Below are 144,179 nucleotides of genomic sequence, written 5' to 3' on the forward strand. Positions count from 1 at the left end.
TCGAAAGCATTTTTATTGTTATGAGACATACAAGTAGGGAACAGGATGAAGTTGGAGCCATCTGTGGGCCAGCATTTTCATTTGATCAACTGACGTTATCTCGTTGACATCATTATGCTGTACGAATGTGTTCCATACTCGAGTCATCCTGGGTATGTATGATCTCAGATGGAGTGATGTTCTGGAGAAGGGTACAGCCAGAGTGAAGTTGCTGCTTTCTGCCCGTCTTGTGGCATAAAAGCTTGTTTCACGCTGTCCTCGAAGTGGATCTCTCTCTCTCTCTCTCTCTCTCTCTCTCTCTCTCTCTCTCTCTCTCTCTCTCTCTCTCTCTCTACACATTTACAACGTTATAATAAGGATTCCTAACTTTATTTACAAGCTAAAAGTTGTGACCAGCACCAGCTCATCTCTCAGCACTTGACTCAGCTCTCAACTCAGCATTAATTGCTGTAGTTACCTCCATCTCAATCTTTGGTCTTCAGAGGGAGAGTAATTTGCATATAGCATATCTCATGCATGATAACTCATTGCAGATGTGATCTTCATTTTTACAGGTGCTCCGAGGCACACTCGCCTCACAACTCGGTCCTCTGTAGTTGAATGGTTCAGAGAACCGGCAAGTTGGTAAATTAGACACATGTACAGTACATGGGTGTCTTTGTTGAGGAAACGTTTCGCCCACACAGTGACTTCATCAGTCCCATACAAAGAAGAATGAAGCTCGGAAGGAGTTTGAGGTAATTAGTCCCCTCAGCCTAGAGTCGACTCCTGGCTGAGGGACTGATTACCTGGAGAGGGTTTCAGGGGGTCAACACCCTCGCGGCCCTGTCCGCGGGGGCGTTGGCCACACGTAAACCGACGTAGGAGCCACAGCCCGGCTAGTCAGGTACTGATTTCAGGTGCCTGTCCAGCCCCCCTCTTGAAGGCAGCCAGGGGTCAATTGGTAATCCCTCTTATGTATGCTGGGAGACTGTTGAACAGGCTTGGGCCCCTGACACTGTGTTGTCTCTTAGCATAGTGGCAACACTGGTTACAAATAACAAATAATATTGTGATTGGAAGTGTTTGGACATGTGATTTGTAGCGCTGGCTTCGACTAAGCTGTTATTCTATTGTTTGTATTCATGTATTCGAGAGAGAGAGAGAGAGAGAGAGAGAGAGAGAGAGAGAGAGAGAGAGAGAGAGAGAGAGAGCATACCTAGCTGCCTATAATGACTTTCAGAGAGTTAATCTATTGGATACAAAGTCTATCAACAGTTTTTCTCCTTTGAGCAATAATTTCAAGGTGACTGAACTCCCGACCAAGTTGGTATATTTACCAGGAGATATACACCTCTCGGTGTATATACACTGATATACTCCTCTTAGTGTATATACATTGATATACACCTCGGTGTATATACACAGATATACACCTCTTAGTGTATATACGCTGATATATACCTCTCGGGGTATATACACTGATATACACCTCTCGGTGTATACAATATACCGTAAGATATACAAGGATTCAAATATTATACCTCTCAGTGTATATATATTGAAAAATATATACCTCAGTGTATATACCCAGGTATATTAATACTGTTAATTAACTAACGTCAGTAAACGTTATTCTGTCGTTAATAATAATATTTCTCATTATTTTTTTCATTTTTGAGGGGGAACTTTTCTAATTTTTTTTAGATTTTTTTTTCCTCCAAAACTGTCTCTGGGTAGCGGAAAAAATGTCAAAATTTCATTAGTGCTTCCTTTCCTGTCCATGTAAGACGTAATATTAATGTTATTACATTCGTAACGAAGCGCTAAACCTGTAGGGGAGGGTCAGTGAGGTTTGATTCTAGGAAGGTTCAGATGCTGGGTTCCGTGGCTTGGTTGCCAACGCACTCGCCTCATACTGAGTGTCCGTGGTTCAATCCCCGGCACTGGTGGAAGCGTTGGGCGTGTTTCCTTACACCTGCTGTCACTGTTCACCTAGCAGTAAGTAGGTACCCGCTGTCACTGTTCACCTAGCAGTAAATAGGTACCTGGGTGCTAGCACCTTACATATACCTGGAGATGGTTCCGGGGGTCAACGCCCCCTTTGGCCCGGTCTATGACCAGACTGTTGCTGTTGGCCGTACGCAAACCGACGTACGAACCACAGCCTGGCTGGTCAGGTACTGACTTGAAGACACCCAGGGGTCTATTGGTAATCCCCCTTATATATGCTGGGAGGCAGTTGAACAGTCTTGGGCCCCGGACGCTTATTGTATTGTCTCTTATCGTGCTAGTGACACCTCTGCTTTTCACTGGGGGAATGTTGCACCGTCTGCCGAGTCTTTTGCTTTCATAGGGAGTGATTTTCGTGTGCAAGTTTGGTACTAATCCCTCACTGTTTACATAGCACTAAGTACCTTTAACTCCATTAACCAATGAAGCAACATGAAGGCAGCACGAAGGCAGTATGAAGGCAGCATAAAGGTAGCATAAAGGCAGCATAAAGGCAGCATGAAGGCAGCATGAAGGCAGCATTCCTCCTCTCCAAGAACAACACAGGTGGTAGCAAGTGATCCTCTGTTTTCTGACGCTAAATAAGTACAAAGGTGACACCTGACTGGTGAGTTATTTTACCCTTGTGTGTTGTGTTATGTCTTGTTACACCAGTTGTTTGTATTAAGAAGCTTCTGCCTCTGCCAGGAGCCTCCAGCCTCTCCTTTTATGGTAATTTTGGGTTTATAAGTGATTTAAAATGTGATTCGAGAAAGGTACAAATTCATTTTGTCACAATGTTGGTGTTCTGATGGCTGGCTTACGCAAAGTTAGGTAAGGTTGTGATTAGTTAGGTTCTTTCTTAACTGAATATGTATGTAGGAATGTAGAGTGACCCGAAAAAGAAGAAATACTTTCACCATTTTTTATTCCATCACTGTCCTGTCAGCTCAAAAACTTCAGTATATCTATACAGCCTCCTTCAGAGTGCAGGCACTGTACTTACCACCTCCAGGACTCAAGTCCGGCTAACTGGTCTCCCTGAATACCTTCATAAATGTTACTTTGCTCATACTCCAACAGCATCTCAAGTCACAGAAAACCATTTGCCTCCACTCCTGTCTAACACGCTCACACACGCTTGCTGGATGTCCAAGCTCATCGCACACAAAACCTCTCCTGTACCCCCTCCCCTCCAACATTTCCTAGGCCGAACCCCACCCCACCTTCTTTTCACTGCAGATATATACATTCTGCAAGTCTTCCTCTCTCTCTCTCTCTATATATATATATATATATATATATATATATATATATATATATATATATATATATATATATATATATATATATATATATATATATATATATTTATATATATATATATATACATATATATATATATATATATATATATATATATATATATATATATATATATATATATATATATATATATATATATATATATATATATATATATATATATATATATATATATATATATATATATATATATATATATATATATATATATATATATATATATATGCATACATATACATGTAATTTTTATTGCTCTGTATGACTCCTTCGGATTTAGCGCTTAACTTTATTATTAGTATGTAAGTTAATAATAATAATAATAATAATAATAATAATAATAATAATAATAATAATGGTATTAGATGGGTGAACATAGACAACCAGTATAAGGAAACACGTCCAATGTTTCTACCCTCGCCAGGAATCGAACCCGGAACCTCACCGCGTGAAGCGAGAGCTTTAGCCTGAAATTGCATAACCAGGTAGCTTTCTGTATAGTATTATGCCACTGTTGTGAGCTATGGTCTGTATAAGTTGTACCATGTACTTGTAGAAATAAAGATTATTATTACTTATTAACATTATTATTATTACTATTATTATCATCATCATCATCCTCTTTATTATTATAGTTATCATTATTTTTATCAACATCATCATCATTATTATAATTACCATTATTTCCCCTTAAGAGTAAAACATGTCGTACAGCAGTGTAAAACATATCGTACAGGAGAGTGGGTGTGTCTTCAGTGCTCAGCATGTACACAGCAACCCCAGCACTCCAGGTGACTATATTTCCTTCATTAACACCTCTTGCACCTACTAACAGCACCTAACACCTAGTTAGCTATCAAGAGTGTTCACCCAGCATAGTGTGTGACCCTGTTAGGTCGCCTAAGAATAATTTAGTAGGCAGAAAACTTAGTTTATAAGAGTGAGTCTGGTCCGCCTACACGCACTAGGCTGACACCAGCCACAGTAACTTTAAGTGTCAAGTTTGTGATGGTAAGTTTGTAATGGTAAGTCTGTGATGGTAAGTCTGTAATGGTAAGTCTGTAATGGTAAGTCTGTAATGGTAAGTCTGTAATGGTAAGTCTGTAATGGTAAGTCTGTAATGGTAAGTCTGTAATGGTAAGTCTGTAATGGTAAGTCTGTAATGGTCTGTAATGGTAAGTCTGTAATGGTAAGTCTGTAATGGTAAGTCTGTAATGGTAAGTCTGTAATGGTAAGTCTGTAATGGTAAGTCTGTAATGGTAAGTCTGTAATGGTAAGTCTGTAATGGTAAGTCTGTAATGGTAAGTCTGTAATGGTAAGTTTGTGATGGTAAGTTTATTTGGGCACAGGTATACCTAAGTACAATTATCATAGTGAATATTACCTGGAAAGTTTATAAGTAGGTTTATAAGTAAGGTTTATTAAGTAGGTTTATAAGTAATTAGGTTTATAAATAAGTAGGTTTGTAAGTAAGAAGGTTTATAAATAGGTTATAAGGTTTATAAGTAAGAAGGTTTATAAATAGGTTATAAGGTTTATAAGTAGCATTATCAATAAAAGTCGGACAAAGTGACTTATTTCCACGAGTCCTGTAGCCAATTATTTAAACCTTAAAAATTAAATACTTATTAAAGTATTTCAATGAGATTCTGGTGTATTTTGTATTTTATGCATCATTGTTTGTGAGATATTCTGTATTTGTGAAGATATTTTACAAACTTTGGTATTTATTAAATAAATTGGGTATTTAATATATTGTAGAAATGTGGTATTTTATGCTACTTTCACGAATATATTTTAATTTAGTAAGTTTTAGATTATCTTGTTTGTCAGATCCCCTCAGGGAAGGTTCCTTGATGTTGGTGAGGGGCTCTTGATTTAGGGAATTGGATCTGTGCTCCAGTTCCCCGAATTAATAAGCCTGAATGCCTTCCACATCCCCCTCCCCCAGGCGCTGTATAATCCTACGGGTTTAGAGCTTCCCCTTGATTATAATAATAATAATAATAATAATAATAATAATTGTTTGTCAGATTTATAATAAATGAAAGTATTATTAGTGTAAATAACAGTTAAAAATTTAATTAGCGCTGACTGGGTAATTTCAAGACTGATGATGAATCTTAATCATATGAGATTTTTAGGACTTTCAAGGGAGAAGTGCTAAACCCATGAGGGTCATGCAGTGCCTGAGAAATAGTGGCATTAAGCAGGTTTGATCTGAGGAAGGGGAGGATACCTCTAATTTCTCAGATCAAGAACCCTTCACCAAGAACAAGGACAACTGTAAAGGAAAGACACGTGTAAGACGATGTAAAATATCTTTATGTATCTATATTAATAAATGTAACTAATAATTATTCAAGTATGTTCTTATTTACTAGGGACGTTCCCTGATGTCGGGAATAACGGCTTTTGTTCCAAGGAATTGAAGGTAGCAATTTTTTCCCCTCGAGTCTAACAGATTGCCTCCCATAATCCCCCCTTCCAGGCTCTATATGGGCCCTTAGAGTTTAGCACTCCCCTTGAATGTAATAGTAATAATTTCATTATTGGAACGCTAAACTCATAGGGGTTGATAGAATGTCAGGTACATTCGATCCAAGGAAAGGGAGGGTAGCTCAACGGAAAACTCAGTTTTTTTGGGGTTATCCTGGGTAATTTACACAATTACTTACGTGTACCTGCACCTAAATAGTTATTAAAATCCCTTCACCGGCATGAAGGCGCCTGCCATGGATGTGTTGGCTTCAAGACATATCCAGTTACAAGTCTTGAGACACAAACCTGCTACACGACTTTTCTAGCCGACATTCCTTCATTGGGTAAAATATTGATGTTACAGTATGAGATCTCTTGCAACAGTAAAAAAATGACTAAGATCAAAGTGGAAATAAGTCACTTGACTTTTTTTTTTTTTGGGGGGGGGGATTATCCTAGGTTATTTACACATATGGTACTATACAAAACAACCACTCTGAAAGAATAGAGAAATTCCAAGCGCTTTCGTGACTACTCGCATTATCAAGGAACTATGAAAGTGAAGCATCCTATGTATAATTACAGTTACATAGATTATCATACATATCAGCATATGCAATAAGATCACAGTAAACAGGTGATTTCAGAATATGCAAAACAACCACTCTGAAAGAATAGAGAAATTCCAAGCGCTTTCGTGACTACTCACATCATCAAGGAACTATGTTCCTTGATAATGTGAGTAGTCACGAAAGCGCTTGGAATTTCTCTATTCTTTCAGAGTGGTTGTTTTGCATATCAGCATATGTGTAAAGAACCTGGGGTAACCCAAAAAAAAGTCAGTGACTTATTTCCATTGATAATTTGTGTAAAGGACCCCATTGGAAATAAGTCACTGTCTGACTTTTTTGGGTTATCCCAGGTTCTTTACACACACATGCTATGTATGATGATCTATGTAACTGTATTTATGTATACCTGAATAAACTTACTGCATTTGTGTGCATGTACCAAAATAAACTTGCTAAGGTGCATGTTCAACAGTTGGGTATATTATTGAAACGTGTCGCCTATGCTGTAAGTTTCATCAGTCATATACTGAGGAGAATGAATGTATTGTAGGCAGTAGGAATGGTAGCGTAATTAATGATGTAATCAGTCCATTAATCTTGGTTAGTTTAGTTTAATATATTATGCACCCCATACCCATCCTGTGGGCGGTAGTCCATAGATTACAGAGGTACATAATAGGTCAAGGGACTTGACCCCTAAGTTATGATAGCTGAGCTAGTTACAAAGGTATTGAACTCCAGGTAGATCTGGTCACAATCATGGCAAGTTACAAAGGTAATCTTGGAAAAAATGTAATGTATAAATTACATTAGACAACCTAAAAAGAATTTAGCATTTGGGGCCTTTGTGATACCTAATAACCTTTAATATTAGATACAGTAAAATAAATTAAGTGTATCGTATTAATATAATTAAAGTATACGATCCTGTATAATTGAACCCTTGAAGAAGGAAGCCTTGATGTCGGTGAAGGCTTCTGATCCAAAGAATTGGAGTTGTTCTTGTATGAAATTGTTTAAAGTATTTTTTTGTAAATTTAAAGTCCGTATAAGTTGTAAGTTTATTTAGGTACAGCTACACAGTTACGCAAATTATTATTATTGTAGTAAAATTGTAAATTACTTAGAATAACCCAAAAAAGTATGTGATTTTTTTCCATTAGGGTCCTTGTAAAATTAATTATTATTATTATTATTATTATTATTATTATTATTATTATTATTATTATTATTATTATTATTATTATTATTATTATTATTATTATTATTATTATTATTATTATTATTATTATTATTATTATTATTATTATTATTATTATTATTATTATTATTAAAGTCTGAGTGCTGGCAGCGGATAGCCTCCAAATATTGAACCGCGCTGCCAGACGTGTCGTGTTCGTTTATTTATTTGATTATTTTGCTGTGGTTAGATGTACGTTTTTATATGTTTATGTAACTTATGAAGTTCTAACCTTTGAATTGGTGCTACTCAAGTGCCCTGCAAATAATCTTAAACTTTATTATTCCGGCTGCCTGGCAAACGGGTAAACTTGATCCGGCTGCCTGGCAAACAGGTTCATCATGTTAGATTTTTTACAATTGTCTTGCATAGTAACGTGTAAATTATGTACCTAGGATAACACGATATAATCAGGGGGTTCCTTTCGTGAAACAGTATGAAGGTTTCCGTTGGCGATACGAGGAAGAGGATGAGAAACCTCAAAGAGGTCGGGAATAATACTGGTGTGAGGCTTCCTCTTCTCTCAGCAACATGAGCGGTTTATCAAGATAAATATAGTCTGTGTGAAGGAAGGAAGGAAGGTGGTGGTGGTGGAGGAGGAGGAGGTTGTGGAGGAGGAGGTTGTGGAGGAGGAGGTTGTGGAGGAGGAGGTTGTGGAGGAGGAGGTTGTGGAGGAGGAGGTTGTGGAGGAGGAGGTTGTGGAGGAGGAGGTTGTGGAGGAGGAGGTTGTGGAGGAGGAGGTTGTGGAGGAGGAGGTTGTGGAGGAGGAGGTTGTGGAGGAGGAGGTTGTGGAGGAGGAGGTTGTGGAGGAGGAGGTTGTGGAGGAGGAGGTTGTGGAGGAGGAGGTTGTGGAGGAGGAGGTTGTGGAGGAGGAGGTTGTGGAGGAGGAGGTTGTGGAGGAGGAGGTTGTGGAGGAGGAGGTTGTGGAGGAGGAGGTTGTGGAGGAGGAGGTTGTGGAGGAGGAGGTTGTGGAGGAGGAGGTTGTGGAGGAGGAGGTTGTGGAGGAGGAGGTTGTGGAGGAGGAGGTTGTGGAGGAGGAGGTTGTGGAGGAGGAGGTTGTGGAGGAGGAGGTTGTGGCGGAGGAGGTGGTGGAGGAGGAGGTGGTAGGGGAGGAGGTGGTAGGGGAGGAGGTTATGGAGGGAGGTGGTGGTTATGGAGGAGGAGGAGAAAGTTGTGGAGGAGGTGGTGGTGGTGGTGGTGGAGGACTGAAAGAGGAGATGGAGGGGAGGAGAGAAGAGAAGAGGAGATGGAGGAGGTTAGGGAAAATGAGGACTGAGAGAGCTGGGATTAAGGGGGGGGGGGGGAGGAGAACAGAAGTAGGAGGGCCACGAGAGAGCTTATGTACCTGGAGTACCTGGAGTTTACCTGGAGAGAGTTCCGGGGGTCAACGCCCCCGCGGCCCGGTCTGTGACCAGGCCTCCTGGTGGATCAGAGCCTGATCAACCAGGCTGTTGCTGTTGGCTGCACGCAAACCAACGTACGAGCCACAGCCCGGCTGGTCAGGAACCGACTTTAGGTGCTTGTCCAGTGCCAGCTTGAAGACTGCCAGGGGTCTGTTGGTAATCCCCCTTATGTATGCTGGGAGGCAGTTGAACAGTCTCGGGCCCCTGACACTTATTGTATGGTCTCTTAACGTGCTAGTGACACCCCTGCTTTTCATTGGGGGGATGTTGCATTCTCTGCCAAGTCTTTTGCTTTCATAGTGAGTGATTTTCGTGTGCAAGTTCGGTACTAGTCCCTCTAGGATTTTCCAGGAGTATATAATCATGTATCTCTCCCTCCTGCGTTCCAGGGAATACAGTTTTAGGAACCTCAAGCGCTCCCAGTAATTGAGGTGTTTTATCTCCATTATGCGCGCAGTGAAGGTTCTCTGTACATTTTCTAGGTCAGCAATTTCACCTGCCTTGAAAGGTGCTGTTAGAGTGCAGCAATATTCCAGCCTAGATAGAACAAGTGACCTGAAGAGTGTCATCATGGGCTTGGCCTCCCTAGTTTTGAAGGTTCTCATTATCCATCCTGTCATTTTTCTAGCAGATGCAATTGATACAATTTTATGTTATGGTACAGTTTTTCTATTTATATATTTATTTATTTTATTATTAATTTGGACATGATACATAGATGTACAAAGAAATACAGTGGTTAAGTGTAACATGCCAAAAGCCCCTTGTATGCAAAGCATTATGGGCAGGCTTAAAATTAACTTAAGATTAACTAAGCAGAGATAATCAGTGGTAAAAATTATAGTAAAGAAATAACAATTAATCACAAATGAGTATTTCAAAGACAGGTCATATGGTCATTTACTGAGTTGCTGAGCATTCAATAGAATGGAGTATTCTGTTAGGTAATGTAATTCAAAAAAAAGTTTGATAGGGTCACAGGTTAAACATTTATGAGATACATTTATTCAGTATTTATTTAGTTATGGGTGAGTAAGTGATTTTTAAGAAGAGACTTGAATTTATAAACATAGTGTTTCTTTTATATTCACAGGTAATGAATTCCAGATTTTTGGGCCTTTTATGTGCATTGAGTTTTTGCATAGCGTGAGATGGACACGAGGAACATCAAAGAGTGATCTGTGCCAAAGTGCAACATTGTATCTCAATTAACTCGTTTATACACACTTTCTATAGCACATTAGTAACAGTATTGTATTCAAAATTTTATTACTAATTCATGAATATCAGTTTATGTACAGTATTTTAGCATTTAGCAACTATCATAATCGCACACTCACCAGCCATTCATTTCTCATTAATTGAACATGGTAAGTTTTTATTATCATTAACTTTGTATAGGTCTTTATATTCAGTTAAAATGCAATTTTTCCTCTTTTTAGCATCATGTGCGAGCAATGTCAACACTGGGAAGAAGAGCCCTGGGTCACTTGACAGGAAGATCATTGGCAGCATCCGGTTATATTCCTGCAATTTCTGCTTCTTCCCTTTTGTTGCATAATCATCAAATTCACACCACCGCATCAGTGCTAGATAAGAAGAAAGACAAAATCCAACAACTCGCTATAGCTAAACGAATACTGTCTCCAGAAGTTCAAAAGGCGGCAGCAAAAGTTGCTGGATGGAAGGATGCATGGGATGCTGAGACGAGCTCGGTCAGTGCAGATGTAGCATTCTCTGCAGTGCAAGGCTCGAAGGGTAATGTAAGTTCCACTTCGAAGGGTAACGCTGGTTCCACTTCGAAGGGTAACGCTGGTTCCACTTCGAAGGGTAACGCTGGTTCCCCTTCGAAGGGTAATGCTGGTTCCACATCGAAGGGTGAAACAGGCTCCCAATCAACTGTCAAACCTTCCAAAACTGATACTCTTGATTCTCTAGAAGCTAAAAAGCCTGTAGGGATTCAAGGTGCAACTCTGAAAGATGTTATCCATGCTGAACCAGACATAATAAGACCAGTGGCTGAAGTATCATCATCGTCGTCGTCTTCGTCTGATTCTGATGGAGTTCATACAGAAGAAAAATTTGTGTCCGCCACAGGGACACCAACACCTAGAATATCCGCTGAAGCTGTGACAGCAAAATCGTCTACTGAAACTTCAACAGGAGAGCTAGCTGCAAAAGATGTAACTGTTAAATGGACTGCAGCACCTGAACTGGTTGCTGAAGGTTCAGCAGCCAAACCAGTTGCATTTGCCAGAGGCATTCCTGAAGCTGCAGCTGCCAAAGTCACCCCTGAAATTGCAACTGCCAAAGCTGCCCCTGAAGCTACAGCTGCCAAAGCTGCCCCTGAAGCTGCAGCTTCCAAAGCCACCCCTGAAGCTGCAGCTGCCAAAGCCACCCCTGAAACTTCAGCTGCCAAATCTGTTCCTGAAGCTGCCAAGGCTGCCCCTGAAGCAGCAGCCACCAAAGCCGTCCCTGAAGCTGCAGCTTCCAAAGCCGTCCCTGAAGCCGCAGCTTCCAAAGCCACCCCTGAAGCTGCAACTGCTAGATCTGTTTCTGAAGCTGCAGCTGCCAAATCTGTTTCTGAAGCTGCAGCTGCCAAATCTGTTTCTGAAGCTGCAGCTGCCAAATCTGTTTCTGAAGCTGCAGCTGCCAAATCTGTTTCTGAAGCTGCAGCTGCCAAATCTGTTTCTGAAGCTGCAGACACTAAAGCTGTACCTGAAGCAGCAGCCCCCAGGACCATCCCTGAAGCAGCAGCTCCCAGGACCATCCCTGAAACAGCAGCCCCCAGGACCGTCCCTGAAGCAGCCCACAGGACCGTCCCTGAAGCAGTAGCTCCCAGGACCGTCTGTGAAGAAGCAGCCGCTTCCAAAGTGGTCCCTGAAGCAGCCGCTGCCAAAGCGGTCCCTGAAGCAGCCACTGCCAAAGCCGTCCCTGAAGCAGCAGCCGCCGCCAAAGCCTTCCCTGAAGCAGCAGCCACCAAAGCCATCCCTGAAGCAGCCGCCGCCAAAGCCGTCCCTGAAACAGCAGCCGCCAAAACTGTCCCTGAAGCAGCAGCCACCAAAGCCGTCCCTGAAGCAGCAGCCGCCAAAGCCGTCCCTGAAGCAGCAGCCGCCAAAGCCGTCCCTGAAGCAGCAGCCGCCAAAGCCATCCCTGAAGCAGCAGCCACCAAAGCCATCCCTGAAGCAGCAGCCACCAAAGCCATCCCTGAAGCAGCAGCCACCAAAACCGTCCCTGAAGCAGCAGCCGCCAAAGCCGTCCCTGAAGCAGCAGCCGCCAAAGCCGTCCCTGAAGCAGCAGCCGCCAAAGCCGTCCCTGAAGCAGCAGCCGCCAAAGCCGTCCCTGAAGCAGCAGCCGCCAAAGCCATCCCTGAAGCAGCAGCAGCCAAAGCAGTCTCAGAAGCAGCAGCCGCCAAAGCCGTCCCCGAAGCAGCAGCCGCCAAAGCCGTCCCACAAGCAGCAGCCGCCAAAGCCGTCCCACAAGCAGCAGCCGCCGCCAAAGCCGTCCCACAAGCAACAGCCGCCAAAGCCGTCCCAGAAGCAACAGACACCAAACCAGCTGTGGATCAGAACCAGACCCCACTTGTGAAACGTGTCTACAATTCATTGATAAAGCAGTATGTCCCATTATTGAAACAACCAGAAGATTCTCCTGGTAAAGCTGCACCAGAACCTCTTGCTAAAACAGTGCTGAAGACTCTTGAAGCAGAACCAAGAAATATTGCTGAAACCACAGTTGGTGTAGAAGCTGAACATTCTGCTGGTGATCCTCGTTCAGTAGCAGCAGTTGCTGCTGTAGCTCCTGCAACAACCACTCAAGGTGAATTTGCATTGCTTTTGTGATTCTTTTCTGTTTCTGCATTACAATGAGAAACTGTACAGGAGGGCCACTCTTATACGGCAGGTTAGGTTCCAGGCTACTGCTGTAAAAGTGAAGCATAATTTTTTTTCACTTTCAAATGCATATAAAAGCCTGATAACATTATCATATATTAAATGATCAAAGTTAGGCCTAAAAAGTGCATATACAGTACACATACATTACTTATCTTAAAATATTTTCATCTTTAGCTGATAGTGGTGAATATATTTATTGTAGGAAGTCTGAATAAATGAAGAATTGGTATATGTAATTGAAAACTGCTACATTAGCAAAACTCCGTAAAGTGAAGTGCTGTCAAGTGGGATCTGCCTATACTATCTTGAATGCTTATCTTCACTGTTACCTTCTAAATTATCCTCAATGTATGTGTGCTTATAAATTTTTGTTTCAGTTGATTCGACCTCATCCGTGGGAAACATCATAGCAGTTATTGGTGCTGTAGTAGATGTACAGTTTAAGGGAACACTTCCTCCAATCCTTAATGCTCTTGAAGTTCCAAACAGACAGCCTCGCCTCGTTCTGGAAGTGGCTCAGCACCTTGGTAAGCTCTAGGTAATGAAAGCCTGGTCTGGCCCTACGCTAGGTACTGAGAGTCAACACTTTCCGAAGCCAGTCATAGGTAAATTACAGATAACTTCTTTTGGACATTTCTTTTACTAATCTTCCTTCACTTCCACACAGACACTCAATACATCAGCACCAGCTCCCTAGTCTAGAAATTGTCCAGTGTAGATGCTAACAGTCACTGGAAAAGTTACTGCATATGAACTCCTCCCTCCTCTTTATTGAAGAAATCTTTACTTTTTTAACACTGGCTGTCTCCCACTTAGATAGGGTTTTTACCTGCCATATTAACAAACTGGCATATACAGGTGCTCCTCAACTTACGATATATCAACTTTGCCATGGTATGAAAGCATTTACTTTGGAGATGAAATTTAAAATGATTACCCAGCATGAAGGTGAGAAAGTCAGCAACTTGTATTTATTAATTTTTTTTCAATATTGGTATTTATAGTAATTATTTATTTCTAGGTAGTAGGTTGGTAAACAGCAACCACCCAGGGAGGTACTACCGTCCTCCCAAGTGAGTTTAAAATGAAAGCCTGTAATTGTTTTACATGATGGTAGGATTGCTGGTGTCTTTTGTCTGTCTCATAAATATGCAAGATTTCAGGTATGTCTTGCTACTTCTACTTACACTTAGGTCACGCTACACATACACATACAAGCATATATATACACACCCCTCTGGGTTTTCTTCTATTTTCTTTCTAATTCTTGTTCTTTTTTATTTCCTCTTATCTCCATGGAGAAGTGGAACAGAATTCTTCCTCTGTAAGCCATGCGTGTTGTAAGAGGCGACTAAAATGCCGGGAGCAAGGGGCTAGTAACCCCTTCTCCCGTACAAATTACTAAATTTAAAATGAGAAACTTTTGTTTTTCTTTTTGGGCCACCCTGCCTTGGTGGGATACGGCCGGTTTGTTGAAAGAAGAATGATTTATTTACTCATTCAGTGACAGTAGTTATTTATATTTACTTATTTATCATATACATGTATTCATATTCATCTTGGAATATTTTCGACTTATGATGGTTTCATCAGACCGTAACCCTGTTGTAAGTCTAGGAGCACCTGTACTGCATTTAAATCTTAGACTACGATTGTGTTATTACTTACCCACTTATTGTTCTTGTCCAGTAGAGAATTTCATAGCTTGGTTTATGTGCAGCATATCTTTGTTGATACAGTTGTTGAAAGTTTCAGCGATTGATTTAATTATATAGTACTACAGACATTTTAACTTTTAACTGCTGTGCTGATTTTGCAGGAGGAAACACAGTGCGGACTATTGCCATGGATGGCACTGAAGGTCTTGTCCGTGGACAGTCAGTGACTGACACAGGAGGACCCATCTCCATCCCAGTGGGACCAGCGACCTTGGGCAGGATCATTAATGTCATTGGTAGGCAAAAATAGTCTTTTGCTAGTCTGAAGTTTTGGGGGGTTTTGTAGGTCTATTTTACAAAATTCACCACCAGGATCTGCATATAACAATAATATATCTGTTGCAGTTGTATTAATGTATAAGAGTCTGTGAGTAAACATGAATAAAGAATAAGGATTTTATTTCTTTGCAAAGTTTACAATGTGTAATTACAATTTTGATTTGTTAAGATCAGTACAAAGAAAGCCACTATCATGCCAGGGCATTTGAAATACTGTATATATCTTTGTCAATTATCTACTGGTAGACAAAATTAGAGGTAACTAGATGGTAGCCAGTTAATGAGTGGAACAAACTACCTAGTAGGGTTATTGAAGCTAAAACCTTGGGGAGCTTCATATATAGGCTAGATAAATACAAGAGTGAGAGGGGTTAGATTTGAGTGGGACTTGCTCTTGAGTTAATAGGGTTATTAAAGCTATTCTTTGGACAACATTGATAATGGGTTGGGTGAATATTTTTTAGTGGGTTTGGGTTTATGAAAGGCCTGCCAAGTATAGGCCAGTAGGCCTGCTGCAGTGTCCCTCCTCTCTTGTGTTGATGTGTTTTTGGAGTCATTACTTGTGGAGTTGGCACTTGCAGCAACAGTGATTGAAAGTTTTTTCTGTGTGTATATTCAATATACATAGATATACATATATAGAATAGGAGGGGTTTGGGATATTGGCAGTTTGGAGGGGTATGTAATATATGCTTCTAAACTGTTGTATCTGGGTGCCTCTGCAAAGACAGTGATTTTGTGTGAGTGAGGTGAAAGTGTTGAATAATGAAAGTATTTTTTTGGGTGGGGATTTTTTCTTTTTGGGTCACCCTGCCTTTGTGGGAGACAGCTGACTTGTTGAAAAAAAAAATCAGTATACCCAATATTTAATATATTCATATTCAGTATACTTTTCCTTGTGAATATTATTTCAAAAGTAAATTATTGTTTATATTTTTTAAATTTTATTTTTAACAGGAGAACCAATTGATGAACGAGGTCCTCTTCACACAAGCGAGCGCGCAGCCATTCATGCCAATGCTCCCAAGTTTGAGGATATGAGCGTTGAGCAGGAGATCTTGGTCACCGGAATAAAGGTTGTTGACATGCTGGCACCGTACTCCAAAGGTGGAAAAATAGGTAAAAATAATCTCTTGTTTTGATAGTGTTCAAAAACATTTATTTTATTTTTTTTATTATTATTATTATTAACACATCGGCTGATTCCCACCAAGGCAGGGTGGCCTGAAAAAGAACAACTTTCATCATCATTCACTCCATCACTGTCTTGCCAGAGAGGTGCTTTACACTACAGTTATAAAACTGCAACATTAACACCCCTCCTTCAGAGTGTAGACACTGTACTTCCATCTCCAGGACTCAAGTCCGGCCTGCCGGTTTCCCTGAATCCCTTCGTAAATGTTACTTTGCTCACACTCCAACAGCACGTCTAGTATTAAAAACCACTTGTCTCCATTCACTTCTATCAAATACGCTCGTGCACGCTTGCTGGAAGTCCAAAACAAAAACATTTGAAATGGTAAATCTTCGATATAACAGACTAATAGGGGATTCACCAACTCTTCATTAAATAGGAATATTTTTAAAAAATTTGCAGAAAAAGCACTAATTGATCTACTGTATACCTAATATGGTGCTGTACACACACAGTTTACAGATTGTTGTTAACACTGGCTGTCTCTCGCCAAGGCAGGGTGACCCGGAAAAGTAACGCTTGTACAGAAATTCATACTATCACTGTCTTACCAGAGGCACATAGATACTACAGACCGCAAATATCACCACCCCTTGTTGAGAGTGCAGGCACTGTCTTCTCACATCCAGGACTTGAGTCCAATACTCCTTAATATTTAAAGAAAAGTACATTTTATCCAGTGGATTTCATCTTGTTTTTCAGAAATGTGTTAAACTGAGATTCGTTATGTCAAGTTTTAATTCTTAATACGTAATCATGTCTTGGCCATGAATGTAAGATATTAATTAGGCTGTGTTGTTAATTTTATCTTCAGGCAATTTTTCTTTGTATATAATATGCATTAGCCAGTAAGTAGGTACCTGGGTATTAGCTGAATGGTGTGGGTGGTATCCTGGAGGTGGTAATGTACCTTAGATAGGGCTGGGGCTTTGAAATGAGCTGAGGTAGGATGATAATAATAATAATATCTTTATTTACTACAAGTACATGTACAATGTACATGTACATGTTACAAAGCAGAAGTGTTATAAGAAGAGCAGAGTATATGGAGAGTAAAAGAAAGGTAAAGAGAGTGGTGAGAGAGTGCAAAAGGAGAGCAGATGAAAGAGTGGGAGAGGCACTGTCAAGAAATTTTAATGAAAATAAGAAAAATTTTGGAGTGAGTTAAACAAGTTAAGAAAGCCTAGGGAAAGTATGGATTTGTCAGTTAAAAACAGAGTAGGGGAGTTAGTAGATGGGGAGAGGGAGGTATTAGGTAGATGGCGAGAATATTTTGAGGAACTTTTAAATGTTGAGGAAGAAAGGAAGGCGGTAATTTCATGCACTGGCCAGGGAGGTATACCATCTTTTAGGAGTGAAGAAGAGCAGAATGTAAGTGTGGTGGAGGTATGTGAGGCATTACGTAGAATGAAAGGGGGTAAAGCAGCTGGAACTGATAGGATCATGATAGAAATGTTAAAAGCAGGGAGGGATATAGTGTTGGAGTGGTTGGTACTTTTGTTTAATAAATGTATGAAAGAGGGGAAGGTACCTAGGGATTGGCGGAGAGCATGTATATTCCCTTTATATAAAGGGAAAAGGGACAAAAGAGATTGTAAAAATTATAGAGGAATAAATTTACTGAGTATACCAGGAAAAGTATACGGTAGGGTTATAATTGAAAGAATTAGAGGTAAGACAGACTGTAGAATTGCGGATGAGCAAGGAGGCTTCAGAGTGGGTAGGGGATGTGTAGATCAAGTGTTTACATTGAAGCATATATGTGAACAGTATTTAGATAAAGGTAGGGAAGTTTTTATTGCATTTATGGATTTAGGAAAGGCATATGATAGTGGATAGAGGAGCAATGTGGCAGATGTTGCAAGTATATGGAATAGGTGGTAAGTTACTAAATGCTGTAAAGAGCTTTTATGAGGATAGTGAGGCTCAGGTTAGGGTATGTAGAAGAGAGGGAGAATACTTCCCGGTAAAAGTAGGTCTATGACAGGGATGTGTAATGTCACCATGGTTAATATATTTATAGATGGGGTTGTAAAAGAAGTAAATGCTAGGGTGTTCGGGAGAGGGGTGGGATTAAATTATGGGGAATCAAATTCAAAATGGGAATGGCAGTTACTTTCTGCTGATGATACTGTGCTTATGGGAGATTCTAAAGAAAAATTGCAAAGGTTAGTGGATGAGTTTGAGAATGTGTGTAAAGGTAGAAAGTTGAAAGTGAACATAGAAAAGAGTAAGGTGATGAGGGTATCAAATGATTTAGATAAAGAAAAATTGGATATCAAATTGGGGAGGAGGAGTATGGAAGAAGTGAATGTTTTCAGATACTTGGGAGTTGGTGTCGGCGGATGGATTTATGAAGGATGAGGTTAATCATAGAATTGATGAGGGGAAAAAAGGTGAGTGGTGCATTGAGGTATATGTGGAGTCAAAAAACGTTATCTATGGAGGCAAAGAAGGGAATGTATGAAAGTATAGTAGTACCAACACTCTTATATGGATGTGAAGCTTGGGTGGTAAATGCAGCAGCGAGGAGATGGTTGGAGGCAGTGGAGATGTCCTGTCTAAGGGCAATGTGTGGTGTAAATGTTATGCAGAAAATTCGGAGTGTGGAAATTAGAAGGTGTGGAGTTAATAAAAACATTAGTCAGAGGGCTGAAGAGGGGTTGTTGAGGTGGTTTGGTCATTTAGAGAGAATGGATCAAAGTAGAATGACATGGAAAGCATATAAATCTATAGAGGAAGGAAGGAGGGGTAGGGGTCGTCCTCAAAAGGGTTGGAAAGAGGGGGTAAAGGAGGTTTTGTGGGCGAGGGGCTTGGACTTCCAGCAAGCGTGCATGAGCGTGTTAGATAGGAGTGAATGGAGACGAATGATATGTGGGACCTGACGATCTGTTGGAGTGTGAGCAGGGTAATATTTAGTGAAGGGATTCAGGGAAACCGGTTATTTTCATATAGTCGGACTTGAGTCCTGGAAATGGGAAGTACAATGCCTGCACTTTAAAGGAGGGGTTTGGGACATTGGCAGTTTGGAGGGATATGTTGTGTATCTTTATACATATATGCTTCTAAGCTGTTGTATTCTGAGCACCTCTGCAAAAGCAGTGATAATGTGTGAGTGTGGTGAAAGTGTTGAATGATGATGAAAGTATTTTCTTTTTGGGGATTTTCTTTCTTTTTTTGGGTCACCCTGCCTCGGTGGGAGATGACCGACTTGTTGAAAAAAAAAAAAAAAAAATGTAAAAGGTATACAGGCCTAGCTGACATTAATGATATACTACTGTATAGAAAGCCACTTGTTATGCTGAGCATTTCAGGCAAATTAGGTCAGTTTTGTCCCAGGATGCAACCCACACCAGTCCACTAACACCCAGGCACCCATTTTAAACTGATGGGTGAAGAGGGACAGTGACAGCAGGTGTCTTATGGAAACACGTCCCTAATGTTTTCCGGCCGTACCGGAGGAAATTCGAACCCTGGACCTCAGTGTGTGAGCCGAGTCTGCTAGTGATCGAGCTACGGGATGCCTCATAGCCTGTAAAATTGATCGTTTAAAAAAAAGTATGCTTATATAGCCCAGCCTCTTTGATCAGTACATGCCAGAACCTAGAGCATTCCAGAATTAGCATAGTTCTGGAATTTGTACACACAAAAAATACAGAACACAAAAAGAAAATTACTTGTAGTTCTCTTGCAAAGCATTAATTTCATGTACATTAAGCAGAATCTATGGGGGGGGGGAATATACTGGAAATACATTTTTTTTTTTAACAAATCGGCCATCTCCCACAGAGCCAGGGTGACCCTAACAAGAAGAAACAATCACTCGCTCCATCACTGTCTTGCCAGAGGGGCATCGATAGTACAGTTCAAAACTGCAGATATATAGACGCATTAGTTGTGCATGGGAAGTACATATCTGAGCATGATATAATGCAAGAGAGGTTGCTAATCACAATGCTGATTTACTTATTTTTTTTCATCATCGTTGTTTTGCAGTACACGTTGTGCACTTAATCTTAAAATCAATTTTTCTTGTACGTGTGCCTTGTCAAAGTTCATCGAAGGTTACCACAGTGTGGGGATAAAGCGGGTCTCACAGCTAGTGCTCTTTCTTAAAAATTTAAATAACTAATAATATTTTTTATGAAATCTTTGTATACAAAGCCTGCTTTGCTTTATGCCATGGGGAAGTGGAGAAGAAGCCTTCCTCCATAAGCCCTGTGTGTCATAAGAAATGACTAAAATGCCAGGAGCAAGGGGATAGTAACCCCTTCTCCTGTATAAATTATTAAATGCAGGGGGGTCACCCTGCCTGGGTGGGAGATGACTGATGTGTTAAAAAAAAAATTCCCAAATTTGGTTTGTTGTTTGGGATTTGCTAAGACTGTAAGAGGTAGCAAAAATTATGTGGTCTTTTACTTTGTGGATCAAGTTGCTCTGAATGACACTGTCAATTTTGTGATCTGCAGGATTGTTTGGCGGGGCTGGTGTGGGTAAGACTGTACTTATTATGGAACTTATCAACAATGTGGCCAAAGCTCATGGTGGCTACTCAGTGTTTGCTGGAGTTGGCGAGAGAACACGAGAGGGCAATGATCTTTATCACGAAATGATTGAGTCTGGTGTCATTTCTCTCACCGATGAGACTTCTAAGGTAAGAAACAAATTGCATCAGTGTCGTGTAGATAAACATGAATACTCTAGGTCCCATCATATACGGGTATGGCAGATAGGGGTTCATAAGTTTTTGAACTCAATAATAATAATTATTGGTAGACAGCAACCACCCAGGGAAGTACTACCGTCCTGCCAGATGACTGTGAAACAAAAACCTGTAACTGTTTTGCATGATGGTAGGATTGCTGGTTTCCTTTTCTGTCTCATAAACACGCTAGATAACAGGGATATCTTGCTACTCCTACTTACACTTTGGTCACACTTCACAGACACGCACATGCATATATATATACATACATCTAGGTTTTTCTCCTTTTTCTAAATAGCTCTTGTTCTTTTTTATTTCTTCTATTGTCCATGGGGAAGTGGAAAAGAATCTTTCCTCCGTAAGCCATGCGTGTCGTATGAGGCGACTAAAATGCCGGGAGCAATGGGCTAGTAACCCCTTCTCCTGTATACATTTACTAAAAAAGAGAAGAAGAAAAACTTTATAAAACTGGGATGCTTAAATGTGCGTGGATGTAGTGCGGATGACAAGAAACAGATGATTGCTGATGTTATGAATGAAAAGAAGTTGGATGTCCTGGCTCTAAGCGAAACAAAGCTGAAGGGGGTAGGAGAGTTTCAGTGGGGGGAAATAAATGGGATTAAATCTGGAGTATCTGAGAGAGTTAGAGCAAAGGAAGGGGTAGCAGTAATGTTAAATGATCAGTTATGGAAGGAGAAAAGAGAATATGAATGTGTAAATTCAAGAATTATGTGGATTAAAGTAAAGGTTGGATGCGAGAAGTGGGTCATAATAAGCGTGTATGCACCTGGAGAAGAGAGGAATGCAGAGGAGAGAGAGAGATTTTGGGAGATGTTAAGTGAATGTATAGGAGCCTTTGAACCAAGTGAGAGAGTAATTGTGGTAGGGGACCTGAATGCTAAAGTAGGAGAAACTTTTAGAGAGGGTGTGGTAGGTAAGTTTGGGGTGCCAGGTGTAAATGATAATGGGAGCCCTTTGATTGAACTTTGTATAGAAAGGGGTTTAGTTATAGGTAATACATATTTTAAGAAAAAAAGGATAAATAAGTATACACGATATGATGTAGGGCGAAATGACAGTAGTTTGTTGGATTATGTATTGGTAGATAAAAGACTGTTGAGTAGACTTCAGGATGTACATGTTTATAGAGGGGCCACAGATATATCAGATCACTTTCTAGTTGTAGCTACACTGAGAGTAAAAGGTAGATGGGATACAAGGAGAATAGAAGCATCAGGGAAGAGAGAGGTGAAGGTTTATAAACTAAAAGAGGAGGCAGTTAGGGTAAGATATAAACAGCTATTGGAGGATAGATGGGCTAATGAGAGCATAGGCAATGGGGTCGAAGAGGTATGGGGTAGGTTTAAAAATGTAGTGTTAGTGTTCAGCAGAAGTTTGTGGTTACAGGAAAGTGGGTGCAGGAGGGAAGAGGAGCGATTGGTGGAATGATGATGTAAAGAGAGTAGTAAGGGAGAAAAAGTTAGCATATGAGAAGTTTTTACAAAGTAGAAGTGATGCAAGGAGGGAAGAGTATATGGAGAAAAAGAGAGAGGTTAAGAGAGTGGTGAAGCAATGTAAAAAGAGAGCAAATGAGAGAGTGGGTGAGATGTTATCAACAAATTTTGTTGAAAATAAGAAAAAGTTTTGGAGTGAGATTAACAAGTTAAGAAAGCCTAGAGAACAAATGGATTTGTCAGTTAAAAATAGGAGAGGAGAGTTATTAAATGGAGAGTTAGAGGTATTGGGAAGATGGAGGGAATATTTTGAGGAATTGTTAAATGTTGATGAAGATAGGGAAGCTGTGATTTCGTGTATAGGGCAAGGAGGAATAACATCTTGTAGGAGTGAGGAAGAGCCAGTTGTGAGTGTGAGGGAAGTTCGTGAGGCAGTAGGTAAAATGAAAGGGGGTAAGGCAGCCGGGATTGATGGGATAAAGATAGAAATGTTAAAAGCAGGTGGGGATATAGTTTTGGAGTGGTTGGTGCAATTATTTAATAAATGTATGGAAGAGGGTAAGGTACCTAGTGATTGGCAGAGAGCATGCATAGTTCCTTTGTATAAAGGCAAAGGGGATAAAAGAGAGTGCAAAAATTATAGGGGGATAAGTCTGTTGAGTGTACCTGGTAAAGTGTATGGTAGAGTTATAATTGAAAGAATTAAGAGTAAGACGGAGAATAGGATAGCAGATGAACAAGGAGGCTTTAGGAAAGGTAGGGGGTGTGTGGACCAGGTGTTTACAGTGAAACATATAAGTGAACAGTATTTAGATAAGGCTAAAGAGGTCTTTGTGGCATTTATGGATTTGGAAAAGGCGTATGACAGGGTGGATAGGGGGGCAATGTGACAGATGTTGCAAGTGTATGGTGTAGGAGGTAGGTTACTGAAAGCAGTGAAGAGTTTTTATGAGGATAGTGAGGCTCAAGTTAGAGTATGTAGGAAAGAGGGAAATTTTTTCCCAGTAAAAGTAGGCCTTAGACAAGGATGTGTGATGTCACCGTGGTTGTTTAATATATTTATAGATGGGGTTGTAAGAGAAGTAAATGCGAGGGTCTTGGCAAGAGGCGTGGAGTTAAAAGATAAAGAATCACACACAAAGTGGGAGTTGTCACAGCTGCTCTTTGCTGATGACACTGTGCTTTTGGGAGATTCTGAAGAGAAGCTGCAGAAATTGGTGGATGAATTTGGTAGGGTGTGCAAAAGAAGAAAATTAAAGGTGAATACAGGAAAGAGTAAGGTTATGAGGATAACAAAAAGATTAGGTGATGAAAGATTGAATATCAGATTGGAGGGAGAGAGTATGGAGGAGGTGAATGTATTCAGATATTTGGGAGTGGACGTGTCAGCGGATGGGTCTATGAAAGATGAGGTGAATCATAGAATTGATGAGGGAAAAAGAGTGAGTGGTGCACTTAGGAGTCTGTGGAGACAAAGAACTTTGTCCTTAGAGGCAAAGAGGGGAATGTATGAGAGTATAGTTTTACCAACGCTCTTATATGGGTGTGAAGCGTGGGTGATGAATGTTGCAGCGAGGAGAAGGCTGGAGGCAGTGGAGATGTCATGTCTGAGGGCAATGTGTGGTGTGAATATAATGCAGAGAATTCGTAGTTTGGAAGTTAGGAAGAGGTGCGGGATTACCAAAACTGTTGTCCAGAGGGCTGAGGAAGGGTTGTTGAGGTGGTTCGGACATGTAGAGAGAATGGAGCGAAACAGAATGACTTCAAGAGTGTATCAGTCTGTAGTGGAAGGAAGGCGGGGTAGGGGTCGGCCTAGGAAGGGTTGGAGGGAGGGGGTAAAGGAGGTTTTGTGTGCGAGGGGCTTGGACTTCCAGCAGGCATGCGTGAGCGTGTTTGATAGGAGTGAATGGAGACAAATGGTTTTTAATACTTGACGTGCTGTTGGAGTGTGAGCAAAGTAACATTTATGAAGGGATTCAGGGAAACCGGCAGGCCGGACTTGAGTCCTGGAGATGGGAAGTACAGTGCCTGCACTCTGAAGGAGGGGTGTTAATGTTGCAGTTTAAAAACTGTAGTGTAAAGCACCCTTCTGGCAAGACAGTGATGGAGTGAATGATGGTGAAAGTTTTTCTTTTTCGGGCCACCCTGCCTTGGTGGGAATCGGCCAGTGTGATAATAAAAAAAAAAATAATAATAATAATAATAATAATTATTTCTTTACGCTATACAAATAATGTAGTTTAAATGAAATAGAATATTGGTAAGTACGAAAGAAAGCCACTAATTTGCATATTGTTCCAATCACAATACTGTGACTGGAACAATACACAAATAACCTGCATATAAGAACTCGTGACAGTGTTTCAGTCTGACTTGGACCATTAACTAGTCACAGGAACACAAAGGTTGGGAGCCAATATGTATAGGAAAGGAGGGTTCCTGTTATCTGCATTTATGAGTAAATGTTAGGTACCCCACATATTAAGGAGTTACCAGGAACATAATTATTAATCTTCTTTCAACGCACTGGGCGCATCCTACCGAAGCAGGGTGGCCCAAAAAGAAAAACGAGAGTTTCTCTTTTTAAATTTAGTAATACATACAGGAGAAGGGGTTACTAGCCCCTTGCTCCCAGCATTTTAGTCACCTCTTATGACATGCATGGCTTATGGAGGAAGAATTCTGTTCCACTTCTCCATGGAGAAAATATAATTGTATAGAGTATGTGTATATAAAGAAGTGGAGAAGAAGCCTTACTGTGTAAGCCATGCGTGTCATAAGAGGCGACTAAAATACATACTGGGAGCAAGCAGTTACTAACCCCTTCTCCTGTATAAATTACTAAATGAAAAACTTTTGTTTCTTCTTTTTCAGATCACCCTGCCTCATTGGGAGACGACCACTGTGTTAAAAATGATATGGAGTTCATAAGTGCTGATCCCTAAATTTTATAACTTAATTCTCCTTAACATATTACTACAAGAAAGTGTTTTCCCCCAATAATGCAGTATCCACTTTACAGGTAGCTCTGGTGTATGGTCAGATGAATGAGCCGCCGGGTGCTCGTGCTCGTGTAGCTCTCACGGGACTTACAGTTGCCGAGTATTTCCGAGATAAGGAGGGTCAAGATGTACTCTTCTTCATTGATAATATTTTCAGGTATGGTAATATGCATGATGGTTGCAATTATTTTTTCAAAGGAACGTTGCTTTTGGCGATGAAAAATTGGACTTCAGGAAATGTCAGGAATGTGTTTTAAATTTTTACATTTTATGTATGTAAATAAAATTTCATCCATTTACAGTACAGTAACTGTATTTTTGTTACTGGGTGTATGACCTGCTCCAGGTACCATGATGTAAAAATGTTGGTAGAAGTACCAACAACGTATTAGGTAAAAGGAAACGTGCAAGTAATGCACCGTTTTATTGCGGCAACGTTTCACTCTTCAGGAGTTTTGTCAAGCCGTTATGGCTTGACAAAACTCCTGGAGATCAAAACGTTGCCACAGTAAAATGTCACATTAGTTGCAAGTGTGTCCATTTACCTAACAGGTACTACCATGATGGGCAACTAACAGGAATTTTGTTCTAGTTAAGTTGTTATTCAACAGGTTTACCCAGGCTGGCTCTGAGGTGTCTGCTCTGTTAGGTCGCATACCCTCAGCTGTGGGTTACCAGCCAACACTAGCCACTGACATGGGCAACATGCAAGAAAGAATTACTACTACAAAGCAAGGATCTATTACTTCAGTCCAGGTGAGAGGCTTCATTAAGCACAGTAGGAAATGTTTCACTTTCCAAAAGGTAATATATTTCCCCACTGATTATTTTCTGAATATCAAAGAAACTGGTACTAGTTTGCCCATTCTTTGGATCAAGCCTGATTGTCCCATACCCCAGGCACTGAATAACCATTAGGGGTTAGTGCTTCCCCATGATTATATAATACTAAATTTATTTATTTATTTTATTTATTTATTTGTCTTTGCAAATAGTACATTGAGATTTTGTATTTACAATAATGGGTTGCAATGCAAAGAGAGCCTCTATTATGCTTAGGCATTATGGGCCGACTTAACATTATTGGCTTACAGACTACTTAACACTAAGAATTATGTCATAGCTGTACAGTAGAATATTAATTATATCATAGTTGTACAGTAGATTATTAATTATTAATAATAATACAGGAGGGGCCCTGCATATACATCATCCTCTTTTCGGTGTTCCACATTTTCATTGGCTTTCAGTTGAGCCATTTTTCATTATTTTCGATGCTTTTACCGCTGTTTTCGCACAACAGTTGCATAAGGGAAGAAACAACTGGCACCATATTTTAAGGTAACTATTGTCCCCCCCCCCCCAAAGTCGGCCGTCTCCCACCGAGGCAGGGTGACTGTTGTATGTAATGTATATTTATTTTACATTTTTATAATTTTTATCTTTTATTTTTTTGTTTTAGCTGTCTTGAGAACTTAATATATGATAGTGTAAACGTGTTATCGGGTGTTATAGACACATTTGATAATGGAAAAAAACGGTCTTTTACACCCACCTGTGATTTTTCACTTACCATACAGGGTTGCGAACTTAAGATTCGTACAAACAGGGTCCACCTGTACCTCATTGTTTAATCGAGGAGATTTACATATCGCTTCCACTGATTTATAATTGTGTACTTGGTATTTTATTTGCACCATAAAAAATATACTTTCCTTGGTTTACAATAAAGTTTTTTTGTTTCAGGCTATTTATGTGCCCGCTGATGACTTAACTGATCCTGCACCAGCAACCACGTTTGCACATCTTGATGCTACAACCGTGCTCTCCCGGGGTATAGCCGAGCTGGGCATCTATCCTGCTGTTGACCCTTTGGATTCTTCTTCTAGAATTATGGACCCAAACATCATTGGTATCGAGCATTACTCCACTGCTCGAGGTGTTCAAAAAATTCTTCAGGTATCTATAATAATAATAATAATAATAATAATAATAATAATAATAACAGCCATACCGGGAGCATGGGGCCAGTAACCCCTTCTCCTGTATACATTACTAAAGTTAAAAAGAGAAACTTTTGTTTTTCTTTTTGGGCTACCCTGCTTCAGTGGGATACAGCTGGTTTGTAGAAAGAATAATAATTTTATTTCTGCAAGATACATATATGGTTTTTACAAAGTTAGATGACATTTAATGTTGCAGTATACATATATGGAAAGCTCTTATCTATGCGCAGTATTCTTTTACACAAGTAATGATTAAATTGCCAACGTGAGTTTGTGTGTGTGATTATCTAATGTGTATTAAAAACTGACAAAGGTGTGTAACACATGCAGTACAGGCTTCCCATTGCTTTATGCAGATTTACCATTATGCCACATCCTGTACCGTAGGGAAAAACTAAAAATTTGAATTTGAATGAGCAAAGTAAATCTGCCTAAGGCCTGAATTGCAACTACTGCATAAAATCTGGGACGCTTGAAGATGTAGACTTATACGGGTAGATAAGATAAATTTACAAAAAGAAATTATTAAAATTTTATAGAATAATTCAAGATTAGAAGGTTATACAGTTTAACGGATAGCTTTTAAATGTCTTGGAAAAAATATGAAAGTTGTAGAATAAAGGATTTCCTAGAGCTTTAGATTTTAGTAATTTTTTTTTAACTGTTCTGTTGCAGGATTATAAATCACTACAAGATATTATTGCTATTTTGGGCATGGATGAACTCTCCGAGGAAGATAAATTAACTGTAGCAAGAGCACGGAAAGTGCAGAAATTTTTGTCTCAGCCGTTCCAAGTTGCTGAAGTTTTCACAGGATACGAAGGGAAGTTTGTCTCTCTAGAAAAGACAATTAAGGTGAGGAAAAAGCATAGAGTTGAGACTTAGAAGTTGAAATATTTTACAAAAGCTTTAAGAAGTGTCACTGCAGTCATTCAAATTCAGAAAATTTCAGCATGATACAATGTTTGTAGAGATGGGTGACATTTAAGTGTGCATGCAGAGAGTTCCTTAGTATACAGAGCATTTCGGGCAAATTTAAGCCTATCTTAAGCCTAATAAGGCAATAACTAGTTGATTGCTTATACAGTGGACCCCCGCATACCGTTGGCATCACATAACGATTAATCCGCATACCGCTTGCTTTAATCGCAAAAATTTTGCCTCGCATACCGCTTAAAAACCCGCTCACCGCTGTTCGTCCGAGACGCGTCCAATGTGCGCCTTAGCCAGCCTCACATGTTCCGCCGGTGGCATTGTTTACCAGCCAGCCTCCGCGGTAGCATCCAAGCATACATTCGTAACATTTCGTATTATTACAGTGTTTTTGGTGATTTTATCTGGAAAATAAGTGACCATGGGCCCCAAGAAAGCTTCTAGTGCCAACCCTACAGCAATAAGGGTGAGAATTACTATAGAGATGAAGAAAAAGATCATTGATAAGTATGAAAGTGGAGTGCGTGTCTCCGAGCTGGCCAGGTTGTATAATAAACCCCAATCAACCATTGCTACTATTGGTGGTACAGCTGCTGCTGCTGCTGCACTGTCAGCTGCTGCTGCTGCTGCTGTAGCATCGTCTACTGCTGCTGTAGCATCGTCTGCTGCTGCTGTAGCATCGTCTGCTGCTGCTGTAGCATCGTCTGCTGCTGCTGTAGCATCGTCTGCTGCTGCTGTAGCATCGTCTGCTGCTGCTGTAGCATCGTCTGCTGCTGCTGTAGCATCGTCTGCTGCTGCTGTAGCATCGTCTGCTGCTGCTGTAGCATCGTCTGCTGCTGCTGTAGCATCGTCTGCTGCTGCTGTAGCATCGTCTGCTGCTGCTGTAGCATCGTCTGCTGCTGCTGTAGCATCGTCTGCTGCTGCTGTAGCATCGTCTGCTGCTGCTGTAGCATCGTCTGCTGCTGCTGTAGCATCGTCTGCTGCTGCTGTAGCATCGTCTGCTGCTGCTGTAGCATCGTCTGCTGCTGCTGTAGCATCGTCTGCTGCTGCTGTAGCATCGTCTGCTGCTGCTGTAGCATCGTCTGCTGCTGCTGTAGCATCGTCTGCTGCTGCTGTAGCATCGTCTGCTGCTGCTGTAGCATCGTCTGCTGCTGCTGTAGCATCGTCTGCTGCTGCTGTAGCATCGTCTGCTGCTGCTGTAGCATCGTCTGCTGCTGCTGTAGCATCGTCTGCTGCTGCTGTAGCATCGTCTGCTGCTGCTGTAGCATCGTCTGCTGCTGCTGTAGCATCGTCTGCTGCTGCTGTAGCATCGTCTGCTGCTGCTGTAGCATCGTCTGCTGCTGCTGTAGCATCGTCTGCTGCTGCTGTAGCATCGTCTGCTGCTGCTGTAGCATCGTCTGCTGCTGCTGTAGCATCGTCTGCTGCTGCTGTAGCATCGTCTGCTGCTGCTGTAGCATCGTCTGCTGCTGCTGTAGCATCGTCTGCTGCTGCTGTAGCACTGTCAGCTGCTGCTGCTGCTGTAGCATCGTCTGCTGCTGCTGTAGCACTGTCTGCTGCTGCTGTAGCACTGTCTGCTGCTGCTGCTGTAGCATCGTCTGCTGCTGCTGTAGCATCGTCTGCTGCTGCTGTAGCATCGTCTGCTGCTGCTGTAGCACTGTCAGCTGCTGCTGCTGCTGCTGCTGCTGTAGCACTGTTGTTGGTGTGGCTTATTGAGAATACCAAGAAACAATTAACCCCAGAGGATTTGCCACCCAGGATAACCCAAAAAAGTCAGTGTCATCGAAGACTGTCTAACTTATTTCCATTGGGGTCCTTAATCTTGTCTCCCAGGATGCAACCCACACCAGTCGACTAACACCCAGGTGAACAGGGAAAAAATGCCTGGAACTAGTGCTCATATTGGTGAATTTAAAGCCAGCAAAGGTTGGTTTGAGAGATTTAAGAATCGTAGTGACATACACAGTGTGATAAGGCATGCTCTGGAAGAAAATACCAAACAGGACCTACAGTACTCAGGAGGAAAAGGCACTCCCAGGACACAGTGTCTCATCAGTCATTGCTGCATCTTCAATAAAGGTAAGTGTCATTTATTCTTCATTTAGTAGACTAGTACATGCACAATATATACTGTGCATGTACTACTCTACTATTGTGCATGTATCCTTCTCTTTGTGTGTAGGAAAATGTATATTTCACGTGGTAAAAATTTTTTTTCATACTTTTGGGTGTCTTGCACGGATTAATTTGATTTCCATTATTTCTTATGGGGAAAATTCATTCGCATACCGATTATTTCGCATACCAATGAGCCCTCTTGCACGGATTAAAATCAGTATGCGGGGGTCCACTGTATATATGTATATACAGTCTCTAACCAGAGACCAAACAAAACGTTACTCGTCAATCCTAACCAGCCTGATAAGGTCAAAAAATTGTAATATGAGAACAGATTATCCAACTTACGAGATGATATAAAAAAGACCTGGAAAACCCTATCAGATATTCTAGGAACAAAAAAGATATCATGAAATAGCGAAATAAAATTAGCAAAATCAGATGAACCCCAACTCCCACCAACAGAAACAGCAAACAGACTCAATGATTTCTTCTCCACTATAGGACAAAACCTTGCCAATAAAATCCCAAGCTCAGACACCCTACCAAATGACTACCTCACTGGCAACTACCCGAACACACTGTTCCTAGCTCCGACTAACCCATACGAAGTCTCCCTTATTATCAATGCACTAAAAAACAAGGCAGGAGATTTAAATACCTTACCACCCTTTATATACAAAAAAGTGTCACAAGTGCTATCACCAATCATTGCAACACTCTTTAACAAATCCATTGAATCCTCCACCTTCCCTACAGTTCTCAAAATAGCAAGGGTCACCCTGATCCATAAAGGAGGAGACCAAACAGAGTTGAATAACTATAGGCCAATATCCAACTTACACCCTCTCTCAAAAATCTTCGAAAAATTAATTCATAAACGAATCTACTCCTACCTCATCTCCCAAAACATACTCAACCCCTGCCAATTTGGATTCAGGCCTAATAAAAATACTAATGATGCTATTATACACATGCTAGAACATATATACACTGCAATAGAGAAAAAAGAAGTCCCACTGGGGATCTTCATTGACTTACGTAAAGCTTTTGATACAGTTGACCATGACTTGCTCCACATAAAATTGTCACACTATGGTATAAGAGGGCACTCCCTCAACTACCTCAAGTCATAGCTCAGCAACAGAAGCCAATATGTGCACGCAAATGGGGCAAACTCTTCCGCACAACCAATTACAGTTGGTGTCCCACAGGGAAGTGTCCTTGGCCCTCTTCTTTCTCCTATACATAAATGACCTACCAAATGCTTCGCAATTACTCAAACCCACACTATTTGCAGATGACATTACATACGTCTTCTCTCACCTGAGCCCAGTCACACTAGCCAATACTGTTAATACCGAATTACAGAAAATATCTACCTGGATGAGGACTAACAAACTTACACTAAACATTGACAAAACCTACTTCATTCAGTTTGGTAACAGAGCTACAGATGTCCCTCTTAACATAATAATAAATGGATCACCTATCACAAAGCTAACCGAGGGAAAATTCTTAGGAATCCACCTTGATAATAGACTCAAATTTCATACACATATACAACAAATTTCTAAGAAAATTTCCAAGACCGTAGGCATATTATCGAAGATACGGTACCATGTTCCACAGTCAGCCCTCCTGGCCCTATATCACACTCTTATTTACCCCTATCTCACCTATGGAATTTGTGCATGGGGCTCAACAACAATTAACCATCTCAGACCACTAATTACCCAACAAAAGGCTGCAGTCAGAATGATAACAAATTCCCACTACAGGCACCACACTCCACCAATATTCAATACACTAAACCTACTCACCATATAAAACATCCATACTTATTACTGCACCTATTACATACATAGAACACTTAACTCTGATATTAACCCTCCCCTCAAACATCTCCTTGCCAACCTCAACAGAACACATGACCATAACACAAGGCACAGATCACTCTTTGATGTTTCTCGTGTCCATCTCACGCTATGCAAAAACTCAATGCACATAAAAGGCCCTAAAATCTGGAATTCATTACCTGTAAATATAAAAGGAACACTACCTGTTTATAAATTCAAGTCTCTTCTCAAAGATCACTTACTCACTCAAAACCAAATAAATACTGAATAACTGAACCTTATAAATTGTATATCTTAAATGTTTCTCACAATTATATCACATAAATGTTAAACCTAAGACCCAATCTAACTTTGTTATTATTTAAATACACTACCTAATGGAATACTCCATTCTACTGAATGTACAGCAATGCATGCAACCATATGACCTGTCTTTGTAATACTCATTTGTGCTTTATTGTTATTTGTTTATAATGTTTTATCACTGATTACATCATTGCTTAGTTAATCTTAAGTTAATTTTAAGCCAGCCCGTAATGCTATGCATACAAGTGGCTTTGGCATGTTGCTCTTACCTGTATTTTTTTGTACCTCTAAGTATGTTCAAAATATTAAATAAATAAATAAATAAATAAATAAATAAGTGGTCATTAACATCATGTAGAAATAACTATTTTTTATTAAATTCATTGAGATAATGAATGAGGTAATAATTTATGTATCTATGGTTTACCTTATTTTTCACTGATTTATCTGCTGACATGTTCACTTCCAGATATCTTGATACATCCACTTCTTTCATATTCCCTCCTTTCAGTCTGATGTTCAATCTACATAAATAATGAGTAGTATTACTGAATGTTATCTGATTATCATTAATTTTCATTGGTTCTTAAAGGTTTGATATGTTTATAATGATGGTAGGATTGCTGGTGTCCATTTTTCTGTCTCATAAACATGCAAGGTTTCAGGTACGTCTTGCTACTTCTATTTACACTTAGGTCACACTACGCATACATGGTTTTTTTTTTTTTTTTTCCAACAAGTCGGCCGTCTCCCACCGAGGCAGGGTGACCCAAAAAAGAAAGAAAATCCCCAAAAAGAAAATACTTTCATCATCATTCAACACTTTCACCACACTCGCACATTATCACTGTTTTTGCAGAGGTGCTCAGAATATAAGTTTAGAAGCATACAGATATAAAGATACACAACATATCCCTCCAAACTGCCAAAATCACATACATGTACAAGCATATATATACTCACCCCTTTGGGTTTTCTTCTATTTTCTTACTAGTTCTTGTTCTTGTTTATTTCCTCTTACTTACATGGAGAAGTGGAACAGAATTCTTCCTCCATAAGCCATGCGTGTTGTAAGAGGTAACTAAAATGCCAGGAGCAATGGGCTAGTAACCCCTTCTCCTGTATATATTACTAAATGTAAAAGGAGAAACTTTCGTTTTTCCTTTTGGGCCACCCCACCTTGGTGGGATATGGCCGGTGTGTTGAAAGAAAGAAAGAAAGAATGTTTATAATGTACAGTATATTAGGTCCAGATCAGATTTGGAAAGAATGGAGAAGGTGGTAAAGAAGGTTGTGTGTGTAAGGGGCTTAGACAGACAGCAGGCATGTGTGTGTGAGTATGTTAACATGTCAGAGAGGAGTGAGTTGAGGCAAATGATTTTTGGGACCTGTTGAGCTCTTGGAGTGTGAAGGGATTCAGGGAAAGTGGTTAGTCAGACTTGAGTCCTGGAGGTGGGAAGTACAATACGTACCTGCAGTCTAAAGGAGGGGTTTGGGATATTTGTTGTTTGGAGGGACATCTGAGCTGTTGTATCTGCACACCTCTGGCAGGACAGTGATAATGTGAATAATGGTGAAAGTCTTTCTTTTTTGGGTCACTACCTAGGTAGGAGATGACCAGTTTTTTAAAAAGAAAGTGTGATTCGAATTTTGATAGTGGGAATTGTCATGCCTGCATTTTTTTTTTTTTTTTTTTTTTTCAACAAGTCGGCCGTCTCCCACCGAGGCAGGGTGACCCAAAAAAGAAAGAAAATCCCCAAAAAGAAAATACTTTCATCATCATTCAACACTTTCACCACACTCGCACATTATCACTGTTTTTGCAGAGGTGCTCAGAATACAACAGTCTAGAAGCATAAACATATAAAGATACACAACATATCCCTCCAAACTGCCAAACTGCCTGCATATATTCACGAAATCGTAATGACAATTTCAAGCAAACCACACCATGGGCGGGGACTGAACTTGTGGTGAGCGAGTCATGAAACTCCTGGAGTTTTAAAATTCGCTCACCATGAGTTCAATCCCCACCCTTGGTATGGTTTATATCTGTGCACTCTTGAAAATACAGCTACGGAGTGAGTGAATGTACGTATTTCAATCTTTAGGACATTGAATTAGTAAGAAACAGGCTGTGTTATAGCAAAAGTCTTTAGCTGTGTTCATTTTTAAGTGGATTGCCATGTACAGTACCTGTACCATTTCTCTTACTTCCAGAGCTTCAAAGAAATTTTGTCTGGAAATTACGACCATCTTCCAGAAGCAGCGTTCTACATGGTTGGTGACATCAAAGAAGCAGCCCAGAAGGCACAACAACTTGCACATTAACCAAATATTACAATGTTTTTGGCAAAATGGACTGCATAGTTTATAATGCAGAATTTCTGAATACCATGGATGAAACCAATATTCTGTAGTATATACTGCAAAGTACTGTAAGCAAATGAATTGCAGCAATAGCTGGTATCAAATATTCAGGCTAAGCATGGGAAAAAAACATAGTTTCAAGATCTTGCATGTATGATGGGACCTAAGAGACCAGACACTAATGATGCTGCTGATCATAGTTTAATAAGAGGCTAATGAGTGATCCCTGCAAACACACTTGAGTACACTTGGGTGAGTGCAGCCAAAAGTTCCTCTTAATTATCATCCAACAGTCTGATAGTCTTCACACTGTTGGACAGACTTGCTTAGAGGATCTTTCAGACTATTTTTGTAAATTATCCTCGAGCAAAGTAAATTTTTGCAATGACCAGTAATTAAAATTTTCTGAAAATTTAATTTTTGCCATTATTTTCCTGTTGTGTATACAATATTAATTTTGTTATTTTTTTGAAAGAGTGCTGCAATTCATCACAATAATTTAAATACTTCTGGATGTCTGTAGAAATTTGGACCTTACATGTTAAATTTTTCAAAGAATATACTACTGTATATTGTTTTTAATGAGTGTTTTATTTGTGCTTTGTGAAGAAAGTGTATTTGTAAGGACCTATATATTACTGTAATGCTGGGAGCAAGGGGCTAGTAACCCTTTCTCCTGTATCAGTTACTGAATGTAAAAAAAGGAGAAAAGCTTTTGTTTCTTCTTTTTCGGGTCGCCATGCCTTGGTGAGAGATGGTCAGTGGATTAAAAAAAAAAATACTATGTCACTGTCTTTCTCTGGCACTGTCAAATTTTGTAAGCCTGTACTTAGAATTCTATGAGGCAAATCTTACATTCTCTGTTTCTTAAATTGTTGTACTCAATTTTAAGGTCTGATCTGAGACCAGATTTTGGGGTCAGCAGAAAAGTCCCAGTTATTGGAAGATTGAAAATCAGGAGAGACTTCTACCTCTGTGTGTCCTGGGCAAAGAATGGTAGGTCTCCCATTTAAATCTGTGGTGGGTTAGGATTTCTCAGTTCACCCTGTGCCCTTAGTATAAATCAAAGTGGAAAATTAATACCAAAAATAACAGGTTATGCTTAATGTAAGTAATGGGGATATGTTTTGAGGTAAGCCAGAATCATACAAACCCAAGTTTCACAGTAGAACTTTACAGATAGTGGACCCCCGCTTTACGATCAGCTCCCAGTGCAATTATGTAAGTGTATTTATGTAAGTGCATTTGTATGTGTATGTTTGGGGGTCTGAAATGGACTAATCTACTTCACAATATTCCTTATGGGAACAAATTCGTTCAGTACTAGCACCTGAACATACTTCTGGAATGAAATATGGTAAACCGGGGGTCCACTGTAATCACAATTTAAAATTAATTATTACACATAAGTGGTAACCTGGCTTAATTAGCGAGGTGTATAGGGAGTATTTTCTGGCCCAGGGAAAAACCTTAGTGCTCGTATTACCAATTTAAAAAGTAGGATAGACCAGAACTGTGGTAGACATCAAGTTGCCAAGTAGTCCATTGTGGCATTCACTAGTGGTCCTGGTCTTCTTTTTGATTATAATAATAATAATAGTGATCCTGGTGAGGTTCTTGTCTTCACTGAAGGCCTTCACCCATGATCTATTATTTTTTCTTAGTTTCTGACTTTACTGAAGAAAATGATTTGAAGCAGTACCACTTAAGTGTTTCAATAGCTAGTCGGTGTATTCAGATACAATAATTTGTGGTACTCGATCATCATTTTCTTTCCTTGAGCTGCCTTAACTGACATTTGATTTTCAGGGAATTATTATTGTTACAATCATAACTAAGCGCTAAACCCACAAGGGTAATTTTTCAGGGAAGCGGTCACCTTTTTGGTCGTTGGTGGGGGGGGAGAGAGAGAGAGAGAGAGAGAGAGGGGGGAGAGAGAGAGAGGGGGGGAGAGAGAGAGAGGGGGGGGGGGAGAGAGAGGGGGGGGGAGAGAGAGAGAGAGGGGAGGGAGAGAGAGTGGGGGGAGAGAGAGAGAGAGAGTGGGGGGAGAGAGAGAGAGAGAGGGGGGGGGAGAGAGAGAAGGGGGGGGGAGAGAGAGAGAGAGAGAGAGGGGGGGGGAGAGAGAGAGAGAGAGGGGGGGGAGAGAGAGAGAGAGAGGGGGGGGAGAGAGAGGGGGGGGAGAGAGAGAGAGAGAGGGGGGGAGAGAGAGGGAGGGAGAGAGAGAGAGGGGGGGAGAGAGAGAGAGAGGGGGGGGAGAGAGAGAGAGAGGGGGGGGGAGAGAGAGAGAGAGAGGGGGGGAGAGAGAGAGGGAGGGGGAGAGAGAGAGAGAGGGGGGGGATTGATGATGATGAAGGGGCATTGCTGGTGACCACAGTAATCCTTTTCTGAAACTCATTCTTCAGTTCGCTAGTGGTATTAAATGGGTCATAATCTGTTTTTTTTTTTTTTAATAGTACTCTTGCAAGTTTGCTTTAACGATTTTCAGATTCCCTGGTCTGGTTTATACTGGTCTGTGACTTGATATTATGGGGTCAGTATAAATTTTAAGATCGATCTCTGAAGGAGTATTCTCATAGGTCTGTAAGTCATGTACTGTGTATGACACTGTTCCTCTCACTCAGCAAAATGGTCTGATAGGTGAGATGCAAAGAAAAATTGGAATGACTTTCCAAATGGCAGTTTAAAAATATAAGTACACGGGAGTTCCAACGGATGCTTATCTCCTCTGGTGTACAGTGAACTCTGGATGCCTGTGCTGAATAAAAAAAATGAAGGTTTGGTCATATGGCTTCAGGTGGGGTGGTTCTTGCTTACTGATGTCACCCATTTTAACTACCTGCTTCACACCATTTAATGATTTGACATTTAAATGGCATACCCCTATACAAAATAGTACATAATACTGTAGACAACTGTAAGTCTCACCATCATATCTCACATTCTCAATACAAATACAAAATTTATTTCTTTGCAAAGGTTACAATGTGTGTAATTACATTTTATAATTTCTTGGTACAAAGAAAGCCACTATCATGCTGGGGCATTTCAGGCAGACCAATCCTAATACATGTACTTAGACTACTTAAGCCTATTCTGTGATTTTAATTTAGTTTTTTATTTGCAATAGTTGCATGCCATTACCACTAAGGCATGTCAAGGTGGAATTAGTGGAGCACATTACCTTCTGGAGTGTCCTTCCATCCCTTGGCATGACCATTGCTTTGGTGTGGGGTAGACCAAGCATCGCTGCTTGGTGTAAACAAACTAGTCGACAGTCGCTGGACACGTACCACATGATAATCTCTGTGGTTGTCCCCTCTCTATTTTCATTCATATCATAACCTTACTTTGCTTCTGGATATTAATAATGGCACCCAAATGGAATTAAAGTAATGCTGAAGGTGCCAAGAAGACAGGCATGAAACTCTTACCATTTCTAAGTAAACTGTGGATGAAACTGTGGTTACAGTAAAAGAGGGAGGTGGTGGTGTTTATGGCTAGTGTAACACACACACTGCAATTAGAAATTCTTGTGCCTTAAATAGTTATTTACCTATACTAGCTGCATACAGTGGAACCTCAAATATCGAACTTTCTTCAGTCCAGAAGGCTGTTCGAGTGCCTTTACCGAATTAATTTATTCCCATCAGGAATAATGTAAATTAGATTAGTCCATTTCAGACCCTCAAAAATACTTATAAAAGCACTTGCAAAAATACACTTACATAATTGGTTGTGTTGGGAGCAGTTCGATTTTTGAGGTTCCACTGTATTTGCTTTTTTTTATTACAAGCGTACCTTGCTAAAATATAAGATAATGCTTTTGTAAATTTTTTTTTTTTACTTAATTCATGTCTGTATAAAAAAACTCATGATTGTAACTAGATATAAACTTGTAAATACATTGTTCATTACCATTGTAACTTGTTTAGCTATCAGAACTTTATGACCCAGTCCTTGGACCAATTATGTGCCTCTGTAATGCTGAGGTACAGTCCCTGGACCCATTATGTGTCTGTAATCTTCTGTAATCTTTGCCCACTGCCCACACCAAGGGTATAGGGTGCATAATAAAAGATATTAAACTAACTAGCTGCATTTATATAATTATTGAATATCTTGGTGACTAATTGAGTATGAAAATGTTGTTAAAAGAGAAAATTGTGTAAGATTTATGATATAGTGAGGATGAGGGCCACAGTTGGTCATTTTGGCCAGTATGGGCCACATCAACATATATACACACTTCTGTGGCAACAAGAAGTAAAGAATGGGAGGTGCTATGTGTACACAATGTGCTATATATGTACCCTGTGCTATATATGTTCAATGTGCTATATTACACAATATATATGTACAGTGTGCTTTATATGTACATAATGTGCTTTATAAGTATACACAATGTGCTATATTACAAACCCATCAGTACCCCAGTAATCATTGTACCTATTTGTACTATTGCTTGAATAACTTTCTTTAACAGTTTCACAGATGCTACAGCAGCTGCTGGTTCCCCTTGAGGGAGGTCCCTTGATGGCGAGGTGGCTCTTGATCCAAGGAACTGGACCTGTTCGCCCCTCATATTAAACCCAATCTTGTGTAGAATGGCTAGGAATGTATCCAGGAAAACTCTTATTTGACTTGCATAAGAATAATAATAGTCATTATCAAATTCAAATTCAACAGACACTGGGTTATCCTATGTCATTTACATTGTGTATGATAGCTGTACTTACGTGTACCTGTGCCTAAATATACGTACTTAAAGACACTAGTATGCACTGCATTTTGAGAAAACTAATCAAAACAAATTTTAGCAGACACACGCATCACATCCATGAATAGTAACCACAGGTGTGCAGCTGTTACCACACACTCTGGGAGAGCAGTCACACACATCACATCTTTAATTACACATCCCAGTGGACATGTGATTTTCTTATAAAGGGGGGCAGTCACATACATCACATCCCCTCTCGTCTCTCTTGATGTTAGTCAGGAGTGCATGTTATTGGCTGACAAGCACAGCCAGAGATGTCACATCCTGTGTTATCTTCTACAGTGTTACACTCTGGAGAGAAAGTAACATAGGGACGTGGACAGTCGCATCCTCCTGTACTTATTACAAAGCACTCTGGGGGACACATGACATGTGCATGGGGACATTCGCATGTCACAGCCAAAGTTATCTCTTGTAACGTTACAATCTAGAAGACTCGTAACTGGCTTGCAGTGACAGTCACATGCTTGACAACTTGTTACTTCTGTTGTAACACTGCAGTCTTGAGGACACACAACAAGCTCGCAGGGACAGTTACATGTGTCACAACCTCTCTCATCCTTGGTAACGTCACACACTGGGGCACATGTTACAGCTTCAGAGTAGTGACAGTAACAGATATCACATCCTTGGCTATCCTCAGTAATATTACACTCTGGTCCTGTAGAAGAGATAATGGTGTTTACCTGGAGTTTACCTGGAGAGAGTTCTGGGGGTCAATGCCCCTGCAGCCCAGTCTGTGACCAGACCTCATGGTGGATCAGGGCCTGATCAACCAGGCTGTTACTGCTGGCTGCACGCAATCCAACGTACGAACCACAGCCCAGCTGGTCAGGCAATTATAGTACTGTAATAGTTTTTAAGACAGGTGACAACCTTACTGCATCAAGAACTAAAAATTCAAGAGAATCATATGCTAAACATTGTATTAACATAAGTAATAATAGAGACAGCATAAACTAGAAAAAGAAACCTAGTAAACTCTCATTATTACATGGGGTCAGCACTGTATGACCCTTATGACCCCCGAAACCCTCTCCAGGTATACTGCAGGTATGGGTTTAGAGCTTAGTTTTAGACTGTTGTAATAATTACATGGTGAAGGGGCATCCCTAATGGTGAAGACACCATCACTGTGACCACCTCTGATAACAACACAGCATCACAGTAGATGATTTTGATGGTATCTCATTTACTCCCTATTACACACACACACCTTCACAGGTGAGCACCCCTCAAAGGGGGTTCCTTGATACTGGTAACCCCTCAAGGAAGGTTCCTTGATGTTGGTGAGGGGCTCTTGATCTAGGGAACTGGATCTGTACTCCGGTTCCCTGAATTGAGCCTGAATACCTCCCATCCCCCCCACGTGCGCTGTATAATCCTATGGGTTTAGCGCTCCCCTATGCTTATAATAATTGGATGGTGCCGTGGAAGAAATACACCTAGTTACCACTGGGGTCCCTAATTTCCCTCTGTATTGGTGCGTAGCTAATTACTGACTTTGAGTTGTGTCAGAGTGATTTGTCAACTAGGTAGAAGCTGAGTATAGTAACGTTGTTGCTCTTGTGTCATGGTGTAGCACCAATGTTACCATTGTTAGTCACACTCCTAACAAGTTTACAAACCTGTGGTCATATAAGACTTGCCATAACATGATAATGGTATACAATACCGACACGTTGACAAATATGACACGTGCAATAATTAGGTAATTTTATTTCGAAATGTCCCGCCTACCCAGTAGGCTTCTTCAGTCGAGTACAGAGGAGTCAGTAGAAGCAGTAGAGATGTAAAGACTATATATTCAGTCCATCACCCCTTGAAGATGTGGTTTTGAGGTGGTCAGTCCCTCAACATTGTTCCAGACTGGAGCGATACTTTTTCCAGGCTGAGGGACTGACCACCTCAAACTACGTCTTCAAGGGTGATGGACTGAATATATCGTCTTTACATCTCTATTATTCCTGCTGCCTCCTCTGTACTAGACTGAAAAAGCCTACTGTGTAGGCGAAATGTTTCGGAATAAAGATATATGTGTCTTATCAATAATCTTGTTCAACTGGAGCCCTGAACACCATAAGTTCACTTACATCTCACTCTGGCTCATATTTTCTTTACTGTTGTATATTTCTAATAAACACCAGCTCAAATAGAGAAACTACATGAATATTGTATATTTCGGTTTCCCGCTGAAGCCCCTCTTCAGCAGGTTGAAGATGAGGACTATTAAATTATATTAGCATACTTTTTTTTTGTCAAATTCATATACGTAGGAATGAACACAATGATGCCTGACTGTTCACTCAATAAAATTTTATCTCCTCACTGAGTAAATTCTCCATGTTAGAGATTTGCGCTGGGACGGATCTACTATGCAACTAATGAATTTTAAGCTTTGGGGCTCCTAATTTAGGGTCCCTAATCCCAGAGGCCCCCCGGAAGTGACTTGAGTCCAATTTACTTAAAAATTTTGGGTCTACTGTTTGAGAAGGGGTTGCGAAGGGCCCCCCCCTTACAGTTCAAACTTCAGGGCCCCAAAAATGTAGGTCCTCCACTGCATCATTTGCGTCAGGTAAGGAGATTAATGCTGGTTGTCCTCTAACTCCTAAAGTCAGTTCCGGATCAGCCGGGCTGTGGCTCGTATGTTGGTTTGCGTGCAGCCAGCAGCAACAGCCTGGTTGATCAGGCTCTGATCCACCAGGAGGCCTGGTCTCAGACCGGGCCGCGGGGGCGTTGACCCCCGGAACTCTCTCCAGGTAAACTCCAGGTATCCCCCCTTAGTCTCATCTCCACTCATCTATAATCCCTCCCCATCGTCTCCGGTCCTATCCTCCCCGCCCACTAGGTAATTTACACTATATATGATAATTGTACTTATGTGTACATTTTGCTCAGGCAATAGTGCTTCACACTCGTGAAATCATAATAACGCGACTCCAAACCAATCATGGAACGAACATCAAAATGGTATACAATACCGACAGGTTGTTAGGTAAGACACATATGCAACAGTTAGACAACTTTATTCCGAAACGTTTCGCCTACACAGTAGGCTTCTTCAGTCGAATACAGGAAAGTAGGCAGGAACAGTAGAGATGTGAAGACGATGTAATCAGTCCATCACCCTTAAAGTCGTAGAATTTGAGGTTGTCAGTCCCTCGGCCTGGAGAAGTTCAGTTCCATAGTCAGGAACTATCTGAAGATCAAGCGACAGTGCGGAGACTTAAATACTGTCGGAAGGAGAGGTGCAGGGTTGTAGTAGTAGTAGTAGTGAGAGGCCACTGAGAGGTCATGTCCCTCTCAGATCCAACACTTCTCACTTGAAAAGCTTGTCCAAGGTGTTTTCTGTACCAAGATGTCACGTGTTGCAGTGTCTGACAAGATGAACATCAAAATGGTATACAATACCGACAGGTTGTTAGGTAAGACACATATGCAACAGTTAGACAACTTTATTCCGAAACGTTTCGCCTACACAGTAGGCTTCTTCAGTCGAATACAGAAAGTAGGCAGGAACAGTAGAGATGTGAAGACGATGTAATCAGTCCATCACCCTTAAAGTCGTAGAATTTGAGGTTGTCAGTCCCTCGGCCTGGAGAAGTTCAGTTCCATAGTCAGGAACTATCTGAAGATCAAGCGACAGTGCGGAGACTTAAATACTGTCGGAAGGAGAGGTGCAGGGTTGTAGTAGTAGTAGTAGTGAGAGGCCACTGAGAGGTCATGTCCCTCTCAGATCCAACACTTCTCACTTGAAAAGCTTGTCCAAATTCTACGACTTTAAGGGTGATGGACTGATTACATCGTCTTCACATCTCTACTGTTCCTGCCTACTTTCTGTATTCGACTGAAGAAGCCTACTGTGTAGGCGAAACGTTTCGGAATAAAGTTGTCTAACTGTTGCATATGTGTCTTACCTAACAACCTGTCGGTATTGTATACCATTTTGATGTTCATCTTGTCAGACATTGCAACACGTGACATCTTGGTACAGAAAACACCTTGGACAAGCTTTTCAAGTGAGAAGTGTTGGATCTGAGAGGGACATGACCTCTCAGTGGCCTCTCACTACTACTACTACTACAACCCTGCACCTCTCCTTCCGACAGTATTTAAGTCTCCGCACTGTCGCTTGATCTTCAAATAGTTCCTGACTATGGAACTGAACTTCTCCAGGCCGAGGGACTGACAACCTCAAATTCTACGACTTTAAGGGTGATGGACTGATTACATCGTCTTCACATCTCTACTGTTCCTGCCTACTTTCTGTATTCGACTGAAGAAGCCTACTGTGTAGGCGAAACGTTTCGGAATAAAGTTGTCTAACTGTTGCATATGTGTCTTACCTAACAACCTGTCGGTATTGTATACCATTTTGATGTTCATCTTGTCAGACACTGCAACACGTGACATCTTGGTACAGAAAACACCTTGGACAAGCTTTTCAAGTGAGAAGTGTTGGATCTGAGAGGGACATGACCTCTCAGTGGCCTCTCACTACTACTACTACTACTACAACCCTGCACCTCTCCTTCCGACAGTATTTAAGTCTCCGCACTGTCGCTTGATCTTCAGATAGTTCCTGACTATGGAACTGAACTGCTCCAGGCTGAGGGACTGACAACCTCAAATTCTACGACTTCAAGGGTGATGGACTGATTACATCGTCTTCACATCTCTACTGTTCCTGCCTACTTTCTGTATTCGACTGAAGAAGCCTACTGTGTAGGCGAAACATTTCGGAATAAAGTTGTCTAACTGTTGCATATGTGTCTTACCTAACAACCTGTCGGTATTGTATACCATTTTGATGTTCATCCTGTCAGACACTGCAACACATGGCATCTTGGTACAGAAAACACCTTGGACAAGCTTTTCAAGTGAGAAGTGTTGGATCTAAGAGGGACATGACCTCTCAGTGGCTACATTCTCACTACTACTACTACTACTACTCTGCACCTCTCCTTCCGACAGTATTTAAGTCTCCGCACTGTCGCTTGATCTTCAGATAGTTCCTGACTATGGAACTGAACTTCTCCAGGCCGAGGGACTGACAACCTCAAATTCTACGACTTTAAGGGTGATGGACTGATTACATCGTCTTCACATCTCTACTGTTCCTGCCTACTTTCTGTATTCGACTGAAGAAGCCTACTGTGTAGGCAAAACGTTTCGGAATAAAGTTGTCTAACTGTTGCATATGTGTCTTACCTAACAATCATGGAACGGTTGGAATTGAACTCATGGCAAGTTTTAGGACTCGCCATGGGTTCAAATCCAACTTGTTCCGTGGCTTGCTTCACACTCTTAGAAGGTAGTTAAGACCTGCACCTATTATGCATACAGTCATAGATATCACATCCTGGAGCGTCGTTTAAAAGTGAACATTGAGGTGGACAGTTCAGAGGAGGCCGACATATTTCACAATTACAAACTTCACAACCATCTTCGCCTCTCTGTACTTCACATCCCACTGGGCAGTCAATGATAGGTTCACAGTCAATACACTCACACACATCACAGTTGTTTTGATCGGTTTGTATTTTGCATCCAGAAGGGCAGTATATTAAGGGGGTACATAGACTGCAGTCACATACTGTACAGTCATCATTGTCCTTTGTGAGTGAACAGTGTGAGGGGCACTTGGGTACAAGTGGGCAAGCTGAACACTGGCAAGTGTCGCATCCGTCAGAATTTTTGACGACATTGCATAGCTCTGGACAGTCAGAAATAGGTTCGCATTTTGAACACTTGCAGTATAAGCAGCCGTACTGGCCTTTTAGAAGAGAACACCCTATTGGGCAATCGTCGATTGGTTTGCATGGTGGGCAAGGGCACGTGTCGCAACCATACCAGTCTTCCTTCAAGGGGCATTCAGGTGGACAGTTTGTGAGTGGTATACACTGAGGACAGTCACACACATCACACCCGTCACTGTCAAGTCTTACCTGACAACCAGTGGGACAGTCTTCCACAGGTACACACTGTCTACATATACAAACATCACAACCATTAATGTCCTCTTGTGTGTAACACGGTGGAGAACACTGACTGACTTCTTTACAAGGTGGACACTCGCATAAGTCGCAGCCATTTCCATCTTTGTGTATGGTGCAAAATGTTGGACATGTTTCTATAACTGGGCAACAGTTACAGAAATCGCAGCCATCAGTACCCTTCATCAAGTGGCAGGGAAATTCACAATCCACCTTCGGGCATTGATAAGAACAATCACAGACATCACACTTGTCAGGAAAAGACTTGATGTAACATGGAGGCTGACAATTTAGTTCTGGACAAGGGGAAGAACATTCACATGCATTACATCCATCAAAGCCAAGCCTGTACTGACACGGCGGCTGACACTCTATCTTAGGACACTGAAGAGGGCATTCACATGTAATGCAGCCGTCTGCATCGCTGACAACCTCACAGGAAATTGGACAATAAGATATTGTCGAGCATTTTCCTTGAAGGCTGCAGTTGCACTCGTTGCATCCACTTGTTGCTAGCTCTACTCTGCAACCCTGGGGACACTGGATGTCTGACACACAAGCTGTGGACAAAATAAAAATATCTATTAAAGTGTGCAACAACTGGCTTATATTAGCTAAAATTAATTAGCAAAATATGTTGTATAAAGGACTCAAATATTGCACTGATATCTTTGTAAGTACAGTACATGTGTATTAGTGCCACAGTGGGTCTTCACTAGTATTAGCACCACTGGGTCTTCACCAGTACTATCACCAGTGGGTCTTCACCAGTACTATCACCAGTGGGTCTTCACCAGTACTATCACCAGAGGGTCTTCACCAGTACTATCACCAGTGGGTCTTCACCAGTACTATCACCAGTGGGTCTTCACCAGTAATATCACCAGTGGGTCTTCACCAGTACTATCACCAGTGGGTCTTCGCCAGTACTATCACCAGAGGGTCTTCACCAGTACTATCACCAGTGGGTCTTCACCAGTACTATCACCAGTGGGTCTTCACCAGTACTATCACCAGTGGGTCTTCACCAGTACTATCACCAGAGGGTCTTCACCAGTACTATCACCAGAGGGTCTTCACCAGTACTATCACCAGAGGGTCTTCACCAGTACTATCACCAGAGGGTCTTCACCAGTACTATCACCAGAGGGTCTTCACCAGTACTATCACCAGTGGGTCTTCACCAGTACTATCACCAGAGGGTCTTCACCAGTACTATCACCAGTGGGTCTTCACCACTAAACACATCGACATTAGCCCTTCAAACCCAGACACTATAAAAGTCAACTACTTATAACAAAAACCTTTAACAGTCCTCAAAAATAATGGAGCTTAACTACGTACGTGTACTGAAATCATAATGGTCCATGGCCCAGGGTCCAGCCATGGTCATGACTGCCTGCAACACTAACAAGATCCCAACCATCATAATGACTGGTAGAGCTCTTCTTCAAGACCTGCCCAGGCTCGGTTCACACCTTCCCTACCAGAGTTGGGTGAACAGTGCAGCTGCCTCTTCTAAATCATCTTCACTGATGGAGATTTAATGTTATGTCTGGTATTGCAAGCTTGTAGCTGTTAGTGTCACCTTGCAACACTGAGCTTTGTTGAACATTTATTGCACGTCCAGTACAATACTACGTGACTATCCCTGTCTTATATTAACAAAAAACCTACTGAAGTGGTCTCATAAGAAATGTATTTCATCATCTGTTTGAAAAACGATGTAAAGAACTAACCAAGGCACACTTGTTTGCTAAATTCTGGATACTAGTTGATATATGTAGGTTATAACACACAAAGTGTTTTTGTCTGACTTTTTTTTAGGTAATTTACACTATGCTAATTGTACTTATGGGCACCTGTGCCTAAATAAACTTAAAGATCACTGACACAAGAAAAAAATACCTGGAGCATGTTGGCTCTGGACTTTCCTAAAATCTACATGTACTCCTGGCAAGGTTAAACTTTTAATTTAAGTTTAATATATTTATTAGGCACCCCATACCCATCCTGTGGTCAACCTGACTCTAATTTCCTCGTGGCTCTGTTGGTAGCCGCCTCAGCTACCAACACTCAGGGACCGAGGTTCGATTCCCGGCACGAATGATTGGTTATCCTATGCAATTTACTCCAGATAATTGTACTTATGTGTACCTGTAAGTTTATTTAGGCACAAGTACACATAAGTACAATTATCATACATAGTATAAATTACTTAGGATAACTCGAAGACAAAGTAATTTATTTCCACTAAGGTCCCTGGTTCTAGATAATTTACACACGTTACTAGGTATAATAAATGTACTCAGGTACACAAGTACCTAAATAAACCTACTTCCATTAAAGTCCTTGCTAGGTGAACACTGCCAAAAAAAAGTGTAAGAAAACATGCCCATTTCTCTACCCACCCCAGAATTGAACCCTGATCCATCAGTTGTGAGCCTATGGCACTACCATTGCGCTAGGAGCCTTCCCTAGGGGGGTGACATAGGTAATAAAGTGTCAGGGAATAATTGGAATTTCCCATAAGAGATGGCAGTAGTAGTAATGTTAAGGGGTAACTGAAGTAGTGAGTCAGTCAGCAGCTGACACCTGTGTAGAGGCAGCCAGGGGGCGGGGCTGACACTACCTGATAAAGAGAAGTAGAGCCTCAGGTACCAGGGAAGAAGAGCCTCAGGTACCAGGGAGAAGCAGAGCCTCAGGTACCGGGAAGAAGCAGAGCCTCAGGTACCGGGAAGAAGCAGAGCCTCAGGTACCGGGAAGAAGAGCTTCAGGTACCAGGGAGAAGAGCCTCAGGTACCAGGGAGAAGCAGAGCCTCAGGTACCGGGAAGAAGCAGAGCCTCAGGTACCGGGAAGAAGCAGAGCCTCAGGTACCGGGAAGAAGAGCTTCAGGTACCAGGGAGAAGAGCCTCAGGTACCAGGGAGAAGCAGAGCCTCAGGTACCGGGAAGAAGCAGAGCCTCAGGTACCGGGAAGAAGCAGAGCCTCAGGTACCGGGAAGAAGAGCTTCAGGTACCAGGGAGAAGGGCCTCAGGTACCAGGGAGAAGCACAGCCTCAGGTACCGGGAAGAAGAGCTTCAGGTACCAGGGAGAAGAGCTTCAGGTACCAGGGAGAAGAGCTTCAGGTACCAGGGAGAAGAGCTTCAGGTACCAGGGAGAAGAGCTTCAGGTACCAGGGAGAAGCAGAACCTCAGGTACCGGGAAGAAGAGCTTCAGGTACCAGGGAGAAGCAGAACCTCAGGTACCGGGAAGAGCCTCAGGTACCAGGGAGAAGAGCTTCAGGTACCAGGGAGAAGCAGAACCTCAGGTACCGGGAAGAGCCTCAGGTACCAGGGAGAAGAGCTTCAGGTACCAGGGAGAAGCAGAACCTCAGGTACCGGGAAGAGCCTCAGGTACCAGGGAGAAGAGCTTCAGGTACCAGGGAGAAGCAGAACCTCAGGTACCGGGAAGAAGAGCTTCAGGTACCAGGGAGAAGCAGAGCCTCAGGTACCGGGAAGAAGAGCCTCAGGTACCGGGAAGAAGAGCAGACTCAGGTACCAGAAAGCAGCAGACTCAGGTACCAGGAAGCAGCAGACTCAGGTACCAGGAAGCAGGTAACTCAGGTACCAGGAAGCAGGTAACTCAGGTACCAGGGAGCACAAGAACACTAAGATGATCACCACAGACACTAAGATTCGCTCTAATAGTGCCAGGGAAGGACAGGTAATTATCATTATTTTACCACTCTTATGCACCATCTTATTATTATTATATTGCTATTATTATGGGCTATCATTGCTATTATTACAGTCATAAGATAAGATAAGATAAGATTTTGTTCGGATTTTTAACCCCGGAGGGTTAGCCACCCAGGATAACCCAAGAAAGTCAGTGCGTCATCGAGGACTGTCTAACTTATTTCCATTGGGGTCCTTAATCTTGTCCCCCAGGATGCGACCCACACCAGTCGACTAACACCCAGGTACCTATTTGCTGCTAGGTGAACAGGACAACAGGTGTAAGGAAACGTGTCAAAATGTTTCCACCCGCCGGGAATCGAACCCGGGCCCTCCGTGTGTGAAGCGAGAGCTTTAGCCACCAGGCCACCGGGCCACCGGGTCATTGCTATTATTACAGACTGTCATTGCTATTATTACAGACTGTCATTGCTATTATTACAGACTGTCACTGCTAATATTACAGACTGTCATTGCTAATATTACAGACTGTCATTGCTAATATTACAGACTGTCATTGCTATTATTACAGACTGTCATTGCTATTATTATGGGCTATCATTGCTATTATTATGGGCTATCATTGCTATTATTATGGGCTATCATTGCTATTATTATGGGCTATCATTGCTATTATTATGGGCTATCATTGCTATTATTATGGGCTATCATTGCTATTATTACAGACTGTCATTGCTATTATTACAGACTGTCATTGCTATTATTACAGACTGTCACTGCTAATATTACAGACTGTCACTGCTAATATTACAGACTATCATTGCTATTATTACAGACTGTCATTGCTATTATTACAGACTGTCATTGCTAATATTACAGACTGTCATTGCTAATATTACAGACTGTCATTGCTAATATTACAGACTGTCATTGCTAATATTACAGACTGTCATTGCTAATATTACAGACTGTCATTGCTAATATTACAGACTGTCATTGCTAATATTACAGACTGTCATTGCTATTATTACAGACTGTCATTGCTATTATTACAGACTGTCATTGCTAATATTACAGACTGTCATTGCTAATATTACAGACTGTCATTGCTATTATTATGGGCTATCATTGCTATTATTATGGGCTATCATTGCTATTATTATGGGCTATCATTGCTATTATTATGGGCTATCATTGCTATTATTATGGGCTATCATTGCTATTATTATGGGCTATCATTGCTATTATTACAGACTGTCATTGCTATTATTACAGACTGTCATTGCTATTATTACAGACTGTCATTGCTAATATTACAGACTGTCATTGCTAATATTACAGACTGTCATTGCTATTATTATGGGCTATCATTGCTATTATTATGGGCTATCATTGCTATTATTATGGGCTATCATTGCTATTATTATGGGCTATCATTGCTATTATTATGGGCTATACATTGCTATTATTATGGGCTATCATTGCTATTATTATGGGCTATACATTGCTATTATTATGGGCTATCATTGCTATTATTACAGACTGTCACTGCTAATATTACAGACTGTCATTGCTAATATTACAGACTGTCATTGCTATTATTATGGGCTATCATTGCTATTATTACAGACTATCATTGCTATTATTATGGGCTATCATTGCTATTATTACAGACTGTCATTGCTATTATTACAGACTGTCATTGCTATTATTACAGACTGTCATTGCTATTATTATGGGCTATCATTGCTATTATTACAGACTGTCATTGCTATTATTACAGACTGTCATTGCTATTATTACAGACTGTCATTGCTATTATTATGGGCTATCATTGCTATTATTACAGACTATCATTGCTATTATTATGGGCTATCATTGCTATTATTATGGGCTATCATTGCTATTATTACGGGCTATCATTGCTATTATTACAGACTGTCATTGCTATTATTACAGACTGTCATTGCTATTATTACAGACTGTCATTGCTATTATTACAGACTGTCATTGCTATTATTACAGACTGTCATTGCTATTATTATGGGCTATCATTGCTATTATTACAGACTGTCATTGCTATTATTACAGACTATCATTGCTATTATTACAGACTATCATTGCTATTATTATGGGCTATCATTGCTATTATTACAGACTGTCATTGCTATTATTACAGACTATCATTGCTATTATTATGGGCTATCATTGCTATTATTATGGGCTATCATTGCTATTATTATGGGCTATCATTGCTATTATTATGGGCTATCATTGCTATTATTATGGGCTATCATTGCTATTATTATGGGCTATCATTGCTAATATTACAGACTGTCATTGCTATTATTACAGACTGTCATTGCTATTATTACAGACTATCATTGCTATTATTATGGGCTATCATTGCTATTATTATGGGCTATCATTGCTATTATTATGGGCTATCATTGCTATTATTACAGACTGTCATTGCTATTATTACAGACTGTCATTGCTATTATTACAGACTATCATTGCTATTATTACAGACTATCATTGCTATTATTACAGACTGTCATTGCTATTATTACAGACTGTCATTGCTATTATTACAGACTGTCATTGCTATTATTACAGACTGTCATTGCTATTATTACAGACTGTCATTGCTATTATTACAGACTGTCATTGCTATTATTACAGACTGTCATTGCTATTATTATGGGCTATCATTGCTATTATTACAGACTATCATTGCTATTATTACAGACTGTCATTGCTATTATTACAGACTGTCATTGCTATTATTACAGACTGTCATTGCTATTATTACAGACTGTCATTGCTATTATTACAGACTGTCATTGCTATTATTACAGACTGTCATTGCTATTATTACAGACTGTCATTGCTATTATTACAGACTGTCATTGCTATTATTACAGACTGTCATTGCTATTATTACGGACTGTCATTGCTATTATTACGGACTGTCATTGCTATTATTACGGACTGTCATTGCTATTATTACGGACTGTCATTGCTATTATTACGGACTGTCATTGCTATTATTACAGACTGTCATTGCTATTATTATGGGCTGTCATTGCTATTATTACAGACTTTCTTTCAACACACCAGCCGTATCCCACCAAGGCGGGGTGGCCCAAAAGGAAAAACGAAAGTTTCTCCTTTTACATTTAGTAATATATACAGGAGAAAGGGTTACTAGCCCCTTGCTCCTGGCATTTTAGTTGCCTCTTACAACACGCATTTCTTAAGGAGGAAGAATTCTGTTCCACTTCCCCATGGAGAATTATTACGGACTATCATTGCTATTATTATGGACTGTCATTTAGTCAACTGTATTTAGTCAACTGTATTTAGTCAACTTACTCCATAATTTGTAATAATTTAGGGTTAAGAATTAATCTAAGTTTGCCCGAAATGCCTAGCCATGCTAGGTGTCCTAGTGGCCCCCTCTGTAATTAGTATTTTATTACATGTAAACCACACAATAACCAAAATCTGTGAACCCTGCATTGTAATCCTTATAGAGAATAAACTTGATTGATTGATTGATTATTATTGACTGTCATTGGTATTATTATGGACTGTCATTGCTATTATTATGGACTGTCATTGCTATTATTACGGACTATCATTGCTATTATTACGGACTATCATTGCTATTATTATGGACTGTCATTGCTGCTATTATGGATTACTATCGCTATTATATGGACTTTTATTAGACTACTACTCGACGCAACTCTGGAATTAACATACATATTACATTACATATTATCTGTTACACCATGGAATGAGTATTTCTTGTGGAAATTGTTATTTTTGGAGATATAAGTCAAAATTGTTAAATTGCTTGAGGCAGTTAACATGTAGTCATTATGTCATGGCATATGAATAGCCCATTAATGTTAAAGATGCACAAGTACCGATGGTGGAGTAAGGTTAAGCTGCATTAGATTATTCGAGGGGTGGTTTAGGTGGCTTTTGTTAGGCTAAATTACTTTTTTTTTACTTGCGCAACAGAGTAATATATCTACTAAGAGCAACCTTGAATTTGAGTAATTCGGACAGTTAATGGCCAAAATTCTCCGAATATCAGTCGTTTAGGACCCCATTGGAAATGAGTCACTTTGACTTTTTTTTTTTTTGGGGGGGGTTTATCCTAGTTGGTAATTTACTCGTGTTACCATGTGTGATAATTGTAGTTATGTACAACTTACCCAGGTTATATTGTAGCTTGGTGATAGAACATTCTTGTAGTATATGAATGACCAAGATACAGTATTAGTTTTATATTGATGTCGCTTATACTGATACTCTTGCTTGTATATACAGCCTCTCCTCACTTACCGACGACTCGGACTTACGCGGGCTCTCTGACCAGTATGGATACCTAAATAATGGATATAAGAGCTGATTTCTTCTATTCTGTTTACTGCAATATACAGTACACAAATGTACAAACATTTAAAAATATACCAGAAATGTTATAGATAGTGCAAAGGTGACGTTAAAATAATATCAAGGATGGTTGACACATACCTACTACCATTATAGTATTTATTTATTTATTCAAATTCAAATTCAAAGTTTATTCTCTATAAGGATTACAATGCTGAGTTTACAGAATTTGGTTATTGTGTGGTTTACATGTAGTAAAATACTAATTACAGAGGGGGCCACTAGAACACCTAGCATGGCTAGGCATTTCAGGAAGGCTTAGAATAATTCTTAACTTTAAAATATTACAAATTATGAGGTAAGTTGGTATTATGGCTAAGTGACTAAATACTAGTTTGTGAGTTTAGCAATGTGAATGCTTTTGTTTTGGCACAGTACATATTTTCAGTATTGGAGTATCACAGGCTAACTTATGACTAGTTAGGATTCATTATTTTAAGATTGAGATTGATATTTCTGTTTATGGTCAAATGGGTGAGTGATACAGAGTAGTACAAATGAATACAGTTAAGTGCAACATGCCAAAGCCCCTTGTATGCAGAGCATTATGGGCAGGATTAAAATTAACTTAAGATTAACTAAGCAGTGATATATTCAGTGGTAAAACATTATTATAAACAGATAACAATTAAGCACAAATGAATATTACAAAGACAGGTCATATGGCCATTTACTGTATTGCTGTGCATTCAGTAGAATGGAGTATTCTGTTAGGTAATGTAATTAAAAAATAACAGTTTGATTGGGTATCAGGTTAAACATTTATGAGATACAATTATAAGAAACACTTATGAGTTACGACGAATTCGTTTACCGATGTGGTCTTAGGAGCGGAACTCCATCATTAAGTGAGGAGAAGCTGTATATAATATATAGTAAATATACTATACACATTTATACAGTAATATATATATATTTATTGTATGACCTTTATGGGTTTAGTGCTTAGTATTGATTATTATAATAAAAATATTATAGTATACTATACAATAATATATATATATTACATATACAGGAATATAATATATACAATAATATATATATACAATATTAATTATTTTGCATTGATATTGATATACATATTTGTATTGATGTTTTTACTTGTTATATTATTGATGATTTTACATACTTGTCAGGTCGACATCCGTGAAGATGAGGACCAGGGAGTTAAGCTTTCAGAAATTATTGAACTTCTCGTTGCTGCTGGTTACTTCAGAGCGAGGATCAAGGGTCTCTCACCGTTTGACAAGGTTAATTGGCATGTGTTTTATATGCAAAAGACAGTTAATGACTCGGTATATAGCCTTAAGGTATTTTTGTTTTTAAAAATTGGTCTAATAAGCTGAAGTTGTATGCATTTTATGAGGACCCTTGCAAATGATTTGCTGACAATTTGCTAACACCTCAGAGACAAACAGATGAGCCTTACGCAAATAACCCGCACATAGAAGAGAGGAGCTTACGGCGACGTTTCGGTCCGACTTGTACCTGTATTGTCTTTTTTTTTTTTTTGTTATTGTTAGATGAGCCTTTTACTTGACATTTTTCACTTAAGAAAAAGGGGATGGTTCTTTGATGCTTGTGAAAGGCTCTTAATCCTGGTACTTGTACGTACTCTTCCCTTCCTTGAATCAAACCTTGTTACTTCGCATTCCCTCAGCATTGTATGGCCCCAAAGGGTTTACCACTTCCCATTACATTACCACTTGACAATGTGTCACTCAAGTGCGAGGCTTTTCGAAACACTTGAGTTATCAGTGAAGATTAACACAAACATAAAATAACATAAGCCTTTGTTATGGTACTTTTGTTTAAAAGAAATATCTTTATAATGAAGGCTTATGCTCTTTTGTGTCTTTTCTCTAGGTACCCCCACTTGCTTTACAACTCCTAATTAATTGCACTTAATATGTTGGTGAAGGTAGACAGAATGCTATAAATTCACGGAAAATTAGAGACTGAATGATGAGTGTGTGTGGGTGGGTACAGACAGTAAACTGGTGTGTGCAGCCTACAGCCCAGGGAACAATGAAAACAAAAAAGTCCTTTATGTGGCTGCTTTGGCCCATACTGGACAAATGTTCGAGTTAACGGACATCATGCAATGTTTCAGAAGACATCTGGACACTATCACTGTGGGCAAAATGCAGAATTCGAGACTTATCCATTTTGTCCAATAATTGGAGCATATGTCTGCCCAAATTTTTTTTCCGAAATTGCTAAAATCCACTAATGAGAAGTTGATGGATGCTCTGCTACCAGTATATTTTCACTTGCTGGCTTTTGTCATTATCCATCTATGCATTGGTTATTCTCATTATACATTATGTAACTTTTTATCCCTCAGATTGTTGGTGGAATGACTTGGTGTATAGAGACTTGCAACTTTGACGTCGACATAGATCTGCTTTTCCACGAGAATCTCACCATTGGTCAGAAAATGTGAGTGTGGGGAATAATTTCATGCATATTTATTATTGTTCAGGACTTGAAAAGTAATGGTATTAAAGCATTATGCATTATCTTCTATAGATAATACTGTATTTTATTTTTTGTTTTACAGCACAATATAAGCAATATACCATGCATTGCTTTGCTTCATAATATACATAAATTTTTTTTTGACATAATTTGCCTATTATAAATGTAGATTAGTGTAATTATAATGGGCTGTTATCTTTGTTCAGTTATCAGAATCTCAGGAATTAGACACATGGGCAGTACCTGGGTATCTATAATTTGGAGATGGTTTGCCAACCATTAGCTTTACCAATGCAGTACAGGTATATAAATGGAACTCTGTAGAAGAGGTACCATATTTTCCAGCATATAAGGTGTACTTTTTACCCTACAAAATGTCTTGGAAAATCAGCCTGCACCTTATATGCTCAGTGTTAAGGGTAGGCTTTGGGTTACGCTTTAGCAGTTGTTTGCTAGCGTAATGTGACAACTGCTTTGAAACATTGTCTGTGTGCCTTATATGCCAGAAAATACTGTTATCAGTCCCTCAGTCTTGTAGAATTATATACAGAAGAGAGTAGGAGATGGGGTAATCAGTCCCTTGGCCCAGGAGCAGGTGTTGAGCACTGAAGTGCAGGCAGGAAGGTGTGCACATATATAATGGAGTCAGATGAGATGCAGCAGATGAAGGCTTTGTCATAAAATAATTTCCCATGACATGGGCATACTTGTCAGATTTTTGAGTAACCGGCATGTTGATTTAAAGGATACCAACGTTTAATGTGTATATGTATTGAATAAAGTACGCTATGTACAGGTATTAAACCCTCCTCCTATATAAATTATTAAATATAAAAAGAAAAGAAATTGTTGTTTCTTCTGTTTAGGGCAGCCCTGCCTCAGTGGGAGACTGCCGGTGTGCTAAAATATACCTGCAGAGAGCATGCATAGTTCCTTTGTATAAAGGCAAAGGGGATAAAAGAGAGTGCAGAAATTATAGGGGGATAAGTCTGCTGAGTATACCTGGTAAAGTGTATGGTAGTTATTATTGAAAGAATTAAGAGTAAGACGGAGAATAGGATAGCAGATGAACAAGGAGGCTTTAGGAAAGGTAGGGGGTGTGTGGACCAGGTGTTTACAGTGAAACATATAAGTGAACAGTATTTAGATAAGGCTAAAGAGGTCTTTGTGGCATTTATGGATTTGGAAAAGGCATATGACAGGGTGGATAGGGGGGCAATGTGGCAGATGTTGCAGGTGTATGGTGTAGGAGGTAGGTTACTGAAAGCAGTGAAGAGTTTTTACGAGGATAGTGAGGCTCAACTTAGAGTATGTAGGAAAGAGGGAAATTATTTCCCAGTAAAACTAGGCCTTAGACAAGGATGTGTGATGTCACCGTGGTTGTTTAATATATTTATAGATGGGGTTGTAAGAGAAGTAAATGTGAGGGTCTTGGCAAGAGGCGTGGAGTTAAAAGATAAAGAATCGCACACAAAGTGGGAGTTGTCACAGCTGCTCTTTGCTGATGACACTGTGCTCTTGGGAGATTCTGAAGAGAAGTTGCAGAGATTGGTGGATGAATTTGGTAGGGTGTGCAAAAGAAGAAAATTAAAGGTGAATACAGGAAAGAGTAAGGTTATGAGGATAACAAAAAGATTAGGTAATGAAAGATTGAATATCAGATTGGAGGGAGAGAGTATGGAGGAGGTGAATGTATTCAGATATTTGGGAGTGGACGTGTCAGCAGATGGGTCTATGAAAGATGAGATGAATCATAGAATTGATGAGGGGAAAAGAGTGAGTGGTGCACTTAGGAGTCTGTGGAGACAAAGAACTTTGTCCTTGGAGGCAAAGAGGGGAATGTATGAGAGTATAGTTTTACCAACGCTGTTATATGGGTGTGAAGCATGGGTGATGAATGTTGCAGCGAGGAGAAGGCTGGAGGCAGTGGAGATGTCATGTCTGAGGGCAATGTGTGGTGTGAATATAATGCAGAGAATTCGTAGTTTGGAAGTTAGGAGGAGGTGCGGGATTGCCAAAACTGTTGTCCAGAGGGCTGAGGAAGGTTTGTTGAGGTGGTTCGGACATGTAGAGAGAATGGAGCGAAACAGAGTGACTTCAAGAGTGTATCAGTCTGTAGTGGAAGGAAGGCGGGGTAGGGGTCGGCCTAGGAAAGGTTGGAGGGAGGGGGTAAAGGAGGTTTTGTGTGCGAGGGGCTTGGACTTCCAGCAGGTATGCGTGAGCATGTTTGATAGGAGTGAATGGAGACAAATGGTTTTTAATACTTGACGTGCTGTTGGAGTGTGAGCAAAGTAACATTTATGAAGGGGTTCAGGGAAACCGGCAGGCCGGACTTGAGTCCTGGAGATGGGAAGTACAGTGCCTGCACTCTGAAGGAGGGGTGTTAATGTTGCAGTTTAAAAACTGTAGTGTAAAGCACCCTTCTGGCAAGACAGTGATGGAGTGAATGATGGTGAAAGTTTTTCTTTTTCGTGCCACCCTGCCTTGGTGGGAATCGGCCGGTGTGATAATAAAAAAAAAAATAAAAATAAAGTATTTTTAGATATTTTCTATATACAGTACATGGCTAATCCTCTTTACAGAGCTCTAACGGAAAGAATTGTACGAGTTCTGCGATCCATGAAGTGCCCACACAGACTAGAGCCTCATCAAATCCAGGGCCTGGATGCTATACGCATCTTTCCAGTAATTCAGGTATGCAAAATGACAGTACACAGGACTCGAGTCCTGGAGGTGGGAAGCACAGTGCCTGCACTCTGAAGGAGGGGCAGGGGTGGGAAGTACAGTGCCTGCACTCTGAAGGAGGGGCGAGGGTGGGAAATACAGTGCCTGCACTCTGAAGGAGGGGTGTTGATATGTTGTCGTTGTTGAACCACAGTACTGGCACAGCTCTGGCAAGACCGCGATGGAGCGAATGATGATATAGATAATCGATTTAAATTTACATTAGTTTGTCGCCAAATTCAACAGCATTTGTACCTGAACATGAATAAAATCTTTGGAATATAAAACAGTACTGAAGTGGGGGTAATATGGCTGCAGATGGAATAAAAACAGTACTGAAGTGGGGGTAATATGGCTGCAGATGGAATAAAAACAGTACTGAAGTGGGGGTAACATGGCTGTCAGACTTAGAATTACAGAGCATCTCAAATGTTCATACAGAATTAAGTCTCATAGAAGTGACTGTTGTAGATCCAATACAATAAAGTACAATGCAATACAACTTTATTTCTTTTCTGCAGTATGCAAAATGTAGTTTATATGTAATAAAATATTGTTACACACAAAAGGAAGCCACTAGCATGTGGTGCATTTTGGGCAGACTAATCCTAATGTTTACAGACTGATTAGGTTACATAGGGTATTGAGTAGGATTTTTTTTAATATACAGAGATAGTGCTTTATATTTCTGGAAATGGTTGAGACTACTGTAGTTGATACACACTTTTTTTTCAGTGGCTTGTGAAGAAGGCTCTCGAAACAAGAGAAGAATTTGGTGACGAGACCAGGAATTTTTCAGTTTTCCAGTTCCACCATTACTATGTTACCCCTCAAGAAGAAAAATTAAAGGAGTCGTTGGTCAAAGCTACCCAGACATTATCTGCAGTTCAGGTTTGCATTTGGGGATCCAGTTGCACATGGTTACACATGCAATTGAAAATGTTTTCATATACAGTGCTGCAAAACAACCCATGAAAAAAATAGTACGCTATCAATCACTTTCATGATTTCTCACATTATCAAGGACCTGACAGATATTTGATAAAGTGGCAAATTACAAAAGCACTTGGAAGTTTACCATTTTTCACAGTAGTTGTTATGTATATTGTGATATCACCTTTTTACTGTGATCTTAATGCATATAGTAATGAACATTGTTCAGTGCTCTGTTGAGCACTGAAAAGTGCTCATTAGAGCATGTCAGCAAAAGAGGATCCCAGAAGGGGATCAAAATATACAACTCAATTAATCTTGTGAGTTTGTCTCCATGTGGATTATTACTGAGCATTGAAGTGTTCATTATACAGTACTGTATAACAGTGCAACAGTTTGCATATTTTTAAGACTAATAACTGAAGTAATGTAAGAAAACTGCAACTTGTTAATGAATGTTGGTATCACGTGTAAAATTTATAGCTATTTTATGGAACTTAATACTCTAGTTGGCATATGGTCCAAAGCGAAGATGGCGCAGGAAAGCCTCGACCCCACTGGAATCCTCCAGTGTGCGAGTACACACTACACTTCTGGAGTATGGCCAGCTGAATTACGCTGGATTTGGGAATAAGGTAAGTGAATGAATCCTGTTTGTAGTCAGTATGCTATATGATTATTATTTCTCATTCCACAGCAGGATTTGAACCTGCAAACTCATCAGCACTGTACACAGGTTCAAGTCCTGCTGTGGACTGAGATAATGTTTGTAAATAATTTTGCCCATTCATGAATTGTTAAGCATACTGCATAATTTATTTGTAAAAAGGCTTGGTAGAGGAGGTTGACTGGTTAATATACTCACTGTATACCTGTCATGAGGTGTGCCTTGCTGAGGGCCACTTTATCCATAGAATTGAAGCTACTCTTCCCTTCCTTGAATCAAATGTGATTACCTCCCATTTCCTAAGTGCTGTACATCCCCCTTTCACATATAGTGCTTCATATCAGTACTGCATATAAATTGGGGAACAGGTAGGGTGTGAACCCATGGCAAGGGAGACCTAAAACTCGCAGGCCAGTGTGTTAACCACTTGACCAATACTGGGTATAATAGTGCTTGAAAATAGTTGGTGTTTAGCATCTCATATTAATGAGTTGTCTCTCACACAGCGAGATGGCCAAGACGAAACTGATGTTGGCAAGAACGAGGTGATGTATAACTTGCTTGTATCTGTTCCCAGTATGGTATTGATTTTTATTATGTAAATAGTTTAGTAAACCAGTAAGTTGAGTGAGAGACTTCTGCAACATTTGGGAATCTTTATTACGGAAACATTTCACCAGCCAGTGGCTTCTTCAGTCCAATACAGAGAAGAACGGTGGAGGATAAGGAGGAGGTTGAGGTACTCGGTCCAGGCTAAGGGACTGATTACCTCAAATTTCTTATCTTCCAGTACTTTGTAATGGACTGAAGAAGCCACTGACTGGTGAACATCTCTCATTCTTCAGTTATTTTTAGCTTGCCTTGATATAATCTAGTTTTTTTAATTCATTGTTTTGTACTGATTAAACTCGAGGTATGTGTTTGTTTAATACGGTATTACGTTTACTAACACGTTCATTACCAGTAATGTGGATAAATTTTTAGATGACTATAAAATAAATTACAGCCTCTCCTCACTTAGTGATGTACTCGTTTACTGACACCTCGGTCTTACGACAGGCACTCTGACCAGTATTTATGCCTAAGTAATGTATATTAAAGCTGATTTTCTCTATTCTATTTTTCAATATACAGTACACTACTGTATAAACATTTAAATATATTCCAGAAATGTTATAAATGGTGCATAGGTGACATTAAAACAATATCAATGATGGTTGACACAAACCCACTACCATTATAGTATGCTCCTCACTTAGCAACGAATTCATTTAATGACGTGGTCTTAGGAACTGAACTCTGTTAAGTGAGGAGAGGCTGTATATTGTGACTATTAATTACTGTTTGTGTGTATGACTCCCAGTCTTTTTCTGTTAACTGTATGACACTATCATGTCTTTTTCTGTCCCCTGGCACCTCTAATCTGCACCTTCAACACACTGGTCACATGCAAATACAGTGGTACCTCAGGTTTTGTACAGCTATCAACTCAAACAGTTATGTAAGTGTATTATTGTAAGTGTATTTTTTGGGGTCTAAAACGGACTAATCTAATTTTACATTATTCCTTATGGGAACAAATTCGTTCGGTAATGGCACTCGAACAGCCTTCTGGAACAAATTATGGCCAAAACTCTGGGTACCACTGTATAAACCATGTATGGAATATAGAGGTGCTCCTTGACTTACAGTAGTTCAACTTGCAATATTTCGACTTTACGATGGTGCAACAGCAGTTCTTTGAGATGGAACTTTTTATTTTTCAGTACTGGTATTAAGTTACAGAAATTGTTTGTTTATTTACTTACTCAGTGACAGTAGTTATTTATTTACTTTATTAATCATATCATAATCAGCTTATGATATTTTTGACTTACGATGGGTTCGTTGGAACATAACCCCCATAATAAGTCATGGAGCACCTGCAATGTGTGACCGTGGTGTCTGGAGAATCCACAATTTGTACCCACATAGATTCTCTTCCACATTCAAATTCATATTATTTCCATATATGATGTACAAAGATAATGTAGCTTGTGATAAATGATTTTGAAAACTGAAAAGTTGAAGATTGAGACACGTGTGTCAGACACTGCAACATCATGGGAACTTGATACAAGGAATTCCTCAATACTTGTCCAACCTTTGGCCAAAGACCTACTTACACTAGTGGATGGTTCCACTGATCCCACCTCCTCCTGCTTCCACTCGCCTGACTACAGTATATAAGACACTTGTCTGGCCATATACTGTGCTTTCTATGCGAGCGATGGACTGAACACATCGATTCCAGGCTGAGGGACTGATTACCTGAAATTCCTCTCCTTACCCCTCTCTGCTTTGTATTGGACTGATGAAACCACTGTGTGGCAAAATGTGTCCTTAATAAAGATTCCCATATGTTGCATAAGTGTCTCAGTCTTCGTAATGTAGCTTATACGTAAAACATTGTTAGGCAGAAAGGAGAGCCGCTACTATGCAAATGCATTTCAGGCAAGGCCAGTGCATTTTAGCCAGTTGTTTTACCTTTTTTAATTTTTATTTTTAATATTTCCTGTTTTTCCTTCTACTTTCCAGTGTATACATGCTTTCAGAATATTTGAAATGTCTGGGAATGATTTTATGTAAACCATACCCCAGCCGGGATTGAACCCGCGGTCAGAGAGTCTCGAAACTCCAGCCCGTCGCATTAGCCACTAGACCAGCTAGCCACAATAAGATTTGTCCAACTAGGTATATTTCTACACCATAGGAAGGTTAGCACAGGCACCACTGTGGCCACAAATGCAAGTTTTTACAGACGAATCTCCAGCTAGCATGGCTGTGACGAACTCTAGCTCAAGTCCCTTCACTGCCGTCAACATGACTCACGAAATCGTAATGACACGATTGCAAACAAACCATACCCCGGCCGGGATTGAACCCGCTTCATTATGATTTCGTGAGTCATGTTGACAGCAGTGAAGGGACTTGAGCTAGAGTTCGTCACGGCCACACTAGCTGGAGATTCCTCTGTAAAAACTTGCATTTGTGGTCACAGTGGTGCCTGTGCTAACCTTCCTATGGTGTAGAAATATACCTAGTTGGACGAATCTTATTGTGGCTAGCTGGTCTAGTGGCTAACGCGACGGGCTGGAGTTTTGAGACTCTCTGACCGCGGGTTCAATCCCGGCCGGGGTATAGTTTGTTTGCAATCGTGTCATTACGATTTTGTGAGTCATTTTATGTAAGGTTTTTGCTCAGAATAAAAGGAGTTCACAGAAGAGCAGTGCCACTTATATTACCTAGGGTGATTGGTGCTCATAGATGAGGGTTGGCTGGGTATGTACAGTACCACTTAAATAACAAGATCTTCCTTTGGGCTTTGTGATTCTTCAATTTCTTTGTGCACGTAACTCTTGAATTTTGTGACTGGCATGTAAAGTTTATCTTAACACTTTAGTAACTTTGTGAGGTTTTTTAGTAACTTTGTGAGTTTTATAAATAACTTTGAGTGTTTTTCATCTCATTTGTAGCGTTTCTAGTGAACTTGAAATGTATCTCGTTAAAATAATTTTCCCTAATAATAGGCTATCTTTAGATACTGTGTTTATCCACCAAAATTAACTTTCAAAACAGTTTCTAATATAGTTGTTGACGAGTGTTTTCACTAACTATATAACAGCAGATGGCGGAGGTGGAGCAGTTGATGCAGTGTATGGATGTTGCGGAAGTTGTCGAGGTAAGCATTTCCTAACTAGCTCTTTTTTTTTTTTTTTCTAATGTTATTCTAGCAGGAAAATTTTTGAAGAAATAAAATGAATTGTCAGAAAAAAAAGGGGAAAGTCTTATTGCGTTGCTGACACTTGAGGCACAAGATGGTAGAAGTATATGAACGTAAATAAGAAGTAAAGGTTCATAAAGGTGTTTGAAGGCCTCGCAAATAATTACACTCTTGTTTTAAAAAATAAAAAATTGTGAAAAATGAGAATGCTAAGACTGAAAAAATTTTTTAAAGGGGTGGATTGGTAAGCCAGTGGAAGGCCTCGGTCAGATGACCAAAAGCTCCAATGGCAGGTCATCATCTGACTAAGACCCGCATCAGGAAACACTTGTCCTGTTTCCTGATGAACCTTACCTAACCTAAGCGTAGTATTTTGTAAGGTTCTGTAACACACGAGGTGAATGTTCAAAGATATCTTGATACATATTTAAAAATGCTATATAATGTAAAACCTTTCTTACTAGATAAATAAATGGAAGGTTTTGTGGCTCTTTACAATTGATATGATCTTTGTTTAAATGCATGTTTGCAGGGGAAGCTCAGTGCTCAGCATATTGGCAACATAGTCAGCTCCAGGGTGCAGGAGATTGCTGACACCTCTAAGCACTACTCCGAACTCCAGCAACAAATTGCTGTATGTTGGTTTATCATCTCTTGTTTATCAGCATGTGTATTTATCAGTAGATCAGTATATATCCACACTCATTTATTTATCTTCCAGTGCGCACACACACACACAGATGCACACTCACACTCTTACAATACAATACTTTACAATACAAATTTATTTCTTTTCTGTCATACAAAATGTAGTTTACATGTAAGAAAATATTATTAGACACAAAAGAAAGCCACTAACATGTGGTGCATTTAAGGCAGACTAATCATACGATATTTTTAATGGTTCATGAATGCTGATACTCTAATAATTATCATGAAATATTACTGGAACATTTTGTTAACTCTCTTTTCTCTCGTGAACTCTATCCTATTTTAATTTCAGGATGAGATCCTTGGGGAGAGTGCTTCCTCCGAGGCTCGCATGTTGGTGTCGCTGGAGAAGCAGCATAAAGCTGCATCCTCACAGTTGGCTGAGGTGCAGGCTAGGCATGCCACTGAGGCTGCCAAGGTTGAAGAAGTGAAATCAAGATTGCAGGAAGTTGTTCGAGAGAGAAACAAAATAGAAACAAAAATTGCCGAATTGGGCGTTGTGGACACGAGTGAAAATAAACAGTAATTAATGAGTAGTTAAAATATAATAGTTTCTTTAATTAAAATGTGTGTGAATGTGTTAGTCAGGAGTGATTGGAAGCAAATTTCTTTTAGGTCTTGACTGCTGTTGGAGTGCAAGCAACATAACATTTGTGAATTGATTCAGGGAAACTGGTTAGCCGGACTTGAGTCCTGGAGGTGGTAAGGACAGTGCCTGCACTCTGAAGGATGGGTGGGGATACCTGGAGTTTGGAGGGGTATCTGAACTGTAGTATCTATGTGCCTCTGGCATGACAGTGATAGTTTATCTGGAGTTTATCTGGAGAGAGTTCCGGGGGTCAACGCCCCCGCGGCCCAGTCTGTGACCAGGCCTCCTTAGGTCAGTGTCCCAGGATGCGACCCACACCAGTCGACTAACACCCAGGTACCCATTTTACTGATGGGGAACATAGACAACAGGTGGAAAGAAACACGTCCAATGTTTCTACTCTGGCTGGGAATCGAACCCAGGCCCTCACCGTGTGAAGCGAGAGCGTTAACCACCATGGTGAATGTGTTTCTTCTTTTTCGAGTTGCCCTGCCTAGCCATGCTAGGTGTTCTAGTGGCACCCTCTGTAATTAGTATTTTACTACATGTAAACCACACAATAACCAAATTCTGTAAACTCAGCATTGTAATCCTTATAGAGAATAAACTTTGAATTGAATGGGAGATGGATGGTGTATTAAAAGAGAAAATATGCAATACAATAAATCCTCCATTCAGTGGACTTCAGAAATGTGGAACAAAATCAGCTGAGTCAATAGATTTGGAAACTGTGGACAAAATCTTTGGTCACATAATTGTTCATTATTGTTACAAACGCTGTATAGCCATTGTGGCTTAGCGCTTCTTTTTGATTATAATAATAATAATAATAATATTGTTACAATCACAGCAAAATAATACTTTTTTCTAGCCACCACAGTTGCTGTTACTTGGCTATCCACTCCTCCCCAATTAGTCCATTAAATAGAGAGTTTACTAAATTGCCAAAAAGTCCACCTAATAAACACCTCTTAAGTTTGTTATATATGACCTCCGGTACTGTCCAGCTAACTGGTTTCTCTGCATTTATGATTAATATTTATACAGCATGTTTTGTAGCTTAAATTATCAAGCACTAAAAATATACTTTTTTGATCTACAGACTTCTGAAACGATTGTCACAGCTAGTTGAAGAGAATGAAAAAGCCAAGAAGAAAGAGGCTGAATTTAAGGATAGCTGCCGTAAGGAGTCTGAGAAGATGAAGAAAGAGATCAGGTATAATTGTTTTGGGGCTTTCTTGAGGGCAATAGAATCAAGAATTTTTCAACACATTTTGCTTAGGTTGTCTGCAAGGTAGTAGCTGCCCTACATGAAACATACAGCTCCCTCTTTATTTCTTCCTTCATTAATATCTCCAAGCAAATTTTTCAGTGTATGCTTACATTTGTTATGTTTCCTTGGCTATTTGCTACGGTATTAAACCAGTCGCATAGATAATTACAGTAACATAAATATGCAAGTGCTCCTCAACATACAATATTTCGACTTTACGATGGTACAAAAGCAATTACTTTGGAGATGGAACTTTAGATAATTGCCCAGCATCAAAGCAGCAAGTCAATAACTTTTTTCAACAAGTCGGCCGTCTCCCACCGAGGCAGGGTGACCCAAAAAAAAAAAAGAAAGAAAATCCCCAAAAAGAAAATACTTTCATCATCATTCAACACTTTCACCACACTCGCACATTATCACTGTTTTTGCAGAGGTGCTCAGAATACAACAGTTTAGAAGCATACACATATAAAGATACACTAACATATCCCTCCAAACTGCCAATATCCCAAACCCCTCCTTTAAAGTGCAGGCATTGTACTTCCCATTTCCAGGACTCAAGTCCGACTATATTCATTTATTCACTTTTCAGTACTAGTATTTACTTAGTTACAATAATTATTTGTGTATTTACTCATTCAATGACACTAGTTATACATTTAGCATATAGTATTCATATTAGACTCGAGGCATTTTCAACTGGTTTCAGTGGGTTCGTAGGAACATGACCCCCATTGTAAGTCAAGGAGCACCTGTGATGGTAAAAGATTACAGGGAATAAATTACCTGCCAGTCACAAGGTAGAAATGTGCTGTGGCTGAATGACAACCAGAGGAAGGTTAGTGGCAAACACACTAGATATCAAAATTAAACTATAATATCACCATAGCAAATTACAGGTTAGATAATGCTGTACAAGGATCGATCACCGGTCATGTTTAAATCTGGCTTAAAACATTGTTAATGCATAGAGGTGGGCCACACTTATACAGCAAGCTAGTAGTTTTCGGGCTGTTGCTGTAAAGTGAAACATACCATTTTTTCATTTTCAAATGCATATAAAGCCTGATAACATGTTTACATTATCATATATTAAGTGAGTAAAAGAGCTAGACCTAAAAAATGCTTATACAGTACACACATTACTTTTTTTTTTTTTTTTTTTTTCCCCCCCAACAAGTCAGCCGTCTCCCATCCTTAGCTTATAATGAGTGGTCAATATGTTTATTGTTGGAACTCTGAATAAGTGAAGAATGGGTATAATTGTAAACCAATGCATTAGTGAAATGCTGTAAAGCTAAGCACTGTAATGCAGGACCCTCCTGTACAGTGGACCCCCGGATAACGATATTTTTTCATTCCAGAAGTATGTTCAGGTGCCAGTACTGACCGAATTTGTTCCCATAAGGAATATTGTGAAGTAGATTAGTCCATTTCAGACCCCCAAACATACACGCACAAACGCACTTACATAAATACACTTACATAACTGGTCGCATTGGGAGGTGATCGTTAAGCGGGGGTCAACTGTATATCTGTTTAGTTTCAAGGATCGTCACCCCTGCTTTACGACCTCAGACTAAGCCTCCCAAACTGGATTGTTTACATTAGCATAAACATTGTAAGAATAATCAAGTAGCTCTAATTTCTACTTTTTGCCATTTTTGTGTAGTTTAATGTTTTAAAACTTTTTCAGTAACCTGCAGACACAGCTCAGAGATAAAGATGTTGCAGATGAACTCACAGAGCGCCACATAGCTGAGAAAGAGAAGTTTGCAAAGATGAGACGTCAGTTGGCTAAGAAGACGCGGCAAGTTGAAGCGCTGAAGAGGTACATTGACGATGTGCCGGGCAGAGCCGAGCTCTCGCAATATCAGCGAAGATTTATAGAACTGTACAACCAAGGTGTGTATTATTATTTACCATGAATTAATGTAAGTTATATTTGAAATGTACAGCATTTCATTAACATATAGACTATTCATTAATATTCAGACTATTCATTAACCATTGCAGGGTCGAGAGGCCCTCTTCTAAACTCGTTCTCAGGGTCAAGAGGCCCTCTCATAAACTCGTTCTCAGGGTCGAAAATTTTTCAGAAAAAAAAATTATTTTTTCTTATAAAATGATAAAGAATCTTTTCCTGATCATAATGACACCAAAAGTATGAAATTTGATGGAAAACTTAGGGGATTATGCTCTCGCGAAGTTAGCAGTTTGACGATGTTTATGCATCGGCAATTTCGGCCACTTTGAGCCCTATTTTCAGCCAATTTCGGTGTACTAGTTGACAAAAATCATATCTATTTCACTAGAACGCCATATTTTCTATCGAATGAGTACAAGAAACCACCCATTTACCGATTTCAAGTATAAAGTAAAGTGGACAGAAATTGGCAATTTTGCCATTTTTACACAAATTTCAGAAGATGCCAATTTCCAAATAGGGTCCAGAATAAGCAAGACAGACATTCCTGGCACTAAAATAACATTCTCTGTTCATTAGTCATGTCCCCAGGCCCCTCTTACATCTCTTTTGCTTTCCACTTTGAATTTTTATTCTCACAAAAAATGGAAGAATTACTGTTATGCAGACTACTGCATTAGTGTAGAAATGGTATAAATATTATCAGTGCACTTGTGAAAGAATATTAGACTCGCCAGTTGACATGTATTGGATGCTTGGCATGATTTGTTTACTTTTGAAATTTAGTAAAAATTGAACATTTCTGCTACTTTGAGCTCAATTTCAAGGTACTTTTCATTATGAAACAGTCAAAATCATCTCAATTTCTGTAATATGTCTTCCATTCTATAAAATGAGACCAGGAAAACTAGAATACAACCATAAATACAATACGAAAATACACTGCAAAGTCGCTGTTTTAAACCAAAAACATGGTGGGATTTTTTTTTCTCATTATGCACTGTGTGCTGCAGGATTTTTTTTATACTATGCACACTGACCACATAGACCCATTCTTTCATATGTAGGTCTAGTAGCTTTCTCTCACTAGATTTGAAGGCGCTAGAATTTAGGTGTTCTATTACGTCACTAACCCTGGTGCGTAAGACGTACTTGTACGTCGGAAACCCTGAAAGGGTTAATATTCAGACTATTCACTAAAAGATAGACTATTCATTAAACAGAAAGGTTCATCTGGTCTAAATTGTCCATAGCCATTTACAATTATTTTAATTCTTAGGCTTAAAAAAATATTTGCTATATTGTTGCCATGAAAGTTATGTATAGTCAAGGAAACTTCAGATATTTGGATGTCAGATATTATTATGCCATAAGATTTGTGAGTCAGCTTGATGGCAGAAATGTTATCGAACACACTACCTGCAAATCTTGAGGAAATTTACCCGAAGGTCAAGAGAGAGTTAAGGCAGTTCTTCATTATATTACTTTGTGTTGCAGTTGCTGCTACCCACAGAAAGTTACAGCAATTCTATATTTCATTATTTTGTGTTGCAGTTGCTGCTACCCACAGAGAGACACAGCAGTTCTATAACATGCACAACACATTAGCAGACACACGGTCATATATGGATAAGGAACTCTCCCTCCTCAATTCTATACTTGATAATATGGCTATGTAAGTACTTCTTATTCTGTAAATTAGCTAAAAGTAATACATATCATTTTGATTTTAAATGTGCATTGTTTGAATTGGGTTTTACTAAATGAAATTGGCCCCTGTCACTCATCACAATTATACCAGAATTTTTTTTGAATTGCTCAAAAGAGTTCCATCTAATGTTTTACTGCTTAAGGGCTCTTAATTCATTCTGTAATTAATTAATTAATTAATTTGATTATGCATTTAATTTCTTCAGATTTCATGCCTTAAAATGTACTACAAACATTAGCAGTTTGAGAAAATGTTGCCAATTACTGTTTTGCTTTTATGGTATAGGAGAAATTGATAATAACTCTGAGAATAAATTAGTAGTTTGGTTTCAAGATATGGGAAGCCTTGATACTGACCAGTTTGCTATTTGTGTCCTTGAATACATGCCTGAATATATGTACAGTGGAACCTCAAAAATCGAACTGCTCCCAACACTACCAATTATGTAAGTGTATTTTTGTAAGTGCTTTTATAAGTGTATTTTTGAGGGTCTGAAATGGACTAATCTAATTTACATTATTCCTGATGGGAATAAATTCATTCGGTAAAGGCACTCGAACAGCCTTCTGGACCGAAGAAAGTTCGATATTTGAGGTTCCACTGTATGTAGTAGAAATTGTGCCTGGTGTAGCTAGATTTTTAACCCTAAGTCTAATCTGTCTAAGATCTGCAGTAGGTACTCTGTATAAGTTTAAGAATTTGATGTCATCTGGGTGGCTTGGAATATCATTTCTGGCCTCTAGTCCATACAGTTCTTAGACATCATGACACCAACATGAAATGTCTGATAGTTTTAGCTAGACCTCGCCCTTCCTCACCACTCTCAAGGTTGAGTTTCATGATCCAAGAAACTGGATTTAACCCTTTCAGGGTCCAAGGCCCAAATCTGGAGTCACGCACCAGTGTCCAAGAATTTAAAAAAAAAAAAATTGTTATTTTTTCTTATGAAATCGTAGAGAATCTTTTTGTGAAGGTAATAAAACAAAAAGTATGAAATTTGGTGGAAAATTGACGAAATTATGCTCTCGCGAATTTTGATGTGTCAGCGATATTTACAAATCGGCGATTTTGCCGACTTTGACTCCCATTTTAGGCCAATTACATTATTCCAATCAACCAAATTCTTAGCTATTTCACTAGTATTACTTCTATTCTATCGATTGAGCACAAGAAATCGCCAAATCAACTGTTTCAACTACAAAATAAAGTGATCGGAAATTGTTAATTTGGCCAATTTAACACAAAGTTCAAAATATTCCAATTTCAAAATAGGGTCCAGAATGAACAATGTAGGCATTCCTGGCACTAAACTAACATTTCCTCTGTTCATTAGTTATGTTTTGAGGCTTTACAAATAAATTCCATTTTGATTTTTTATTCACATAATGAATTTTTATTCACACCAAAAAATAGAAGATTTACTGTTATGCAATACTGTAATAATTGTATAAATATCATCACCATATTTGTGAATGTATATTAGACCCACCAGCTGGTGTGTATTAGACGTGTGAGGTCGTTTGTTTACTCTTGAATATCGGCAAAAATTTAACATTTCTGCTACTTTGAGCTCAGTTTCAAGCCATTTCCAGTGCTAAAACCAATCAAAATCATCTCTATTTCTGTAATATGTCTTCCATTCTATCAAATGAGACCAAGAAATCGCAAATACAACTATAAAAAACATACGAAAAAACACTGCAAAGTTGCTGTTTTAATCGAAAAATCATGATTTCATTTTTTTTCTCTCATTATACACAGTGTGCTGCAGGATCTGTTTTATGTGGTGCACACATACCACATAGATGTATTCTCTCATATCTAGGCCCAAATGTACCACTCACAGTTTATCAGAGTGAGCTGAGCTCATGGCGTAGATCTACGGTTTGGACCCTGAACGTAAAGCCGTAGATCTACGGGACGGACCCTGAAAGGGTTAACCAGATTGCCTTCTGTTCTCACAGCACTATATGATCCCTATGGGTTTAGCACTTTTCTTGTATTAAAATAGAAATTTAACTAATCACAAGAAACACAAAGATTCTGCTGTCAGATGGTTGGCATTCTGGATGGGCCAATTACTGGAGTTGCCCTTTGAGAATAGTTCGTGTTTGAGTCTAACCATGGCCTAATTGTTTACATAGTGCTTCATTTTGGTAGTTAATGGGTCACCTATGCTGGTGAGGGGCTTTTGATCTAGGGAATTAGATCTGTGCTCCGATTCCCCGAATTAATCCTGAATGCCTATCCCCCCATCCCACAAGTGCTGTATAATCCCTATGGATTTAGCTCTTCCCATGATGATAATAATAATAGGTCGCTTACCTATGTGTAGCTTTTACAGTCCTGTAGAAAATTGTAATGTTCAGGTTGTGCTCAGGGAATATAGATGTTTTTTCTGGTTATTACTGTCCAGATTTAAAGGAGTATAACTGACTCACGATATCGTAATAACACGATTGCAAACAAACCATGGTACGGGTGGGGTTAGAACTTGTGGCAGTTGAGTTTTACGACTTTTGCCACGACTTCTAACCCCATCTCTACTATGGTTTTTAAAGGGGTATAATCATTAGGTTACTCCATGGAAAAGTGGAGAGGAATCCTTTCTCCTTAAGTCGTGCATTTCGTAAGAAGCAACTGAAATGCCGGGAGCAAGGAGCTAGTGACCTCTTCTCCTGCATAAACTACTAAAATAAAGAAAAATTTTTGTTTTTCTTTTAAGTCGCCTTGCCTTGGTGGGATACGGCTGGTGCATTAAAAAAGAAATTAGGTTAATTACTGTAGGTATCTGTGTGGGTAAGGATGTTGCAATTCAGTGTCATTTGATTTGTGATGACAGTGAATATTTGGCAAGACAGCTATTGAATGAATGATAGGGTCACCCTACCTTGGTGGAAGACTGATGGTGTTAAAAAAAAAAAATTGCTTGAATCTCCAGTTGCAATAAATTGTAACACTGTATCTATTCCCCAGGGCTCTGGGAAACACAGCCAACATGGATGAGTACCTCCAGCAGTTGGATACTATAGTGGAAGGTATTAGACAAAACAAACAAAAGGTATGTTAGATTAATTTTCTGTATAAAAGTATTGTACAGTATTTATTGAAGGTAGGTTCTTTACATAGTGCTGTACTGTTTTTGTATTTGTGCGAGATACTGACTTGTACAGTGGACCCCCGCATAACGATCACCTCCGAATGCGAACAATTATGTAAGTGTATTTATGTAAGTGCGTTTGTACGTGTATGTTTGAGGGTCTGAAATGGACTAATCTACTTCACAATATTCCTTATGGGAACAAATTCGGTCAGTACTGGCACCTGAACATACTTCTGGAGTGAAAAAATATCGTTAACCGGGGGTCCACTGTATATACGTATCAAAATTGGAATGAGCTACCTGTCTGAATTTCATATTTGTCAACATTTACAGTGTTAAAGTAGAACCATAAAATAGAATTTTGTATTATAAATACTGTGTAAATATGACGGTTGCTTCTATAATAATAATATAATCAAAACTAAGTGCTAAACCCACCAGGGTCATACAGCACTGCTCTTGCCTCTATAATCTTGAAAATAACTTTCCCCATTTGTGTTATAAGAGGCAACTAAAATGACAGGAGCAAGGGGTTAGTAACCCCTTCTCCTGTATATATTACTAAGTTTAAGAGGAGAACTTTCGTTTCTCCTTTTGAGCCACCCTTCCTCGGCGGGATACAGCCGGGTTGTTGGAAGATGATTTGTTTCTCATACAAGGTTAATCCTTACAATGAATTGTTGCAAGCAGCATAATGCATACATTATTATTGCAAAGACAGTCTAGTACCACACTTGTCATAATGCTTGCGGTTGAGTAAGCCGAGGCATACCATCCAAAGTGTCAGAAACTTGCTTGACAGATAAGATGTAATTTTCCAAAGAAAAGTTAGAATGATAATATAATTAAATTAGCACTAAATCCAAAATTTAAGACATCCATCAGCAGGAAATACATAAGTTATTATGAAGTGTATATATATTTTTTCTAATACAATAAAGAATTTCTCTAATAAGTGTAAAAAAGGCAGCCTTATTTATGTTGAAACAGAAATGACAAAGAAAAATACTGAAAACTTGTTCAGTGTAGAAGATACTGTTCTGTGTTAACTACATGCCTTTACCCATAAATTTTTGGTAAACAACATTGTCTTTATTGTATGTGGTGTGTTGGTGTTTGCTCTGAGACTTGGAACCTCAGTGGATGTATGGGGCTGTCCATAGGACTCGTGGTGGGTGGCCTCGTGTGTCCTTAGGCAGCATCCAGGGGCACTTGTCACCTGTCTGTTTCAGGAGGTGGTGGTCAAAGTACCCTAGACCATATAGCATGTTGAATAATTTCTTTTATTTACAGCTCGAGCAAAGACGTGCAGAGGAGAGAGCTCACCGCAATACCCTTAGCGACGAGCTGAGTCGCTTGCAGGAACTAAACCGCCAGTATGCTAAAATTGTGCACTTGCTTGGTCAGGAAATTAATAAGAATGAGATTCTGCATCAGAAAGTTGCTGCACGTGGCTCTTAGTAAGTTTTTTCTTTTTTAACCTGCATGAATTTTGAAAATCTTGAAATTTTACTTACTATAATTAGACTGTTAAATATGAGCATATTCTTTAATATTGTCTGTAATAAGATATTTGTGAAAATTATCTAGTTAATAGCCTCTTTGATGGAAAATGGTAGTTAATAATGGAAATGCTAAATATATTACTTATTAATGACGGTAATTGTTGAAACTATTATTGTTCAAGATAAAATGCACATTTTTGTGTTTGTAAGCATTTATACAAAGATATTCTAGCCAAAACATATGAAATTAAAAAAAATTATCTAGTGTAAAGGTGCCTATATTTTTATATAGAAATTGTGTACCAGAGATATGACCTTGATGGTAGATAACATCTACAAATCATTTCACAAAGTTGATAAAAATATGCCGATTATGTTAGCAAAGTATTTTCTAAACAGATGATAACATGTTTAAGATTTTGTTGGGTATGGATTGGACTGGTGTGTAATACATGTACTTATGCTTAGGATGATGGAGGTGCTGCACGATAAGCATGGGCCTAGCACTTCACATACCATATTTTGCGGCTTATTAGATGCTTTTTTTTTCCATAAAATGTCTCCAAAAACCACCCTGCATCCTCTAAACTGGAGGTCAGTGATGGGAGCTAAGTATGGCGTGTGGGGTGGGCTGTAGCTCTTCCAGTTACGTCCGATGCTGAGCCATTGAAACTAAAACATCTAATGCATCAGAGCATCTTATAAGCCACAAAATACTGCACTTTAGGCAAGTTATTATGCCATATGTTACAGGCTTCAGTATATCCATATTTTATGTACATTACATTTTTTTAAGTAATTTTATTGTAACGCCCAAGGGCCAAGAGTCTACTCTTGTCTGAATCATTCATATACAGTATGTCATTGTTAGTGTCAACCAAACATTTCAGCTACAATATCACTATATCCTCTTCTGCATCATCAGGTCTTAAGGGCAGTGAACTTTGACAAAGCTTTGAAGTTTTTACTCTGTTGTGGTCACCAGTTAATTTAAAGGTCAGTGACTATCTTCAGTTGCAGCTCTTGTGCCTTGTACTAACAGAGATGGCTTGAATCAGAATCTTGTCTGCTTTGTACTCAGTGGGTTAAACTCTGACTTCCCCTGATGCTGCCTCATAAACTTTTAGACAAATTTTATATTTCAGTATCATATGAAGGGAGTTTTGTTCAAGCATACAATAACCCTTAACCTTTTGTACTATTAACTTTGTAAACCCTAAGTTGCTTATTGCTATTTAGAATGCAAGGTCATTGTACAACCTGTCTTGTAATAGTTTAACTAACACCTTTAAAAACTGTATTAATAGGGAAAATGTAAAACAAAAGGTGTTTAACCTGTCTTGTCATGCAACACTGGTATAGAAAAATGTTCGGACATGATGTATTATGGATACCTGTAGTATTGGAGTGGAGTTATGTTCTCAATTAAGGTCACTAAAAGATGGTACCTGACACAAAATAATTCCATTTTCAGCCACAAAAGGCAAGGATAAAGTTTGTTGAATAAGACAAGTGCAACACCTGGGCATCTTTATTTGACAGATTTCATCAACCAATGGATTTCAATTGGTAAGACATCTCGATAAATAATAATCAACTCGACTGCTAAACCAGTATGGGTGACTGAGCTGTTCATCAGTAGAGACCTGGGTGTTGTGTACATCTTGTACATCAACTTGTCAGTATACTATTAATGAAATGATAATACTTGGCATTGAGGTTTGTTTTTACAGTAAAACAACTTTTGTATTAAATTGATTTTAATAGTAAAGGGATGTAGATAGATGGTTCAGAGAACTGACAAGTTGATGAATTAGACATGTGTAACACTTGGGTATCTTTATTGAGGAAATGTTTTGCCACACAGTGATTTCATCAGTCCTAATCAAAGAAGAATGATGAAGATTGGGAGTTTGAGGTAATCAGTCCCTCAGCCTGGAGTCAATGTAATCAGTTCATCAATGATTAATGGACTGATTACATAGACTCCAGGCAGAGGGACTGATTATCTCAAACTCCCAATCTTCAGCATTTTTCTTTTAGGACTGATGGAGCCACTGCATGGCAAAACCTTTCTTCAAAGATCCTAAAGTGTTGCACATGTTTACTTCATCAGCTAGTAAAGGTACAGTTGTGTGCACATTCATGCAATGTTATGGCATAATGTTGGTAGAATTGACAATATGTTAAGTGGTAATATAAACACATAAGCAGTATAATGTAATCCTTTATCAACAACATTTTGCCCATACAGTAGGCTTTATCAAGTCACAAACAGATCTACCTGGGTGAAAGGTATGTTAGTATTATAGGATGGAGTCAGGTAGAGAATGCTGCATGTGACAATCTTCCGAGTAGAGTGACAGTCTAGGACCTTGGGTAGCTTCAGAAAGAGATTAGACAAGTATACGAGTCAACCTTCTGCAGTGTTCCTCCATTATGTTCAGTGGGGGATAGCGATGAAGTTTCTTGGCAAGGGGTTCAGCTATGTTATAGAAGCTGTTGTTTTGGTTGAAGTTGTTGGATATACAGATAAGTGATGATTCCAGGATTCTTCAGTATTGAGTGTTGTCTTCTCTGGTGATAAGTCTTGCATTTCTGTAGTTGATTATATGTTTGTGTGAATTTCAGCGTTGAACACAGGCATTCCTTGAATCGTCAGATCTGCCTGCATACTGGTTTTCTGAAATGTGTGTGTTTGGAGGTCTCTGGATGTTTTGCCCACAATTTGCTGCAGTCATTACAAGGGATTATGTATACCCCTGCAAAGGATTGAAGCTTGTCCTGTCTGTTACTGGTAATGACCTTGATGGTGGTGGATGTGGAGGTAGATACTTGAGATGAGGTATTGGAAAAGATGTTGGAAACATGTTTGGCAATGGAGTTGGTGGGGAGGACTATGTATCTCTTCTTGGCAGTGTCTTTTCTGGGTGTGTTAAAGATGTTACATGCCTGGCGTCTGCAGTCTTTAATGAAATGACTAGGAGAGTGAAGTTTAGAAAATACTTGTTCAATTAGAGAGCATTCTTCCTCAAGGAACTCATTGCTGCAGATTCTGAGTGCACGCAGGAAAAAGCCTATAATTACACCACGTATAGTTTTGGTGTCGTGGTGAAGAGTAGAAGTAGAGAAGATTGTGTTGGTTGGTGGTTTTTTGATAGACTTTGAAACGAAGTTCATGGTCAGCTTTGCAGAGAACAACATCAAGGAAAGGAAGAGTGTCGTTGACTTCTAGTGTGAACTGGATTGAGGGCTTGGCCTGGTTGAGCTTGTGTTGGAGAGCTTGAACGTTGATGCGTCTGGGAGTTATGATGAGAATGTCATCAACATAATGGAGCCAGGTGACAGAAGAACAAACAATAGTGGAAAATCGCTCGGCTTCCAGATGTTCCATGTATAGGTTCGCCAGAATGGCACTAAGTGGCAAACCCATGGGGAATCCAAAAATTTACTGAAATAGGTGATTTTTGAAAGGGAAACATGTAAAGCTAACACATAGTTCAACAAGGTCAATGAAATAGCTGGCTGGAATAGGAAGATAAAGTGAATCATCAGTTTTCTTGTGCAAGAGATCGAGGGCTTATGTAGTAGGTGCTTTGGTGAATAGGGATGTTATGTCAAGGCTAGAGAGTTTCTTGTTTTTGATGCTGATGTTGCAAATGCAATTGAGATCACCCGAGTGTTTGAGATGTGCTGGACTGATTGTGCCCAAGAGTTTAGAGAAGTGTTTAGCGAGAATTCCTGAGAGTTTGGTGGGGAGCACTGCCTATTCCAGAGGATATGGGTCTCAATGGGATACCTGGCATGAGAGTTTTTGGCTGGCCATACATTCTGCCAAAAACTCACAACCCAGGTATCCCACTGAGGCACATATCCTCTGGAATAGGCAATGCTTCCCACCAAACTCTCAGGAATTCTTGCTAAACCTCTCTCTAAACTCTTGGGCACCATCAGTCCAGCGCATCACAAACACTCGGGTGATCTCAATCGCATTCCCAACATCAGCATCAGGAACAAGAAACTCTAGCCTTGACGTAACATCCCTATTCACCAAAGTACCTACTACACAAGCCATCGATCTCTTGTGCAAGAAAACTGACAATTCACTTGATCTTCCTATTCTAGCCAGCTATTTCATCGACCTTGCTGAACTGTGTTAGCTTTACGTGTTTCTCTTTCAAAAATCACCTATTTCAGCAGACTTTTGGACTACCCATGGGTTCGCCACTTAGTGCCATCCTGGCGAACCTATACATGGAAGCTGAGCGATTTTCCACTACTGTTTGCTCTTCTATCACCTGGCTCCATTATGTTGATGACATTCTCACCATAACTCCCAGATGCTTCAAAACTCAAGCTCAACCAGGTCAAGCCCTCAATCCAGTTTACACTAGAAGAAGTCGACAACACACTTCCTTTCCTTGATGTTCTCTGCAAATCTGACCATGAAGTTGACTTTAAAATCTATTGAAAACCTATCAACCAACACGATCTTCTCCACTTCTACTCTCATTACAACACCAAAACTTAACGTGGTGTAATTATAGGCTTTTTCCTGCATGCGCTCAGAATCTGCAGAAATGAGTTCCTTGAGGAAGAATGCTCTCTAACTGAACAAGTATTTTCTAAACTTCACTATCCTAGTCATTTCATTAAAGACTGCAGATGCCAGGCATATAACATCTTTAACACACCCAGAAAAGACACTGCCAAGAAGAGATACATAGTCCTCCCCACCAACTCCATTGCCAAACATGTTTCCAACACCTTTTCCAATACCTCATTCCAAGTATCTACCTCCACATCCACCACCATCATGGACATTACCAGTAATAGACAAGACAAGCTTCAATCCTCTGCAGGGGTATACATAATCCCTTGTAATGACTACAGCAAATTATACGTGGGCGAAACATCCAGAGACCTCCAAACACGTATTTCAGAACACCAGTACACAGGCAGATCTGGCAATTCAAGGAATGCCTATGTTCAACACCAAAATTCACACAACCATTTAATCAACTACAGAAATGCAAAACTTATCACCAGAGAAGACAACACTCAATACCGAAGAATCCTGGAATCTTCATTTATCTGTATATCCAACAACTTCAACCAAAACAATGGCTTCTATAACATAGCTGAACCCCTTGCCAAGAAACTTTATCCCACATAGAACATAAGAAGGTTGACTCATATACTTGTCCAATATCTTTTTAAAGCTACCCAAGGTCCTAGACTATCACTCTACACAGAAGATTGTCACATGCAGCATTCTCCACCTGACTCCAACGTATAATACTCAGGTACCTTTCATCTAGGTAGATCTGTTTGTGACTTTATAAAGCCCACTGTGTGGGCAAAACATCAATAAAGGAACACGTTATACTGCTTGTGTGTTTATATTTCCATTGTGTCAGTATTTTATACCATTTATTTCCCTTATGTTAATAAAAGGACACAAGTGCAACTAATGTGACATTTTATTGTGGCAATGTTTCGCTCTCCAAGAACTTTGTCAAGCCATCACAAGCAATACATGGACACAGGGTATATATAGGCCTAGAGTTAAGTGTAAGGCACAATATAATCGAAATAGTAGTTGTAATACTAGTGGTAGTAAAAGTCGGCTTGCACACGAGTTAAAAAGGTTATTAGAACTTATCGCTTGGGTAGTATTAAAAATGGGTTGAGTAAATATTTTTGTTGGGTTGGATTAGAGAAGGTCTTTTTCAATATACCCCTTCTTTTATGTTCTTATGTAGTATCAGCAGCAGCAACTATGCGATGGCAGAGTTTATTGTTTTGAGGAAGATTCTTGCTGATACTGCAGAGATGAGGAAGCTGCCTTTAGTTTTTGTTAGAAATAGCAAAATAAAGGCAGCTTCATCATCTCTGAAGTATCAGCAAGATTCTTCCTCAAAACAAACCCTGCCATCACATAGTTGCTGCTGCTGATACTACACAAGAACATAAAAGAAGAGTAACCCTGAAACAGACCTTCTCTAATTCAACCCAACAAAAATATTTACTCAACCCATTTTTAATGCTACCTAAGTGATAAGTTCTAATAACCTTTTTAACTCGTGTGCAAGCCGACTTTTACTACCACTAGTATTACAACTACTATTTAGATTATATTGTGCCTTACACCTCACTCTAGGCCTATGTATACCCTGTGTCCACGTATTGTTTGTAACGGCTTGACAAAGCTCCTGGAGAGCAGAACGTTGCCACAATAAAATGTCACATTAGTTGCACTTGTGTCCTTTTACTTAATATTATGGCACCCCTATTAATTAAAGTAAAACTTAAATGTTAAACAAAAATACTTTTAAGATATATTTTGTTTAACTACAACTGTATTAAATGTAAAATTATAATTCTTGTGTCTGAGATAATTCTTGATACCCTTGACATATAGCTTTGGAATATCTGCTACAATTAAAGCCTCTGAGTTCTTCATAGATGGCCTGAAATAAAACATTTTTTTAAATAACAAAAAGGCACAATACCGTGACTGGAAAAATACGCAAATAACCCACACATAGGAGAGAGGAACTTAAGATGACATTTCGGTCTGACTTGGACCATTTACAGAGTCAGTGTGACTTCGTAAATGGTCCAAGTTGGACCGAAATGTCATTGTAAGCTCCTCTCTCTTATGTGCAGGTTGTGCAAGATTTTTTTTTTTTAATTTATAACACATTTAAATGAAGGTAATAAATGGTAATTTGTTTAAAGAAATATTTAAAATTCATTCATACACATACTGCAAGGTGTGTAGGCTAGTGAAGCTGGCCTGTACTTCATAATATGAAGAAAATGCATATTAAAGAACTAACCTTTACTGGGGGCAATGTTTTGCTCCATATAGAATATAATCAGATTAAGTGCTAAACCCATAAGGATTGTACAGTGCCACTGCTCTGTATAGTTTTATTAAGTTAAAGCAAAACATTATCCCAGTAAAAGCTCGTCCTGCAATATGCTCCTCCAAGTTGATGACCGAGACATGGGCAACAGTCAGGAATCATCATTGCTGTAATGTTTTGCCTGCACAAGCTTCTTTAGTTAAATGCAGGAAAATATAGCACTGGAGACACTAGAAGTGGAGAGGTAATTTTGACGTGATCAATTCTTCAGCCTCGATAAGATGGTCAGCACCTTAATCTAGAAGCATGGGGACCAAACCTTGTATACTGGAGCAAAAATGAGGAGTGGCAGCCAAAGATGACATCATTGGCCTACTACACCTCAATTCTTCTACATCATACAAGGTCTAGCCTTATGCCTCACTTTAAGAGAATGATTACCTTGATCAGGGCTGAGGGACTGATCTCAAAATTACCTCTCAACTTCTGTCTTCAGTGTTATGTTCTCCTGTATGTACATGTAACACTTGCATGGTCTTGTTCATCAGTACACCATTTAATTCCAATATGGAAAATCACCAGGGAGAGCAATAGGTAATTTGTTTATGCCAGGGATTTGTACAGTAAACAAACTTGTCTGGCCACTGAACATTAGAGGAAATCTACTATATTACAGTACTAAAATATTAATAAATGGATATGGATATGGATATACTGTTTACTCAGTATTTTGAGTGTGCACATCTTGGGTGAACCTTAAAGATTTTACATACTTAATGAAGGCATTCAGGAGTTGTAATGCAAGATTCCTACTGGTCCCATGCTAATTAATTTTTTTCAAGATAGTGTTGGTGCTGTATGACCCTTGTAGGTTTAGCACTTCTTTTTTGATTATTGATAATTCAAGATGTGGGCTGTGGGAGTCACCAAAGTCAATATACTGCAGTTTTATTTTACAGCATAATTTAGTTTGATTGCCCATGAGTCCAGACACCTATGTTTAATCTTGTGATTTTCTTGATACAGTATCTTGGCTCTATTCCATGCCATGATGTGGGATTGGGTATTGCACACAAGCATTGTTGTCCAATCTACAGACATGTGTGTTCTTGTAGGCATATGGGAGGGTGTGGTGTGAGTACACTGTTCTGTGACTACCTGCGTGTGGACGTGGTGGTAGAGGTACAGAACAGTAGTACATCTGCTCACTTAACCTACAGTTCCTAATCAACTTCTACCAAAAACAAATTCTCCACATATGCATAAATTTAACACACATTACCAATGCATTTAATAAAAAAAAACATGAGATTTGTAACTCTAAAGAAAAGTATAAATATTAAATCTATTGCTCCTGACCAATCTCTAAGAAATTTGAGCTCTCTATACAGGCATTAACTAAACACAAAGTATGAATGCATTTAGTAAAAAAAAAAAAAAAAGTTTGAATATTTACAATGATCATAACAGCATTGGTAACTGATACCAAAGTGCCAATAAGTACACATCTGTTTGTGACTTGATAAAGCCCACTGTGTGGGTGAAACATAGCCAGTAAAGGACTGCATTATACTGCATTTGTGTATTATTCCACTGTGTCAGTATTTCATACCAAGTACAGAGCATTTTAAGTTGAAACATTGATAATTTATTAGACTAGGTTCCTGATTTACAAAGAACTTTAATTTAGCATTTGTGTAGCAATTAAACCTAGTCATATTATCTAACTGATGTACTATACTCCTATTAATATACTCTCTTAATGTACAAAGACAAGTTGTTGTACTCACGAGAATCTAGAGTACGGAATTCCCATCAGGAGCATACAGGAGTGACGGAAGGTGAACTGAAATATACCTTCAAAATATCCCACTGCTGATGGGAAGTTGAGGCCAAAACACTGTAAAAAATATAAATATCTGTACGTACCACACTGTAATTAACCTAACATTTAAAAATAAAAAGGTTCATTCTGTAATTTATATGCTTTGTTTTTCTCATTAATTAAAATATTTAATTAATAATAATTACATAATAAGTGAACAATGTTTAGATAAAGGTAAGGAACTTTTCATTGCATTTATGGATTTAGAAAAGACATATATTTATAGATGGGGTTGTAAAAGAAGTAAATGCTAGGGTGTTCGGGAGAGGGGTGGGATTAAATTATGGGGAATCAAATTCAAAATGGGAATTGACAGTTACTTTTTGCTGATGATACTGTGCTTATGGGAGATTCTAAAGAAAAATTGCAAAGGTTAGTGGATGAGTTTGAGAATGTGTGTAAAGGTAGAAAGTTGAAAGTGAACATAGAAAAGAGTAAGGTGATGAGGGTATCAAATGATTTAGATAAAGAAAAATTGGATATCAAATTGGGGAGGAGGAGTATGGAAGAAGTGAATGTTTTCAGATACTTGGGAGTTGACGTGTCGGTGGATGGATTTATGAAGGATGAGGTTAATCATAGAATTGATGAGGGAAAAAAGGTGAGTGGTGCGTTGAGGTATATGTGGAGTCAAAAAACGTTATCTATGGAGGCAAAGAAGGGAATGTATGAAAGTATAGTAGTACCAACACTCTTATATGGATGTGAAGCTTGGGTGGTAAATGCAGCAGCGAGGAGACGGTTGGAGGCAGTGGAGATGTCCTGTCTAAGGGCAATGTGTGGTGTAAATATTATGCAGAAAATTCGGAGTGTGGAAATTAGGAGAAGGTGTGGAGTTAATAAAAGCATTAGTCAGAGGGCAGAAGAGGGGTTGTTGAGGTGGTTTGGTCATTTAGAGAGAATGGATCAAAGTAGAATGACATGGAAAGCATATAAATCTATAGGGGAAGGAAAGAGGGGTAGGGGTCGTCCTCGAAAGGGTTGGAAAGAGGGGGTAAAGGAGGTTTTGTGGGTGAGGGGCTTGGACTTCCAGCAAGCGTGCATGAGCGTGTTAGATAGGAGTGAATGGAGACGAATGATACTTGGGACCTGACGATCTGTTGGAGTGTGAGCAGGGTAATATTTAGTGAAGGGATTCAGGGAAACCGGTTATTTTCATATAGTCGGACTTGAGTCCTGGAAATGGGAAGTACAATGCCTGCACTTTAAAGGAGGGGTTTGGGATATTGGCAGTTTGGAGGGATATGTTGTGTATCTCTATACGTATATGCTTCTAAACTGTTGTATTCTGAGCACCTCTGCAAAAGCAGTGATAATGTGTGAGTGTGGTGAAAGTGTTGAATGATGATGAAAGTATTTTCTTTTTGGGGATTTTCTTTCTTTTTTTTGGGTCACCCTGCATCGGTGGGAGACGACCGACTTGTTGGAAAAAAAAAAAAAAAAAAAAAAAAAAATATGATAAACAACTAAAATGCCAGGAGCAAGGGGCAAGTAACCCCTTTTCTGTATACACTACTAAATTTAAAGAGAAACTTTTTGTTTTTCTTTTTAGGTCTCCCTGCCTCAGTGGGATACAGTCAGTTTGTTGAAAGAAGATATGATAGGGTGGATAGGAGAGCAAAGTGGCAAATGTTGCATATTTATAGCACAAGTGGTAGGCTAGTTAAAGCAGTAAAGACCAATTAGGTGGATAGTGAGGTGCTGGTTAAGGTATGTAGGAAAGAGGGAGATCATTTTCCAGTAAAAGTATGCCTTAGACAGGGATGTGTGATGTCTCCCTGGTTGTTTAACATAGTTACAGACAGGATTGTAAAAGAAGTAAACATTAGGGTGTTTTTTTACTGATGACACAGTTCTTTTGGAAGATTCAGAAGATTAGTTTCAAAGGTTAGTGAATAAATCTGGGAGGGTATGTAAAATAAGGAAATTAAAATTAAATATAAGAGCAAGGTGATGAGAGTATAAAAAAAAACTAGTAATGAGAGATTGGATAAGAGTAAGAAGTAAATGTGTTCTGATATTTGTGGGAGGACTTGTCAGAAGATAACTATGAGATGTGAACCCTGGAACTAACAAAGTAAAAAAGATGGGTGGTGTATTGGGGCATCTGTAGTAAAGATAGTGTAGCAAGTGCACAATTTTAATTTTTACAGATGTAAGGCTAAGTTTTATTGCAGTAATAAAATCTTAATACATATATAACTAAACACTAAACTGTACATAAATAATCCTTACTGACCTTCATTATATGATGAAAGGTGAAGTCGTCATCGTAGTTTTCCATCTTAATGTATATGATATAACATGAAGCATTCTGTAATAAACAAGACAATATGACAGAGAATACTTATTGTGTACAATTTATAACTTTTATATAGTAATGAACACTACTTTTCTACAGTACTGTACTACATCCCATAAAAGTTTAGCATTTTTTGTGATAACATATCAAGGAGGAAGCACTAAACCCATAGGGGTCATACCATCTGGGGAATGGGAAGTGTTCAGGGCCAATCCCAGGAAAGGGGAAATAACTCCAATTCCATGAATCAAGAGCCTCTCACTAGCATCAAGGCACCTCCCTTGAGGTTTAAGATGCTGAATTACTTTGAGTTTATATTTAAAGGGAAATTAACATAAAGGAAATACCTTCATAGTATGAACAATTTATGGACAAAACCAGCTTCTGGAAGTGGCAGTTAGAATATGAAAGAATGCAGCAGTAATAACTATTATAATAAAGGTCCCCTCAAGGAAGGTTCCTAGATGCTGGTGAGGGGCTCTTGATCTAGGGAACTGGATCTGTGCTCCAGTTCCCTGAGTTAAACCTGAATACCTTCCATCCCTCCCCCAAGCACTGTATAATCCTATGGGTTTAGTGCTTCCCCCTTGATTATAATAATAATAATAATATAATAAAGGCCCAAACTTGTGTTAATGCATTCTAAATAAAATATTTGAGTGTTCGGAACTCAGAATCTGTTTTCCCCTAAACAGATATATTATAATCAGAGATCCTTTTCACTACCTTAATATTACATCTCTAATTTAATTTATTTTTCCAATGAAATTGAAAGCAATACACAGTTCTCAGATAAGTCCTTCCCTCTCTCTCTCTCTCTCTCCTTTCCTCTCCTGCTCCATTAACACTCTCCCTTTGTTGCATACTTTTTCTTCTTTAGTGGTGAAGAGAGGAAGGATGGAGTCAGGCAGTAGCAAAAGTGACTTCCTCTCTTCTGTTGTATCTGATACAAAACTATGCTCTCTTGCTGTTATGAGAGCATCAGGTGTGTGTAGGAAAGCAGTGGCAAGGGTTTTTGCATGCTGGGTTGTGTAGTGTCCTGAGCCAACACACCTCAACCACTGACCACATTAATCAGACAACCACCTGCCACTCCAACAAATAAATGTAATCTTAAAATCTACACTTCTTGACCAGGTGTTGTATAACTGAAATGCAGGGTTAACACAATTTGCATCTTTCCAAAAGCCAGGGCTCTGGAGTTGGCACATAAAACCTTCAACTCTGACTCCTTTATTTATTGCAACTCGGACTCCTTTAATCACATTTTACCGATTCCAACTCCAGTAACCCAAGAATTGCTTTCGACTCTGATGCCACAGCCCTGCCATAAGCGTGATCAATTCTTATGACAGAACCAAAGCAGCTGTGCCCTCAACAGTTCAATATAACTTCATTCCTCTTTCAACAAACCAGCCATATCCCACCGAGGCAGGGTGGCCCAAAAAGAAAACAAAAGTTTCCCTTCATAACTTAAGTAATGTATACAGGAGAAGGGGTTACTAGCCCTTCAATATAACTAGGTACACTGTATTACAATTAATAAGTCTTTCCCTGTTTAGTGCTTTCTTTGATTATACTAATAAGTCTTTCCCTGCTACTTAGGTTGAGGACTTCCTGTACATAAAGATTTAGTCATGTTCATGAACATATCTACCAATATTATGACAACCCAACCAGTTTTAAAAATTAAAAAACCTTTTGAACCTTCTGCAAGGCTCAGCAGGTTTTGATTTATATAGTGTTAAAAATCTGGCAATACTTTACCATGTTTTGTGGGAAGAAATTGGGATCATTACAGTCAATGATACTGCTACCAAGTGGCTCTGCTGCACTGATGGTGTTAAAGAGGTCTTGACTATATTTATAGTGAAGCAACCTGAAACAAAATTGTTTAATATGTAGTAACAAAGTTGAGAGCAAGGGGCTAGTAACTCTTACTGTATAAATCACTACGTGTAAAAAGAAAACTTTCGTTTTTCTTTTTAGGTCACGCTGTCTCGGTGGGAGACGGCCAGTGCACTAACAAAAAAAAAAGTGGTAACAAAGTCATAAGAAACAAGTGATAGCTTGATCAGTAATTTAACCATTATGAAAGGAATCAAATTTCAAATTTTTGTGACATTAAATCACAATTTCAAGGAATAACAACAATTCGTAATTCCTAAATTTATTGTTTATGAATCCATGATGTATTTATATATAAGCAATTAATTAGTCATTGCCATTTTAGTGCTAAGTTAGGCTTATGTTGGCCTGAAATGCTCTGCATAACTATGGGCTTTCTGCATGCATAACTTAAGGTCACCTATCAGGCAGCATACTACTAGCAGTCAAATTAATTTTCAGTTAATTAAATGTTGAAAGCTGTAAGACACTGTCCAGAGATGGCAGCAGCTCCATGATTCTTGCAACCCTGTGCATCAATAATTGCAAAGTAGGGTTATTCCAGGAAGAGGAAGCACGTAGCAAACAACTTCATTCCGCACTATTTGTTGCTGTTTGTGATCATCTTAAAAGGTTTACGTTAACCCTACTGCTACACGTCAATGATGCAAGACCAACCAATTGTTAATTCCTAAAATAAGTGTAGCATATTCAGACTAGTACCTGGCAGAATTCATTTTGCACAATTTCCCAAGTATTTTTACATTTTTTTTTAAAAAATTGTTTTACCACTCAAAACAAGAAACACTTTCATCACTCACTCCATCACTGTCTTGCCAGAGGCATGCCGATATTTTTGAACTGTAGTACTGGCATGCCTCTGGCAAGACAGTGATGGAGTGAATGATGATGAAAGTGTTTCTTCTTTTTTGGGTCACCTTGCCTTGGTGGGAAACAGCCGATGTGTAACAAAACACTGAGGAACTATGCAAGATGAATTCTACCTCATATTACTATTTCTCTAAAAGATGGGATGACAGAGAGGCTTCCCAGGGTCACAAGACATGAAATTATAATCTCTATGATCATTTTGCTCTCTTAAATCCTGCTTCATCAAGTGGATGTCAAGACAAGTATAAGTTGCATAAATGCAATTGCATGAAAAACATACTAAGTTATATAAAAAGGATAGTGCACCAAGGGAATGTCTGAAGTATAACACTACTTTCATAAACATAATTTTGATAAAGATTAAAAAAGTTCAATGTGATTATTTTCATTATAAACATTACATATATATATTATTAAAGATAGGAGCAAGGGGCTAGTAACCCCTTCTCCTGTATATATTATTAAATGTAAAAGGAGAAACTTTCGCTTTTCCTTTTGGGCCACCCCGCCCCCGCCTCAGTGGGATATGGCCGATGTGTTGAAAGAAAGAAAGATTATTAAAGAGATATATTAAGTATTACATATATACAGGAGGGCCCCGCTTTACGGCGTTTCGCTTTACGGCGTTCCGCTAATACGGACATTTCAAATTATGACCAAAACTCGCTATACGGCTCCCCCCACCTGTCTTTCTAATACGGTCACAGTGGCCCACCGAGTTTGTTTACATTCTCCCTGAGCACATCTCCTTATTATGTCTGGAAACTTTCCAAAATTTCAAGTGTTTTAAAGTTATTGTATATTTTATATGTATTGTACTTGATAATTAAACTTGTGTACACCTGTACCTAAATAAACTTACACACTGTGCTGGCATGTAGGTACACATTAAAATCACTAAGAGTCTCTCTACTCTTGATGCAATAATAATAATAATAATAGTAATAATAATAATCTCTTGGGCGCATTAATGTCGCATATTACGTTAATACAGTGGACCCCCGGTTAACGATTTTAATCCGTGCAAGAGGGGTAATTGTTATGCGAAATAATCGTTATGTGAATGAATTTTCCCCATAAGAAATAATGGAAATAAAATTAATCCGTGCAAGACACCCAAAAGTATGAAAAAAAAATTTTTTTACCACATGAAATGTTAATTTTAATACACACAAACTGAAAAAGGCATGCACACTTACATGACACTTACTTTTATTGAAGATCTGGTGATGATTGATGGGATGGGAGGAGGGGAGAGCATTATCTTCTTACTGTTTAGAAGGGGAATCCCCTTCCATTAGGACTTGAGGTAGCAAGTCCTTTTCTGGGGTTACTTCCCTTCTTCTTTTAATGCCACTAGGGCCAGCTTCAGAGTCACTGGACTTCTTTCGCACAAGATATCTGTCCATAGTGGCCTGTACCTCTCGTTCCTTTATGACTTGCCTAAAGTGTTTCACAACATTGTCAGTGTAATAATCACCAGCACGGCTTGCAATAGCTGTGTGAGGGTGATTTTCATCCATGAAGGTTTGCACTTCAAGCCACTTTGCACAGATTTCCTTAATCTTTGTAGTAGGCAACTTCTTCAATTTCTCTCTCCCCTCCTCTGAACCAGTTTCCCCAGGTCTGGCCTCTTGCTCTTGAAGTTGATCTATCAGCTCATCAGTGGTTAGTTCTTCATTATCCTCCTCCACCAACTCTTCCACATCCTCCCCACTAACCTCCAACCCCAAGGACTTTCCCAATGCCACAATGGATTCCTCAACTGGCATAATCATCTCAGGGTTAGCCTCAAACCCTTCAAAATCCCTTTTGTCTACACATTCTGGCCACAGTTTCTTCCAAGCAGAGTTCAAGGTCCTCTTAGTCACTTCCTCCCAAGCCTTACCTATAAGGTTTACACAATTGAGGATATTAAAGTGATCTCTCCAAAACTCTCTTAGAGTCAGTTGAGTTTCTGAGGTCATTACAAAGCACCTTTCAAACAGAGCTTTTGTGTACAGTTTCTTGAAGTTGGAAATAACCTGCTGGTCCATGGGCTGCAGGAGAGGAGTGGTATTAGGAGGCAAAAACTTCACCTTAATGAAGCTCATGTCCCCATAAAGTCGCTCTGCCACGTCTGTAGGATGACCAGGGGCATTGTCTAACACCAGGAGGCACTTAAGTTCTAATTTCTTTTCAGTTAGGTAATCTTTCACATTGGGGGCAAATGCATGGTGTAACCAGTTATAGAAAAATTCCCTAGTGACCCATGCCTTACTGTTTGCCCTCCACAGCACACACAAATTATCCTTGAGGACATTCTTTTGCCTGAACGCTCTGGGAGTTTCAGAGTGATACACTAATAAAGGCTTCACTTTGCAATCACCAGTAGCATTGGCACACATGAGAAGAGTAAGCCTGTCTTTCATAGGCTTATGTCCTGGGAGTGCCTTTTCCTCCTGAGTAATGTAGGTCCTGCTTGGCATTTTCTTCCAGAACAGGCCTGTTTCATCACAATTAAACACTTGTTCAGGTTTCAGTTTCTATGTACTCCTTGAATTCCTGCACATATTTTTCAGCCGCTTTGTGGTCCGAACTGGCAGCCTCACCATGCCTTATCACACTATGGATGCCACTACGCTTCTTAAATCTCTCAAACCAACCTTTGCTGGCCTTAAATTCACTCACATCATCACTAGTTGCAGGCATTTTTTTAATTAAATCCTCATGCAACTTCCTAGCCTTTTCACATATGATCGCTTAAGAGACGCTATCTCCTGCTATCTGTTTTTCATTTATCCACACCAATAAGAGTCTCTCAACATCTTGCATCACTTGCGATCTTTGTTTCGAAAACACAGTTAAACCTTTGGCAAGAACAGCTTCCTTGATTGTCTTTCTGGTGCCCACAATAGTAGCGATGGTTGATTGGGGTTTCTTGTACAGCTTGACTAGGTCGGCTATACGCACTCCACTTTCATACTTATCAATGATCTCTTTCTTCATTTCTATAGTAATTCTCACCCTTATTGGTGTAGGGTTGGCACTAGAAGCTTTCTTGGGGCCCATGGTCACTTATTTTCCAGAAACAGCACCGAAAACACTGTAATAATACGAAATATTCCGAGTGTATGCTTGGATGTTACCGCGGAGGCTGGCTGGTAAACAATGGCACGGGCGGCACATGTGAGGCTGGCTGAGGGCGCACATTGGACGCGTCTCGGACGAAAATCGGTGAGCGGGTTTTTAAACGGTATGCGCGGCAAAAATTTTGCGATTAAAGTAAGCGGTATGCGAAATAATCGCTATGTGATGCCATCGTTATGCGGGGATCCACTGTATAGACATTTCCCTTAATCTGTGATATTTTTTCAAAATTATGTAAGAAACACATTATGTAACACACAAACATGATACATGCACCCACAGTATAAAAATTTATACAAATATATATGAGATGTTTACCAAACGGTTTGTAGAAGTGTCGGAAGAATTACGTTTTCTCTAGCCCGTCACCTGTTACTAGGGATAACTGTAGAAAAATATTCCTTTCGTATGCCTTCACTTTATAGCTATAATTCTGTACTAACTTGTACACAGTGTAAGAGTATTTGTTTCGTGATTTAATTATTATAATAATAATAAAAATATTATAAGGTAAAAGTTTCACAAACTCTTACAAATGTACATGAATGAACTAAAACTGGACACGTATTAATACCGTCTATTTTGCCTGACCGAGTGATCGTCCACAACCTGTTCAGTTTGTTTGTTTACACTGTCTGAGCTCGGTGTATCATTAAATGTTGTATATTACGTTAATATACACATTTTCATTAATCCATCCGTGATATTTTTTTCAAAATTATATAATAAACACAATACATAACATAAATACATAACAACATATGTGTAGAGAACCTAGGATAACCCAAAAAAGTCAAGAGTGACTTACTTCCATTGCCTTCACTCAGAGCATCATTTCTTCTCAAAATGATGTTACATGAGAATGGGAGTGTTCTTCTTTATTTATTCTACCGTATCAATGTAGAGACAACCTGTACACAATGTAACTTGTACACAAACCAGACGTGTACACTGTTTACAAAACTTACCTTCGCCTGGTTTGTTTACATAACTCTGCGCCTGTCCTCTCTCATGCACTCATTCTTTCTCTCTGGTATGGTAGCCTGGCTGACTGCCATACATACCACACTTGATTTTTTACAATAAATACTACTCATCTCACCCTATATTTTAAGGTAAGTAATGAGTGAACTGCATATACATTTTATAGCTCTGGGATGCTTAAATATCATAGAATAGTATGTGTGGGTGGGGTGGCCTGGTATGGTAGCCTGGCTGACTACCATACATACCACACTTGATTTCTTACAATAAATACTACTTGTCTCACCCTAGATTAAGACTATAAATATTTTAAGGTAAGTAATGAGTGCACTATGTGTGTATTGTACTTTTTTATTGTTTTTTGATGCCTGGTTCTATTGCTAACATAATATATGTTAGTGTAAACTTGTTATCTAGTGTTTGTATGCATTTGTAAGTGGAAAAAAAGGGTGTTCCACTTTACGGCGGTAGCCTGGAACCTAACCCGCCGTATAAGTGGGGCCCTCCTGTATATATATATATATATATATATATATATATATGTATATGTATGTATATATATATATATATATATATATATATGTATGTATATTTTTTTTTTTTTTTTTTTTTTTTAAAAAATTCGGCCGGCTCCCACCCCGGCAGGGGGACCCAAAAAAAAAAAAGAAAGAAAATCCCCAAAAAGAAAATACTTTCATCATCATTCAACACTTTCACCACACTCACACATTATCACTGCTTTTGCAGAGGTGCTCAGAATACAACAGTTTAGAAGCATATACGTATAGAGATACACAACATATCCCTCCAAACTGCCAATATCCCAAACCCCTCCTTTAAAGTGCAGGCATTGTACTTCCCATTTCCAGGACTCAAGTCCGACTATATGAAAATAACCGGTTTCCCTGAATCCCTTCACTAAATATTACCCTGCTCACACTCCAACAGATCGTCAGGTCCCAAGTATCATTCATCTCCATTCACTCCTATCTAACACGCTCATGCACGCTTGCTGGAAGTCCAAGCCCCTCACCCACAAAACCTCCTTTACCCCCTCTTTCCAACCCTTTCGAGGACGACCCCTACCCCTCTTTCCTTCCCCTATAGATTTATATGCTTTCCATGTCATTCTACTTTGATCCATTCTCTCTAAATGACCAAACCACCTCAACAACCCCTCTTCTGCCCTCTGACTAATGCTTTTATTAACTCCACACCTTCTCCTAATTTCCACACTCCGAATTTTCTGCATAATATTTACACCACACATTGCCCTTAGACAGGACATCTCCACTGCCTCCAACCGTCTCCTCGCTGCTGCATTTACCACCCAAGCTTCACATCCATATAAGAGTGTTGGTACTACTATACTTTCATACATTCCCTTCTTTGCCTCCATAGATAACGTTTTTTGACTCCACATATACCTCAACGCACCACTCACCTTTTTTCCCTCATCAATTCTATGATTAACCTCATCCTTCATAAATCCATCCGCCGACACGTCAACTCCCAAGTATGTATGTATATATGTATATGTATATATATATATATATATATATATATATATATATATATATATATATATATATATATATATATATATATATATATATATATATATATATATTTATTTTTTTTATCACACCAGCCGATTCCCACCAAGGCAGGGTGGCCCGAAAAAGAAAAACTTTCACCATCATTCACTCCATCACTGTCTTGCCAGAAGGGTGCTTTACACTACAGTTTTTAAACTGCAACATTAACACCCCTCCTTCAGAGTGCAGGCACTGTACTTCCCATCTCCAGGACTCAAGTCCGGCCTGCCGGTTTCCCTGAATCCCTTCATAAATGTTACTTTGCTCACACTCCAACAGCACGTCAAGTATTAAAAACCATTTGTCTCCATTCACTCCTATCAAACACGCTCACGCATGCCTGCTGGAAGTCCAAGCCCCTCGCACACAAAACCTCCTTTACCCCCTCCCTCCAACCCTTCCTAGGCCGACCCCTACCCCGCCTTCCTTCCACTACAGACTGATACACTCTTGAAGTCATTCTGTTTCGCTCCATTCTCTCTACATGTCCGAACCACCTCAACAACCCTTCCTCAGCCCTCTGGACAACAGTTTTGGTAATCCCGCACCTCCTCCTAACTTCCAAACTACGAATTCTCTGCATTATATTCACACCACACATTGCCCTCAGACATGACATCTCCACTGCCTCCAGCCTTCTCCTCGCTGCAACATTCATCACCCACGCTTCACACCCATATAAGAGCGTTGGTAAAACTATACTCTCATACATTCCCCTCTTTGCCTCCAAGGACAAAGTTCTTTGTCTCCACAGACTCCTAAGTGCACCACTCACTCTTTTTCCCTCATCAATTCTATGATTCACCTCATCTTTCATAGACCCATCCGCTGACACGTCCACTCCCAAATATCTGAATACGTTCACCTCCTCCATACTCTCTCCCTCCAATCTGATATTCAATCTTTCATCACCTAATCTTTTTGTTATCCTCATAACCTTACTCTTTCCTGTATTCACCTTTAATTTTCTTCTTTTGCACACCCTACCAAATTCATCCACCAATCTCTGCAACTTCTCTTCAGAATCTCCCAAGAGCACAGTGTCATCAGCAAAGAGCAGCTGTGACAACTCCCACTTTGTGTGTGATTCTTTATCTTTTAACTCCACGCCTCTTGCCAAGACCCTCGCATTTACTTCTCTTACAACCCCATCTATAAATATATTAAACAACCACGGTGACATCACACATCCTTGTCTAAGGCCTACTTTTACTGGGAAAAAATTTCCCTCTTTCCTACATACTCTAACTTGAGCCTCACTATCCTCGTAAAAACTCTTCACTGCTTTCAGTAACCTACCTCCTACACCATACACTTGCAACATCTGCCACATTGCCCCCCTATCCACCCTGTCATACGCCTTTTCCAAATCCATAAATGCCACAAAGACCTCTTTAGCCTTATCTAAATACTGTTCACTTATATGTTTCACTGTAAACACCTGGTCCACACACCCCCTACCTTTCCTAAAGCCTCCTTGTTCATCTGCTATCCTATTCTCCGTCTTACTCTTAATTCTTTCAATATATATATATATATATATATATATATATATATATATATATATATATATATATATATATATATATATATATATATATATATATATATATAAACTAACCTAGAGGTATTTACAAGAAGTACTTGAGATTCTTGAAGGCAAATAGGATGATTCTTGTGTGATACCTTCATCTCCTTAGACTTATCATCAACATATGGATCATGCAGGTAACATATCCTGGGCACATCTGGCACAACACATCCACGTCTTCTTCGTCGGCTCCACCAAGACAGCCACGTCTCCAAGGATTCCTGCAGGTAGTACAGTACAATAGAATTTACAGAATTTTCTTTAGCAGTACAATACAGGTGCTCCTCAATTTACAATGGAGTTATGTTCCGAGAAACTCATCGTAAGGCGAATATGAATAGCATGACGTTTATTTAGCATAAGAAAATAAATAACTACTGTCACTGAATAAATAAACAAATAATTACTAACTAAATACTAGTATTAAAAAGTAAAATAAATGATTACAAGTTATGGACTTCCTGCCTTCATGCTGGGTAATTAAGTTTTATCTCTAAAGTAACTGCTGTATAGTCCTTGTGGCTTAGCGCTTCTTTTTGATTATAATAATAATAATAATCTAAAGTAACTGCTTTTGCACCATTGATATATCGTAAGTTGAACCACTGTAAGTCAAGGAGCACCTGTACTTTACACTTTGTATGAAATGCTAAATCCAAGTACAGTAGATTATTCAGCAGAAGGATGACTGGAGGCTCAATCTCCAATCCTCCTCATTGCAGCGAGGAGGAGGCTGGAGACAGTGGAGATGTGTCTGAGGGCAATGTGTAGCGTGAATATTATGCAGAGAATTTGTAGCTTGGAGATTAGGAGGAAATGCTGGGTTACTAAAAATATTATTCAGAGGGATGAGGAAGGGTTGTTGAGGTAGTTCAGACATTTAGAGAGGATGAAATAAAATAGGATGACGTGGAGGGCATATAAATCTGTAGTGGAAGAAAAAGTGGGGTAGAGATTGTCCTAGGAAAGGTTAGAAGAATGGGGTAAAAGAAGTTTTGGGTGCAAGGGGCTTAGACATCCAACAAGTGTGTGTGAATGTGTTACTGAGTGGACGCAAGTGGTTTTTAATACTTGATGTGCTGTTGGAGTGTGAACAAGATAACATTTATGAAGGATTCAGGGAACCTGGTTAGCCAGACTTGAGTTCTGGAGGTGGGAAGTGCAGTGCCTACGCTCTGAAGGAGGGGCGGAGAGATATTGCATTTTTTTAACTGTAGTATTGACACGCCTCTGGCAAGACAGTAATGGAGTGAGTGATGATGGAAGTGTTTCTTCTTTTCTGAGTCACCCTGCCTCAGTGGGAAATGGCCAGTGTTAAAAAAAAAGGAGGTGGGAGAGGGGGGTGAAGAAACTTCAAAGACAAAACAACCCAGAAACAAAAGGGAAAGACAGAAATGATGGGAAGGTGAAAAGGATAGAATACAACATCAAGTTTCACTGCAGTGGAAGTGCCATCAAAAAAGAATTGTTATTAGGTAAGGAGAAGGCCTACATAGCATTATCACATATACAGTGGACGCCCGGTTTACGATATTATTTCATTCCAGAAGTATGTTCAGGTGCCAGTACTGACCGAATTTGTTCCCATAAGGAATATTGTGAAGTAGATTAGTCCATTTCAGACCCCCAAACATACACATACAAACGCACTTACATAAATTCACTTACATAATTGGTCGCATTGGGAGATGATCGTAAACTGGGGGTCCACTGTATAACAAGAGCTCGAAAGATAATTTACAATAGAGTACTCACCAAAGCCGACTTATTTACTGGTAATGTCTCTTCATAAATCACAAAATCTTTCAAAATTTCACTCAGAACTTTTGAGGGAATTAAAGTTGCTTTAGCAACAAAGTGATCATAACGATACACTCTGGTAATATCTCCGGATGTCAAGGGTGAGGCTAGAGGGTTGTGGGCAGAAATACAGTAGATAGATGGATCTTCCTGCATAGCTTCAAGTGTTTGCTTGAAATAACTGGAATAAAAGGTTAATCATAAAATGAATTCATTTTGCAGCAATAGAGTATTAAATTTTGTCTAAGTTTCCATAATGATTTAGTCTATTTTGGTATGAATACATCTAGTTAGCTGCCTGTACATTTTTTTATAATATCTGATTAAAATAAGCTTATACGAAATAAATGTGGAGACGAGATGAAAACAAATCTAAAATAGCAAGAAATTCAATTGATAATTTAAGATTACTGTATTTTATAAGGATAGGATAGTTACGGAAAATAATTTATGACTATAGTAAAGCACAATAAGGGGCAATACCATGGCTGGAACAATACACAAATAACCTTTACATATTAAAGAGAAGCTTATGATGATGTTTCGGTCCGACTTGGACTTTGTAAATGGTCTAAGTCGGACCAAAACATCGTCATAAGCTTCTCCCTCCATGTGCGGGTTATTTGTAGTAATGGATTCAAATTGGGTAAGTTCAGATTTAGAAAGGATATAGGAAAGTATTGGTTTGGAAATATAGTCATCGATAAGTGGTACAGTCTACCCAGTAGGGTTATTGAAGCTGAAACCTTGGGTAGCTTCAAATGTAGGTTGGATAAATTCATGGGTAAGAGGGGTTGGATTTAAGCAGGACTTACATGTGAGTTAAAACGGTTATCAAAGCTTATTGCTTGGGTAGCATTGAAAATGGACAAATAATTTATTAGTAGGTTTAGTTTGAGGAAAAACCTTCCTAGTATGGGCCAGTAGGCCTGCTGTAGTGCTCCTTCTTTCCTATGTTCTTATGATTACAGTACTTTGTAAGGATAGGATAGGACAGTTGCTGAAAATAATGACTTTTATTACAATGAGTTTTCAGAAATATTGTCGCATTTACCTGACAAAGTTGGGCGAGAGAGTATAACCGGTCTCTAGTAGCATAAGGTACTGTAACTCAGGAAATGTAGTTTTTACAAACTGAAGAGCGTCTTTTAAGTTTTTGCTCCTCTGGCACTGTGAATGACTCTCCTCTTGAAGTCCTCTTCCATTCTGTACTAGTTGGTCTACACTCATACCCTCGGCTGCCGTTCCTGTACGTTCATTTCTTGAGTTAATTACTGCTTTTCGATATATTGGATTATAAGGATGTTCTTCATATGGAACTCCTTCTTTCTTTTCTTGTAATTCCTTCATAGTTGGTTGGTACTTCGTCGTTTCTGTGAGGTTCGGTCCGGTGTTTAAAATATTTATTACCGGACTTATTGTATCTTTCATGCAAACATTTGTGCCAGAAAATTCATCAATAATATTCTTGAAATTTTCCAAAAGTGAAAATCTTGGAATGAGTTTTCTTAGAAATCTGACACCTTCTGACCTGAAGGAATTTTTATGAGGATTATTAACAACGTGAATCTTGAGTGGATACCCTTGCAAGAGATCCATTATATCTTCAGACGGGTCTGTCACCGAGACTACCAGGTGAACTCCGCTCATTGCTGTTTCTCGCAGAGCACTTTCAACAGATCTTTATTAAAGAGAATAAATAAATAAGTAAATAAATACAGTCTACATCCCAGCTTATATTCATGTATTAAAGTTTGATGGCCTCTTTTAATTAATATTAAAAAATTCAGAATGTGAAGGTATTTAAAAAAATTATAACTGGTCACTCAAACAAAAAACAAGTGGTAATCAGAGCTTTCATTCCTGGAGATATTTTGAAATAAACACGAAAACTTGGATTACAAATTTTTGTTATGAGTTTATATATACTACGTACAAAACCACAAATTTTTGTTATGTGTTTAGTATAACCATTAATTTATAAGCTTATATCTTGGAGGGTATTCCAGGGGACATTGCCCCCATGGTCCAGCCTATATATATATTTCTTTTTAAACACATCGGCCATCTCCCACCAAGGCAGGGTGACCCACAAAAGAAACACTTTCACCATCATTCATACATAATCACTGTCTTTACAGAGGCACCCAGATATGACAGTTTAGATGTTACTCCTAACAGCCAATATCCCAAACCCCTCCTTTAAAGTGCAGTCACTGTACGTACTTCCCACCTCCAGGACTCAAATCCAGCTAACCGGTTTCCCTGAATCACCACTAATTTTTGTACACACACACACATACACACACACACACATATATATATATATATATATATATATATATATATATATATATATATATATATATATATATATATAGATATATATTTATAGACATATATATATATATATATATATATATATATATATATATATATATATATATATATATATTATTTTATTTATTATCACACTGGCCGATTCCCACCAAGGCAGGGTGGCCCAAAAAAGAAAAACTTTCACCATCATTCACTCCATCACTGTCTTGCCAGAAGGGTGCTTTACACTACAGTTTTTAAACTGCAACATTAACACCCCTCCTTCAGAGTGCAGGCACTGTACTTCCCATCTCCAGGACTCAAGTCCGGCCTGCCGGTTTCCCTGAACCCCTTCATAAATGTTACTTTGCTCACACTCCAACAGCACGTCAAGTATTAAAAACCATTTGTCTCCATTCACTCCTATCAAACACACTCACGCATGCCTGCTGGAAGTCCAAGCCCCTCGCACACAAAACCTCCTTTACCCCCTCCCTACAACCTTTCCTAGGCCGACCCCTACCCCGCCTTCCTTCCACTACAGACTGATACACTCTTGAAGTCATTCTGTTTCGCTCCATTCTCTCTACATGTCTGAACCACCTCAACAACCCTTCCTCAGCCCTCTGGACAACAGTTTTGGTAATCCCGCACCTCCTCCTAACTTCCAAACTACGAATTCTCTGCATTATATTCACACCACACATTGCCCTCAGACATGACATCTCCACTGCCTCCAGCCTTCTCCTCGCTGCAACATTCTCCGTCTTACTCTTAATTCTTTCAATAATAACTCTACCATACACTTTACCAGGTATACTCAACAGACTTATCCCCCTATAATTTTTGCACTCTCTTTTATCCCCTTTGCCTTTATACAAAGGAACTATGCATGCTCTCTGCCAATCCCTAGGTACCTTACCCTCTTCCATACATTTATTAAATAATTGCACCAACCACTCCAAAACTATATCCCCACCTGCTTTTAACATTTCTATCTTTATCCCATCAATCCCGGCTGCCTTACCCCCTTTCATTTTACCTACTGCCTCACGAACTTCCCCCACACTCACAACTGGCTCTTCCTCACTCCTACAAGATGTTATTCCTCCTTGCCCTATACACGAAATCACAGCTTCCCTATCTTCATTAACATTTAACACACACTTAACACACACTTAACACACACTTAACACACACACACACACACACAGTTCTGTTAAACTTACACAAATTAACATAATTTTACTCAAAATTTCTTTGAGGTTCAACCCACTATTAACAAAATATTCTTGCACTAAAGTAACAATTTCATCAATCTTAAAACAGCCTCTCCGATTTTTATGCAACTGCTGCTCAACTTTCTCTTAGTCTGTAAAAAGTGAACGCTTCTAAAGGAGGATTACCATGAGTCTAGTGAAGGGCTCTTGATCCTAAGAACTGGAGCAAGGGTGGGTCCAGAATATTTACATGGGAGAGGTTTAAGGGTGGCAATCTAGAAGGAAGGAAGGTGGGACTAGAAGCTGGTCTTGAAGCTGCATTTTTTGAACACGCTGGCCGTCTCCCACCAAGGCAGGGTGACCCAGAAAAGAAACACTTTCACCATCACTCACACTATTACTGTCCTCAAAGAAGCACGCAGATAAGACAGTTTAGATGTCACTCTAAACAGCAAATATCACAAACACCTCTATTATTATTATTAACTGGGGTTTTGGGGTGTTAATGGAGACTGAGGGGACTCCACTGAATTGGAGGAGACCCCCCTCTTTCTTTGGATCAAATCTGATTTCCTCCTATTCCCAGTGTTGTATGACCTCTTACAAATTTACCGTTTCACAGTGAATATATAATAATTTTTTCAATGCACCAGTCATATCCCACCGAGGCAGAGTGGTAATTTATATAGGAGGAGGAGGTTACTATCCCCTTGCTCCTGGCATTTTAGTTGCCTCTTACAACATGCATAACTTATGAAGGAAGGATTCTTCTCTACTACCCCATGGAGAATAATAATAACATAAGCAAAGTAAAGAGAAACAGTTGTCATAAACTATTTAATGCCTCCAGGAACCACACACTGACCTGCTTATTATAGAGATGTCTCGTGTAGTGACCAGCATCAACATTGGAATCCCTGACAATGGTTCTGACTGAAAAAAACAAAGATCGAATAGCAAGTTGCACTGAAAAAAAAGGTTAGGTTAGGTAAGGTTTGTCAAGAAACAGGACAAGTGTTTCCTGATGGATGCAGGTCTTAGTCATGTGATGACCTACAGTTGGAGCTTTTGGTCACCTGACTAAGACCTTCCACTGGCTTACCCCTCAACCCCTTTAAAAATTATGGTTATAATTATAACTGAAAAAAAGATTAAACAAAATCTTTATGAAGGCTGAAAAAGTTAAATTTTATATACCAAACATAATTAATTTATACACACAGTATAAAGAAGGAACTCAAGTTTGATCCCAAAAAAGGGAAGGACAAGTTAAATTCCTTGGATCAAGAGCTCTTCATTAGCATTATGGCACTCACTTAAAGGTGGGTGAAAGTAATAATACAAACTAGAAGATGTGTAAAGGTTAAATGATCACCCGAGTATGGTGGGTTTGCCTCCACATGGGTGGTGGTGCTCGGGGTGCCTGGTGGTGGTGGTGGGTCATGGCACGGAGTGAGTTCTGAAGACTGAAGGCAGTGTCAGGGTCATCAAGCACAAGACTGTCACCTGTAATGAGAAATTCATCAATGAAGAATGAAATACAGCCTCTCCTCACTCAGGGACGTACTCGTTTACCGACGACTCGGACTTAAGAAGGGTTCTCTGACTGGTATGCACACCTAAATAATCAAATCAAATCATATGTATATTAAGAGCTGATTTCCTCTATTCTGTTTATTACAATATACAGTACACTACCATATAAACATTTAAAAATATAAAAGAAATGTTATAGATGTTGCAAAGGTGACATTAGAACAATATCAAAGATGGCTGACACAAACCCACTATGGGGTTACATTCTGACGAGTCCATCATAAGTCAAAAATATTGTAAGTCAAATGTGAATGATTTGATAAATAACTACTGTCACTGAATAAGTAAATAAATAATTACTGTAGCTAAATACCAGAACTGAAAAATAAATAAATGAATATAAGCTATGGACTTGCTGCCTTCATGCTGGGTAATTATCTCAAGTTTCATCTCCAGACTAACTGCTTTTGCACCATTGTAAAGTCAAAATACTGTAAGTCAAACCATCATAAGTTGAGGAGCACCTGTATATTAAACAAGATTTAGAAAACTGACCTTCATCAGTCGGTGGCCAGAAGGTCACAAACAGCACACCGCATCCCACCACTGCTAACTGTAATGACAACATAACATAATTGCAATATTTTAAATAATGCACTGCTACGCTTGTTCAACTTTATTAAAAATATACATATACAGTGGACCCCCGGATAACGATTACCTCCGAATGTGACCAATTATGTAAGTGTATTTATGTAAGTGCGTTTGTACGTGTATGTTTGGGGGTCTGAAATGGACTAATCTACTTCACAATATTCCTTATGGGAACAAATTCGGTCAGTACTGGCACCTGAACATACTTCTGGAGTGAAAAAATATCGTTAACCGGGGGTCCACTGTATAATAACATTATAAATCACTTGATCTAAAGAATGAGACCAACACTCCCCTTCCTTGGATCAAACCTGATAATAATATAGCCTGTACAGTATTCTTCGCCATCAATATACAAAAGTTTTCTTAGTGACACATTAGTAAGCACTAAACTAGTGTGAGTCATTAATTGTGGAGAGTTGTGGAAGACTGATCCTCTGTCTGATCACAGGCTGGTCTGTGAACAACCAGGCTGTTGGTGCTACACTATCACCAAGATATAATCTACTTCCAGGATGTATTTACTTTACATTATTAAATAAATATATACTGTATATGTATATATGTAGACAAGTACACTACCATTCCTCTCTCTCCCTTCCCAATTCCTGGTCATCTCAACACTACCATTCCTCTCTCCCCAACATTACTATTACTCTCTCCTCAACACTATCGTTTGTTTATCCCAACACTACCATTCCTCTCCTCATTACCATTCCTCTCTTACCAACACTACAATTCTTCTCTAACCAACACTACCATTCTTCTCTAACCAACACCACCATTCCTCTCTTACCAACACTATCATTCTTCTCTAACCAACACCACCATTCCTCTCTTACCAACACTACCATTCTTCTCTAACCAACACCACCATTCCTCTCTTACCAACACTACCATTCTTCTCTAACCAACACCACCATTCCTCTCTTACCAACACTACCATTCTTCTCTAACCAACACCACCATTCCTCTCTTACCAACACTACCATTCTTCCCCCCCATTAAGAGTCAACTCACCAGTACTAGGGTGAAACAGGCCATCTGACAGTAAGCTTTTCCTATGCAAGTCTCCTTACTGATGGTGTCACTTATGTGCCTCATGATGCAGTTGATGTCACAACTAAGTAATGTCACCAGTGAGGTGCTGAAGTAACTACTGAGATGCTGAAGTCACCACCAAGGTACTGCTGAAGTCACCCAGTGTTCTCAAGGTGACACTGACTCTGCCATAAGTTCTTACTCTCCAACTTTTTGTTCCAATGTCTCCTGGATGCTGAAGTCACCCATGTACTGATTTCATTCAGATGCTGAAGTCACCCATGTACTGATGTCACCCATATGCTGGAGTCACCCATGTACTGACATTACCGATGTACTAATGTTTTCAGATGCTGAAGTCACCCATGTACTGATGTCACCCAGATAATGATGTCACCACCAGGAGCTGATGTCATAACAAGGTACATATAACACAACCAGAAATAACTCATAACCAGTAAGAAACAACCAGTGGTAACTAGCCTCACCTGCCACTCTGGCAGCAGGAAATATGTTAAGATTTATCCTGTATTGCAGGAAATATGTTAATATTTATCCTGTACTACAGGAAATATGTTAATATTTATCCTGTACTGCAGGAAATATGTGGATATTAATCCTGTTTTGACCTCTCCAGCTCCTGGGCCTCTTAAAGGTCATTTCCAGCACCTTTGCTTCACAAATTTTCATCTCCAGCTGTTAGATCCCTTGGGAGGCTTTAAGAATAGCTCCTAGGCCCTTTGAGGGAGTTGAGCTAAAGCTCCTGGGCCTCTTGAAAGTTTTGTGATTCAAATTACTAGGCCTCAAAGACCCAAATGAAGATAAGTCATATTGAAAGAGAATATGAAATTTACGTTGTGAGAGAATCAAAGACCAGCTCAGTTTCTTTCAGTTATCTAAGAATAAGATTACAGGGAAAAGATAATCCCACTTATATGTAACTCAGGTCAACTCACAGTTACATAGATGTATGCCATAGCCTACACTTATTTCCCAGTGTTTACAGAATCCAAAAAAAATTTTGTCATCAAGATTCAAACAATTCTGTTATCAATTATTATATATCAGGATGAAAAACCACGCAATTTTGAAGTCCATAGTGACATGTTCTTCAAACAACTGTAAAGATTGAAATTACAAGCATTGTAATGTAAGAAGGAACTCTGTGAACCATTAACAAATGATCATACACAAGACACTGGTAACCCAACTGAATGGTCGAATAGTAGATTAAAGCCACAAAACAGATAGTCACAAAAGAGACTGTTAACATAACAGACAATGGTAATTTCTCTCTCTATCTTGACTATTATCTGTTAAGTCATGAAAAAGGCACTGGTTATGAAACAAGAAATGGCTGCTGTTCATAAAAGCAACACTGGTCATATAATAAAAAATATACAAAATAGCAATAGTTGCACAAAAAGACAAAAAAGGCAATCCATGTCAAAACCTATGAAGCAGAAAAATTATATAAAGGCAAAACAGCGGAGCTTTGCCCACAAGATGCAGTCGACAAAATAAAATATTCAGGCCAGACTGAAACCTACACAGGAATAATGTTAACAGTTCAGTGAAAATTAATGGGGTTATATACATAACCATGGTCTGGTAGGCAACACTCTCACCTCACACAATGAGTGTCTGTGATTCAATCCATGACTGGATGTAAACATTGGGCATGTTTCCTTGCACCTGCTTTGTCTGTTTACCTAGCCAGCAAGTTGGTACCTAGATGTTAGTGGACTGGTGTGGGTGGCATCCTGGGAGACAAGACTGAAGCACCACAATGGAAATAAGACAGACAGTCCTCAATGATGCATTGGCTTTCTTGAGCTATCCTGGGTGACTAACCCTCCAGGGTTAAAAAACCCAACAAAATCTCTCTCTTATCTTATTCAACTTGAACAAGGGTATCCTGTAACACTGTATCATGATGAAATAAACATTATTATTATTCAGGCTATACACTTTCATTTTATACAATCCTTCAAAGAAAAAAATTACTATTCGTTATCCAGATAATAAAAGTCCAATAATCACTATAGATCTTTAATAAGAAATGTAATATACTTCAATATTCCTACATCAAATATAACACTACAAGATCATGTAGGTTTAACATAGTAATTGTTTTATGAGCTACGGCAAAGTTAATCTCAAACTTTGCTGGAACAATATATTTATGAATGAAATAAAATTTTAATATTTGAAAAACAAATATAGTACAATTAAAAAAAATAAACTGATACTAAATCAAAATAGTTCACATATTCACCCTGAGTAATGTGAAAAATAATGACGAATAAATGTAATGATTACGAAAACAGCAAAATGTATAGCTTAGATCATTATCATATTAGCAGTAGGAAGCCAGAGGAAATGTTTATAGAGGACAAACAACAACAACAGCCAGAGAATATTCATCAAAATAAACTCAGAAATAAATTCATACGTTTTGAAAACATAACAAAGAAAGCAAGTACAGTAAACTGTCACTTTAGTGGAACTCAATTTAACAAAGTCTTTTGATTACAGAATTGTCCGCTATTGTTACAATCATAACAAAACAATCTCATTCTGTGCAGCACTTTGGGAATCTTCACCGTGGAAATATTTTGTCATCCAGTGACTTATTCAGTCCTATTCAGAGAAAAATGGAGGAAGACCAAGGAGTGTGAGGGACTGATTACCTCAAACTCCTTGATCTTTCTCTATTCTTCTCTCTATTGGACTGAAGAAGCGAAGTGTTGCACTAGTGTCTCTTATCAACTTGTCACTTCTCTGAATGACTTATTTACAATTTCATTTCCATCCACTACAATCACAATTACAGCCACCCACTACCCAGACATTAACTGCCACGGAACATTATTTATATTTTACCGCCTACATAAATGGCCTCTTATAAGAAAATAAAAGAACATATGGAAGTAAATGATATTTTGTTTATAAGGAATTTGAGAGAGAGAGAGAGAGAGAGAGAGAGAGAGAGAGAGAGAGAGAGAGAGAGAGAGAGAGAGAGAGAGAGAGAGAGAGAGAGAGAGAGAGAGAGAGAGAGAGAGAGAGAGACAGAGAGAGAGAGAGAGAGAGAGAGAGAGAGAGAGAGAGAGAGAGAGAGAGAGAGAGAGAGAGAGAGACAGAGAGAGAGAGAGAGAGAGAGAGAGAGAGAGAGAGAGAGAGAGAGAGAGAGAGAGAGAGAGAGAGAGAGAGAGAGAGAGAGGCAGAGAGAGAGAGAGACAGAGAGAGAGAGAGAGACAGAGAGAGAGAGAGAGAGAGACAGAGAGAGAGAGAGAGAGAGAGAGACAGACAGAGAGACAGAGAGCAGAGAGAGAGAGAGACAGAGAGAGACAGAGAGAGAGACAGAGAGAGAGAGAGAGAGAGAGAGAGAGAGAGAGAGAGAGAGAGAGAGAGAGAGAGAGAGAGAGAGAGAGAGAGAGAGAGAGAGAGAGACAAAGAGAGACAAAGAGAGACAGAGACAGACAGTGAGACAGAGAGAGACAGTCAGAGAGAAAGACAGAGAGAGAGAAAGAGAGAAAGAGAGAGAGAGAGAAAGAGAGAGAGAGAGAGAGAGAGAGAGAGAGAGAGAGAGAGAGAGAGAAACACACACAGACAATGACAGTGTTAATCCATCAAACTGGCAGTTTACTTAACTCGCTCAAAGCAATTGTATATATAATCATAAATTTGTAATGTTTATGAGACATTACTCAAACTCAAAGTAAAGGTAATGTAATACTTATGCTTCACAACTTTGAAAAAGAAACATTCTTGCATTTATTAGAAGTCATGAACACACATTTCTAAATGCAATATTATACATGTCTGAGTTTAAACTTAGTCAACAAATGTCTTTACTGTCATAGACATAAAGTCTAGTTAACACAGTCAAAGAGAATATCATTATTTTAACACGATTAAGATACAAAATGTGGTTCAGAAAAAAATAAATAAAAAAATTGGCAGACTAAGCAAGTGGCTTTAAAAAAAAAAAAAGGCTTTGACATACTTTTTTTTTACAAAAAAAAAAAAGTTACTAATAAAAATTCAGGGAACTACAATACTGAAAAAAAGTATCACAATAAGATAAATTAACTCAAAAATTTGTCAACACTGAACAATGACCAACAACTGCAAAGATTGTGCAGTTGGCATGTCAAACTTATGATTAAGAATAAGTAAAGTGTGAAAAAGATGGCACATTATATAGTATATATAGTGTATACAGCTAGTAGAGGACCTTGGCACAAAGCAGAAATACACTTCATTTTGTTACTCTATACAAGTTCATTTGTACTATAGGTCATATGTGGATATGTGAGCAACCACCCAATGAGGTATAACCACTGAGTCATGTTTACTAATGGCACGTTCACCATATTAAAGCTTTTACATTCCGGCAGGATTACTGACCTATTCTTTCTGTCTCGTGAACATGTTAAGCTGACGGGTATATTTGAAACACTTCTACTTGCAGAGGAAGTAGGTGGATTTACGAAGGGAAGTGTAGACCAAGTGTTTACATTAAAGCATATAAGTAAGCAATACACAGATATGAGTAAGCAGCTGTTGCATTTATGGATTTTGGGAAAATATAATATGGTAGACTGAAGCAACAGAGCAGGTATTACAAAATGTAAGGAATAGATAACAGGGTGTTCAAATCAATAGTCTATGAAGCTCATTGACTTGGGTATGCAAAAAGAAAAAGAGGACAATTTCCAGTACGAGTGGGTCTTAGAGAGTGTTGTGTGATATCATCATGGTTGTTTAATGTGTTTATAAAGGGGAAAAGTTGTGGACTTCAACTATAATGGATGGGATTTAAAGTGAGAACCATTATAATTGCTCTTTGCTGATGACAGTTTTTTGAAAAAATTCATAAGAGAAACAGCTGAGGTTGGCTGAGAAATTTGGGTGTGTAAAAAGAGTGATATTCAAAAAACGAAAGGCAGTAGTATAGTCCAGGCAATGAAAGACAGAATATCAAATTAGAGGGAAGAGTAAGGAGAAAGTGTATGTGCTTACCATAGTTATTTGAAGTGGATGTCATAGCAAATTCAAAGCTGAGATAGATTACAGATGAGGAAAAGGGAGCTGAAGTCTTGAGGAGTCTTTGGAAAATTTATCAATAAATGCAAAAAGAAAATTGCATGAAAGTATAGTGTTGCCAACACTTTTGTAAGGGTGAAACATGGTCTTTGACTGTTGCATTGAGGAAGCTGGAAACAGTGGAGATATTATTTTTGAAATCAATATGTAGTGTGAAGATTATATGCAGACTAAGGAATAAAGATTTTAGAAGACAGTGTAGTAGTATAAACAGTAGAATTCTGAGTGGTAGAGGGGTTACTGAAATTATTTAGTCATTAAGAAAAAATGGTACAAGATAGGTTGACCAAAAAGACAGATGGAAGGTCTAGGAGATGTCCCTGGAATATATAATTTCTTTAAAATAAAATGATGTAACATGCATTGTGTCTTATTTTCAGTCAGTAAACTCTACCATTGTATTACCATGTTCCAGGAAGGATTGGAATAAGGGTAAGAATGTTTTAAGAGGTAAGAGATAATGCATCTAGAATGCTTAAATACATTAGATAGGGAATTATCACTTACTTCCTAGTGTCCTTTTAGGATTATTTTGGATTCTCACCAAAACAACAGTAATAAAACTATCAAGCAACCCACTACATGAGTCAGTCATTTGAGATCAATTATTTTTGGTACTCATTTACAAAAACCTGAATTCATTTTGATTATTACATAAGAAATTAACCCTTAAACGGTCCAAACGTATATATATGCTCACCTGCACAGCGCCCCGAATATTTTGAGAAAAAAAAAAATTATAGGAAAAAAGAGCATGTGGTACCCAGGCATCCCCAATTTTTTTCATATGGCACACACTGAGTGCGCACACCCATTCTCTCATGTCTAGGCGACTCAGGCCTACTGTGCCAATGTTGAATGAATGACAAATGAAATGTGCATATACATTTGGGGCCCTATGCAAGAGAACGTATATATACGTTTGGACCGTTTAAGGGTTAAATAAGACTAAAAGTGAGGAAATAATAAGTAAAAAACAAAACTTTAAAAAACACTAAAATAGACATAACAATGGCAAGAATTGTACTTGTGCAGGGTTGCTGGACTAGCATCCTTATTTATTATGAGTACGCAAAACCCAGTTCAAAAACCGGAACCAGACACACACACAGTTTGAGGTGGATTGTGAAAGATGACCACCACATCCTCCTGGTACTTGGGCACTTATGGTAGGATACAGCCCTTCATGATCACTCTTCTTCATGACTGATATTTATGGGACTGGAGGGTTCCCAGCCCTGAGTGCACCCTGGTCAAAAGAATCAAGTTCTGGGAAATACTAAGCGCTACCTAGCACTTGGACACCTATCTCAATCACTTTTAGATATTGATTCAGCTTCTTGCTGTGATCTAACACAGCCAAGTGGAACCTGGCATTTCTCTGTTGTAATTCATGTGTTTTAGAGCTTCCCACTGTAACTCAAAACCCAGGAATGTAAATGGAAGAATATCAATAGCTTATATAGTAGGTAATAATATACAAACAATAACATCATGACATGTCAATGATAAAGAAAATTACTTAAAAATGCACAAGAAATTTTAGCTATGATATGAAGTCAATAAATAGGCAAAGATAAACTGCTTATGCCAGAAAAATTCTACAGTGGGCATCTCAAGCCATTTTAATGTTTGTCTAAATCAAAATGTTACTACTTATCTACGCCTACAAACATTATTTTTTTTTAATTCATCAGCCATCTCCCACCAAGGCAGGAAAAATATTAGAGTACATTTATAATATATATTGGTCATTACAACTGTCACTGTGCAGGATGGTAATCATGTTTCATAAATTCACATAAATATACAGTGGACCCTCGGTTAACGATATTTTTTCACTCCATAAGTATGTTCAGGTGCCAGTACTGACCGAATTTATTCCCATAAGGAATATTGTGAAGTAGATTATTCCTTTCAGACCCCCAAACATACACGTACAAACGCACTTACATAAATACACTTACATAATTGGTCGCATTCGGAGGTAATCGTTATGCGGGGGTCCACTGTATTGAATAACAATTCTTTTGTCAAGTGCAGAAAATATCTTATTATAATAACTAATGTTTACTTTTATTTACTGTAGTAATATCAAATAAAACTGCATTAAATTAATCAGTTATAATGGTCTGAACGAATTTCTAAAAATAACCTTTAAGCTACTTACTCTTCGAGCAATAAAAATTCATATTAAACAACACAGTTCAAGAATAAATAAATGAGCAGGAGCAGTGAGTGCACATGGTATCATGAATGATGTTCAGGAGAGTACATGGGTATCATGATGTTCAGGAGTGTACATGGGTATCATGATGTTCAGGAGTGTACATGGGTATCATGATGTTCAGGAGTGTACATGGGTATCATGATGTTCAGGAGTGTACATAGGTATCATGATGTTCAGGAGTGTACATGGGTATCATGATGTTCAGGAGAGTACATGGGTATCATGATGTTCAGGAGTGTACATGGGTATCATGATGTTCAGGAGTGTACATAGGTATCATGATGTTCAGGAGTGTACATGGGTATCATGATGTTCAGGAGTGTACATGGGTATCATGATGTTCAGGAGAGTACATGGGTATCATGATGTTCAGGAGTGTACATGGGTATCATGATGTTCAGGAGTGTACATGGGTATCATGATGTTCAGGAGTGTAAATGGGTATCATGATGTTCAGGAGAGTACATGGGTATCATGATGTTCAGGAGTGTACATGGGTATCATGATGTTCAGGAGTGTACATGGGTATCATGATGTTCAGGAGTGTACATAGGTATCATGATGTTCAGGAGTGTACATGGGTATCATGATGTTCAGGAGTGTACATGGGTATCATGATGTTCAGGAGAGTACATGGGTATCATGATGTTCAGGAGTGTACATGGGTATCATGATGTTCAGGAGTGTACATGGGTATCATGATGTTCAGGAGTGTACATGGGTATCATGATGTTCAGGAGTGTACATGGGTATCATGATGTTCAGGAGAGTACATGGGTATCATGATGTTCAGGAGTGTACATGGGTATCATGATGTTCAGGAGTGTACATGGGTATCATGATGTTCAGGAGTGTACATGTGTACTCATCATTTCCAGGGATTTGTAGACCTGGCCTCAGAAGTGGCAGGCAGTAAATCATAACCAAAATAAAAGGTTAGAAGATGTAAAAAAAAATAACCTGACAGAGTTATAAAGCCAAACTAAGAAAGATGTTTGTGGAGGACTCGGAGGAAGTGACAAAGCAAGAGGAACAAGGATCACTGGATATTATGCCAGACAAAGTGGAAGGAACAAGGATGGCTGGATATTATGTCAAAGTGGGAAGAACGAGGATGATGGATATTATGTCAGACTTTCAAAACACAATTTCAGGTCATGTTTGTGTTCGTTATCTCGTCTGTCAGGGATATCGAGTCTAAAACCTTCCCCCCATTAGTTTCATGTACACTACACCACTACAGAATATTTTATACTGGTACAAAAATTCTACATTTATAGTCTACAAGGTTCAATTTTAATGTAGTTTTTATATGTCATCTTTATATTTACAATTTTGCTGGAAACAGAAGGATTATCATTATATTTAAGGAAAATACGGACCCCCTTAAGCGTCAATCAGTACTATACAGCAGAGGTGAGAGAGAGAGGGTCAAAGAAATGAGGGGTGGTGGAGAGAGGTCACCGGCAGTAATAGAGTGGCACAGTCAATTTGCAAATCAATGTCAGTTAAAAATCATTAGGCAAGTCCATTAGAGGTAGAGCAGTCAAAGGTGAAGGCAGACAGTCAGCATGTAAAGGCATTGAAGGGGGTGTCCAAAATCAAGCTAGCACCCTAAAAGCATTGAAGGGGGTGTCCGAAATGAAGCTAGTACCCTAAAAGCATTGAAGGGGGTGTCCAAAATCAAGCTAGCACCCTAAAAGCATTGAAGGGGGTGTCCGAAATAAAGCTAGCACCCTAAAAATACTGAAGGGGCATCCGAAATTAAGGTAACACCCTAAAAGAATTGAAGGGGGATCTCTGAAATGAAGCTAGCATCCTAAAAGCAATAAAGGGGGTGTTTAAAATGAAGATAGCATCCTCCCTGAGCTGGGAAACTGATCAAGAGATAGCGAACTATCAGAATGACTAGACAATAAGAGAGATACAAATTCCTGCAAGCTTTGATATTTATAACTCAGAAATGGAAGCAGCATGAGATGGCCCTGAATTTTTCTGTTTTGAATGTTATTTTTTTCTTGAAGATTTACTATTAGAAGTTGATGGAACAGAGATGAAGTTACAGTTTTCCCTATAGTTATCAAATTTATTTTCAAGTGAATAAACATCTTTATTCTTAAGGGAACCAACATTTTTATTCTTAAGTGACTCAACATCTTTATTGTTAAGTGAACCAGCATCTTTATTCTTGAGTGAATCAACAGTTTTATTGAACGAACTAGCATCTTTATCCTCAAGTGAATCAACTTCATTCTCCAATGAACTGGCATCTTTATTAAGCGAATCAGCATCTTTAATAAGTGGATCATCATCTTTATCAAGTGAATTGGTAGCTTTATTAAGTGACTCAACATCTTCATTCTCTAATGAACCAGCATCTTTATTCTCTTCAAGTGAATCATCTCCATCTTCATCTGTGCTGTAAACAGAGTCCTCAGAACTTCCCTTAACTGGATAAATTGGGTACGTCAGATTGTTACTAAGATTAATACTACTACACTGAGACACCTGAGAAGAAAACAAGTTCTCCAAGTCTGCATCTTCAGTAACAGCATGAAGGCAACACGTGGACCTTAAGAGATGAGGTGCTGGCAGAGGTAGAGATGCCTCATTGGGGAACACTGATGACATGAAACTCAAATATTCCCTGTAAAAAATCACACATGGTATTTTAAGTCACTATTTTTGCCTTGGATGTTCTTTATGTACACAACAGCGTCAAAGTCAGAGATCCCAATTTAAGTACATCACTACGTCTGACTTTTTTGGATTATCCTAGGTAATTTACGCTATGTATGATAATTGTACTTATATGCCCCTGTACCTAAATAAACTTACAATACAGTGGACCCCCGCGTAACGATCACCTTCGAATGCGACCAATTATGTAAGTGTATTTATGTAAGTGCGTTTGTACGTGTATGTTTGGGGGTCTGAAATGGACTAATCTACTTCACAATATTCCTTATGGGAACAAATTCGGTCAGTACTGGCACCTGAACATACTTCTGGAGTGAAAAAATATCGTTAACCAGGGGTCCACTGTATTATTAATACTGTCACTGAGCATGAAAGCTTAGGTAGTACTCAATATATCCCTGCTGGTAAGGATTGTCACAATCTTCAAGACATTTTTTTACAGATGACCATGTAATTTTGCAATTGCAGAGACAATACAATACTAGTCTTTACACATTTACCACTCTTACACTGAAGATATACATCTTAATATCCCTGTGGCTCATTTGTGAGCATATTCTCTAGCTATACTTCCTTGTTCCATTGCATCCCTGGTACACAACTCATTTATTAATTAGTAATCAATTAATTATTGCCTTATTAATCTTAAGACAGCTTAAGTTTGCCTGAAATGCTCTACATACAAAGGGGCTTTCTGCATGCACACCTGTCACCTACCTCTGTACAAACATTGTATCATGGTGAAATAAATAATCTCTAATCTTTAATTCCTATTGGTGTCTATGTAATGCTTCCATGTACATTACTGTATTTACTACTGTATTTAAGATTCAAAGCTTCGGAAATACGTTAAATGGAAGACTGAAAAAAAATATCGAAAACCACAAACAAATTCATTAAATTATTAAATTTGAAAACCAAAAACAAATTATAATATTACTATGGAAAACTAGATGTATGACAATAATGAACTCAAGAAAAACAAGTATAAAGGATAGAGAACTACATAACTGCACTACTTTTGAATGGCAGATACATAGTTGGAAAGTCATGAAAAGAGTAGGTAGTCATAACCACAGAAAATTACACACAAAAAAGGATAAATTAAAAAGATGAGGTACTACAAACACAGGCCTATTAGAACAAGGAACAAACAGGTACTGTACTGTAATTACAAATTAATTGGTAACTGCACAAAATATGGTAATAAATCACTGAACTTACCAGTACTCAACTTCCAATTTCTCAACTAAAGTTTCTAGTGGTGAGTCTCTGTCAACATGGTTGATGCCTGGGTTACCTAGTACATCAGGTTGATAACAGCAAGGACTCAGGTCATAAAAGACTAACCGGCAGAGTGGGCAAGACATTTCGAGTAAAGTTAGGCTCAACAGAGACACTGCTGTTGGCTTCACACTGTGATAATAGTGGTATTGACACAAACTGGAATTTCCAGTCTCCTGAACAATATCATCTACACCTCTGGAGGACAGTCTTAGGTTTGCTCGAAGGTAACAAAGGTGGCTACCAAAACAAGATGAAGCCAATTTATATGATCTTGCATGTGGCTTCATTATTTTCATTTTTGATACCCGAGAAATCTGAGAACTAACATTTCCCGAGACATAAGTTTCATTCATATGTTCAAGGAAGTTTAGAGAGTGACCCTCATTATTGCTCTCATTACTACAAGCCTCAGAGATTTCAAGAGTTTCTAAACAATGTATACCATTGCTATTCTGTGTTCTAGGATGCAAATGTTTTGCAGAGCAACCACGTAAGTTTTTTCCTGTATTATGATCACCCGAGTGAAGATTCGCTGGAGAAACAGATTGAGAATTGTATCCATCACAAGCCTTTTCAATCTGCCGGCATGTACTACCATGCTGTTCTTCTACACATGCCTGATTATTAAACGCCTTAAGCAGATTCTTTCGACACACTGTCCTTCCAACGTATTTCTTAAAGCATTTTTTACTTTGCTTTTTCCTATTATGCTTCAGCAATGAATCCAAATTTCCTAAATATGGCCGAGTTGATAATACAGAGCCGTCTACTGTTAGTAAATCTGTCTCATGTGGAGATATTGTGAAAAATTGAGAATTAATTAAATAAGAATTATTAGGATGGTGTGGAAAAAGCTTAAAACATCTTAATTCCAACAATGTATTTTCTGTATTAAGAGCAGCTGGTAAAGGTATAAGAGCAGTTTTCTTGTCATCTTCCTTTCTCCGAGCTCTAGATTCTTTCAGATCTGATATACTCGTTTGTGTCTCCTTATTGCTTGCATACATAAACCTCGATGAAGTGTCACATGATTGTTGATGAATAGTTTGATTCTGTGGTGTATTAAGATCCTCAGCCTTGTTCCTCCTTCCACTGCTCCTGAAAGTACTAAAACTGGGAGTGTGTGTATCACTCTTATCCAAACTTTTCATATTTACAGATACAACATTATCCTTATGAACACTTTTAGAATTCACTGAGGTCTCACTGGCATGATTCTGTTTATTGGCACTATTTTCAATTTCTTTGTCATGTAAACTTTCATGTACAGAATCAAGTACTTTCTCCTGATTATACTTGTGCTGTTGTGTAGTTTTGTCACCGTTCTTGCTAATATTTTTGCAAGTATATGTATTATATTCAGTACTACACGCAGTAGTGTAGCTAGAATCATCAGAGATACCCAGAGATTCATTACCATCAGAGGTCATTACACCATGCTCTTCACAATATGTGAACTGCTCCTTTCTCTGATTTTTCTTTTCTGATAAACCCAGCATATAAGTTTGATTGGGTGAAGTCATCACCAAACCACCTTTGTATCCCTCCTGTGACTGTGCTCCACTTCCAGAGTCTATACAATTCAGTTTCAAATCAGCTTTATCTTGAAGGTCAGAAAGTGAGAGTTTACAAAGGTTATTATGTCTTATCTGACATGCATCTTGTATACCATCATAAAGATTCTCATCTGACACTGAGGGCTGTGAATTTTTCCCATTGGAGTTGCCAGAGCTAATACCATCCACAGCATTTGTTGATGCGGATATGGAAGAAGCATTTTGAAGATTTATATTTTTCTCTACAGGAAATGATTCTACATCTGCAAGCTCAGTGCTACTAAATTCATTACATAAACTACTATCATCAAAAGCAGAGTTTTGTTCATTACATTCAATGTTCTTTTGTGTGGCATCAGTAACTGTCCTTGTGTGTGTCAGTGACAGCATCTTACATCCAATACCAGCATTTGCACTGTTTTCTTCAGAAAATTCATAAGGATCCAATACTTTGTGATTTACAATTGAGGATGTTCCAACACCTTTCCCTTGTTGACTGGAAGGTTCATGATTCTTTCTACCACCTCGAGGTTGTAATTCATCTTTCTGTACATTATAAACTTTCAGTTTATTTATCTTTTGCCTTTTTCTTACACATTTCTTTATATTTGTACTAAAACTATGATTCCAAGATTTCTTGAATGTTTTATAAATTTTGTTTTTATCTCCTTTATTGATCTCTCTACCACCTTCATTAGAAGAGTCTCCATGTGACGTACCTCCCTTGAGTGCACTAGAGGACTTCTCAATGGTTACTCCGAGTGGTAAGTAAATCTTGCAATGTGGGTTACCTGGGTTTTGAAGCTTCCTTTTATTAGCTTCAACTACTTGAGTGAGATGAGTATTCCTCTGCATCACTACAAACAAAGAAAATTGAATAAGATACACAAAAAGCACATGTACATTTATATGAACTCAAATTAAATTGTAATAAATAACTGTCAATAAATAAAGAGAAGGATGGATGAGGGGTTCGAACTACTTCTTTCAACAAACCAGCTGTATCCCACCGAGACAGGGTGGTCCAAAAGAAAAAAATGAAAGTTTCTCCTTTTAAATTTAGTAATTTGCACAGGAAAGGGGGTTAATAGCCCTTTGCTATCGGCATTTTAGTTACCTCAGGGGCTCGAACTGCGGTCCTTAAATTGACAGGCTGATGCTCTACCATCTCGACTGCCTGGCAGTTGAGACGGTATAGCAGAGGTTGGCGAACTTTTTTGGGTATTACCCCAAAACACATTTGTGTACAGAGAAATTACCCATTAGACTAAAAATTATTTGTTTGAAAAAATATAACTTTCATAATTTGCCTTGCTTATTAACTAATAAATTTTTGTGCAATTTTATTTACATTTTTACTGAGCCTTCATTACTCCCGAGATTTTAATTTTTACCCCATCTGGGGTTTTTTACCCCATCTGGGGTAATTTACCCCATCTGAGGTAATTTACCCCATCTGGGGTAATTTACCCCATCTGGGGTAATTTACCCTGATTCCCTGACCTCTGCAGTAGAGCACTGGACTGTCAATTTATGGACCGCAGTTCAAGACCCTCGTCCACCCTTCTGTTTATCCGTACATTTGCATTTTCAACATTTAGCAAAGAAGAACTTGGAAACTTAAATCAGCCAGAGAGAAACTTAGCAAGGAAACTGAAACAGAATGTATATACATACAGGGAATATACAAGTAAAACGAAGGAAAAGTATAACACTAATATTATGTATTCCTATTGTTAACTTCATATTAATAAATTAGCAATTTTAAAAAAATTTCACCATCCAAGAAACATATTATAATTGAAGACATTCAGGTCTGATCTGAAGGCAAAGCACAGATAATCAAGTTTGAACTGAAGGCAAACCATATATAATAAAGTTTGAACTGAAGGCAAACCATATATAATAAAGTTTGAACTGAAGGCAAACCATAGATAATTAAGTCTGATCTAAAAGGAAATCACAGATAATAATGTTTGATCTGAACGTAAATTCCAGTTCTTTGAGTCCTTCACTGACATCATGGCTCCCACCTTGAAGGGTTGACTGAGACCAAACTTAAAATCTGAAGGTCCTTTGAGACAGAACCACAAAATGAATTTTGTCTGATACTGATGTAGATCAAAACTGACACTTGTACAACAGTTTAACAATAAATAATTCTTACCTTTTCTTTTTGTGGAAGGAGACATTCTGAATATTTTATTCATGTCTGCATTTCCATCCAGTTTCAGAGATTTTCTTTCGATATAATTGTTTAATTTTTTCCGACAATTGTGTGCCTTCCCATCTGGCGTATACACCTACAAGAAGAAAGGATTTGTAACATATATTTTGACTAGACATCTACCCTTAAATATACTTAAACTATTATAGTAAACCCATAAAAATTTTACAACTGTACAAGTTTTTATTTTCTGAAGTATACAGAAATGTAGTATACATTTTTTTTTTAATGAACCAGCTGTATCCCACCAAGGTAGGGTGACCTAAAAAGAAAAATGAAAGTTTCTATTTTTAAATTTAGTAACGTATACAGGAGAAGGGGTTACTTGCTCCCAGCATTTTAGCCGTCTTTTATGACACACATGGCTTATGGAGGAAGAATTCATTTGTAGTTTACATGTAATAAAATACTGCTAAGCACAAAAGAAAGCCACTAGCATTCTGTGCATTTTGGGCATACTAATCCTAATGCTTACCAACTACTACTTAAGAACTAAAGAGTCTTTTAGCATTAAGTAGTCTTAGTCTACAGATTCTTCTCCATTTGCCCATGGAGAAAGCCACGGAGATATCAGGAAATATTTCCTCAGCTTCAAGGTGGTCAGGAAGCAGAATAACATGAAGTGATGGAGGCAAAGTACAAATGCAGCTTGAAGAATAAGTATGATATGGTTCACAAGACTGGCTAGGAAGTATTGTACAGGTTGTTAAGTGTGGCTCAGGAGCTGGAGCTTTATCCCCAAAACCACAGGTGGAGTACAAAACTACAGGTGGAGGAGCACAAAACCACAGGTGGAGTACAAAGCCACAAGTGGAGGAGCACAAAACCACAGGTGGAGTACAAAGCCACAGGTGGAGGAGCACAAAATCACAGATGGAGGAGCACAAAACCACAGATGGAGGAGCACAAAACCACAGATGGAGGAGCACAAAACCACAGATGGAGGAGCACAAAACCACAGGTGGAGGAGCACAAAACCACAGGTGGAGGAGCACAAAACCACAGATGGAGGAGCACAAAACCACAGGTGGAGGGGTGCAAAACCACAGGTGGAGGGGTACAAAACCACAGGTGGAGGAGCACAAAACCACAGGTGGAGTACAAAGCCACAGGTGGAGTACAAAGCCACAGGTGGAGGAGCACAAAACCACAGGTGGAGGAGCACAAAACCACAGGTGGAGAGGTACAAAGCCACAGGTGGAGTACAAAGCCACAGGTGGAGGAGCACAAAACCACAGGTGGAGGAGCACAAAACCACAGGTGGAGGAGCACAAAACCACAGATGGAGGAGCACAAAACCACAGGTGGAGTACAAAGCCACAGGTGGAGGAGCACAAAACCACAGATGGAGTACAAAACCACAGATGGAGGAGCACAAAACCACAGGTGGAGTACAAAACCACAGGTGGTGTAGTACAATACCACAGGTGAAGTAGTACAAGAAAGTACAACTTCAACTATCCACACAAACAAAAATATTAAAAATAATTTCTTTGTCCTCACATAAACATCAGTCTTGATGCACAGTTTGTTGGATGTTTTGGAAAGTCGAGGTACAATGATGCGCTTAAAGCCTTCTGGAACATGACATCTGTCCTCCACCGGCACTCCTGAAAGCAAATAAATAACCAATTTTAATAATTATTATTATAATCAAAAGAAGTGCTAAACTATGAGGGGTCATGTTTACTTTATGCTTTTGATCACCAGAAGTGTTTGAGATTTTTTTTTCAACAACCTGGCCATATCCCACTGAGGCGGGGTGACCTAAAAAGAAAAACGAAAGTTTCTCTTTTTAGATTTATTAACATATACAGGAGAAGAGGTTACTAGCCCCTTGCTTCCAGCATTTTAGTCACCTCTTACAACACACATGGCTTACCGAAGAAGAATTCTGTTCCACTTCCCCATAGAGATAAGCGGAAATAAAAAAGAACAAGAACTAGTAAGAAAATAGAAGAAAACCCAGAGGGGTGTGTGTATATGTATATGCTTGTACATGCATGTGCAGCGTGTCCTAAGTGTAAGTAGAAGTAGCAAGATGTACCTGAAATCTTGCATATTTATGAGACAGAAAAAAAAAGACACCAGCAATCCTACCATCATGTAAAACAATTACAGGTTTCTATTTTACACTCACTTGGCAGGACAGTAGTACCTCCCTGGGTGGTTGCTATCTACCATCCTACTACCTAGGTTATTATTTAAATAAAGTGGTTGATAAAAAGATATTATAAGAACCCCCCACTCCATGGGGAAGTGGAACAGAATTCTTCCTCCGTAAGCCATGCGTGTCGTAAGGGGTGACTAAAATGCTGGGAGCAAGGAGCTAGTAATCCCTTCTCCTGTATATATTACTAAATTTAAAAGGAGAAACTTTAATTTTTTCCTTTTAGTCCACCCCGCCTCGGTGAGACATCGCTGGTTTGTTGAAAGGAGGAGGAGGATCCCCCAGTGGAAATAATCACTGACTTTTTTGCATTATCCTAGGTAATTTACATGTGTTACTCTGTATGATAATTTGTGTAACTACATTTGTGTGTACCTGTACCTGAATAAACTTAATATACATTAGTCATCCTTAAAATGTAAAACTATTTTTATACTTCACCAAATATTTTCAGAAGAAATTTCTTCCATGTTCCTATAATAGGCTCTGGTGGCCTGGTGGTTAACGCTCTCGCTTCACACAGTGAGGGCCTGGGTTCGATTCCCAGCCAGAGTAGAAACATTGGACGTGTTTCTTTCCACCTGTTGTCTATGTTCCCCATCAGTAAAATGGGTACCTGGGTGTTAGTCGACTGGTGTGGGTCGCATCCTGGGACACTGACCTAAGGAGGCCTGGTCACAGACCGGGCCGCGGGGGCGTTGACCCCCGGAACTCTCTCCAGATAAACTCTCTCTCCAGATAAGCTAGCAGACAGTACTCTGATAATTCTAATTTAAAATACACTAGTTCATATATATATCTGCTGTAATGCATATATTGTACAATCATTGTTACATTTTCACACAGCATGAATATGAAAAACCAACCCATTACTTCCTTTAATATTTTTAACAATAAAAACAAAAGTTATTTACCTTTGATATTTCCACATAAAGTTGTCATGTTTTTAGAAGACGAAATGGCAGGAACAGGCTGCGTATTTTTTACTTGCATGTCTTTCACTTTGAATTTATTTGATCTTTCAGGTTTCTTGTTGTTCTTGGTTGTTCTGCACTTGTCCACAGAATTATTGCCTCTGTTTGTGCTTTTATTCTTTAACTGTATGCTTCCCCCTTCACTGTTCTTAATTTCTTCATCTGTTTCACAATTATTGCATTTCTCAAGTGGTGACCTTTCACTGGTTGAATCAGGTGTCTTGCTGTTCTTTTTGTTGTCTGATTCTGTCTCAAAATTCACTTTTTTTTTTCCTGTGGTTAATTCTTGCATGCTTGAAGAAACAGGCAAAATGTCTGCCGAACATATTAAATGATCCGAACTAGACTTCCCAACATCAGTAGTATTGTTATCTATGTACGAGTGATCACATTCACACACAGTGCATGCAACTGAGGGTTGCACACCAAATGTATCACTTGATTTTGTCACATCCACATTCTTTGACACTGTCAGACTTCTCTCTCTCAGCTCTGGTAAGTGAAGAGAATTTTTCCGATTGCTGTTCAGCCTGTCATTGTTATTGCTTTGTATTTTATCTAGTCTACTCCCATGACAGTTTACCAGTTGTTTGAATTTTTTGTCTCCATTCTGACAACTCACAGCACTTGTGTACTCAGCACTGTCATTCTCTCCCTCGCTGCCTATATATTCACAAGAATGTAAAATGTTTTGCTTCTGACTGTCATTGACCTTTGTTAAATTTTTTGGCTTATTAATTTGAAGAGTTTTTATACTGTTCTTTATGAATTTATTCTTACTTTTTGTTTCATTCTGAGAACTATTAATTTTGATCTTATCCTGATTATGACTATCATTCACCCATGATTGCCAACAATCATTTCTCTCAGTATTTTCTTCAATATGGTTCACTATAATACCTATGTTATGATTGTTGATGCTGTCATGAGAACCATCTTTTAAATTTACTTCAACAATGTTGGAGTTCAACTCTGCTCTACTCAAGTCTCCCCCAGTCTGCACTTCATTATTTTTACTATTATTAATACAATCAGCCAATGATTCATGTTCATCATCATCATCTGCAGCTTGAAACATATCATCACTCTCATATATTACCAACTCATTATCTATGCCAGTAGATTTATCTCTTTTCCTATCTCTCTCATTTTGCTGTGATGTCATATTTTCCTCGTTATTCACATTTTCATATATTTCACTCTGCATCTCACTCAGTTCCTTCCCTACATATACTGCATTAACATCATGACTACTTCCATCTGCAACAATATCATTTTTTAAACAAGCTTCTTGAACATTCTTACATTCATTGTGTGTGTGTTCATCACCTGCTCTCATAGCCATATTATCTCTAACACTGCTTCTAGTCATATTCCATTTCTTAATTTTCATAGGCCTCTTCTCTTTGTCACATTTTATATTTTCACATACATCATCTGTTGTATTAGGAGTTAATGAGTAACCTCCTGATAAAAATTCAATTTCTGTTTCTGAAGACAATCTCAGCCTTTTAGAACTTGTATCACTGTTTTGTGACATGTTTTTTGCCTCACCGCTTATACTGTATCTGCTGCACATTAATGCATTTTGTCTCTTCATTTTTCTGCAATCAGAATGAACAGAACTTGGTGAAAAAGAGGAGCAGCTAATCTGGGAATCGTCTTTCTCACTGCATGGAGACCTTTCATGTTTCCTGTGACTTTTGTTCACCTTTAGCCTGTTTCTTGCCAGGGTTTTGCATTCCTTTCCTGCTGTAGGTTTGAGAGATGAGGGACTAGTACAAATTTGTTTTGGCATCCTGTCTTCAGATGAGCATAGATTGCTTGATTCAAGTATATTAGAATTTGATTCAAAGATGTCTGTGTTTGGCTCTGATATTCTTTCGACATTAGAAAGAATAGAAAAAGATCCCTGGGGTGGCTTCTCTTTATTTTGGAAATCGAAAGAATTTTCTTGTGGTATTCCAGCTGATGATTTCACCTCTTTATTTTTCTGTGGTGGAGAAGCCTCTTCAAGATCTTTAGAACATTGATTAACAGTGCTTGGTATCTGCAATACAGGAGAAATCATTGAAGTACTACAAGATTTTAATTCCAGTGTTGAGTACAGTGGCGTTTTCCACACAGAATACCCCGAAGGGTTTCTCATAAGTAATGACTCTTCTAATTCTGGATACTTCATAATACCTGTTCTTGAAGTGGCTCTAATGATAGTTTTAAGCTGATGAATAGTGCTCTTCAGAAGATTGTTAAGTGACTTAAGCTCCAGCTGTACCTCTGGGTCCTGAAATTATTTGATTTCTTAGTAAAGCACCATTCAGTGAATAGGATCACACGTAAATGGTCAACAGACTGGATAATAAAACTTAATATAAAGGAACCTAAGATTGCATGACTCACAACTGCCAACAAACCATGGAACAGGTGAGGTTTGAACTTACAGCGAGTCGTAAAAATCCAGGCCAGTGAATAAGCCACTGGTCCAGCTGGCTATAATAATATTCATCCAACTAGGTATATTTATACACCATAGGGAGGTCAGCATGGGCCAGCAGTGACCACAAAAGTGTTTGTTAAGGAAGGCACAAAAATAATGGAGAAGATGTACAAATTGTTGTTCTTAGCAGTAAAATTAATTTGCAGGAATTGAAACTGTTTTATCAATATTGTCAAAAATTAAAAAATCAAAATACCGTGAATTAGCTTTAGTTCTCGCTAAAATGATGGGCATAATAAGGGCTTTCCAAATACATATCAAAATTAAATCATAACAGTACTTCCAGATCCTTAAATTTAATAATGTACCCTACAAACAATTTTATTACAATAATAATTACATTAACAACAAAACTGCAATATCTTTAATAATAATAATAATACCACTACTACTACAACTAATACTACAACAAATACTACTGCTGCTACTGCTATTACTACTACAGGTTGGTCATCACTAATCTGGCATCACTAATCCAGTTCCATTACTAATCCGGCACTAATTTCAGCTAGCACCTCTATTGATAGATTAATTCAGTTGACAGGTGAACTGCTGAAAAGTCTAGAGCAATGCAGTTTTACAAGGGAACAAGAAATACTGAACTTTTATATGCCGGATTAGTGATGGCTGAACTGTATCACTACTACAGGTCGACCATCACCAATCCGGCATCATTGGGACCTGTAGTGTGCTGGATTAGTGATTGCTGAACTGCACTACTACTACAGGTCGACCATCACTAATCTGGCATCATTTGGGACCTGTAGTGTGCTGGATTAGTGATTGCTGAACTGCACTACTACTACAGGTTGACCATCACTAATCCGGCATCATTGGGACCTGTAGTGTGCTGGATTAGTGATTGTTGAACTGCACTACTACTACTACAGGTTGACCATCACTAATCCAGGATCATTGAGACCTGTAGTGAGCCAGATTATTGATGGCTTACCTATACTACCATACTTACTTTACAATCAATGGGTGGTTGGTTTTGATCAGGATTCAATAGCTGAAGGCTTTCTGGGGCCATCTGGAAAAATTGAATAGAAAAAAAAAATTTACTCCCCTATGTTAAATTTCACTTTATAGTAAGTAATTTTGGAATGAAATTAAGTTTTTGAAGCCCATGTATCCATATTCCATATCACAAAATATCATAATGACATCCAGCAAACTTGGAACTCACAGACTGAAAAAGGGCGACTAGGTCAGAAGTGTTGGCACATAACCCTACGGTAGGTCAGGCAGGTATGGGTGCACCAACAAGGTGCAGTAAAAATTGTATTATGAAAATAGATTACATAACATCAAAGGTGATATGAAAAAAACCTGGAAAACTCTATCTGAAATTCTTGGAACTAAAGAGTTATCCAAAAACAAAACAATCAGACTAACAAAATCAGATGAACCCCTACTCACTCCAACCGAAACAGCAAACAGACTTAATGTTTTCTTCTCCACCATAGGAAAAAACCTAGCAAACAAAATACCAAGCACAAACACCTGTCCATCAGACTATCTCATAGGTACCTACCCAAATACACTATTCCCAGCTCCAACCAACCCCATTAAAGTTATGCTCATCATAAACACCCTTAAAAACAAGGCAGGAGACATAAACAACTTGCCTGTTTTTATGTACAAAAAAGCTTCTCAAGTATTGTCACCAATTATTGCAACGCTCTTTAACAAATCCACTGAATCATCTACCTTCCCAACAATCCTCAAAATAGCGAGGGTCACTCCGATCCATAAAGGAGGTGACCAAGCTGACTTGAATAACTATAGACCAATATCTAACTTACCACTGCTCTCTAAAATCTTTGAAAAATTAATTCATAGACGGATCTATTCCTACCTTGTTTCACACAACATATTAAACCCTTGTCAGTTTGGATTCAGGAATAATAAAAGCACAAATGATGCTATCATACACATGCTAGAACTAATATATATCGCACTTGAAAAGAAAGAAGTCCCGCTGGGCATTTTCATTGATTTACGTAAAGCTTTCGATATAGTCGACCATGAACTGCTGTACTCCAAATTAATGCACTATGGTATCAGAGGCCACTCCCTCAACTACCTAAAATTATACCTTAGTAACAGAACTCAATATGTGTATGCAAATGATGCAAACTCTTCCACCCAACCAATCACAGTAGGAGTCCCACAAGGAAGCATCCTTGGACCACTCCTCTTTCTCATCTACATCAATGATCTACCGAATACATCACAGCTACTCGAACCCATAATTATTTGCAGATGGCACTACATATGTCTTTTCCCACCCAAATACAGTCATACTAGCAAACACAGTCAATGCTGAATTACTGAAAATATCTGCCTCGATGATGACTAACAAACTTACCCTGAACACTGATAAAACCTATTTCATTCAGTTTGGAAACAAAGCTGCAAATCATCCAATTAACATAACGATAAATGGATCATCAGTCACAAGACTCACAGAGGGAAAATTCCTAGGTATCCACCTTGACAGTAGCCTTAAGTTCTGGACACACATACAACAAATCACCAAGAAAATCTCCAAGACTGTAGGCATACTATCAAAGATAAGGTACTATGTTCCACAATCAGCTCTCCTGGCACTGTACCATTCACTCATATACCCTTATCTTACATATGGAATTTGTGCATGGGGATCAACAACATCCAATCACCTAAAACCCCTAATAACCCAGCAAAAGGCAGCAGTAAGAATGATGATAAATTCCCACTCCCGCCAGCATACTCCACCAATTTTCAAAAGTCTGAATTTGCTTACCATTAAGAACATCCATACTTATTCATGTGCCTACTACATACACAGAACAATACACGCAAATATAAACCATCCATTCAAACTTTTCCTCACCAACATAAACAGGACACATGACCACAACACAAGACACATCTCTTTTTGTTATACCTTGTGTCCATATCACACTGTGTAAAAACTCTATGCACAATAAATTGTGGGAAAACTCCTCATCCTTATCTGCTAGCAACATGATGGTTTTCCTCGACTGACGATGGTTTGACTTATGATATTTCAACTATACGATGGTGCAATAGCAATTACTTTCGAGATGAAACTTGAGACAATTACTCAGCATAAAGGCAGCAAGTCCGTAACTTGTATTCATTTTTTTTTTCAACAAACCGGTCGTATCCCACCAAGGCAGGGTGGCCCAAAAAGAAAAACGAAAGTTTCTCTTATTAAATTTAGTAATTTATACAGGAGAAGGGGTTACTAGGCCCTTGCTCCTGGCATTTTAGTCACCTCTTACAACACGCATAGCTTACGGAGGAAGAATTCTGTTCCACTTCCCCACGGAGATAAGAGGAAATAAACAAGAACAAGAACTAGAAAGAAAATAGAAGAAAACCCAGAGGGGTGTGTATATATATGTTTGTACATGTATGTGTAGTGTGACCTAAGTGTAAGTAGAAGTAGCAAGACGTACCTGAAATCTTGCATGTTCATGAGACAGAAAAAAGGACACCAACAATCCTACCATCATGTAAAGCAATTACAGGATTCCATTTTACACTCACTTGGCAGGACGGTAGTACCTCCCTGGGCGGTTGCTGTCTACCAACCTACCCATAATTCATTTATTTATTTACAGTAATTGCTTATTTACTTGTTCGGCGACAGTAGTTATTTATTTATTTATCACATATTCATATTCGACTTATAATGGGTCTGTCAGAATGTAACCTCATTGTAAGTTGATAAGCATCTGTATACAAGAGCACATCCTAACAGGATTAGGTATTCCAGGAATACCAATGACTGTAAATTAGATACATATGCAACACTTGTTGTACAGGACTGATGAAGTCACTGTGTAGCAAAACATTTCCACAATACAGATACCCAAGTGTTGCACATGTGTCTAATTTATCAACTTGTTGATTCTCTGAACCATTTATCTACACGACCACTGACAAATTCAAATTCAAAATTCAAATTTTTATTTCTCTTTATGCGGAACAATGATAATAGAGTTTACATTTAAGAAAACACAGTTAGGCACGAAAGAAAGCTACTAGTATGCAAATGCATTTTGGGAAATGTGATCCTAATGCTTAGACTATCGAAGAATTAAACAGACTATTAAGTATTAAGACTATAAAGTATAACTCGCAATTTACCAGGTAGCGACAAAGTCTTCCTCTTCATAACAGTATAACAACCAATCCTTTCTCTGGCAAAAAAGACAAATGCAGTTGAGTCCTCTGTAAAAAATTTTGCTCAATACTGAATAGCTAAAGAACTCCACTTCATTTGTCTACCTCACTTTCACCATCATTCACACTATCACTGTCTTGCTAGACACACACATATACAACAGTTCAGAAATATGTATATACATGTATAAGATGGTAATACAGTGGTCCCTTGAGTTACAATATTAATACATTCCAGAAAACGTATTGTATCTTGGAACTAGCCTAACTCAAACCCAATAATACAAGGTTTTATTGTAGTGCATACCAAGATGCCAGAATACTTTACTTGCCATTAGATAATCTTAACTGTTAAAACACTTTTGGATTTCCAAGTAGTAAAAAAGTACAGGCTTAAGACTGAAATCTTCACAAGCAGTGGCAGAGGAGACAGGGCAAGCAGGATAAGGCAGAAAAGGCAGGGCAGACCACAGCAGGCAAGGCAGGGCAGGCCACAGCAGGCAAAGCAGGACAGACCACAACAGGCAAAGCAGGGCAGGCCAGAGCAAGCAAGGCAGGACAGGCCAGAGCAAGCAGGGCAGGACACAGTTGGGCAGGCAGGCAGAGATAGGCAGAAGACTATTGACTTAATATTTCTACTCTTTTTGCAGTCTCCTAGAGCCCACATGTATATCTGGTACATGTAGTATGGTCTCCTTGCCTCCGTCTCCCTTCCTTGCTCCTACCTACCATTCCCTCTCCTTCCTACTCACTCCAAATATGCTCTCCACCATCACTCCATTTAAGACAGGCCAAAGAAAATGATAGTGAAAAGCTTGAACAGGACACACAAAATTATTACAATTATTACAACCTCTATATAGAATATCTATTTAAATACATTACCTTAACCAGTTTATTCATAGGAACATTAAATAATGACTTGGTGGCTATGTTCTTAACTCTAGGTGAACCAGAACCTGGAAGAGAGAGAGAGAGAGAGAGAGAGAGTGTGAGAGAGAGAATAACTGACAGAATGGATGGGAATGCCTAATACAACCTCCTTTAATATTAACATCTTTATCTACTACAAGTACATGTACATGGTATAAAGGCCTAGCTGACATCAATGACATACTACTATATAGAAAGCCGCTTGTTATGCTGAGTATTTCGGGCAAATTAGGTCAGTTGTGTCCCAGGATGTGACCCACAACAGATGGCTAACACTCAGGTACCCATTTTAAACTGATGGGTGAATATGGATGACAGGTGTCTTATGGAAACACATCTCTAATGCTTTCCAGCTGTACCGGAGGAGATTCAAACTCCAAACCTCACAAATAACCCACACATAGAAGAGAGGAGCTTACGACGACCTTTCGGTCTGACTTGGACAATTTACAAAGTCACACTAACCGTAATCGTAAGCTCCTCTCTTCTATGTGTAGGTTATTTGTGTATTATTCTAGTCACATTATTGTGCCTTGTTTTGTTATTTCTGAACCTCAGTGTGAGAGCTGAGTGCGGTAGCGATTGAGCTGCGGGACACCGCTTTACCACATTAAAACATTTTAGGATACTGTATAAAGCATGCAAACACCATACACTCTTGTACAACCACTTTACCATGCTGCAATTAAATACTATATTATTATTATTAATGCAATAAACACAGGTGCTGATAATTTGGTTATCACTGAGGCTCTATTCAGTCAACTTGTGTAAAAAACATGAAGACTACATACAGCAAATGGCATGTAGTACTAAGTTCAAAATCCTCAAGTCAGGACCCAGGTGATAAACCAAAATATAAAGTTAATATTTTCAATTTTATTTCTTTCATTTGGGATTTGTACCATTTACAACATTCTTTAGCTTATATTATGCTACTTCAATCTCTCTTTCCTTTTTTGTAAAATGTAAATCTGCTCTTGATAATTCAAAGCATGATGGGCAGTGTTAGATATTCATGGACTTCCAAGGAGCAGGAATAAAAATGACTAAGTTTGCCTCTCATCTCATGATGTATACAGTGGACCCCCGGTTAACGATATTTTTTCACTCCAGAAGTATGTTCAGGTGCCAGTAATGACCGAATTTGTTCCCATAAGAAATATTGTGAAGTAGATTAGTCCATTTCAGACTCCCAAACATACACGTACAAACGCACTTACATAATTGGTCGCATTCTGAGGTAATCGCTATGCGGGGGTCCACTGTACTGACAATTTACGAAAATTTTCCCTTCAGCCACCAGCTTCAAAAATATTATCAAAAAGCATCTCCTAAATCTGACTTAAATCCTACTCTGGCAGTTTATCTGTAAGACTGATGTATCATTAGCAAACCTGTTGATCCCAAGATTATTATTCTTATAAGCCTCCAGCCTGACCACCTCGCATTAGTATCAAGATAAAATAAAGATTTATTAAAAACTTAACCATTCTTATCTTGTCTAGACTTAAATAGTGTACTACTGATGCTCCTCACTTTACGATGGTTCCACTTACGATATTTCAACTACATGATGGTGTGACAGCGATGCACATTTAGTAGGGTACATTTATTGATAGGATATTTTTTTTTTTAACACATCGGTCGTCTCACACCAAGGCAGGGTGACCCAAAAAGAAAGAAAAATCCCCAAAAAGAAAATACTTCCATCATTCAACACTTTCACCTCACTCGTACATAATCGCTGTCTTCGCAGAGGCGCTTAGATACGACAGTTCAGAAGTCCCTCCAAACTGCCAATATCCCAAACCCCTCCTTTAAAGTGCAGGCATTGTACTTCCCATTCCCATTATATTCATTTATTTACTTTTCAATATTGGTATTTAGTTACAGTAATTATTTATGTATTCAGTGACAGTAATTAGTTATATTCGTATTTGACTTACGATATTTTCAACTTATGTCGAGTTTATCAGAACATAGCCCCATCATAAGTCAAGGAGCACCATACTATATTGGTCCTACTCTTTAGTAATTATAGTATGTCCAATATTCTGTGCATAAGAAGGGTCTTTCTTTAAAGTAATTTATACATGTCAATTACTCAAATGTCAACTGTATACTGTACTCCACTTTATAGAAATAAAATTGTGTGCAGCCAGCAGTAACAGCCTGGTTGATCAGACACTGATCCACCAGGAGGCCTGGTCACAGACCGGGCCATGGGGGCGTTGACCCCTGGAACTCTCTCCAGGTAAACAAGTCTCTTTTATAGTCATGAAACAATGCATCTTTTTGGTATTTTCAAGATAAACCTTACCAAAAATTTACAAACCTAGACGCCTTCTTGACACAATTGAAGGAAGAAGTGCCAAAATTTCCAGCAGTCCCCTTTTTCTTGTTTCTCCTTCACAGCTGAGAAGCCACAGCCGGTACAACAAGATGCTCCACCATATGTCGTCCTCGCTCTCAGGGTTCACACCAGCCAGGTAATGATTCACAACTTCTCTATGGAATTAAGAATTTTGTCAATTGAAGCAATGGAACTGGTTTAAAATGGACTCAAAGTCGGTGAAATTGCCGATGCATAAATTGCGCTAAGACGAATAACTTTGTGCCTACGTAATTCCAAACGACTTCCATCAAATTTCATTTTAAATACGTCTCAGATTATTTTTTTTTTTTTTTTTTTTTTTTCAACAAGTCGGCCGTCTCCCACCGAGGCAGGGTGACCCAAAAAAAGAAAGAAAATCCCCAAAAAGAAAATACTTTCATCATCATTCAACACTTTCACCAGATTATATTTTAAGTATATCTCAAGATTTTATGTAAATATAAATGTATACAGTGGACCCCCGAGTTTCATGAGCCTTGCGCTTCGTGAATTTTGGCTTTCGGCAACTTTTTTCATCAAAATAAAGCCTCGCGATTCATTCGTCATATGAAACGCATCTGTGCAGCCGGGAGCAGCCAGACGTACACAAAGGCTGCCACACAACATTCAGGAGTCAGAGCGGCATTGTCTCTGGGCGAGTGACCATCACTCCACGCGTTCATACGATACATTTCATCATAATCCATTGCTTTTTGTGTTTGAAACTGCTAAATAAGCCACCATGGGCTCAAAGAAAGCCTCTAGTGCCAGCACTTGGGTAAAGAAAGTGAGAAACACAATAGTAGAGGGTGGTAGTGATGGTGGTAGTGATTGTGATGGTGGTAGAGGGTGGTAGTGATGGTGGTAGAGAGGGGTAGAGAGGGGTAGAGAGGGGTAGAGAGGGGTAGAGGGTGGTAGTGGTTGTGATGGTGGTAGAGGGTAGAGCTACAAGAGCTCTCTTTATGGAAGGGGATTCCCCTTCTAAACAATAGTGTAACTTCTCCATCCTCTCCCCTCCTCCCGTCTTCCATACACTAACAAAGAGTCTTCAATAAGGTGTGATTTTATTGTTTTATTCTTGATTTCTCATTCTTTTCTGAATGTAAATCTATATTTAATCTATAAAAAAAATAATTTTTGTTAATACTTTTGGGTTTGTGGAACAGATTAATTGGATTTTCAATATGTCTTATGGGGAAAATGGTTTCGACATTCATGAATTCCGAGTTTCGGCAGACTCTCTGGAACGGATTAATCACGAAACTCGGGGGTCCACTGTATTCACATAAAATGTATATTTATATAAAATATGAAAACTACATTTCTGGTCCTGGAGGTGGACAGTGCAATGCCAGTACTCTGAAGGATGGCCAGTGTTTCCCCCATGGTTCAAACCCCACCCATTCTGTGGTTTGTTTATGGCTGGGAATTTTGCAGTTGGGTGGTCATTTGAACTATGATGTTTGTGCCCTACTGGGAAGACAGTCTGTGAACGGTGGAAGATAAGGAGTTTGAGGTAATCAGTCCCTCAGTTCAATGCAACACTATAAATGAAATGAGACGTTAATAAACAAATACTTAAAGTGAATTCCAAACTAAGATAAATGACAATGCACAGAAAAGCATTGTTTTTTTATGCAAAGCAATTTAAAAAAATTATGTATAAATTAGCAATTAGTTAATTCATACATAAACTCCCACCTGACAATGAGGCCATACACCTGCGCTTGACATATGTACAACAGCCCTTGGCCTTCAGTGATGACTTCCCCGGCCTTCAGTGACACCATGGCCACGGCCTTGCTCTTGCCACCTGGTGACAAGACAACAGTAACATTTTCAGTCACCATACAACTCTGCGGTGCTGAATGATCTACACGAGAGCCTCGCATGTAAAGCATCTTCTTTATGGCATTTCACATTATTGCTGCCTTCAAATTAAGCGATAGTTCATTATGTTCCATGTGCTGGTGATTGTCACTGGCGGGTGGAACAATTGCTAAACTGAAAGCCAATGAAACTGTGGAACATACACCAAAAAAACAAAAAAGGTGCTATACATGAGTGGTTCTCCTGTACATGGATTCACCCTTTTCATAAAACATTGTAATCTATATAACCCTCCTTAAACCAGTCTCTAGCACAGCATAGAAACAATACTAAAAAAACAGTTAAATTCTGCAACTATACTAGTGGTACACCGAGTTTTGAACAGCTCCCAACTTGACCAATTATGTAAGTGTGTTATTGTAAGTGCTTTTGTCAGTGTATTTTTGGAGGTCTGAAACGGACTAATTTAATTTACATTATTCCTTATGGGAACAAATTTGTTCGGTAACGGCACTCAAACAGCCTTCTGAAACGAATTATGGCCGAAACTTGGGGTACCACTGTATTTCCAAAATTATCACCTAAATATTGTATTACAGTATTAATTGAAGGATGAAATAATTCTGATATTTGAAACATTATGTACTGAAAGCAATGCCAAAATAATACTACTTACCCAAGATATCATAAACAAGTTTGATGTCATCTGCAACAGTGTCTTCGACTATATTAACATTTTTAACACGTCTGTTGAATAAAAAATCTGTTAGACATTGAGTAAGCTATCAGTAAGTGTATGTTAATTAACCTCAACCAATATACAAGTAAAAAGTTTCCATAATCAATTTTTATCCTTTACTCACAAGTACAGTAATTACATTAGTATTTAATTTTTTAACTAGTATATCGAGACTGCTTCCTTTTGAAATGAAATATTTTGTCTTGTACCTTGTTCCTACAACAATAAGCTTCAGGAAGTGAGTTGACACAGAAAATAGTTCCTCTTGTCTGGTTTTAAGCCAACCCTGGAAATGCATAAAAAAAAAATGGGATGAGAAAAAGTATACAACAGACCCCTACTCAGGGACTATTTGTATCACATAATATGAAAATACCAAAAGAAACCTAGGGTTATTATTCCTTTGCTCAACAAATACCAGATTCTAGACTGCCATCTCCTCCCTCTTATATTTATTTATTTATTTTATATCTTTGCAAACAGTATATTGAGAATTTATATTTACAATAGTGGGTTGCAATGCAAAGAGAGCCTCTATTATGCCTAGGCATTATGGGCCAACTTAACATTATTGGCTTACAGACAAACCATACCACAGGCGGGACTGAACCCGCGGTCAGAGAGTCTCAAAACTCCAGACTCTCTGACCGCGGGTTCAATCCCGCCCGTGGTATGGTGTGTTTGCAATCGTGTCATTACGATTTCGTGAGTCATGTTGGCTTACAGACCACTTAACACTAAGTATGACTGCTTCTGTTTGCATAACAACCAAATAGTTAACATGTAATGACCTTAAATACATATATGTAATGCTTATTGACCTTTTAAATAGGTTTAGGCTTGCCCGTAATGCTCTGCATAACCATGGGCTTTCTGCATGCATTTAAGTGTCACCCATTTTTGTATAAAAAATGTATCACGCGGAAATAAACTTTGACTTTGAATGGACTATTTGGGAAACAATTGCTATTGTTCGTTGTTTCTGAAACTACTTGATCCAGGTCATAACAACAATAATGAACAATTCAGGAAACAACAGACGTTATCTGTTGTCTGGACTTCATTCATTAAATACGAAATCCATTATATCAAAGTCCATTAAACTGAGGTTTCAACAGAGGGGATTATATCACTTGTGTCCTGCAACAACATTCAAAGTATATTTCATTTCCATGTTCTCTATGTCAGTTACAACGAGGAAACATCGATACTTTATACTGTATTTAAATGGTAAACAATTTAAATACAGAAAAGAGTGGATCTGGTCGCTTCTATGATATGGTGGCCAAAAGGTAATTCCGAAGGTCTTCAAGTTACTTGGCTATGGTGTCAACCATATCTACCTGGAGTATACCTGGAGAGTATTCTGGGGGTCAATGCCCCCATAACCTGGTCCATGACCAGGCCTCATGGTGGATCAGGGCCTGATCAACCAGGCTGTTACTGCCAACCACATGCAAACCAAAGTACAAACCACAGCCTGGCTGGTCAATGATCTCGGTATTCACAGTCATATTTATGTCACTCTTACCTTCAGTAAGTGGCTGTTACTAAGAGTTAAAAACTTGTTTAAAAATTCTCTAACTCTTCTCACTACGGCCCAACGATCACACCTCTTAATTGACTGACCCTCTTCGAAGCACGTCAGGAGCCTGTCAAAAAAAAAAAAAAAAAAAAATCCATAATGAAAATAAAAATGGCTTCTTAGAAATACACTAGATTTTTACAGAAAATATCTTGCTAAATGTCATTGCATTATGCTGATTACTTCCTAATTTAAGAAAATCTTTATAACAACAATTAACATAAATTCTGTACTATGAGCTTCTCAAAATTATTGTGCAGTACTGTCTCTATGTATAATGTTTTGAAAAAAGAAACTGTGTAATTTTGAATTTATAATGTCTTGTAAGTTACATTTTAATAATTCAACTTTACTGATATACAGTGGACCCCCAGTTTACAAAATTATTTCATTCCAGAAGTATGTTCAGGTGCCAGTACTGACCGAATTTGTTCCCATAAGGAATATTGTGAATTAGATTAATCCATTTCAGACCCCCAAACATACACATACAAACGCACTTACATAAATACACTTACATAAGTGGTCGCATTGGGAGCTGATCGTAAATCGGGGGTCCACTGTACTGTACAGTACTTGAACACTGACTTGCCATGTGATTTTTTGCAATTGTATTACAGTATTACGATTTTCAGAGTCAAACTATGAAGCCTAAACACTATTACTAATCATAATATATATGAATAATGGGGATGGTTTAAATACTTAGACCTGTCTATAGCACACTTAGTGGAATGTGAGAGTTATACAGTGGACCCCCGGTTAACGAACTTTCTTCATTCCAGTAGTATGTTCAGGTGCCAGTACTGACCGAATTTTTTCCCATAAGGAATATTGTGAAGTAGATTAGTCCATTTCAGACCCCCAAACATACACGTACAAACGCACTTACATAAATACACTTACATAATTGGTCGCATTTGGAGGTGATCGTTAAGCGGGGGTCCACTGTACTGTGGTAATTGTGTCAGTATATACTTCATTCGAAAAATTGTAAATTTTGTATGGCACCATCTGATAAACTCATCTATAATAGAATATCCTAAAACACTGCCAAGAAATCATACTTCTGGCATTTCATACATTCCTACATCACATGTTGTTATATTCGGGGTGATGTACTGAACCCGCAGGGGTTATGAAGTACCTTGAGGTAGTCAAGTATGATCCAAGGGGAGAGCTTTCTAATTCCTTGGATCAAAAGCTCTCAACTAGCATGAAGCAATCCATCCTTAAAAAGGAATGGGAGGTACAGCAATGAGTAATAAGACAGGGATGAAAATTTCATCTTTAAAGCCACTTAGCTTTACTTGATAGGTAAGACACATGTGTAACAGTTAGGTAACTTTATTGAGAAATGTTTTGCATACCCAGTAGACTTCTTCAGTAGAGAGGTGGCAGCAGAAGCAGTAGAACTGTAAAGACAATGTAATCAGTCCATCCATCACTGGAACACTGTTCTAGACTATAGAGCAATACTCTTCTCCAGACTGAGGGACTAACCACCTCAAAACTGTGTCTTCAAGGGTGATGGACTGATTCAATCATCTTTACATCTCTAATGCTTCTGCTAGCTCCTCTATACTCAACTGAAGAAGTCTACTGTGTGGGTAAAACATTTCAAAATAAAATTACCTAACTGTTGCACATGTGTCTTACTTATCAACTTGTTGGTATTGTATACTATTGCATTACCTGTGAATCTGATGGAAGTTCATCTCACACTTTTTTGAAGGAGCTCCCATTGTGGTCCAGTTTATGTCTCTGTATCACTAAGGAATAAAAATTTTATTAGTATATCATCTTAAAACAAGAATACAGTAGTTCCCCCCATATCCATGGGTGATACATTCCAAGGCCTACCATGGATTCCCGAAACCCTAGATAGCAGCGAATGCTATATAGTTATACGTATATGTCGTTTATCATTTACTTATATGCTTATGATAAAGTTTAATTGATAAATTACACAAACACTAAGTGGAGAATTAGTACAAAAGCATTCACATTGCTAAACTCACAAACTAGTATTTAGTCACTTAGCCATAATACCAACTTACCTCATAATTTGTAATATTTTTAAGTTGAGAATTAATCTAAGTCTGCCCGAAATGCCTAGCAATGCTAGGTGTTCTAGTGGCCCCCTCTGTAATTAGTATTTTACTACATGTAAACCACACAATAACCAAATTCTGTAAACTCAGCATTGTAATCCTTATAGAGAATAAACTTGATTTGATTTGATTTCACGGCTTCTCTTAGGCTTTGAAGAAATACCACCATTGCTACTTTTGTGCTTTGTGGTTATTATTAAACATAATTTTCATTTTTATTTTCGAGCCACGGATAACTGAAACCACAAACAATGAATCTGCAGATGCAGGGGTTCTACTGTACTGTACTTTTTAGCACTGAATCTGAAGTAATGTGATAGTGTGCCCTAACTGTAAAATCTACTGTATTAATGTTTCTTTAAAGATTGAGTCATGATACAACAGGTCAATTTTAATACAGTATTTTTAATTTAGCGACCTAAAAACCCTTCAATACAAATGTAATTAAAGTTTTTTGGTATGTTTAGTAAGACCTGAAACATAATCAATGTAAAGTTGTATCGTATACTTGTAGAAATAAATATCATTATTATTATTATTAATGACATCAGATATGGAATTTTTCAGGAACTATTGACTGAATGATCCTCAAAATAATAACTCTAACATTCAGGAGAAAGTACTAAATTTGCAGGGGTAATGCAGCACATAATGGCACTTGTATTGTGATTATTATTATTATAATAAAAAAGAAGCACTAAACCACAAGGGCCAAACAGCACTTCTATTGGGAGCCGTTTAATTTGATAAGTAAAGCTTCAATAATAGCTGTATTGATGATCTTTGAATTAATAGCCATAATGTCCTATGAACACAAGATATATAATTGTTGTGGCTTATTTCTATTAGGACCCTTCCATCCTCTCCCCCAAGATGCAACCAAAAACAGTCCACCACACATTATAATCATAATTAAACACTAAACCCATAAAAGTAATACAGCACTGTCTACTACACAGTGACACCTTATCTACTGCTAGGTGAACAGAGGCAGCAGGTGCAAGGTACAGCGAGCTATATTCCTGCATGGAGTTCTGGGTACCAATGCTCCCACAGCCCAGGCCTGGAGAACACCTGGAGAGGGTTTTGGGGGTCAATGCCCCCACAGCCCAGTCTGTGACCAGGCCTCATGGTGGATCAGGGCCTGATCAAAAAGGCTGTTACTGTTGGCCACACGCAACCCGGCGTACGAATCACAGCCCGGCTGGTCAGGTACTGAATTTAGGTGCCTGTTCAGCACCTTCTTGAAGACAGCCAGGAGGTCTATTGGTAATCCCCCTTATGTATGATGGAAGGCAGTTGAACAGTACTGGGCCCTTGACACTTATTGTGTTGTCTCTTATCATGCTAGTGGTACCCTTGCTGTTCATTGTGGGGATGTTGCATCGTCTCTGTGACCAGGCTTCACGGTGCATCAGAGCTTGATCAATTAGGCAGTTACTCCTGGATGCATGCAAAGCAATGTATGAACCACAGCCCAGCTGGTCAGGACTTAGGTGCCTGTTCAGCACCTGCTTAAAGACAGCCAGGGGTCTACTGGTAATCCCCCTTATGTATGCTGGGAGGCAGTTAACAGTCTTGGGCCCCTGGCTCTGACTTCACAAATAAAAAAACCAAAGAGGTTTCTGGAACACTATAGGCTCAATAGCTGAATCAACTTAATGTTTGTGACTCCCCCCCCCATCCACATCCATAATTTACCTGTCTAACAATCTGCATAATTTTCAGAGTTTTTTTGAGGGCTGATCTTGAGGTGATCCCCATACCTTGTACTCTCTAGGGTGACGGAACCTCCATCTAGGGTAGAGGAACCTCCATCTAGGGTGGACTAACCTCCCTCTAGGGAGAATTAACCTCTCTAGGGAGGATTAACCTCCCTCTAAGGAGGATTAACCTCCCACCAGGGAGGATTAACTTCCCTCTAGAGGATTAACCTCCCTCTAGAGAGGATAAGCCTCCCTCTAGGGAGGATTAACCTCCCACTAGGGTGGAGGAACCACTATCCAGGATGGAGGAACCTTTATTATAGGCTGGATTAGCTTCCAACTAGGGTGGATTAACCTCCATCTAGGATGGAGGAACCATCACCTAGGGTGGAGGAACCACCATATAGGGTGGAGGAACCACCATCTAGGGTGGAGGAACCACCATCTAGGGTGGAGGAACCACCATCTAGGGTGGAGGAACCATCATCTAGGGTGGAGGAACCACCATCTAGGGTGGAGGAACCACCATCTAGGGTGGAGGAACCACCATCTAGGGTGGAGGAACCACCATCTAGGGTGGAGGAATCACCATCTAGGGTGGAGGAACTACCATCTAGGGTGGAGGAACCACCATCTAGGGTGGAGGAACCACCATCTAGGATGAAGGAACCACCATCTAGGATGGAGGAACCACCATCTAGGGTGGAGGAACCATCATCTAGGATGGAGGAACCACCATCTAGAGTGGAGGAACCACCATCTAGGGTGGAGGAACCACCATCTAGGGTGGAGGAACCACAATCTAGGGTGGAGGAATCACCATCTAGGGTGGAGGAACTACCATCTAGGGTGGAGGAACCACCATCTAGGGTGGAGGAACCACCATCTAGGATGGAGGAACCACCATCTAGGATGGAGGAACCACCATCTAGGGTGGAGGAACCATCATCTAGGATGGAGGAACCACCATCTAGAGTGGAGGAACCACCATCTAGGGTGGAGGAACCACCATCTAGGGTGGAGGAACCACCATTTAGGGTGGAGGAACCATCATCTAGGGTGGAGGAACCACCATCTAGGGTGGAGGAACCACCATCTAGCGTGGAGGAACCACCATCTAGGATGGAGGAACCACCATCTAGGATGGAGGAACCACCATCTAGGATGGAGGAACCACCATCTAGGGTGGAGGAACCTCCATCTAGGGTGGAGGAACCACCATCTAGGATGGAGGAACCTCCATCTAGGGTGGAGGAACCACCATCTAGGATGGAGGAACCTCCATCTAGGGTGGAGGAATCACCATCTAGGATGGAGGAACCACCATCTAGGGTGGAGGAGCCTCCATCTAGGGTGGAGGAATCACCATCTAGGATGGAGGAACCTCCATCTAGGGAGGAGGAACCACCATCTAGGATGGAGGAACCACCATCTAGGATGGAGGAACCACCATCTAGGATGGAGGAACCTCCATCTAGGGTGGAGGAACCTCCATCTAGGGTGGAGGAACCACCATGTAGGATGGAAGAACCTCCATCTAGGGTGGAGGAATCATCATCTAGGATGGAGGAACCTCCATTTAGGGTGGAGGAACCTCCATCTAGGGTGGAGGAATCACCATCTAGGATGGAGCAACCTCCATCTAGGGTGGAGGAACCTCAATCTAGGGTGGAGGAATCACCATCTAGGATGGAGGAACCACCATCTAGGGTGGAGGAATCACAATCTAGGATGGAGGAACCACCATCTAGGGTGGAGGAATCACCATCTAGGGTGGAGGAATGACCATCTAGGGTGGAGGAACCACATCTAGGATGGAGGAATCACCATCTAGGGTGGAGGAATCACCATCTAGGGTGGAGGAACCACCATCTAGGGTGGAGGAATCACCATCTAGGGTGGAGGAACCACCATCTAGGGTGGAGGAATCACCATCTAGGGTGGAGGAATCACCATCTAGGGTGGAGGAATCACCATCTAGGGTGGAGGAACCACCATCTAGGGTGGAGGAATCACCATCTATGGTGGAGGAATCACCATCTAGGGTGGAGGAATTACCATCTAGGGTGGAGGAACCTCCATGTAGTGGAGGAATCACCATCTAGGGTGGAGGAACCACCATGTAGGGTGGAGGAATCACCATCTAGGGTGAAGGAATCACCATCTAGGGTGAAGGAATCACCATCTAGGGTGGAAGAATCACCATCTAGGGTGGAGGAACCACCATCTAGGGTGGAGGAATCACCATCTAGGGTGGAGGAATCACCATCTAGGGTGGAGGAACCTCCATGTAGTGGAGGAATCACCATCTAGGGTGGAGGAATTACCATCTAGGGTGGAGGAATCACCATCTAGGGTGGAGGAACCTCCATGTAGTGGAGGAATCACCATCTAGGGTGGAGGAATCACCATCTAGGGTGGAGGAATCACCATCTAGGGTGGAGGAACCTCCATGTAGTGGAGGAATCACCATATAGGGTGGAGGAATCACTATCTAGGGTGGAGGAACCTCCATGTAGTGGAGGAATCACCATCTAGGGTGGAGAAATCACCATCTAGGGTGGAGGAACCACCATCTAGGGTGGAGGAATCACCATCTAGGGTGGAGGAACCACCATCTAGGGTGGAGGAACCACCATCTAGGGTGGAGGAATCACCATCTAGGGTGGAGGAATCACCACTTAGGATGGATTAACTTCCATCTAGGGTGGATTAACCTCCATCTAGGGTGGATTAACCTCCATCTAGGGTGGATTAACCTCCATCTAGGGTGGATTAACCTCCATCTAGGGTGGATTAACCTCCATCTAGGGTGGATTAACCTCCATCTAGGGTGGATTAACCTCCATCTAGGGTGGATTAACCTCCATCTAGGGTGGATTAACCTCCATCTAGGGTGGATTAACCTCCATCTAGGGTGGAGGAACCACCATCTAGGGTGGAGGAACCACCATCTAGGGTGGAGGAACCACCATCTAGGGTGGAGGAACCACCATCTAGGGTGGAGGAATCACCACTTAGGATGGATTAACCTCCATCTAGGGTGGATTAACCTCCATCTAGGGTGAATTAACCTCCATCTA

The 144,179-nt window shown here is 39.1% G+C and overlaps 5 protein-coding genes across 15 annotated transcripts in view; 2 read left to right on the plus strand and 3 right to left on the minus strand.

The window, feature by feature from the left end:
- The first annotated feature begins 3,999 nt into the window (after nucleotides 1–3,999).
- On the plus strand, nucleotides 4,000–35,245 carry LOC128687069 (uncharacterized). Of its 3 annotated transcripts, none has more exons than XM_070082694.1 (11): nucleotides 4,000–4,085; nucleotides 10,433–12,809; nucleotides 13,264–13,413; nucleotides 14,706–14,840; nucleotides 15,841–16,002; nucleotides 20,548–20,732; nucleotides 25,260–25,396; nucleotides 25,851–25,995; nucleotides 26,986–27,198; nucleotides 27,921–28,100; nucleotides 34,679–35,245. In XM_070082694.1, exons 1-11 carry the CDS (start codon nucleotides 4,059–4,061, stop codon nucleotides 34,787–34,789), a joined length of 3,822 nt encoding a protein of 1,273 aa, XP_069938795.1. In that variant the 5' UTR covers nucleotides 4,000–4,058; the 3' UTR covers nucleotides 34,790–35,245. The 3 variants fall into 3 exon arrangements, with proteins under 3 accessions (XP_069938795.1, XP_069938798.1, XP_069938796.1); XM_070082697.1 differs by lacking the exon at nucleotides 4,000–4,085 and adding an exon at nucleotides 4,113–4,319; XM_070082695.1 differs by lacking the exon at nucleotides 4,000–4,085 and adding an exon at nucleotides 4,113–4,305.
- A 9,092-nt stretch (nucleotides 35,246–44,337) lies between these two features.
- Nucleotides 44,338–47,137, minus strand: LOC128687070 (cysteine-rich motor neuron 1 protein-like). The gene is made up of 2 exons (XM_070082698.1): nucleotides 46,949–47,137; nucleotides 44,338–46,164 (listed from the first exon to the last, which is right to left on the minus strand). Exons 1-2 carry the CDS (start codon nucleotides 47,031–47,033, stop codon nucleotides 44,927–44,929), a joined length of 1,323 nt encoding a protein of 440 aa, XP_069938799.1. The 5' UTR covers nucleotides 47,034–47,137; the 3' UTR covers nucleotides 44,338–44,926.
- Nucleotides 47,138–48,160: 1,023 nt separating this feature from the next.
- fidipidine (coiled-coil domain-containing protein 93) lies at nucleotides 48,161–106,818 on the plus strand. Of its 8 annotated transcripts, XR_011391708.1 has the most exons (18): nucleotides 48,161–49,309; nucleotides 54,894–55,007; nucleotides 56,105–56,199; nucleotides 58,821–58,932; nucleotides 59,698–59,853; nucleotides 60,405–60,530; nucleotides 61,069–61,107; nucleotides 64,227–64,283; nucleotides 64,858–64,959; nucleotides 65,329–65,558; nucleotides 66,728–66,841; nucleotides 68,595–68,803; nucleotides 70,380–70,500; nucleotides 73,513–73,597; nucleotides 74,933–75,099; nucleotides 76,070–76,140; nucleotides 96,424–96,513; nucleotides 105,207–106,818. XR_011391708.1 is itself a non-coding variant. In XM_070082700.1 (16 exons), coding segments are annotated over exons 1-16 (1,779 nt in total). In that variant the 5' UTR covers nucleotides 48,161–49,258; the 3' UTR covers nucleotides 76,071–84,001. The 8 variants fall into 8 exon arrangements, 5 of the variants coding, with proteins under 5 accessions (XP_069938801.1, XP_069938803.1, XP_069938800.1 ...); XR_011391709.1 differs by lacking the exon at nucleotides 96,424–96,513; XR_011391707.1 differs by lacking the exons at nucleotides 96,424–96,513; nucleotides 105,207–106,818 and adding an exon at nucleotides 76,619–84,001.
- On the minus strand, nucleotides 81,479–105,194 carry LOC128686971 (uncharacterized). Its single transcript, XM_070082704.1, has 11 exons — nucleotides 104,836–105,194; nucleotides 103,717–103,774; nucleotides 103,001–103,131; nucleotides 102,491–102,558; nucleotides 99,141–99,767; nucleotides 98,042–98,267; nucleotides 96,317–96,507; nucleotides 87,974–88,085; nucleotides 86,144–86,218; nucleotides 83,810–83,919; nucleotides 81,479–81,617 (listed from the first exon to the last, which is right to left on the minus strand). Exons 1-11 carry the CDS (start codon nucleotides 104,917–104,919, stop codon nucleotides 81,479–81,481), a joined length of 1,821 nt encoding a protein of 606 aa, XP_069938805.1. The 5' UTR covers nucleotides 104,920–105,194.
- A 4,389-nt stretch (nucleotides 106,819–111,207) lies between the features above and the next one.
- The window catches only part of LOC128686972 (probable WRKY transcription factor protein 1), a 33,275-nt gene continuing 303 nt past the window's right edge, over nucleotides 111,208–144,179 (minus strand). Inside the window, exons 2-13 of one of the 2 annotated variants that reach the window (XM_053774300.2) lie at nucleotides 138,972–139,048; nucleotides 137,223–137,343; nucleotides 135,901–135,977; nucleotides 135,629–135,699; nucleotides 134,824–134,935; nucleotides 133,084–133,256; nucleotides 130,698–130,771; nucleotides 126,580–126,642; nucleotides 123,053–125,396; nucleotides 121,472–121,578; nucleotides 119,909–120,044; nucleotides 111,208–118,598 (exon numbers count right to left, since the gene is read on the minus strand). In XM_053774300.2, the coding sequence (XP_053630275.2) occupies nucleotides 116,119–118,598; nucleotides 119,909–120,044; nucleotides 121,472–121,578; nucleotides 123,053–125,396; nucleotides 126,580–126,642; nucleotides 130,698–130,771; nucleotides 133,084–133,256; nucleotides 134,824–134,935; nucleotides 135,629–135,699; nucleotides 135,901–135,977; nucleotides 137,223–137,343; nucleotides 138,972–139,021 (5,808 nt within the window). In that variant the 5' untranslated portion in view covers nucleotides 139,022–139,048 and the 3' untranslated portion in view covers nucleotides 111,208–116,118. Of the gene's footprint in view, nucleotides 118,599–119,908; nucleotides 120,045–121,471; nucleotides 121,579–123,052; nucleotides 125,397–126,579; nucleotides 126,643–130,697; nucleotides 130,772–133,083; nucleotides 133,257–134,823; nucleotides 134,936–135,628; nucleotides 135,700–135,900; nucleotides 135,978–137,222; nucleotides 137,344–138,971; nucleotides 139,049–144,179 lie in introns of those variants that run through there. The other variant, XM_070082705.1, reaches the window with a different exon arrangement.

Source organism: Cherax quadricarinatus, chromosome 7 (genome assembly GCF_038502225.1).
Source record: "Cherax quadricarinatus isolate ZL_2023a chromosome 7, ASM3850222v1, whole genome shotgun sequence".
NCBI lineage: Eukaryota > Metazoa > Arthropoda > Malacostraca > Decapoda > Parastacidae > Cherax > Cherax quadricarinatus.

Excerpts from the sequence above, each read along its gene's own strand:
- fidipidine (XM_070082699.1), top strand. The coding sequence starts at position 49,259 with ATGATCACCACAGACACTAAGATTCGCTCTAATAGTGCCAGGGAAGGA. Across the intron at positions 66,842-68,594 it reads AAGATGAAGAAAGAGATCAG|TAACCTGCAGACACAGCTCA; the intron begins GTATAATTGTTT and ends AAACTTTTTCAG. Across the intron at positions 73,598-74,932 it reads TTAGACAAAACAAACAAAAG|CTCGAGCAAAGACGTGCAGA; the intron begins GTATGTTAGATT and ends TTTTATTTACAG.
- LOC128686971 (XM_070082704.1), bottom strand. The coding sequence starts at position 104,919 with ATGAGGCACATAAGTGACACCATCAGTAAGGAGACTTGCATAGGAAAA. Across the intron at positions 103,775-104,835 it reads CCTGTTTCACCCTAGTACTG|TTAGCAGTGGTGGGATGCGG; the intron begins GTGAGTTGACTC and ends TTGTCATTACAG. Across the intron at positions 103,132-103,716 it reads CTGGCCACCGACTGATGAAG|GTGACAGTCTTGTGCTTGAT; the intron begins GTCAGTTTTCTA and ends TTCTCATTACAG.
- LOC128687070 (XM_070082698.1), bottom strand. The coding sequence starts at position 47,033 with ATGATGGTTGGGATCTTGTTAGTGTTGCAGGCAGTCATGACCATGGCT. Across the intron at positions 46,165-46,948 it reads CCATTATGATTTCAGTACAC|CTTGTGTGTCAGACATCCAG; the intron begins GTACGTAGTTAA and ends TTTTGTCCACAG.
- LOC128687069 (XM_070082694.1), top strand. The coding sequence starts at position 4,059 with ATGTACACAGCAACCCCAGCACTCCAG. Across the intron at positions 4,086-10,432 it reads CAGCAACCCCAGCACTCCAG|CATCATGTGCGAGCAATGTC; the intron begins GTGACTATATTT and ends TCCTCTTTTTAG. Across the intron at positions 28,101-34,678 it reads CTCTAGAAAAGACAATTAAG|AGCTTCAAAGAAATTTTGTC; the intron begins GTGAGGAAAAAG and ends TCTTACTTCCAG.